At 36.4% G+C, this 144,179-nt stretch overlaps 5 protein-coding genes across 5 annotated transcripts in view; 4 read left to right on the top strand and 1 right to left on the bottom strand.

Annotated features, from left to right (window-relative positions):
- Positions 1-7,871: 7,871 nt before the first annotated feature.
- On the top strand, positions 7,872-29,919 carry zfhx3a (zinc finger homeobox 3a). The gene is made up of 8 exons (XM_073850833.1): positions 7,872-10,517; positions 11,185-11,410; positions 17,661-17,750; positions 18,334-18,455; positions 19,174-19,374; positions 20,871-20,967; positions 21,092-26,380; positions 26,467-29,919. The coding sequence occupies exons 1-8, from the start codon at positions 7,872-7,874 to the stop codon at positions 27,750-27,752; spliced, it is 9,957 nt and encodes a 3,318-aa protein (XP_073706934.1). The 3' UTR covers positions 27,753-29,919.
- A 26,209-nt stretch (positions 29,920-56,128) lies between these two features.
- Positions 56,129-71,269, top strand: LOC141345522 (deoxyribodipyrimidine photo-lyase). The gene is made up of 8 exons (XM_073850384.1): positions 56,129-56,665; positions 57,798-58,587; positions 60,122-60,294; positions 61,450-61,534; positions 61,624-61,856; positions 67,554-67,748; positions 68,567-68,792; positions 69,369-71,269. Exons 1-8 carry the CDS (start codon positions 56,441-56,443, stop codon positions 69,899-69,901), a joined length of 2,460 nt encoding a protein of 819 aa, XP_073706485.1. The 5' UTR covers positions 56,129-56,440; the 3' UTR covers positions 69,902-71,269.
- Positions 71,270-71,602: 333 nt separating this feature from the next.
- Positions 71,603-74,336, bottom strand: gcsha (glycine cleavage system protein H (aminomethyl carrier), a). Its single transcript, XM_073850383.1, has 5 exons — positions 74,175-74,336; positions 73,903-73,982; positions 73,754-73,817; positions 73,475-73,606; positions 71,603-72,153 (listed from the first exon to the last, which is right to left on the bottom strand). Exons 1-5 carry the CDS (start codon positions 74,323-74,325, stop codon positions 72,056-72,058), a joined length of 525 nt encoding a protein of 174 aa, XP_073706484.1. The 5' UTR covers positions 74,326-74,336; the 3' UTR covers positions 71,603-72,055.
- A 2,601-nt stretch (positions 74,337-76,937) lies between these two features.
- otogl (otogelin-like) lies at positions 76,938-135,696 on the top strand. The gene is made up of 57 exons (XM_073850382.1): positions 76,938-77,010; positions 77,625-77,667; positions 78,062-78,107; positions 78,401-78,479; positions 80,609-80,701; positions 81,413-81,567; positions 81,656-81,777; positions 83,735-83,940; positions 84,153-84,277; positions 84,457-84,563; positions 86,574-86,680; positions 86,766-86,891; positions 87,044-87,152; positions 87,332-87,378; positions 88,434-88,579; positions 88,661-88,793; positions 89,162-89,339; positions 90,061-90,185; positions 91,341-91,550; positions 91,651-91,816; positions 91,917-91,991; positions 93,440-93,483; positions 94,158-94,332; positions 94,437-94,544; positions 96,418-96,556; positions 98,873-99,007; positions 99,438-99,584; positions 99,674-99,793; positions 101,826-101,942; positions 102,273-102,429; positions 104,323-104,349; positions 104,443-104,616; positions 104,847-105,125; positions 105,390-105,507; positions 106,432-106,511; positions 107,471-108,159; positions 110,201-110,378; positions 111,899-112,041; positions 112,142-112,165; positions 112,262-112,354; positions 113,815-113,998; positions 114,395-114,612; positions 116,108-116,249; positions 116,380-116,565; positions 116,650-116,862; positions 118,122-118,226; positions 118,311-118,418; positions 119,568-119,669; positions 119,782-119,886; positions 121,301-121,341; positions 121,456-121,519; positions 121,680-121,858; positions 122,114-122,218; positions 125,248-125,367; positions 125,455-125,500; positions 133,353-133,432; positions 134,556-135,696. The coding sequence occupies exons 1-57, from the start codon at positions 76,938-76,940 to the stop codon at positions 134,754-134,756; spliced, it is 7,617 nt and encodes a 2,538-aa protein (XP_073706483.1). The 3' UTR covers positions 134,757-135,696.
- Positions 135,697-139,922: 4,226 nt separating this feature from the next.
- The window catches only part of ptprq (protein tyrosine phosphatase receptor type Q), a 74,984-nt gene continuing 70,727 nt past the window's right edge, over positions 139,923-144,179 (top strand). The window contains exons 1-5 of the mRNA XM_073850216.1: positions 139,923-139,970; positions 140,216-140,357; positions 140,488-140,745; positions 141,617-141,834; positions 141,906-142,086. Of these exons, the coding sequence (XP_073706317.1) occupies positions 139,923-139,970; positions 140,216-140,357; positions 140,488-140,745; positions 141,617-141,834; positions 141,906-142,086 (847 nt within the window). The remainder of the gene's footprint in view (positions 139,971-140,215; positions 140,358-140,487; positions 140,746-141,616; positions 141,835-141,905; positions 142,087-144,179) is intronic.

Raw genomic sequence — 144,179 nt, 5'->3', positions numbered from 1 at the left:
AACTCATTTTAAATGTGTTTTGCACAATTGCAACGCTGGATGTCTTAGCCTATTTCCTTTTTAATATTGTAGTTGTCGTTAATAACAACAACAACAACAACAATAATTAATAATATTATAACAACAACAACAACAACAACAACACTTATTATTTATAACGCATGCATTTTTGTTTATAACATCCGTTTTTTATTTTACGCAACGCTTTGAATGAACAGTATACGCTAATAAAAAAAAAACATTTATGTAGGACTAATTTAAACATTAATATGAAATTGTGTAAATGAAGGCCTGTTTATATTTATGTGTTAATCTCACAGCGACAACTGCTAGAATAAACCGCAATGATTTTATGCTCACGTTTAGCCCATAATTTTTTACCTTCGCCTTTATTGTATTGAACATCGTATCCAGTTGCATTTCTATACAATATTCAACTAATAAATCAATATTATGTTTTAAACATAAATGCACATCTTATTGTATCGCTTTAAACTGCACAAGCCCTATTTATTGACACGAACTGATTTTGTTTATTTATAATAAATATATAATATGGTTATTGGAGCATGCATAATTATATGATTATAACACAATATTGCGGTCCCATCATGTGAGTCTTAAATATTTCTCTGGCAATTAGAATTTTTTCCCCCCATCATCTGGCTTTTCATTTCACGGCAACTTTGTTGTTTCATCCTCGTCTTTGTTGTTTGTTGTTTATGTGCAAATGTAAAATTGTCCTATAGTGTAATTCCATCACTTCCCCCCTCTCTCCTCCTCCCTACATCTCCCTCCTCTCTCTCTCTCTCTCTCCCATCCTGGAATCTTATTGATCCAGGAGGAGCTAATTATCTCTTCCCCTCGTGACTGTGTAATCAGCACATGCGCAGTGTGTTAATTCCAGCCATTTTTTGCACGAAAGTAATTAGCAGGAATAAAGACCGGACTGATTTTTTTTTCACTCTCTCCTCCTTCCTCGAACCGAAGCCAGGGCGCGTCTGTCGTCTGCAGTACAACCAAAAACAAACCCTTTTAAATGCTTTAAGAAACAGTCAAATACCTCGTTTAACTTCAGCGGCATGATGTGTGAACGCATGCATCTGCGCGAATGGGATCTATAAACGTGTTTACTGGAATACAAAGCGACGCGTCCAAATGTAAGTTTCTATCCGATGACTGTTTGTCTCCGTTACGGATGATTCTGTGCTCGTTTGGTAACGCAGCGAATATAAACAATAGCACTAATGAACTACATAATGCATGATTACATTATACCACTGCTTGTTTTTGCTCTTATTCTGTAGTTATTCCTGTCATGACATGTTTATGACATTTACGCGAACGTAATTCACTTTCTTTCACATCGCTGACTGTCTTTCGCGAGTTCAGTTTGAAGTTAGAAAAGCTCTTCTCCCGTTCTCCTACCTGTTTTCTCCAAGAGTTGTTGCCTTCTTGTTAGTTGTATAAGAAAAAGACCGAAACGCGTAAAGTAGCGTCCTTTGTGTGTGTGTTCTTTAGCTGCTTTTGCTTTGACGAGCGCTGTTGTGTATGTCAACACTCATGCATCAGGCTCATTTTCAGCAAATGCATCAGTATTGACTCAAGCTTCGCGTCTAGATCTTCTTTGCAATGATACCATACGAAGTATCCGAAGCGTTAAGCCTCTGTGCGTCCTTCGCGTCGCGACGCAATTGCGCGGATGCGGTAGCGTATATTATTTATAAAGATACGCGGATTCAAAGGTGTAGCTAACTTTTTGTTTTTGCGTCTGAGATGAAACGTAGATTGTGTTGGAAGAAAAATAAGGTGGCCTTGATGCCCTGGGCATGTTTGGTCAAGCCTGCTTGCACTTATTCCTTCAACTGTGTGTGTGTGTGTGTGTGTGTGTGTGTGTGTGTGTGTGTGTGTGTGTGTGTGTGTGTGTGTGTGTGTGTTTGGGTGTGTTGTCCCCAGAAGTTAGGTAACGTTAAATATAATAAAAGCTAAAAGTGATTTACAAAGAAAGAGTGTATTTAATTGCATTCTAAAATGCAAAATAAATTAAAATTTTATTTGAATTAAAAAAATAAAATAAAACTTTATGGTGTGTCTCTCTCAGTGTGTGTGTGTGTGTGTGTGTGTGTGTTTACAAACCTATACTTTGGAGGAAAAATGTGTCTACAAAATATTAATAATAAACTGATTAATAAATAAAGTTAACATTTAATGAGTTGGTATGTACGGTAGTCATTTCATATTAATTATTAAATCAATACAAATTTGAATAAACATGTTGTTTTAGTGTGTGTGTGTGTGTGTGTGTGTGTGTGTGTGTGTGTGTGTGGATGCGCTTGTGTGTAACCGACTGACCGTGTGTTGGGTATTGTTTTTCACTCCTTTTGTGAATCTGTCACACCGTGACAAATAGTTTCTTTTTTTTATTCATTATACAATAGTTTCGGCCTTAATAGTTGAATAGTTTGTTTTTGAGCAGCTGGGCTCATAAAAGCAAGCACTGATTTCAGGCTTGATTTAAAAACAAAAACATTTTTAGAGTACCCTAATTAGTCATTTAGCTCCCTAAGTGTCAGAATATTCACTTTTAGAAATAAAATAAATGCAATTTATGTTTCTAGGCATAAAATCAGTACTTGGCCTGAAATAGTGCTTACACTGAAATAAGAGAAAATAAACACGCAGATACAAATGAAGCGAGCACAGAATCTTTCTTTTGGGAACGCACAAACACAAGGGCCGAAAGAGGATTGGCTCGCGGGTCAGAGTTCACAGAGTTAGGGAACAGGGTGAAAGGAAGAAGATGGGATGAAAGGGCACAGCGAGAGAAGAGAAGAGTGGACTCTGCAGGGTAGCGGTGTCAAACAGATAGTGCAGAGCCAATGAGAGTGTTTAAAGGAAAGCTGCGTTAAGCAAATTTAGTGGTGTAAAATATCTGAATGTTTATCATTCGTATACAATGAGGAAAAAAATATAAGAGTCAGATTTTATGCTTTGTACACTCTTAAAAATAAAAGGTGTTTTTGCAGTGAGAGCCATTTTTGGTTCTCCAAAGAACCTTTTAGTGAACAGTTACTAAAAGAACCATTTTGAAGAACTTTTCTGCATTTAAGTGCAGAAAAGAGTGTATATAGTCGTTACCCATCAGGACAGTGTTGAGATTGTTTTGTCTTTGTAAATAAGGTGTTGCAACATCTGAATAATGAATTGTGTGCGTTCGTTTGTGAGTCTGTGTGTGCACTGCCTTCGGGGTTTGACTTTTTCTGTTTATCATAATAATAGCTGGGGTTGTGGAGAAGTGAGGCACATCGGCAGATCAGTCACTAAGGCCTCTCAAACACACACACACACACACACACACACACTCTTACTTGCACACATGGACACACACACACACACACACACACACACACATAGCCAGAGAACAATGCAAGGGGGCCCAGCCTGTCAGTTCAAATTCTGCTCTCCATCCACGCCTTAAACAGACTGTGTGTGTGTGTGTGTGTGTGTGTGTGTGTGTGTGTGTGTGTGTGTGTGTGTGTGTGTGTGTGTGTGTGTGTGTGTGTGTGTGTGTGTGTGTGTGTGTGTGTGTGTGTGTGTGTGTGTGGGGACGGGAGAAATGAGGGTGATCAGTGATTCTGCCTCACCTCCGTGTTACTGTCAACTCTCACCAGAATTCACTGCAAATATTGAACTATATTACACTGTCTGCTTTAGTCCAGGCGGAAAGAGGTGGGAGCTGTTTGCCGTGGCTGTTGAATATATAGATTGAAGGGATAGTTTATAAAAGGTGCATAAACCACAGTCACGCAAAGGTCAATGGGAATGTTGAACACCTTTTCTCGGAAATGGACTGGAAATGGAGACGACAGCGCCTGTAGTGAGCGACAGAGATTTTGCACAGTGTTTTCAAATGTGTTTCTGTAGGGGTTCTGTGTGTGATTAGCATTTTTCTTACATTCATGGAAAAATAAGGTTGGGTTTGTTGAAGGAGAGAGGGAAATGTCTCTGCATGACTGTTTGGTGTCTTTATAAATGCCCTAATGTGACGTCATGCTTTTACAGTTTGTGTTTTGAATAGTATTCAAATATTAGTATTTGGGTTGTTGACATGTTAGGCCAAAAAATAATTTATGACCCTAAACCAAAGTCTTAAGTAGCACAGGTATGTTTGTAGCAATAGCTAACAATACATTGCATTGTTCAAATTATAATTTTTTCTTTTATGCCAAAAATCATTAGGATATTAAGATCATGTTCCATGAAGATATTTAGTAAATTTCCTACCATAAATATATTGAAAATTAATTTTTGATTATTAATATGCATTGCTAAGAACTTCATTTGGACAACTTTAAAGACGATTTTCTCAGTATTTAGACTTTTTGCATCCTTAGATTTTTAAAAAAAAATAGTTGCATAAATCTCAATTTAAAAAAAAAATACCCTTATGAATGGTTTTGTGGTCCAGGGTCACATTTGTATATAATATATATATAAAATAAAAAATATATATTTTTAAACTATGTATATATAGTATAATTTTTTTTATGCTTAAAATCTACTTAATGCTTGAGCATGGACTGTGAACCAGTGGTCACATGGTTATGTAGATGTTGTTTTAGCAAAAAAAAAAAAAAATTTGGTCCAGTTCCTGCAATCCAATTAATTTTCAGATGGATAAAATCATGTTATTTGTCCACTACCCATTTGCAAGTCAGTAATTATCCTCCAACACAATGTAATCTCTTGTCAGTTTGTGAGGTTGCATAAATAATTTGTTAATGCCACTGATTAAAAATGCATTTTTTTTATTTCCTAGCTCTTTTATTTTTGTTTTGCATGTCATTCAGCTCTACAGGATTATGGATTATGATCTAGCTGCTAAAAGGAGTTAATCTTGGACAAATGTTTTCTTTTTCTTTTCCTTTCTCATTTCGCTCACGTAATTTACATGAATAATCCCTACAGATAAAAGCTTCACTTTCCAGGTAACAAGTGCTGCATTTTGACTGTGGAAGAGCATCGTACACAAGCGTTTCCCATGCGTCGTCAGAGGCATAAGATCAAGTCAAATGAATAAGAACTCTTTCAGTGTAGCATTGATTTCATAATCCCGCCGGATCTTGCTGCAGTTTAGATCAATACGTTTACATCACGCTCAGACTTTCACACTACAAACTCAAGCGTGTGTGACTTACTGTAAGCATGCTGACAGAGTGCATGTGCGCCTGTTGGAAACTGATATGCGCAAATGCAACTATGTCTAATTTTTTAAGGAGACAGCTGTCACAACACCATCACGGCCTTGCTGTAGCATCAGCATTGTCACGGCCTTTTGACCTTTGACCTTGCATTTTCGTCTGTCGCTTCCTTTTTGCATGTCATACAGGAAGAGCATCAGCATTTTACTTCCTGCTAGCTAGTCTAATCTTGAAATATTTTAAGGCCTCGCTTTTCTAAATTATATAAGTAATACATTTCCCCCACCACTCTCCATGCACTCGTCCACTCTTTAGTTTTTTTCTTCTCTATCTTTCTTTCTCTTTCTTTTGAAGTTTAGCTCCTGAATGGGCTAGTGTCTCTAATGGAAATGGGGCATTAAATCAAAGATCAAAGACAAGCACACAGCAGAGAGGACAGCTGTCTAAATACAGTGGGAGAAAATGTGTATGTGTTTGCGTGACTGCGCGAGAGAAGGGGAGAGAGGGTGTGGGGTTAGCAGGTTCAAGTTTGGTTTGATTTGATACTGTCATTTTAAAGTGCAACCCTTGTTCAACAGTTTTCATGCATGAGCTTAACGGGATTAAAATAAAGCAAACGTTTCAAAGGCTGGCATGAAGACTGAGCACACTTGAGTGCTTCAAGTGTTTTTTTTTTATGATGTCTCAGGTACTCTGTAGTTTAAACATGTGTCATGTTGTAGGCATGTAAGGCATGTTTCATAATTGTTAGTTGTGTTGTATGGTCGTATCTGTGCGATTGTATGTTTGCTGTGATACTGAGGGAACATTAGATTAGCATTAAAACAGGAAGCCGAGTTCCTGAATCAGCAAACTGTGCTGTGAATGTGAAATAACTCTTTCCAACATAACAGCAGGGCTTCCCACACAATATCTTGTTTTTTTCTTTTTATTTTTTTTTGGTCAGGTTAAGCACTTCCTTTCAGTGGTCAAATATGTTCAGTATCAAGAGGTCAAACTAAATATTAAATGAGCTATAATTTATTTGAAGTTTGCAACCTTTCTTTAATTTTTTTATAAATCAGTAAACACAAAATAAACATCAAATTTAAACAAACATAAGAATAAAACACTAAAATGAGTAACAGGGTTGTTATAGCTCTCATTAGGGGCCGGTAAGTTTAATAAGTTTGGCTGTTGATTAACTTATTTCTCAAAAAAAAAAAAAAAAACTGGTCTTAGTTCAGTGCTAAGAATTTCCCTGTATATTTTGTGTGTGTGTGTGTGTGTGTGTGTGTGTGTGTGTGTTAGGGTTAGTGCTGTTACTGTTAGTGTCAGAGTTCATTTTAGGGTTAGTGCTGTTTTGTGTAATTCTCAGCCAACATCTTGGTCTTAATCTACACACACGCTTCTAGAGAGTAATTAGTTTAAGATGTGTCTTGATTCCAGCTGTGTGCCCCCTATCAGGTATCCCAGAGAGATGGGTAATTAACCTAGCAGCTAATGAGATACATCACTAATTACACCACACACACATACGGAGCAAATAAGACTGGATATTCATCGATCTGTACAGGAAGTCTAGTTTGTGTCAGCATGGCAGTATCTGTGTTCGCTTAAATGAGTGGACTTCCGTGTTCATTTTTGAAACATTGCTTTGGGCCTTTAAGCCTGTTGTTTTAGGTCCTGTTTGAGTGTAAATCAGTGAACACATCCTTTAGCCTGGTGTGCTAGCATCCTGCTCTTGCTTCCAGTAAGATGCTTAGCATTCACGCTATTGATTTTCCCATTAGCACTTTAGCCCCCTCCAGTAGAGAGGATCAGAGAGAGCTCAATATAACAGCTTGAATCTGAGTTCAAGAATCTGCGCTGTTCAACCTAGAAACCGAGCAATTAGCCCCCCAACTGCAATTCACAAACCCTGTATTCTCCTCAGACACCGTCTGTGCACATGCTTGTTGTTTAGGTGACTTAACTGTAGATAAATCCAGTAATAACTATAAGCATGTTTTAATTATTTAGCTATAGCCCTCGGTGTAACCACAAGGCAGGCTTAAGTAGCAACATCATATGTTTGCATTTGTAAAATGTACCGGCAGCAGCACAAACTTGCACAATTAAAATGCCTATCCAAATGTGAACCTGTTTCTACTTAGCATTAATGCAAATTGCAATTATTTTAGACGCCTTATAAGTTGAACCCTGTTGTGAAAGGCTGCATTAATATAATTCAATTTAATTCAGCTGCTTTACTGATCAAGGCCTGTGGGGGCCGTGTCTCTGGAGAAACCTGGAAGTAGAGTCAATAGGGAACTTATTCCGGAGGCGCTGTCACGGGGCAATCCCCCGTAGACACGGCCCTATGTTCTGCTCAGTTGCCTAAAGGGAAATATAATGCAGATGGAGGGGGATGGGGGGAGCCGAGACAGACAGAGACATTTAATTGAGCAGATCTTGGTGATTCCAGGAATTGTCTCTCATGTAATATTCAGCTCTCGGTAATACAGCTTGGCAAAGAGCTATTGATCACAGTCTAGACCTCTCTCTGCTTTCCTTCACTGTTCCTGGGTTGCTTCTCTCTGAATAGTGACAGTAAAGTTTGTTATGCTGCTCAAATTTAACATACTTCGGATTCTAAATGTTACCCCTTTTTTCTCTCCTTCCTTCTCTTTCTAGGCCAGGGTGGGATGAATGTGCTCAGTAGCTCAGAGGATGGAGTGTTGTGACTCTGTCTCCAACAATGGAGCCTCTGGCCCCCACACACAACAGCCTCCTGGGCTCTGCAGACCACTGGCCCCCAGTCCACTTCTACTGGCCAGAGATCAAGCCATTCACCGGAGCACAGCAGCTCTGTCCAAGCAGGGGCGGGCTGAGGAGGAGAGACTTGCAGGGAGGTATAAAGAAAGAGTTAATGAATGTTCAACCAGAGAGATGTTAAAAGATGCAGCGGAGAGGGAGAGGGCAGATGAAGAGGAAGAATGTGATGTGGAGAAGCCTATTGGAGAGATCCTGTACCAGCCTGATGGGTCTGCCTACGTGACGGAGAGTAAACTTACAAGCGGTGTACCCTCCTCCTCGTTAGGTGCCCCTTCCTCCATTGTTAAAACCTGTTACGTTTCCTTGTCTCAAAGCCCCACTCCACAGATCTTTTGTGTCTTCCAATTGCATAACCTTGACGACAGTGATAGTCTAGCTCTGATGACCCGCCAATCCAAAGATAGTGCACCTGACATGGCGGGATCACCAGAGACAGGAGCGACATGGTCCGGTCTAACCAAACCCATCCTGATGTGCTTTTTGTGTCGGCTGTCCTTTGGCCGTACACACTCGTTTAGGGCTCACGCTTCTCAGCAACACAACATCACCTTCAGCGATGAAGAACAACATCTGCTCTCGTTTAAACACACCTCTGCCATTTTACAGCCTTCTGGCTCAGGCGACCGGCCGCTCCTCTGTTTCCTAGAACCAAAAAGGAATTGTGAGTCTGTGGTACCGTTAAACCTGGCATCTGGGAAAAGCGCAGAGGACACGGCAAGAAGGAAAGAGAATGAAGAGCCTCTGACCTCTAAGCCAGGACTCCCTCTCCTGCCCTCTCCACCCAGAACCTCCCCTGCTACCTCAGTACCAAGCCCTGCCAAAGACCCTTCAACCCTGGGAAGAGAGGGCACACAAAGAGGCAAGGAGGACGAGATAAGAAAGACTGGAGAAAGTAGTGAGGGAAGAGAGAGGAGATTGTGTTTAGAGGTAGGCAGCACTGTAGATAACGGTGCTCACAGTATTAGCAGCAGTAGCGGACAAGAGCACATTACTGAAGCTGCTCTGTCAAACCAAAGCATTTCCAAACCTCCAAACTCTGTAACAATAGCAACCAGCTTTATGAACAACACCAAAACCCTTACAGACTCTGAGTCAGAGTGTGGAACAAGCTTTAACTGCCACGACCCTGCACCTGCTTCCCTTGTTGTGGCAAACCCGTCCACTGTCACTACTACAGAACAACTTGCCAACCAAGAGAGTGCCACAGCAACCGAACCAAATGACCAGTTAGAGAATGGTAGCGCCATAGCAATGGAACCAACCGCCAGGTTGTCTGAAGATGACAGACATCTGCCCAATAATCATAGCCATTCCACGTCCCCTACGCTCAGTCCCACCTTAACCCAAACTAGTCAGCCTTTTCTTGAAGAAGGACACTTAGATGTGACCTCTAGAGGAAGGTTGGTGGTGGCCGGTGATGGAGGCTTCGTTGCAGCCGGAGACGATGTCCAAGGATCTTCTTTCACTTTTGGTGTTCAGACCTCTCTGGTGCACACCAGAAACTCCTGCAAGACATTGAAGTGCCCGAAATGCAACTGGCACTACAAGTACCAGCAAACTCTTGAAGCCCACATGAAGGAGAAGCACCCGGAGTCGGACTCTGAACAGTGCCCGTACTGCAGCAGTGGGCAGAGCCACCCACGCCTAGCAAGAGGCGAGACCTATTCTTGCGGGTACAAGCCCTTCCGTTGCCAAGTCTGCCAGTATTCCACCACCACCAAAGGCAACTTGAGCATCCACATGCAATCGGACAAACACCTCAACAACATGCAGAGCCTGCAGACGCAGTCACATGCGCACAGCCCAGCATCCCAACCCAATCCATTAACCCATTCGCATCCTACTCTCACTCACCCCACCCAAGCCAGTTCCCCCTCTCCATCCAAGCTCAGAGGACATGCGTCGTGGCGGTGCGAAGTCTGTGATTATGAAACCAACGTGGCACGCAACCTCCGAATTCACATGACCAGCGAAAAGCACACGCACAATGTGCTTCTCCTGCAGCAGAACCTGGCACACATGCAACGTCAACGTAAGCACAACACCACCGAGCTTTACCGCCACTGCCAACCTCAGAGCAAACTGCCCGATGCCATCACTTCACAGAAACTCTTTGATTGCATTCTATGTGGCTGCTTTTCCTGTGACACTCTTGAGGAGCTAAGTCAACACCTGACCATGCAGCGGTCACTACCCAATTCCTACTGGAGGAGCACAACTGGAGACACCCATCATTGTCGCCTTTGCCATTATGCCACGCCTCTGCGAGCTAACTTCCAACTGCACTGCCAGACAGACAAACACGTACAGCGCTACCAGCTCGCCGCACACCTTCGAGAGGCCAGTAGTCAACATGGAAACAGCGAGGAGGAGGAAGAAGAGTGGCGCCTCAGATGTGTTGCTGCTGGAAGTCAGGTGCAGCTCAGGTGCAATGCTTGCAACTACGAGGCTAGCAGTTTGGAGAAACTGAAGCTACACACCATGAACTCCAGACATGAGACCAGCCTGAGACTATATAAGGTAAATCTTACAATTCAAACCAGAAAGTCTGGGGCAGAGATCCCCAAATCTGGCTTGTGAGATCCAGAGTTTCTTAAGCTCTGAGCCAGATTTGAGGATCCCTGGTCTGGGTCCTGATATTCCTGTCAGTAAAATCCACAAGATGCCCTGACTGACGCCATTCTTCCCAAGGCCTGTAAGGCCTCTTTGGTAATTGAGATAGATTGTATGTTATTTTTTCCCTCCTGCTAATGTGGTCCATTAACTCAGCACATCTCTAATCAGTTTAGAGTTCTGTAAAACAAGTGGACTGGTGTTTCTCACTGTGGTTGTGTGTGCATGTGATGTTTAATTTGCTTTGAATCTGTCTGCTCAGCTTTCACCAGACCTTGGACAGAGAGAGAGATTTAACGTTTATTTGAGCAAAGCATGTTAAGTAACATCTACATAGGTGTTTTTACAGGGTCATATTGATCCTGCATTGATCTATATTGTGCTGTCCGCATTAGAGGAAGCCACATATTGATCATTTATGCCTACATGGTCAATATATGGTTTCCGCTAAAGTACTTGAGTATGTTATTTACTGGTGTTGAAATGTGAGCTGGATGAGTGTTTTATTCATTGATTTAACTTCTTTTCTGATTTTCTTTCTTTCACTCACGTTTAATGTTTAACTTTCTCCCAGTATTTGCAGCAGCTGGATGGAGTGGAGTCGGAAGATGTCTGGCTGCACTGTGCGCTGTGTGATTTCTCCACTCAGAACAGCCTTTCTTTAGTGCAGCACTCGCATTCATTGAGCCACCAGAGAGGGGAGGGGCTGCTCAGACTACAACGAATCCAAAAGGGTCTGCAGGATGAGGAGGAGCTTGGTGCCATCTTTACAATCCGAAAAAGCCCTGCTCAAGAAAATGGTACGAGACACACATGCACAGTCGCTTTGTTAATCATAAATGTGACCCTGGACCACAAAACCAGTCTTAAGTCGCTGGGGTATATTTGTAGCAATAGCCAAAAATACATGGTATGGGTCAAAATTATTGATTTTTCTTTTATGCCAAAAATCATTAGGAAATTAAGTAAAGATCATGTTCCATGAAGATTTTTTGTAAAATTCCTACTATAAATATATCAAAATGTAATTTTTGATTAGTAATATGCATTGTTAAGAACTTAATTTGGAGAACTTTAAAGGTGATTTTCTCAGTATTTTGATTTTTTTGCACCCTCAGATTCCAGATTTTCAAATAGATGTATCTCGGCCAAATATTGTCCTAGATGTATACATCTCAGTTTTGTAAAATTTAACCTTATGACTGGTTTTGTGGTCCAGGGTCACAAATAAGTTTGGATATGGAAAACCGAGTTAAGTTCATAGGTTTTGCAAGGCAACAAAGAATGTTTTTTTAAACCAGTTTAAAGTCACATTTCAAGGGTGGAAAATAAGCAGATTTAACCACAAGCAGAAAACCAGCTTTTGATGCTACATTAGTGAGAATTCCTTAAACCCCAAATCAAAAGACTAACTGTCCCTTGTGTGTTGTGCTCATGACGCTCAAGGCTCTAAACACACACAACAGAACAACAGAGGGGGAGGGGCTGACAGACATGCCGAAAACCAGAAAGAATAGAAGAAGAGAAGAGGGCAGATATTTACACTGGGGTAATTGAGAAAACCGGGTGGTGGAGGCAATTAGCATTTAGTTCTAAGTAGGGGTGGGCGGTACACCGGTGTCATAGTCAGCACCGGTGTGACATTGCGCTACGACATGGATTTTCTAATACCGTCAATGCCATAATAAATCAATTATGTGCCTCGAACGGCTGCATTTACATCAATAATAGCTAATTCTAAATAATAAGGCATTACATTTTCTTCAAACGTTCAGTTGTGGTCTGAATACCTGTCCTTATACTATATATCTTGTTGTAAATATAAAAGTAAAACATATTCGTATCAGCTTTGCAGGTGGAAGGTAAAAGGGGAGTGGCCATTAAACGACTGGTGAAACATCGTGAAGAAAGGTCGGGCCTGTAGCCTATACCAGGGGCAGACTTTTCCCGTTCGGCCGGCCGAAGGATTTACACAGCGGATCACAAATTGAGCGGGCGCGAGGCGAACTAATATTATATATAACTTGCTCGTGCTGTTTACTTTTACTTTTGATTTTTTGCGATAACGCACACTCTGTGTAAAGGGAGCAGCACATCTTATAACAGATATTTGTCAGTGAGTACAAGATTGCAGCAAATCCTCCAGTCTATTTTTGTCATCTCGCTTTACTTTCGACCCGTGATCATTCAAATCTAAAGGTCATTGTACACTGAGTCTGATTTTCGTATGCGTTTTTTTTTTTAGTTTTCTCATATTCGCCATCCTTATCAAAATGCTTATTATGGATGCGAAAATGCAGAAAATCAAACACGATCTGAATTTTTTTTTATGACGGACGAAAGTTTCAGAGGCAGTGTGTAAACTCGATTAACATAACCTGTATTTTTTTTTTTTTTTAATGTGCAAAAATCTCGGACAAAAATTTCGTACTCATGTGTGCAATGACATTAAATCCAGCAGCTCGTGTTGGATGCAGGGTTGCCAAGTCCGTGTTTTCCCCACAGAATTGGTCTACTTTTAAACTGTTGCTATGGGTTGATTTCCCGTCAGTTATTTAAAGGTTTTAAATGTTGCAGAAATTAAATTTAAATAAAAAATAATTTTTGTTTTGTTGTACACTGTTAAGTAAGATCTTTAGGTTTTTTGCAAAATAAATAAGTTGAGAATGCATACTCTCCCATGTCTCTTTTTGATAAGGATACCTACCATTTACTTATTATATTATAAAAATATTAACTTTATTCACATACTAAAGGGACAGGACAGGCTACTCCTCCCAAAATGTACCAAAAAAAGTAATACTGTGATACTATACCGTCACCGTTCAAAAGATGAAAAGTACCGTGATATTAATTTTAGATCATATCGCCCACCCCTAGCTCTAAGACAGAATAAGCTCAGCTAATGATTTGAACAATAGCCTGACCTTGGCACCCAGCCTGTTTGTATATGTACATATGCATTTGTGTGCGAGAGAGAGAGAGAAAGAAGAGCGTGAGTGGTGTGCTTTTTGTTCAGAATGGTAGGAATTGATTTTGTTAATTGACTTGCCAATAATCACATTTGTAACATCTTCACTGGCAAGAAAGAGGCTAAACTAGAGGGTTAGCCAGTCAATGCAGCCAATAAAGGCGCAACCCACTAACAAGGCATGAGTTAATTAACATTCGCCAATTAACATTTTAAAGGAAAGGCAGGGAGAAAGGCCAATATAGATTCCTAAAGACTGACAGGTGTTTTGTTCCCCTTTTTTCAATTCTAACATTCAGTATATTTGTTTAGTAATTGTTAAAAAGCAGGTTATATGGTATTTTAAAGTGTCCCAATATGTGACCCTGGACCAAAAACATCTTAAGTAGCATGGGTTTATTTGTAGCAATAGCCAAAAATCATTATATGGGTCAAAATTATCGATTTTTCTTTTATGCCAAAAATCAGTAGGATATTATGTAAAGATCATGTTCCATGAAGATATTTTGTAAATTTCCTACTGTAAATATATCAAAACCTAATTTCAAAATAACAACAAAAAAACTTGATATTTTGAGCACTTAATTGAAAGTGTACACATAACATATTGTACTTCGTAGATGCTTGTTGGTCCAAATACACTCTTAAAAATAAAGGTTCTAAAGGGTTTTTGCAGTGATGCCAGAAGAACCATTTTTGGTTCCCCAAAGGACCTGCTAGGAAATGGTTTCTAAAACCACCAATTTGAAGAACATTTTAAAAACCTTTTTCGGCTATAAAGAATCAAACGGTTCCATAGACATTCAAGGTTCTTAATGGAACCATTGATGCCAATAAAGAACCTTTATTTTTAGAAGTTAAAAGAAAGCACAGACTTCTATTTCATGGACAAGCATTTAGCGAATCCTGTGTTGAACTTGCCAAGATTACAGAAGCAGTCCTCTATAAAATCACAAGCACACAACTAAAGGTTTGAATTGTGTTGCTGTGATAATATGAAAAAAAAAAAAAAACTTTCACAGTGCAGAACACAGCAAAATTTAGAAAATATGATGACCTGTTAAGACGGCTTAAAGTGGACTCTATGTTTTGAGGGGCAATATGTGACCCTGGACCAAAAAAACACTTAAAACCTTATGGGTTTTAAATTTTTTATATATATATATATAATCTGAAAGCTAAATAAATAAGCTTTCCATTTATGTATGAATTTTAGGATAGGACAATATTTGCCTGAGATACAACTATGAAAATCTGAATTCTGAGGGTGCAAAAAATCTAAACATTGAGGAAATCGCCTTTAAAGTTGTCCAAATGATGTATTTGGTAATGCATATTACTAATCAAAAATTACGTTTTGATATATTTACAATAGGAAATGTATAAAATATCTTTACTTAATATCCTAATGATTTTTGGCATAATAGAAAATCTAATTTTGACCTACACAGTGTATTTTTGGCTATAGCTACAAATATACCTGTGCTACTAAGACACATATTAGGGTCACGTATCTTTATTTATCACACACTCAGATATTTTTACTTACTTAAAAAAAATATTTTTCAAAAAACCATATGACCTGCTCTTTAAAATCCTTAATTCTGCAAAAAAAAATGAAATCATAAACATGGAAAACTAAAAAGAAATACGGTATACTAGTGTTACATCACGATGAACAGAAATGGTGACGCTCAGGGTACAAGAAAAGGTTAGCAGCAGTGTGTCGTGCACAATCAATGCTAAAGTTGGAGAGTGAGACTTGAGTAGCTGTTTCAGTGTGAATTTGAACCTGTAGGAACATCGGATCAGCGCTGCTTCCGACCTGCTGGAGCGCCGCAGTTGAATGGCTGGTTATTGATCTCTTTAGGAACACCAGGGCATTGCCTAATTTATAATCAATACTGGATCAATGCTGCTGAGCATTTGTATATTGATCCCCGGGACGAGTAGGAAGTGCTGATGAAGTGTGTGTTGAGTGTGCGCCTGGAGTGTGTTAGCATGTGTGGGTGCATCTGATCACTTCATTACAGGCTGAAATGACCTCACCACGCTGAGCCACGGCCATCTGTTTTGTCCAAGACGTACATGCAGAAAGAAGCATACACAGATGCGTCGTGGCCATTCAGAGTGAATGAATGCCCCCCCTTTGGGTTTTGAAGTGGATTTTGAATGCAGATTTGAAATTAAAATATTTGTGCCTTTGTTGTATGATTTAGCTGCATCCTTGTCTAAAACCTACTTTAAAATTCGTGACCCTGGACCACAAAACCAGTCATAAGGGTCAATTTTTTAAAATTGAGATTTATGCATCATCTGAAAGTTGAATAAATAAGCTTTCTTTTGATGTATGGACAGTATTTGGCCGAAATACAGCTATTTGAAAATCTGCAATCTGAGGGTGCAAAAAAATCTAAATATTGAGAAAATCCCCTGAAAATCTTTCCAAATGAAGTTCTTAGCAATGCATAATACTAATCAAAAATTACGTTTTGATATATTTACAGTAAGAAATGTACAAAATATCTTCATGGAAAAGATTTTTGGCATAAAAGAAAAATGGATAATTTTCGCTACAAATATGCCAGTGCTACTTAAGACTGGTTTTGTGTTCCATGGTCACATTAGTTAAATTTGGATTCTTTTTGCATTTCAAATTGACCAAATTTACTTACATTTGCCATTTTGTCACAATTTAATGATTCAAAATATTATGAATTTTCACTATTTAATGATTTCCTTCAGGGCTATGCATATTTATTTACTGTTGCTAATTTATGCATTTTTTAAATTTCCATTCCTAAGCTTTCTCGTTGAGATTTTCCCTGTGAAGGATGCTCAACAATAGACTAATATTTTTGGCCAGGTTCAGTGCGGTGTGTGTGACTTTGAGAGAATGACTGAGCGAGAGGGCTCAATGGGGCGGTCGTAACTAGAGCGGATTTGACAGTTTCAGGTTATGTGTTCTGTGTTTATGGGTGTGTTGGTTTGATAGGAAATCAATAGCGTGTCTGTCAGGATAATTGGTGTTCAGATGGCCTTTCTCGCTCTCTCTCTCACCCTCTGTCATAATCACCTTCTCAAAGAACCACCAGAAGATACCTCGGCCTGTCTTTGATTGGTCTGTTATGACAACCCTCGTGCATTTTTTGTTTCCACTTGCCCCCCTTCCCCTAATACCACAACCACACCCCCCTTTCCCAAAACCCACCCAAATCAACTCTGTTCTTCTTTTCCCTTCCCCCACGTAGCAGAACAATTACTCTGCTAAGAAAGCAGAAAGGCAGAAAGCAAGAGAGAAGAGGATGAGGAGAGGGAGGGAGGGAGGACGTTGAATGGGGTATCTGGTTTAGTGTGTCCCGAGGCTGTGTGTTTTGTACCTACGGAGCTCAGCTGAAGCTTTTAGACGCTGCAAAAGAACAACACGGCATCGTTGCGCTTTTTTGAATTTCCAACTCTCTGCATTCTTTTTGATTTTTAGAGTCGGGGTGAGATTAAAAAATAACAAGCCAAAACTGAAGGCTGTTGTCAAAATATTGCCAGTGAATGTCATCCCATATGTTTTGGAAATGCCTGATTTAGTAAGAAAGCTACAACTAAGTATCAAACTGAGCACAGTGCAAAGACCTATTGTATAAAGATAATTTTTAAAGCCTGTCATGGCTGCATTGTTCGCCAATTTGTGCTTTGAAATGGACTCTTTGTGTGTGACCCCCCTGACCTCTGCTGCATTATCTTCCTCCTGTGACTTTTCAAATCCCCACAGGTCAAATCAAGCTCTGCTGACGCCACTGACTTTACCTCTTCCATTCGTTGTATGTTTTACTGTAGAGGATCAATATTTTTAACTTTTGTGTGAATCTAAAAGAGATATTGTACATTATTACTGTATTGTGTCGGTCCGTCTTTGTGTTAATATGTTTGAGGATGAGCACTGAGGTTGGCTGGGTCTCTCCGAGCTAGTGGAGACTGACCCCTATAGGTTTGAATGTGATTCTGCAGTCAACCTGGCTTTGCAATTCTATTTGTCAAATTTGAGGCACTTTCTGAATTTGCTTTTCTCTTTTTTGTCTTTTAAGGAGATCAGAATGGAATAGATTCTCCCACTGAGGTTACAGCCAACCAAGAAGACAGAAATAATCACGGAGACCGAATGGAGAAGAAAACAGGTCCTTAATAAAATTTCCCTTGCAAAGAAAACAGTGTTTGTTTTTTTTCAGTTGCTATTTCTTCAATGCCCAGATTTTGCATTAAATGTATTGTTTTTCTTGTTAAAATCCAACACAATTTAATAATATTATCATGCATGCATTTAAACCAAAATTTATTCAGACACCTTCAAAATTTCTCACATTATCACAGTTTATTTGCTGTAGTTTAGAAAATGGTAATAAAATTTGACAAGAGCACAAAAGTTAAACTGTCAGAACAAATTCATCTTGATAATGTCAGATTTCTCAAATTTTTATCAATTTTTCTGGTAGTCCACTGGAGGAGTTTTTGGGTGTAATATATCACAGTTTACTTTATTTTGCTCACTTACATAAATGAACCATAGTGTCCTGCACCCACTAGTATATCTGGTGTCTGAATAATTTTTGGTTTAACTGTATATTATTAATATTTGCATTGTTGTTTTCCTTGCTGTCTATGATACCAACTGGGAACTGTTTTACAATGAGCTTACTGTTGTAAATAATGTGCAAAAATGTGCGCACTTATAAATGATCTATTTGCATCTTCTACTCATAGATGGATTTATTCAAACGGAAACGGAACAAAATGAGTCGTCTTCCAGTCCGAAGCGTCCCTCATCTGGATCTGACGAGTCAGTTGAGCCCTCTCCCTGCAAACGGCCACGAATACAGGAAGAGGTCTGCTGCAACATATTCCTCACTCATTTTCTTTACCAAAATGCACCATTTTATAGTCAATATAATGTTAATATATGTTAATCAAGTTCTTTAAAACTACTAATGCGACATACAATATTGTTTCTATAAAGAGAAACGACATTGACCCATCATTGCTTTTTCTGTATAGCTTGCAGAATAGTAAAAATGAGTAGTTGTGCAAGCCCTAGAAAATAATATGCAACATTAAATGCCATTTGTGACCCTGGAGCACAAAACTAGATATAATGGTACATTTTTTGAATTGAGATTTATACATCTGAAAGCTGAATAAATAAGCATTCCTTTGATTTATTGTTTGTGAATCTGAGGGTGTGAAAAATATTTGTTTTAGATAAAATCCCCTTTAAAGTTGTCCAAATGAAGTTCTTAGCAATGAATATTACTAATCAAATTTTTAAAAATCTTTACTTAATATCCTAATGATTTTTGGCATAAAAAAAATATATAATTTTGACCCATACAATGTATTGTTGTCTATTGCTTCAAATATACCCGTGCTACTTACGACTGGTTGTGTGGTCTAGGTTCACATTTAATACTACTGTATATCTGATACCATCACTATACCAAAAAAAACAAAAACAAAGCCTATAGTTATTTAAAGAAATTGAATGCTGCAAAGACGGTATGTAGTTATTGTACCTCTAAGTATTTCTGTTTGTTGTCTCTCATTCAGATGCGGCAGTGTCCATTCTGTCGGTTCCGTCATAGTGATATTGAGCGTCTGAGGAGTCATGTGATGAACCAGCATGCAGTTCAGCCTGCTGTCCGCTGCCCACTGTGCCAAGACACGCTGCACAGTATTGCCCTCTTGCGTACCCACCTCACACATCTGCACAGTGTCACTGCAGACTGCACTCAGAAGCTCATCAACACGGTGAGGGGAAAAAAAGACACACAGTATGAATGCATGATATAGATTTAGAATTTTTGCTCATATGTATAGTTTGCAATTTTGTAAAGCATTAAAGCAATCCACAATCTCTAGTAAAAAACTCTGAACAAAATACAACAAAATTACGTGTTTAAGATATTAAGAATTCGTTTTTCAAAACATTATCTTTTGAATGAAATTTTGACAAAAATTTACAAATATATAAAAAAATGTTTACAAGCAGCTAAACAATCACCTGATATTTACTGAGAATTTTATATTACATATTGCATAGTGCTTGTTAAATTGTTAAATTCTACAATGTCGTGTAGGCCACCATATTTGCTGTAATTATACATGTTATTTTGGCCGTCAGCCATGCTGCTTTCAAGATATTAAAAAACATAATTCGAAAGCTATTCCTATATATGGTGCAAAAATTGTGTTTATGCAAGAAAATGTTCGGCGCGGTGTGTATGTGCGTGTGCGGAGGGGTGTTTAGACCCTCTGTGACTCCAGCACGAGCGAGCGGAGACAAGTAACGACATTGAGTGGGGGGAAGGGAGAGGTAGCTGCCTCAGATCCAATGAATATTAAAATTAGCTTTTTTATCTGCAGAATATAAATTGATACTAATGCACCAGAGCTTGTTTGAAGCCCAAGCAGACATGCCTCACTGTTTCTGAAAGGTTGGACATTTTTTGCCAATTCAGTCAGCTTGCGCTGAGTGCTTTTTCTTGCGTAAAAGGCTTTTCTGTCTTTCTTTCCATTCATGTGTTCTCCCCTCTCATATCTTTCTTGGTCTTCCTTGCCCTCTGTTCTGCCATCTCTCTTGATTTCTCTCCTCGGCACTTTGCGTTCCTCTCCCCCCTTCCCCAGCTGAACTGAAATACAGTAATGAAAATAATTGTGCTTCATTAGTTCTGAGCCAGTGCTAGGTGATTTTCGTTATGAACCGTGCCTGGTAATTATGTTCTAAATTAAATGTGACCTTGAAGAGGACTTGTGTGCCTTCCTCGTGTCCCTTTAATACAGCACTTTCCTGAAATGGTGTGCTTTGTGATGGAAATAGCAGCCATTTTGTTTGGTTGCTCTCCCTCCCTCTCCCCCCTTAAAGTTGCATTGATTTACACATTTTAAACTTGAGTGGGTACAGAAGGAGAGAAGGAGAGGGAGATAAATAAAGTGGCTTTTTTACATCCAAAGTTAGCTAATTGTGTTGTCACAGACCAAAGAGGGCTTCCATTCATACTTAACCTTTGAACTGCTTTAAGTGTTGGTTCATGACTGCGATTCCATTTTGCCATCTGAAGTTAAGGGTCTATTCTCTCACACCATGCATCGTTAATGCACACATGTAGCAGGAGCACAGCATAATGACCAATCATTTTCAGAGATAACAATGAAATGACTTAATAATGAGATTTTGTGGATTAATTAATCCACAAAATGGATTTATCAAACCTATTATGATTTCTTTTTTTCCCCCTTGTGATCAGGTAATTGCTTCAGACGTGCTACCAGAAAAGATGTTTTTGCCAGTGCACAACTCGGATACACAGCTGATAAATGCAAATGAAACAAAGAGACTGGATGGTTAGTAAAAATCTCACTATTTTGCTTTACCAAATTAAATGAAAGATTTAAAAAAAAAATGCATTTCATTGCATCACAATGAATTCACAACTATCCTTTTTCTCGTTTTTTTTTTTTTAATTAGAAATTTCAACCGATGCTGAACCCGAGAGAGGTACAACACCTCACTTGGAGGCAGCAAAAATCTATAAGCAACCGTCAGATGATGCAGAATCTACAAAGGAGAACAATGCTGCTTTTCCTTGTTGGCAGAAAGGCTGTAACAAAGTCTTTACATCCTCAAGTGAACTTCAGACACACTTTAACCAGCTCCATAGCCAGAAATCTCAAACAGCAATATCTGATCGCCACATTTACAAGTACCGGTGCAATCAATGCAGCCTAGCATTCAAAACCCCTGAAAAGCTGCAGCTGCATTCTCAGTACCATGCTATCAGAGCTGCGACCATGTGCTGCCTCTGTCAACGTAGTTTCCGTACAGTGCAGGCCCTTCGGAAGCATCTTGAGACAAGCCACCTGGAGCTGAGTGAAACCCAGATACAGCAGCTTTACGGTGGTTTGATGATGAATGGTGAGACCCTAATCTCCGGGGATCAGAGTTTTGGCGAAGAGGAGGGATCGCCAGAAGAAGCTGGGATGAAAGATGATGAAGAATGTGATTTGGAGGAAAAACTACAGTTAAGTCCTACAGAGAATGACTCAAGTTTGGTTAAAGATAATGTTGAATGTGACCCCAAGCAGCCTGTTTTTTCTCTCAGAAAAGGTCCGAATATCACAATGGAGAAATTTCTGGATCCATCAAGGCCTTTCAAATGTACAGTTTGCAAGGAATCCTTCACCCAGAAGAATATTCTCTTGGTGCACTACAACTCAGTGTCACACTTACATAAACTTAAACGCTCTCTGCAGGACACATCAACTGGCTTGCAGGAGCCTGTCAACAATGCAGACCACAAACCATTTAAATGTAGTATTTGCAATGTAGCATACAGTCAGAGTTCAACCTTAGAGATTCATATGCGCTCTGTCTTGCACCAGACCAAAGCTCGTGCATCCAAGCTTGATTCATCCACTTCTAGTTCTGAATCTGTTGCCCCTCCCCCAGGCAAGGCATTGTCCAACACTCCTGCAACTATGAAGCCTGCCACTTCCTTGAACAATGCTGGTCTAAGCCTCCAACAAAACAATGAAATCAATGGCACACCTGCAAACCCAGACACTCATCCTTCGACATCTGACATGAGGAATAAGTTGGTAAACATGATTGATTCAGCTACCAAGCAGCAACAGATGGCATTACAACAACCACCATTACAACACCAACAGCAGCAGTTAGCCCAGGCTCAAGCCCATCTCCAGCAAGAGCTCCAAAAGAAGGCTGCTCTTCTTCAGTCCCATTTATTCAATCCTGCACTTTTACATCCTTTTCCTATGGCAACAGAGGCTCTTCTTCCAGTGCAGCAGCAACAGCAATTGCTTCTTCCTTTTCTTATTCCAGGAGGAGAGTTCCGCATGAATCCAGAAGTAAACCTTAAAGGCTCTGGACTAAACATAAGCACATTAAAACCTACTGTAAATGAGGATACTGCTGAGTCTTCCAAAAAAGATGTCCCAAAAAATTATTCCAAACAGAAACAAAATGAAGATCTTGCATGTCCTGAAATGGATGAACAGAAACTGACCAATGGTCCACCAAGTGAGAAGGACACAGATGGACAGAACTGTAATGAAGAATCAAATGAAATTGATAATGTAGGCACCAGAGAAAATCCTAAATCTCAAGAAAATGAAGGCGTAAACAAACAGATGTCAACCAATGGAGAGAGTTTTAATAAGTTTCTTCCACCCAGAATAGCCCATGATGCGCCCGGGAATGCTTCAAAGGTTTTGCTTGAAAACATTGGTTTTGAATTAGTCATGCAATACAATGAAAATAAGCAAAGATATCAGAAAAACCTTACTGAACCAATACCAAATGGTGGGGATGTGTCTGACACTAAAGAGGTGGATCATTCAGAAGATATGGAGAAGCTAGAGTGTGGGTCTTGTGGGAAGCTTTTTTCAAATGCACTGATACTAAAGAGCCATAAAGAGCAGATTCATCATTCCATATTCCCTATTAAGTCATTGGAGAAATTTGCCAAAGACTACAGGGAGCAATATGACAAACTCTTCCCATTGAGACCTGCAACTCCAGAAGCTTCTCCTGTCTCATCCCCTTCTCCTTCCCCTCCTGTGATTCCTAATTCTTCAGTTCAGCAGCCGCAACTGCAACAACCAGTGCAACCAATTATTCCTGCTTCTACACTTAGTGCTTCTCCTGCTACTGTCTCCATTTCTCAAGTTAAGGCTCCATTAGCCCAAATTCCCTTACCCATGGAACTGCCACTCTTCCCCCCACTCCTAATGCCTCCCATATCCTTGCAAGCTTTAACTCCTCAGGTCCCTGTCCATCTGCCCCCAGTGGAGGGTGGACTGACTCCTGATTTGTCGCAGCTTTATCAACAGCAGTTAACTCCAGCCATGTTACAGCAACAAAGTAAAAGACCTCGAACCAGAATCACAGATGACCAGCTTATAATCCTGCGTCAGTATTTTGATATCAACAATTCTCCAAATGAGGACCAAATCCATGAGATGGCCACCAAATCTGGTTTGCCACATAAGGTCATAAAGCACTGGTTTCGGAACACTCTATTCAAAGAACGCCAACGCAACAAGGACTCTCCATATAACTTTAGTAACCCTCCCATCACAACACTGGAAGATGTAAAGGTTGATTCTAGACCACCCTCTCCTGAACCATCCAGACAAGAGTTTTATGGGAGTAAGAGGTCCTCAAGAACCAGGTTTACTGACTACCAGCTAAGAGCACTGCAGGACTTTTTTGATGCCAATGCATACCCCAAAGATGATGAGTTTGAGCAACTGTCCAACCTCCTTAATCTTTCTACCCGTGTGATTGTGGTATGGTTTCAAAATGCCAGACAAAAAGCTCGGAAAAATTATGAGAACCAAGGAGAGGGAGGGAGAGAGAGTGAACGTCGAGACCTATCCAATGACCGCTACTTTCGTACGTCCAACAACAGTTTCCAGTGTAAGAAATGCAACATAGTCTTACAACGCATTTTTGATCTTATTAATCACCAGAAACAGCAGTGTTACAAAGATGAGGATGAGGAAATGCAGAATGACCTGAATGAAACTGCATTGGATTTTAAGACTGAGTGTCATAGTCCAATATCTGGACCCTCTTACTTTACACAAGCAGCTTCTTGCTCAAGCCCCTCCAGTTCATCTGTGTCTAGTACTAATGTGAAGTCCTCTGATTCTGAGCATATGCACACAGCAAGTCTCACTGGGGAGCTTAAACAAACAAATGAAGCATCTTCTGACCCTAAACAGGCTGTTAGTATCAACTCTGAGGTTGAGGAAGCAGAGAAAAGAATGCAGCAGCCAAAGCCTCTATGCGAGGAGAACCAAAATGTAAGCACAGAGATTTCCTCTCACCCACCTTCTAAACAACAACAGATTTCCAGCACATCTGAAACAAAACCAGCTCCATCACAGAGCTCCCAAACAATTTTTAGTCCTTTAGAGATTCCTTCAACTGAGCAGCAACAGAAACCACCCCAAGATATGAGCCCTTACCACTGCATCCAGTGTAAACTGAGCTTCCCCTCATTTGAACATTGGCAAGAGCACCAGCAAATGCACTTCCTTACCCAAAGTTACTTTCCCACCCCACCGTTCCTAGACCGTCCTGTAGACATGTCTCTTATGCTGTTCGATCCTGCTAATCCTCTACTTGCAAGGCATCTGCTTTCAGGAACACTTTCCCAGATAGTGGCAAATCCACCTGCAGTGACCACCATTCCCGATTCAACCATAAACTCTCTGAAGAGGAAACTTGAAGAGAAAGCAGGATCCAGTTCTATGGAAAATGATTGGGAAAATAATGGGGAGGAACCCCAGCGAGACAAACGTATGAGGACTACTATAACACCAGAGCAGCTGGAGGTATTATATCAGAAATATCTTTTGGACTCCAATCCAACACGCAAGATGCTTGATCATATCTCCAATGAGGTCGGTCTTAAGAAAAGAGTGGTTCAGGTCTGGTTCCAGAACACCCGAGCTCGTGAGAGGAAAGGCCAGTTTCGGGCACTGAGCCCATCTCAAATCCATCGTCGCTGCCCATTCTGTCGAGCTCTCTTTAAAGCACAGACTGCTCTTGCTGCCCACATACGATCACGTCACTGGCATGAAGCAAAGAATGCAGGCTACAGTGTGGCAATACCTAATATAACCCAAGACCGGGAAGGTTCTCAGATCAAATCTGATCTCTTTGATTTTGCCAACTATTCTCAATTTTTTAACTCCACTGATGATGTAGACTCTCCAGCATACAAAGGCATGGACCTGTCTTCACATCAGCAGCGTCTGAGTCCAAAACCTATTAAAGGTGATGGTATGGAAGACTTTGAAATGCCTTCCATGTCAGTTTATCAGAATTTTGAACAAAGCAAGCTGAATAACTGCGACCCTAACACAAACACGGCTAATGACCGTACAACCGATGAAGGAAATGACTCTCTAGAGGCTAAACATGGCAGTACTGACCACATGTCTCCCAGCACTGAAAGAGAGGCTTCTTCTGAAAATGATGAAAAGATGTCTTCTGGATTGGTTAGCCCTGCAATGAGCTTTAATGCAAAAGATTTTGATAATGATTTAGTCTTGGATTACAGTGAAAATTCCAGCCTGGCTGATCCAGCTTCACCATGCCCTGGTAGCTCCAACAGTCAGAGCTTTGATAATGACAGATACGGTAATAAACGCTACCGCACTCAAATGACCAACCTGCAGGTAAAAGTGCTCAAAGCCTGCTTTAGTGACTATAAAACCCCAACAATGCTTGAATGTGAAGCCTTGGGCAATGACATTGGCCTTGCCAAGAGGGTTGTTCAGGTGTGGTTTCAGAATGCTCGTGCCAAGGAGAAAAAGGCCAAGCTTAGCCTTGCGAAGCAATTTGGCACAGAGCGTACCTCTATAGATAGACCCAAGAAAGAGTGCACTCTTTGCTCTGTTAAATACAGTGGCTGCTTGTCTATTCGTGACCATGTCTTCTCCCAGCAACATCTTGCTAAAGTTAAGGAGGCCCTGGGTGGCCAGATGGAGAGGGACAAGGAATATTTGGGCTCAGTATCTACTCGTCAGCTGATGGTGCAGCAGGAGGTAGATCATCTGAAAAAGACAAGTGATGTTCTGGGAATTGTGCAACCACAGGCTATACTGAGCGCAGTGGGGCTTAACCAAACTGCCCTCCACTGTCTGAGCCAGTCTTCAATGTACTCAAGCATACCAGGTGGTAGCAGCACAATGACTGAGGATATTTCTTCTGTAAAAACAGGTATGTGGCTAACCTACACTTTGTTTTAAAATTAATTTTCTTAACAAAATTCTTAACAAAATTCTTTTATGCATTCATTATTATAGGTGGTGCCAGTGACACCCCCATAAATGAGCTGACCTGCAAGCCAACCATGACGCCCTCTTCTGCCATATCAGCTATGGATGACAAAGATGTAGTTAGCACAACCAACTCTGTCTTGACCCCAAAGACCACGGAACAAGAACTCCAGATTCCCAAAGAAAAAGACACTGAAAGTAACAGAATTCCCACTAACAAGCTTGACAATACTCCACTGGGAAATGCTACTTGTGCAAATTCTTCTAGCAAAAGTAAAGAGAAGTCAGACTCTTCCAGACCATCAGTATCTACTCCAAATAATGGAAGAGAATATGCTATTGACCCAGCTCAGCTACAAGCTCTTCACGCAGCAATGAAAAATGACCAAGCTGCTCTGCTCCCTAGCCCCCTTTTTCCCTGTCTGATGCCCGGCTTCCCTTCACTTTTTTCTCCCCATATTCCCACACCTATGCCTGGAGGCCTCCTACAGCCCATGTTTGGCATGGATAGCATGTTCCCCTACGGTCCAGTCTTGCCACAGGCTCTGATGGGGCTGTCCCCGGGCTCTATTCTCCAGCAATATCAACAAAATCTGCAGGGTGCACTGATGCAACAAAGACTGCAGCTGCAACAGAAACCGTTAGTGCAGCTACCAGAGAAACCAAAACCTAGCCCAATCTCTGCTCGCCTCAATGCAGAGAACGCCGTTTCATCCAAACATGACAAGAAGCAAGGCACACCCAATGGCACAGATTCCCCGTTCATTAACTCTGTCAACACTAAGCAGCCAGAAGTGGACAATAACTTTCTTCTAAGCCACTGTATTGTCTCCAAAACCGAGTGTAGAAAAGAAGGCAAGGATGGTCAACTTTACGATTGTCTCGCCTGTGAGGTGTCTCTTACTGGGAATGCAGCGCTCATCAAACATCTGGAGCACCCTCAGCATAGACAAAGAGCGGCAGAGAGACTGAATGCCAAAGAGCATGCTTCTCCTCGATTACCTCACATCAGTCCCTCATCTACCTCTCAGTCAAACCCATCCAGTGAACAGAGATCTTCTACAACTGCCCAGTATTCTTCTGAAACCTCCATCCCTAACCCGACCAAAAGTCTCCAAAGCTCGCCCCTGACTTCAGTTTTACCTGAGGCTTCCCAAAGCTCACCGGCTTCTCCCTCACATCATGTTCTTTCGCCTTCAAATGTTACCTCAAGCCTGACAAGCCCTGCAAAGACTTGTCACATAAAACCAATAGACTCTGTGGATGGGCGTTGCGAGAGCAACGAGTCAGAGGAGGGACAAGACTCAACATAATGTACTGGAGCAAGAGGTTTGATGCTTTCCATAACCATTGTTTTTATGGCTTGGAGAACCTCAGAAAAGACTCCATGAAAAAAAAAAAAAACAGGAGGAAAGTTGAACAAAATGTCTCCACTGTAGATTACACTTGGGGAAAGCTATGACCCAGAGCTAGTTTGGCAGACTGTTTTCAAAGGACTGAATCCTGTAGGATCCAACTTGCATTAACAGTGCTTGTAACCAAAAACAAGTGTCAGTAGAATGTTTTTTCCATTTCAATATGTTGGTTTTTAACTAAAACTTGAGTATATGTAAACTGTTTGGAAACTAAAGGGTGCACAGCTAAAGACTGGTGAAGAACCTAAGATGGTTTCACGATTACCTAACTAACCAAAAGTCTGTTTCGAACGCATGCGTTTGAACAGACCCTCATAAAACACCTACACTATTTTTTGCCCTGTCAAGTGTTAAGATATTATATTATTGGCTTAATGAAGTGATGTAATGTATTTTGATGTTGTCTTCTCTCAGGTCAACAGCTCTCAATTTTGTTCTGTTACAAGACATACCAATAGAAAATATATGAAGCCCAAAAGAAATGTGTAATGAATGAAAACGTCCAATTCTGATTTGTTTTCAAACTAAGCTAGTAGATGTTCTTTTTTTTTTTTGTGGACAAGTACTTGTCCAGACACAAACGTATTGCAGACCGTTGTAAATTGTGGAAAAATATGATTTAGCTTTTTTTTTCATTTCGAAAAATGACAAAAAAAACATTCTGTGTTAATGATAGATACATGTATGAACATTTTGGTGTTGCGTAGATTGTTGAATTCAAATGACTTAATTGTATGGTAGGTTTAAAACAAATTACTTGTATATTTAACTTTTGTATCGTCCCAGTCAAAGACACTTGAGGCTGTTTAGCCATGCTCATGTTAAAACATAGCATTTACCCTCTAATGCTGTTGAAAATTGTCACTGTACAACCAACTTCCTCTCCTGCACTGAGCCAAGTTGAAAGACCCTATCTGTGTATGAATTAGATCGATGCACATCTATAAGATATTTTCTATTTTTGTTGTCTTCTAAACAGAACATTTCGATTGTGCACTTATTATGTTTTCTTCTTTTGCCTTTAATACTGTAATTTCACTTTTAAGGCAGTAGTTTTTCATTTCTCTTTTACTACGTGGTTGATTTTATTTCTTAACATTTCTGCACTTGCCATGACTAACAATAATAACAGTGATGATATTATGAAACAATAATAACTTACAGTATTGCTTTAATGGAAAATCCAAAGATAAAGTAGTCTTACCATTGGTGCATACAAAGGATGGGAAAAAAAAAACTTTATACTTTAGAAAATATTACTGTTTTTAAGGAATGGAAATCTTTTTAGATGATGGAGCCAGCTACGAGAAAACTGTTTTAGCTAACTTATTAGAACATTTCTGACCTCATATATGAAACAACCAGAGAACCAAAAATAAAAACAAACAAAACAGAAAGCTTACTCTGAAAATATGGGACAGCACTGTCGTGCAGCCATTGTAGTTTGTATTATAGAGGTGGAGATCACACAGTTTGCTTCTCTGTGTCTGGCCTTTCTTTTTTGTCTGGTTATCTTGTTTGATTTTGTTTCTTATTGTTTGTTCTACTAAATGTACTGGGTCTAATTGTTGAGGAAATAGAGTGTGCTGCTAATGTAGGTTTGTACTAAGATGCATGCTTGATTTTGCTTTTCGCTGAAGCTTTAATGACGACCGTCAGTAGCCACAAACCCCGTCCCCGTTCCACTGCAGTTGTGTCCACACATGACTGCGAAGACTGTGACTCTCCATGAACTACATTATGTTCTCCTCTTAGCCAACCAATGTTGAAAACCAATGATGTTATATTTATACAAAGTTTGCATTCCAAATATCACATTTGTCATTTGTTTTTTTTGTTTTTCTCTCCATTGTATTCTACTTCTAAGGGGACTGTAACGTATGCTCTCACTCCTGAGTCTGGACCTGCTGTGAGAGACTGTTTACTCTGCGTGTTCCTGGAAATGTTATTACTGTAGCGATCGCCAAATAATGTATGTTCATGATGCACTTGTGTTTATTCATGTGACTCACTGGGCTAATGTCTCCTGTCCTCTTATATACAAGCATTCAAAGTGAATAAAATCTGTTTCCTTTTAATACTTTGACATGTCTTTATGCTCCTCGGGAATCTCTGTCTTTTTAAAAGACTTTTTGACTGCCCCGTCTAACAGATTGAAGGTTGCAAGTAACACATTTTCACCGAAAATGCACACCAAATTTGTAGTGATCGAAGTTCTGTGATTTGATCATGTGCGTTTCTGCTATGTCCTTAATCTGATTGCATGCACCCTACTCTGCTGAGGCAGTGTAAAGGAGACGGGCAATCAGCCAAAGCACTAGAAATCAATGGAGGTTAAACGAGACAAAATCAATGCAGCTAAAGTTCAAACTGAGATTCAAGTTCATGTGTATTAGCAAGAGACAGCGTTGATAACAGTGTTGACTTGTGCTCAATATATGTAATGCACGGCGTTATTCAGAAGAGAAAAAAATATGTTGTACTTTTATTTTGTGTATGTAGGCTGTGTATATGAGAGAGCTATGCCTTATGTGGGAGAGTATCTACTCTGATCTCAGATCTTCCTAAAAGGGAAGTTAATGTAAATTTTAGCATCTAATGTAATCAGCATTTTTGAACAATGTTTCAAAGTCAATATTTTAGTTTTCAAAAACTTAAGGTATATTTGTGACCCTGGACCACAAAACCAGTCATAAGTAGCATGGGTATATTTGTAATACATTGTAGGGGGCAAAATGATCAATTTTTCTTTTATAAGTAAAGATCATGTTCCATGAAAATATTCTGTACATTTCTTACCATAAATATATCAAAACTTAATTTTTTATTAGTAATATGCATTGCTAAGAACTTCATTTGGACAACTTTAAAGGCGATTTTCTCAATATTTCGATTTTTTTTTTTTTTTGCAGATTTTCAAATAGTTGTATCTTGGTCAAATATTGTCCTATCCTAACAAACTTTATTTGAATAAATAAGCACATTAAGTCAGTTTTCAGATTATGTATAAATCAATTTTAAAAAGTTGACCCTTATGACTGGTTTTGTGGTCCAGGGTCACATTTAAGAGAGAGTCAGCTGGTCATTATTACAATAAACACTGACAGCATGATAAAGACAGTGTTCTATCACCAAGAATTGGTTTGTTTTGCCATAATGACCGGATGCCTATTATCCCACTACTTACCAAATACATGCATAAATTGACATACAATGTTGATTTGAATTAAATTGTTCTATTAGCTCGCTTACAGAGATTATTAAACAGAAGCCCTGACTTAATTGTCAATTACAATGTTTCTATCCAGTCTTTATTTAGTAACGCCACTGACTAATCAGGATTAAGTAGCCGATTCCAGTCAGGATGGGTAAGTAAAAAAAACAAATCTACCTTTTCTTATAGTAATGTGTTTTATATTGTAGAACTTCATGTTAATACTCAACTAGCTTTACTAACGTCAAATGTTAAATGCGTTAGATGGAAACCAAGCGACGGTGCTTTACAGTCAACGAACGTTTCTAACAGCGTATGCGACTATTCGTTGATTATAACTAGTTCTAGTTTGTCGCATTATGTCGTTCACTCAGGAGCCGATCGCTTGTGTGATTGCGTGTCGTGCTGGGAGATGAGGACTAAATTACATCACGTCTCTGAGTGATTTCAGCACATCTCATTAAGAGAGATACAGGAGGGTGATGGGCAGGACTAAACCGTCATCTAAAGAACCGCCAGAGATTTTGATTGCATTTGGAGGGTTCATTTTAGACAGTTATGGCCACTATTTCAGGGCTTTTCGACATATATTTTTTCTAATTAGGCTTAACTCGGGAACGTTTTTTTCCTGAGGTGTTCCAAAACTCCCGCCCAAAGAGCTTCACAGCGGTGTTCATATAGCACTTACCCGTAGTGCGCATCATAATCCTGTCTGAGTTGAGGTAAATCACGGCGTAAACGAATCAATACGCCCTAATTGTTTTTTATTGTACAATTAGTCCGCGGCTTTGCGGAAAACAGAAACCATTTCCCACTAATGACTCATGCATCTGCGTATCCCTTCATCAGGGTGGCGCGCTGCAGATGATTCTATAGAATGACGGCGGTTCGAGTGGGGGCGGCACGTCATTGGCTGCCGAGGAAGGTTAATTGACTTTGCGTTTAACATGCTAAATTATTCCAGTTTGCCTGCATGGCATTAGGGGCTGCAAGACTCCCTCCTCCTCAGCCGAGGTCAGCCCGGACCAGTCATTAATTAAACTTGTGACATTTAGCCAGATGAGTTTCCTCTGAGTGAGGATGATATTATTAATATTAACGGCCCTGTGTGAATAGAAGCTGTAACCGACCGTGTTTTTTATGGCATCAGAGAGATTGAATCTTTCTCCAGCAGCAGATTTTAAAATGAAAAAGCAGGATGGGATATGGAGATCCTGCCTCCTGCATAGTTGGTGTCAAAGCTAAATGTGATGCGTCAGGCGTTTTGTGCATGCAAGCTTGTTCTTTGCTCTTTTTCTCTGTTCTTTAAGGCACTTGGAGAGTTTTTTAAACAGCATAATGCAGCAGAAGGCGTGTTTGCGTGGTTAATGGAGAATCATTTCTGTAATTGCCTAGACCTAATAGATTGAAGACGCAATAGCGTCGTTGCTTTTGCATGTCGACATTTTAACGTGGAGATCATTTGTAAAAATTGCATTAAATGCCAAGCCCACCCGTGTTACGAAACAAAGTGGATTGTGGTACCTTCAGGGAGCCCCTTCCCCCATCATCTCATTGGTTTTAATACTGGGCAGCGCAGGGCTGTTATGAGCATTTCAGCTCCTCTTGTGTTCTGATAGATGGGCTCTGCTGATACATGATCTATGATGTATGCGGAGAAAGGCCAGCTCATCTTTATTCATGAGCTCAGAGCTGTGATTTCCTCTTAAAGAGGCAGAGCCTCACATTCGCCGCTGCACCTTTCCCTGGTCGCTGCTAACATGTTACTGATGTTGTTGTGATGTTAAAAGATCACCCAGGCTCTTTAAAAGCGAAGATGATAATGAATTTTCATCTAAATGATTCTTGTTAAATAGATATTGTTTGCTTCAGATTTCATGAATGTTTTTCACAGAAGATTAGCCTGTAGCGGCATTATCATTATTTTTCAGTTGAGTCATTAAGAGATTCACGGACTGTGTGTCATGTTGTCCCTCTCCAGTGAAGCAGGTCGAGGCAGCTATAATGATCTCCCGGAATCGTAGAAAGTACCGGCTAGTGCTCGCTTCCAACTCATTAAAACCACTACGGTTTTCCTTAAGACAATTTGCTTTCTTAGCACGGGAGCATTGAGAGATTCTGCTGTGGATATACATGCCATCTTCTATCTGTTTTTCATTTAAGAACCCCATTAGATGCAAAACCGCAGGACGTCACCTGTTATCTTTCTATTTCTGGAAATAGGCTATATTGTTTCTGTTTTCTCTCGCGCGCCATTAAAGTATGCTTCCCGCAGTAGACATTTAGAGGGGAACCTGCTAGCTATCTGTCTCTGAAATGACTTTTTAATGGCCGACTAGATTTGCTCATCTATCACAGGTCTGCGGCGCTCTTGATTCTCCGATAAACTCAAATAGATTCGGTTACTAATGTTCACACAGCCGCCATCGCACTGTTCCATATGCAGTTCTTTACTCGGCGTGGCAGAGAAATTCATCTGAGTGGGTTTTTCTCTTACTGAATCGTTCGCTCACAAAGTCAGGTTGCAAAGGAACAATAAATAGCTGTGGAATCAGGGCAAGCTCATAAAGGAGATGTTGCTCTAGCAGCTTTTATCCAAAAAAGTGCTTTGGTGACATTCTGTCAAAGCCTCAGCAATATCTGAATAGTGACAAATCTGTGAATGACTTAAAACACAAAAACACAGCCATTTTTTTTATTTTTATTGTGGGTGTATTAGTTGTTTTTTTATTGTAGAAATATTTTGTAACCCCTTTATTGTAAAAATATGGAAAATAGTGCATGTCTGTCATTTTTCAGGCTGGTGCTGAGAATCACTATCCACTGTCATTGTGTAGAAAGGAAGACAGAAGACAGAAATTCATATGGGTTTCGTATGACATAAGGGTGAGTGAATTATGACAGAATGACTTTAACCCCATACATTTAACCTTGGACATGTCATATAGGTGATGAATGATACAAATCACTATTATTATATTATTTTTTGTGATTATATAAAGTAAGGCTTGTTTTGAAAGAAATTTAAAAGAAAAAAAGTGTTTAGAAAGGGGATTAATTAAATGTATTAAAAAAATTGAGTGACAGTAAAGACATACATTTTAAAGTTTACATACACCTTGCGGAATCGGCAAAATGTTAATTATTTTACCAAAATAAGAGGGATCACACAAAATGCATGTTATTGTTTATTTACACTGACCTGAATAAGATATTTCACACATAAAAGATGTTGACATATAGTCCACAAGAGAAAATAATAGTTGAATTTATAAACAGGACCCTGTTCAAAAGTTTACATGCACTTGATTCTCAATGCTGTGTTGTTACTTGAATGATCCACAGCTGTGTTTTTGTTGTTGTTTTTTAGAAGGAAAAACAATGCATTAAGAGCCAGGGGGTGAAAACTTTTGAACACATGTGTACAGTTTTCTTATTTTGTCTAAATATCATATTTTTTCATTTATTTTTTTTTTCATTTAGTGCTGCCCCTCAGAAGCTACAGAAAATACTTGCATGTTTCCCAGAAGAAAAAATAAGTAAAATTTACCCTGATCTTCAAATTCAAAAAGTTTTCACCCTGCTGGCTCGTTTGTGTATCGTTTGTTCTGAAGCATCAGTGAGCATTTGAACCTTCTGTAATAGTTGAATATAAGTCCCTCAGTTGTGGTTAGTGTGAAAAGATGAATCTCAAAACCATACAGTCATTGTTGAAAAGGGTTCAAATACACAAAAATGCAGAAAAAACAAAGAATTTGTGGGACCTGAAGGATTTTTCTGAAGAACAGCAGGCAGTTTAACTGTTCAGGGCAAAAAAAGGACTCATGAACAAACAAACAAACAAACAAACAAAAATGTGTATCATTCAGGTAACAACACAGTTTTAAGAATCAAGCGTATGTAAACTTTTGATTACATTTTTATAAATTCAATTATTTTCTCTTGTGGACTATATGTAAATGTCTTTGATGTGAAATATCCTATTCAAGTCAGTACTACATAAAAATAACATGTATTTTGTATGATGTCTCTTTTGGTAAAATAACTAACATTTTGCAGACTCTGCAAGGTGTATGTAAACTTTTGACCTCAACTGTACATTATTTCTGTTCATGAAAGAATCCTGTTTTTAACACTGATAATAAGAAAAGCACCAAAAACAAACAAACAATTATTTTAAATTATAATAATATTTTACAATATTACAGTTTTAGGTTATTTTTGATCAAATAAATGGTAGGCATAATTTTTTAAAATTTAAAAATCTTTTCAACCGCAAATTTTTTGATCAGTCGTATAGGTTAACTTGTTTAGATAATTACTGCTTATTTCACATATAGTGTCTATAACATTCTACTGCAGCATAACCTAACTGCAATCAAAGCCCATCATGTAAAATGTTGTAAACTGTTTTATACATGCTGAAATGTTACATGAGCATGTCTACAATGTTTGCAATATCGTGAAACAAAATGCCACATCCAAACATTTGCTGACTAAGACACCTTTCCCTCCCATTGTGGTTGCGCTGTCAGTTTGACACGGTCGCTGTATGATATTTTGGGTGAGCATCTGTTTCTACAGGGCAGGAACTGAGCCATCATGTTACTGAAAAGGGGGCATGGGGGGGCTTTTTAAGAATCAAGCCTGTGAAATGAGATGCTAATCAGAGGCAGCAGGAGCATGAACGGGCTACGCGTGGCTGCCGTGAATATCTCGCACTGATATGATAAATTATGCTAAATCTTTGACCCTTTGACCTTGGGGAGTCTGGCTTATGAAGGTTGGTTATATGGTTTTGAGACCCTACACCCTGCGTAGAGTGAATGGTTCATGACTGGTAGTGTTGTTTAGGGTTCAGAAAGTGGCACAGGTGGGCATGCTACAGGAAAAGGTAGGCAAGATATATGGCAACAGTGAGGAGGGGTCTATCCAAGTCATTAGCATAAGAAAAGTATGCAGCGTAGTGGTTGCGCTGAGCTGTCCGCACTTGATAACGGCATGAAGCGTGCCAGACAAACACACACTTAATCGTACATGACATCTCACCAGGTGGTGGCCAACACCACATGTCTTTGCCTCTTTCTATTTTTACCCCCTTTCTTTTGCTTTCTTAAAAGAGAATAAATCCTTGAAGCACCGTTTGTCCCTGACTGAAAGCCTCGGATTAGGGCTTATGCTGGCTTCTGGCTTCTCTCTCATTGTTTACCACAACACTGTGCCATTCACCACAGCAGAGCTAAAATGAGAATATTTTAAAACAATTTTATATTAGAACCCCCTGCATACACACTCTGTCACTTCTTCATTATATATGATGGATAGCCCAATTTAAAAAGCTGCTGAGGGAGCCTAATTTAGGCATGAGATTTTTAACGAGATTAAACATTTCACATTCATAGCGGGTAATCGATGCAGACATTTCTATCATACGTAGACCTTGCTGCTCCAGTGTTTACATACAGACTTAAATATATCCGTCACAGAGTAATTACATTAAAGTCACATCGGAGAATGGCCGTTGTTGGGTCTGGAGGTCGGACGCGGTATGTTTTGCGCAAAATATTAAAGGAAAATGCATTGTGATGAACATAGGAGGTGAGTGGAAGTAATATTTAAAGTGCAGTTATTCATTTCCTTTCACTTTCCCTTTCCCCCTTTGCCTTTTCCATCCAGTCTTGCTCTTCTTCTCTCCTTCCCGTCTCTCTCCTCCAGCTGTGTTTGTCATTATATTTCTGTAATGGAAAATTTCTAATTTTCCTAATCTCTCCCCAACGCCGCGTGCAGTCTTCTCTTTTCTTTTATGGAAAATGTTGCAGTGGTCCTCTGGTGGCCTGTTGGCTGGGGCATGATTTATTTGAGTTATGTGTGGATGTCCAGTGTAGAATAGCCCATTGTGCGAAACACAAAGAGGAAGGCCAGTCTCTGCAGCCGGGCAGATGGCACATCCTGGAATCAGAGACAATAGTCTTCACCCCGAGTTCTATTAAAGAACGCAAAGAGCTGCATACTAATCATGCATACATTAAACTGGTGGCCGGTGCTGGACTTTACATCCTCTCAAACGTATGCATTGTTTTATGTCTAAATTTTATAATGAAAACCTCAATTTTATTCTCCCAGAGAGTGTTTTTACGAATGTAGGGTCACAGAGCATTGGCATTGAATACCTAAGTACATTAAGTGCGTCTATATATAGATCATTCACTTTTTATGAAAGAAAATAAATGCAAAATAAATAAAAATAAATGTTTTTAATATTCATGAAAAAAATGGAATGGATCATCAAAACAAAACCAAAAAACTGCGTTTTAATGTGCACAGCGTATGATAATTAAAAAAGAAATTCTTATAACTGTTTAAGAAACAGTCTGCACATTAAAGCTACACCCTCATTTCTCGTTGAGCCGTCCTCTGCCCCTCTCCCCTCTCTCTGCAGGTGCATGAGCAATTTAATGAGATGCAAATGAGATATGCATACAGCCAATCTCATGTGCCATGATTAAGCGCAGGATATTAACCATTCCCTCTCTCTCTCCCTCTCTCTCGCTCACTCGTTCTCTCTCTCTTTTCATCTAGTAAATCCCATCTTCGTCTCTGTCACTCCAATCCAGGACTGCTGCAGCAGAAAAATCAACAAGAAACGTTGAAAATATAATGCATCTTGGTACGTGCTGCATTGAGAAGATTTTAGATTTCCTTTTAGATTTCTGTGCAATTTCTTGCATTTTGTTGCTGCTGCTGAGGGAGCGTGTATCCTCCATTATCAATCCACCCCCCTTCCACCCCTCCACTGTTGCCTTATTCCCTCTTCCTTTGACGCGCCCCTTTTGTGTTAGTGTATGTGTGTGCGTGCACAGCTTTTTTTTTTTTTTTGGCATAATCCATTTACATAATAAAGATGAGGTAAAATTAAGATCCCCACAGGAGTAAAAAAGAGAATCCCAGTGATACAAACCTCATTAATACAGCCCGATTAGCATATCCGTACATAATTGTCCGCTACAATCGCTTTAAAGAAAGACGTAAAGGCGAAAAACAACAGGAGCCGCAAATTAACCGGCCCATTTCGCGAGGCTGTTAATGTCTAATTTGAACTTGTTTACCGAAGGTTACGCCGAAAACAATGCCCGCTTCAGAAACAATCCTGCGTCGCTTAACGAGAACGATGCCAACGAAAGATTCAAAGCAGAAAAAGGTGTGTAAATCCCGTCCTTCGGAAGGCACGAGAAGGAAGAGGAGGAGAGAAAATCTGCATTATTTATACTCCTCTACAATGTCAAACGCATCCAGTGAGGGACTGAATTCTCTCACTCACTCTCTGAGCAGCATCCTTGTCTCTCTGACTCAACAGGAAGTTTCGAGGATTCTCAGAGCAGGTATTCAAACCCAAAGTCAACCATTTCTATGCACAGTATATGATGGTTTAAGGTCCTCTCTTTGCATTTGGACTCTAGAAAGTCCATAAAATAGAAAGCTGCCAACATGTATCCTTTTGGTGGTTTATCTCTGCAAACCATTCTGTTTTTGCAGTGCATAAAAGCCATATTCCATAATGACTTCAGCGTTTGGATTGATCTGTTGAGTCACTGTATGATAAGTCAAGGCCTGTGGTTTCTTTAGCTCCTCCCTGTTTGCTTGTATCCTCAGTTGTTTCCTCAATGCTTCTCGACCAACTTGTTTTTGAACGTCAGACTGTTTCTTGATTCTTCCTTTTCGTTCCTTTTATCCTTTTCCAAACCCTGTTGAACGTAAAGCGACGTCGCACAGAGTTGGCGAAGAGACCGCTGGCACGCAGATCGCTGGCATCCGTCGACATTCCTTCAGTCTGGGTTGCCCATCACTTTTGTTCTCACAAGTGTTCCTGCCACATTCCTCCTCACCAAATCTGTCACACTAATTAACCCAACAAACTCTGCGAGTGTTAATTAAGCTGTCGGATCACTGTGTTTTTCAATCTTGTTTTGTATTTCGTCCCTAGGGCTCTTTGTCTTTGCCAAGTGGCACGCGTCGGGGGCTGGTTACCGCAGGAACATGCTGGCACTCTGCCATTCCCGAGCCACCGCCAACTTCCCAGCGGCATACGGCGGCGCGGAGATCCTGGCACGCTGCCGAAGGTTGGTGCGTGCCAACGCGAATAACAAGACAAGTCGCATATCTCCATTATGACAAAGCAGATGCCGATGTACCCGCGTCAAGTGGCATCGACATCGGGGCACGTGCCGCTTACTCTCTAGGGGGATGTGCCTACTTAGAGCCTGGCACGGACGCAGGATGGCGAAGCCTGCGGGAACCGAAATTCCGAGGTTGTGCGCTTTTCTGAAATAATAAAAGGATAAAAGGTTCGTTAAGAGTCACCGCATGTTTATCGCAATGTACGCTCTGTTTTGCATACTCACACAGTTGCCGCGCTGACGCGCCAGCAGATGGGTCTTCAAAGAGCTCCAACTTTTTGATGCTCGGGAACATTTCATTTTGAGGATTGGCAGCAGGATGATGCCTCTCTTTTCTCTTGTTATCTGTCTCTCCTCCTCTCTCCTCTGAAATGCCACCCTGCCTACACTCCCTCTTTGGCACCGGCGCTGAGTGGATGGCACTGTGCCAACCTCGCAAAACCATGGTGTTCATTCGCCACTCTGCGCCTTGCCCTTCCCCCCACGCACCCTCCCTCTCTAACTCTTCAACCTTTTTCTCTTTCCATTCCTTGGATCCATGTGCTCTCTTTGATGGCTGAGTGGTAGAAATGATTTCTGATATGTGGAGCGCCGTGTTTACTTCGGCATTCATGTCCGTACAGCGTGCCACAGTAACTTTCTATAGCGCTTTCTTGTCGCTGCTCTTCAGCTCTGATGTGCCTTTTATTTCTTGCCATTCAAAGATCACAAGTGTGCTTTTATGTCCCTTATGATACTCCACTTCCAGAGACACCCGAGCCTGTTCGCTGGGCCCCAACAAGTTGTTCTCCCTTCTGTTCTGTTTTCTATTCTTTCATTCGGCGAATCTAAGCATGAAGCGTTTCGCAACAGGAGGTCACTGCGATGCAAATCAAGCGGATTAGCATATCATTTAGCGGAATGCATATGCAAATTTGTGAGTTTTCAGCTTTGAACAATTCAAAAGTCTCTTATGTGTGTCTTGATACCTCTTTCTTTTTACAATCTCTAATCTCTTCTCTCTCGCTCCCTTTTTCTCGTTTACTCTTCACCTTTTGTCTCTAAGGGTTTGTATAGGGGAAATGCCATGCCGTTAAGATTACCAAGGGGTATTGAGAGTATTTCAGGGTAAAATAGTCCGCCTTGTGGGCATGTCTGCCCAGCTGGGCATCAACTCCCAGTACAAAGAAGAGAACTAATGAATGTGTGGCACACATATATTAATATTGGCTATAGAATGTCTATATATTAACAAGCTTTGAATTACCCCGGAAATTATGATTTTCAGAGCAAGGGGCCTGAAATTGCAAACAGTCCAGACCCTGGACCACAAAACCAGTCTTTGTAACAATAGTCAAAAAATACATTGTATGGGTCAAATTGATAGATTTTTCTTTTATGCCAAAAATCATTAGGATATTAAGTAAAGGTCATGTTCCATGAAGATATTTAGTAAATTTCCTACCGTAAATATATCAAAATTTAATTTTTGATTAGTATTATACATTGCTAAGAGCTTCATTTGGACAACTTTAAAGGTGATTTTCTCAATATTTAGATTTTTTTGCACCCTCAGATTCCAGATTTTCAAATAGTTGTATCTTAATTTTATTTAAAAAATGACCCTTATGACTGGTTTTGTGATCCGGGGTCACATATGTGCTTAGAGGTACATATTTTTTTTTATGTCATGTTTTTATTGTAAATACTGTTTCTAATTATCCATTTTATTATATTATTATTTGTATTTTTGTGGGGGTACAGTATCATGTATCCTAATGTTTTATTTTCTGAGATATGTAAGATAAATAACTGTAGAACAGGGTTATTTATCACTTTGATGTAAATTGGTTTGTCTTAAACATTGCTTTTACTATCATAATAGACCCTCAAATGAAAAAAATATATTTTGACACGTTTAGAAAAATGAGGGCCATCCAAAATCTTGAATATGAATGAATAGATGAGAATATTAAGCACAATTTAAAATTCCAGGCATGATTTATTATGCCAGTTTAATTGCATCAAATTGATGATTTATACCCAGTGATTCAAGACACAGTGTCTTTTAAAATGGCTAATGAGGTCATTATATTGCACGTTCATTTCTGAAATATTTTGGCTGATCTGATAATGCCCAGTGTAGCATTCTCAGTCCTGTTTAACACATTTGACCATACTTGACAATCTTCCTCCTTTAGAAAATGCTGAAAGTACACAAAATCTGTTATGTGATACTCACAATCACTTAGTTTACTGCAAATACATTATTAAAAAGTGCATTTATATAACTGACAGTTGATATAACATGTATGCATTTGTGTGTGTGTGTGTGTGTGTGTGTGTGTGTGTGTGTGTGTGTGTGTGTGTGTGTGTGTGTACCTGGTATTCATCACGTTATGGGGACCAAATGTCCCCACAAGGATAGGAATACCAGTAGATTTTGACCTTGTGGGGACATTTCTCAAGTCCCCATGAGGAAACAGGCTTATAAATCATGCACAATGAGTTTTTTTGAGGAAGTAAAAGTGTGCCCAATCTCCTGTGAGGGCTAGGTTTAGGTGTAGGGTAGGTGTAGGGCGATAGAAAGTACGGTTTGTACAGTATGAAAACCATTACGTCTATGGAATGTCCCCATAAAACATGTAAACCCAACGTGTGTGTGTGTGTGTGTGTGTGTGTGTGTGTGTGTGTGTATGTGACCCTGGACCACAAAACCAGTCATAAGTGTAATTTTTTTTTAAATTGAGATTTATACATAGTCTGAAAGCTGAATAAATAAGCTTTCCATTGATGTATTGGACAATATTTGACCAAGATACAACTATTTGAATATCTGGAATCTGAGGGTGCAAAAAAACTGAGAAAATCGCCTTTAAAGTTGTTCAAATGAAGTTTTTAGCAATGCATATCACTAATAAAAAATTTAATTTTGATATATTTAGGGTAGGAATTTTACAAAATAACTGGTTTTGTGGTCCAGGGTCACTTATGTATTTGTGTCTGATTTTAATATAAAAACAAATGTACTTTGGTTCATTATATTAAAAAAGCTCCTTTGTGTTTATTTTAGCAACTTCCTGTCAGTGTACACTTGTCCCCTATGCCATTTGCAGTGCCCTTCAGACTGAGCGGATGCACTTCCTGCGATTTAAAAAGATGACCGGATACGAGATGTTTGCTTTGGAAGGATGCTGTTGGCGGAACAGAATATGTCAAATCTATGTAAGTTTACCTATAATGCCATATTTTAGTTGCATATACATACTACGTGGCATTTAAAAATGTGTGAGGTGCCTGCTTTAAATATGGCTACCAAACAAATGCAAATTGCATTGCAGTCATATCATCCACACACACACACACACACACACACACTCGCTGTATGCACACACATTTAAGTGAGTAACAGTAATGGGAGGCCGCATGGCCGCCTCGGAATATAAATCACATTTCCCATCAGCCTCTGCTCTGACCTCTGACCTCCGCTCTGATATGGTGTTCAAGAAAATGTATATGTGTGAGTGCGTGAGTGCGAGTATCTCTTGGTCGATAGCTACAGGATCTCTGCTCTTCTACACTACATTATTCTCACATCTGTCCATTAGCAGGGCCGCAGAGAGTAAATCTCCTCACCTACACACACACACACACACACACACACACACACAGGGGTGTGATATTACTGTAAGATCACCGTGGAATAAAACTTACCATGCATGTCACGGGGCTGTCAGGTAGCGTTGCCATGGAGATCACCAGCGGGTGTCTTTATTATGTGCCGGTATCATGTTTGGCTCTTGCGTGCTTGTGTGTTGGCATGTTCGCTCACTCATGCACAAACAGACATGTGAGCTCGCAGTGCTTTCTATTTTGAGACACAAGCTCAGACTGGTTTCCACACAGGACAAGCAAACCACTCGCTTTTATTTATTACTTCATATTCCTACAGAACAAATGTATAATTTCGGATCCGTCTCGCATTTTATTTCATTCTCTTTCCATTTGCGGTGGGAATACTTCAGGGCAGTTTTGTTTATTGGAGCTAATGGCTGAATATTAGGAGCTTCCCTCTTTCGAAATGTATTCCGCTCTGAGCTATGGAGTGTGTGAAGTCGACCTAAACTCAAATGAATATCATTAAATCGGTCTTAGCTCTGTGAAACAACAACAACAAAAATATTCTCAGAGAAAAATGGAATAGCATTGCTTATTCATCAGCCATTATTTAGATCATGCTGATGTTTACTGGTGGAACCGAGAGGAAACGAGCAATATTAACAGATAATCTAAAGCACCAGAATATCATAAACCAGGCCTGGTCCTGATTACACAGAATAATAGAATAGAACAGAATTGAATACAAAAATAAATATTAAGAAAATGTATGCAATTGTATGCAAATAAATACTAAGTGCAGAATTTCATCAGCCATTATCTATATTCTACTGGTTTTTGCTGGTATAACTGAGAAGAAACATGCAATATGAACATAATCTAAACCATCAAAATGCCACGAATCCACCTGGACTTAGAATAGAATAGAACAAGAAGAACCAAAAGAAACATGCAATATTAACATAAACTAAATCATCAAAATATCAAATGCACCTGGTCCTGAGAATAGAACAAAATAGAATAGAATAGATTTAAATATAAAGATCCGAGAAGAAACATGCAATATTAACACAATCTAAATCATCAAAATGTCATAAAACCAGCTGGTCCTGTGAATACAACAAAACAGAATAGAACTGAGTATAATAGAATAGATTAGAATAGAATATAATAGAAAGAACAGAGTAAGAATACAATAAGAAGAACCAAGAAGAAAGTGATATTAATATAATGTATGTAAACCATCAAAATATCAAATCCATCTGGTCCTGAGAACAGAATAGAATAGAATAGAATAGAATAGAATAGAATAGAATAGAATAGAATAGAACAGAATAGAATAAGGAGAAGAATAAAATAAGAAGAATGCAATATTAACATAATCTAAACCATCAAAATATAAAATAGAATAGAATAGAATAGAATAGAACAATAAGAATAGGAATTAGGAGAAGAAGAAAAAAACTTAATAAGAAGAACCAAGAAGAAACATGCAATATTATAATCTGCAATATTCTAAATCATCAAAATATCATAAATCCACCTTGTCCAAAGAATAGAGTAGAATAGAATAGAATTATAAAATGTATGCAATTGTAAGAAAATAACTAATAAATGCAAAACATGTTATAAAACCAAGAAGAAACATCCAATATTAATGATCAAAACCATTAAATATCAAATCCACCTGTTCCATAGAATAGAATAGAATAGAATAGAATAGAATAGAATACAACAGAATATAATAGAAAGAACTGGGAAGAAACATGCAATATTAATATTAACTAAATCATCAAAATATCATAAATCCACCTGGTCCTGACAATAGAATAGAATAGAATAGAATAGAATAGAATAGAATAGAATAGAATAGAATAGAATAGAATAAGAAGAACTAAGAAGAAACATGCAATCATGCATAACAATCGAAACCTTCCAAATATCAAATCTACCTGGTCTTGAGAATAGCATAGAATAGAATAGAATAGAATAGAATAGAATAGAATAAAAAGAACTGGGAAGAAGCATGCAACATTAACATAATCTAAGTCATCAAAATATCATAAATCCACCTGTTCCTGAGAATAGAATAGAATAGAATAAGAAGAACTAAGAAGAAACATGCAATCATGCATAACAATCGAAACCTTCCAAATATCAAATCTACCTGGTCCTGAGAAAAGCATAGAATAGAATAGAATAGAATAGAATAGAATAGAATAGAATAGAATAGAATAGAATAGAATAGAATAAAAAGAACTGGGAAGAAGCATGCAACATTAACACAATCTAAGTCATCAAAATATCATAAATCCACCTGTTCCTGAGAATAGAATAGAATAGAATAGAACAGAATAGAATAGAATATAATAGAATAAGAAGAACTAAGAAGAAATATGCAATATTTACAATCTAAATCATAAAAATATAAGCCTCTCTGGTCCCAAAAATAGAATACAATAGACAAGGATAAGAACCGAAAGGAAACATGCAATATTAACAATCTAAATCATCAAAATATCAAGTCCATCTGGTCCTGAAAATAGAATCGAATTAAATAGAATGAAACAGAATAAGGACCAAGAAAAAAAATGCAAATTAACATAATCTAAATTATCAAAATATCAAATCCTCCTGCTCCTCAGAATGAAAAATAATATAAATAGAACAGATGAATAGAATAAGAAGAACTGAGAAGAAACATGCAATATTAATATAATCTAAATCATTGAAATATCAAATCCACCTGGTCCATAGAATATAATAGAATAGAATAGAATAGAATAAGAAGCATAGAAGAAGAAGAACTGAGAAGAAACATGCAATATTAAATATCTAAATTATCAAAATATCATAACTCCACCTGGTCCTAAGAACAGAATAGAATAGAATAGAATAGAATAGAATAGAATAGAATAGAATAGAATAGAATAGAATAATAAAATGTATGCAATTGTAAGCAAATAATTAGTGCAAAATTTCATCAACCATTATCTGTTTTACTGATTTTTGTTGGTGGAACTAAGAAGAAACATGCAATATTAACAGAGAATCTAAAGCACCAAAAAAATCATATACCTGCCTGGTCCTTAGAATAGAATAGAATAGAATAGAATAGAATAGAATAGAATAGAATAGAATAGAATAAGGAAATATAATGTATTCAGTTGTATGCAAATGAATAAGTGCAGAATCTCATCATCTATATTCTACTGATTTTTTGCTGGTGGAACCGAGTGGAAACATGCAATATTAATATAATCGAAACCATAAAAATATAATAAATGCACCTGGTCCACAGAATGGAATAGAATAGAATAGAATAGAATAGAATAGAATAGAATAGAATAGAATAGAATAGAATAGAATAGAATAGGAAACAGAATGTATGCAATTGTATGCAAATGTCTAATAAGTGCAGAATTTCATCAGCCATGATTGTATCTAGATTGTACTGGTTTTTGGTGGAACCAAGAGGAAACATGCCATATTAACAGATCATCCAAAACAGTATAGAATACACAAAAGAAATATAATGTATGCAAATGTCTAATAAGTGCATAATTTACATATTAAAAGAGGAATGCACATATACGGAAAGTTGTCCTGCAGTGTGACATGATCCGTTTTAAACAATTTTAAACAGTGTTTTTCTAATTCATTTTTAATTATGCATGCAGTGTTTATGTCCTTATGTTAATTGAGAACCTACATGAAATATTTGTACTTTTAAAAATTAATTTGTCACACCGCAGGATTATTTAAATTGAGCTAGTGAAGGCAGAGAGGCAATTAAAATGGTGGGGAAAAAAAGAAAAAATGAGCAGTTGCAGCACCTACGATAGGGCTGGGCGATTAATCGAAAAGTAATCGAAATCGACATTCAGAACCTATAATCGATCAAATTTTTCCAGGTCAATTATTTCAATTACTTTCCCTTTAAAAACATTACTGCGTGTGGAGTCACGTGACCCCGCTCCGTTACGTTACGTTATTCCTCCGACATGTCGATGGAGAGCTTAAGCAGTATTTATACAGTAAAAAGTATTTACAGGATATACAAGAGTAATTTTATTTAGAAGAGATACTGCTTATTTTCTACTTTTAATATTTATTATTATTTTATAAATAATTTATTTTGTTTCCAAAAGTGCAAGTTATTTATTTTCACTAATTTAAGAAAAATGTGACTTTTCGTTTTAAGCAATGTGTGCTTTAATTTCAGTTGTTCAACACTGATGTTCAATAAATAATCATAGATAGTAGATAGTGTGTGCGCCCTTCATTCAAAAATCTCTCACTTGTAATATGTGAGCATATTTACTGTACAAAACTTGTCAGTGAACTATGAGGGCAAAAAAAAAAAAAAATTATTTAAATATAATTTTATTAATGAATAAAATAATCGTTCATTAATCGTAATCGGGTTAAAATGTTCAATTAATTGAGATTTTGATTTTAGGCCAAATTGCCCAGCCCTAACCTACGATATACACTTTGTCTAATAGCTCCTTGTATTTTAAATCTATTTTAATTATTTTAAAATCATTTTGCTTTTTCTGACTCTGAGCACAAGCCACACGAAACACAAGAACAAGAAAATAATTTAATAATTTTTTTTCTTTTAATTTCATTTATGCATTTGGCGAATAACTTTAACCAAAGCGACTTACAGTGTGTTCAGTCTTTGCATTTTGTACTTCCCTAAGATTAAAACTAATTGTTTTGGTTTTCTTTCTATACATCAAGGTATACAGAACCATTCTTAAATTATATGCTTTTGCATTTTACTTTATAATAGAGATCTTAAACATAAAACAGGACTCTGGACATGCAAATTACTATCATACAGTACATGTTTATGATTCCAAATCCCTGTATCCCTTAATATTTATTTTTTGGTTTATGACTAGCTCTCTTTGTCCTGTGTTGAAGCAGAAGCTTTGATCTTCTAGTCTGTCTGTGTGTCTGTGAGAGCACTGCAGATTTACACTGGCCTGAGGTTAGGACTAAGGATATAGCTGAGGATATAGCTACTTAAATACATGCAGCACTGTAATTCATGTTTAATCCTGATCTTTTCGTGACCTTCTCAAAAACTTCTAATCAAGATTCTTACATCAATTATTTGTGTCACGCATTATTATTATTCACGCAGGCGTTAGAAAAGGAAAGAAGGAATGAAAATAATACTTGTATCACAAGCAAATCCAAAATAAACTTAAAGAGGGTCTGCGCTTGCACACTTCAACTGAAAAACACAGGCAGGAATACAAAAATGATAGTGTCCCTGGAGGGCAAATTACATGGTGTTTGAGTGTGTGTGTCTGTGAGATGCTGCAAAATGAAATTCCGCCTATAGGGAGTCAGACACGCGCTCCAAGTGAATAGAGGAGAACAAAGGATTACGCTCTCCCCTGATTCCTCTTGTTCTGCCTACTGTTGTTACTCTGTTCGTTTTATTTTTGCTGTTTTTTCCTTTGTCCATTTGTCCTTTTCCTGCGTCTCTAACAGCGCCTCTCGAAAAACACTGAGAAATGAGCACATAAACACAAACACATATTGCCATAACAGAAAGTCACAAATAATGTCTGACATTTTCTGTCCTCTCTCTCTGTCTCTGCAGGCTGTGATTCAGCTGCTGTCCTGCGGATGCTGCACTCACTGTCAAACAGTGACCTCCAGAGGACAGTTAGAAAAGTGCAGCCTGTGCCGTTTGGGAGTCAACACCGCTGCTGCAAACTGATTATTTGAGGCATAAGCATTAAACTAATGCCCTGTGACTGAGGATAAGTATGCAGATTTTTTTTTATGTCCTAGAACACAAACTCTAGATGTTTTCTCCATCCCTGCTGTAGAGATGCTATACAAGGCCACATCATCAGCTGCACTGAAAGCCAAAAAATGAATAAAAATTTTTTAAGGAAATGTTTACAATTATCTAATAAGAATAAACTTTTACATTATGTGAGAAAAAGTCTTATCGAATTTATAATTAATGTAGATTAAATTAACCTTATCTTTAAATTAGGATAAATTATAAGAAATATAAAACCTAGTCTACAAAAGTCTATTTGAGTATAATAACAAGATACCTAATACAATTAATTCAGCATTTGATTAAACTAAATACAATATTAATAATGAAAAAAAGCAAAAATAATTACTATTATTAGTATTATTTTTGCAGCCTATTTAAGCAATTATATGTGACCCTGGACCACAAAACCAGTCATAAGGTTAAATTTGACAAAACTGAGTTGTATACAAGCTCAATAAATAAGCTTTCTATTGATATATGGTTTGTTGGGATAGGACAATTTTTGGCCAAGATACATCTATTTGAAAATCTGGAATCTGAGGGTGCAAAAAAATCAAAATACTGAGAAAATCACCTTTAAACTTCTCCAAATTAAATTCTTAACAATGCATATTACTAATCAAAAATTACATTTTGATATATTTACAGTAGGAATTTTACAAAAAATCTTCATGGAACATGATCTTTACTTAATTTCCTAATAATTTTTGGCATAAAAGAAAAATCAATCATTTTGACCCATACCATGTATTTTTGGCTATTGCTACAAATATACCCCAGCGACTTAAGACTGGTTTTGTGGTCCAGGGTCACATATTATCTTTATTATATTATAAAATAAAGCTTGTGTAGAGTGCTAAATAATACTAATAATAATAATAGCAAGAAAAAGAAGCTTATAAGAAACATACAAAGACATACTGCACATGAAAACATGTAATAATACTAATTATTAATAATTAATAATAGTTATTATTTTGCAGTCTATTTAAGCAGTTTTATTATTATTATTAATATTATGAATAATTATACTGTCTGTTTCAGCAGTTATATATTATCATTATTATATGTAATTTGTATTAAAGCGTGTGTAAACTGCAAACAATGTTAATAATAATAATAATAGTTATTATTATTATATTATTATTATTTTGCAGTCTATGTAAAGCTTGAGTATACTCCAAACAACAAGAACAACAACAATAATAATATAAAATCACAATAATAATAATTATTGTTATTATTATTTTGCAGTCTATTTAAACAGTTCTTTATCATTATGTATGTAGCTTGTGTAAGCTGCAAACAATAATAGTAATTATTATTATTAATATTATTATGCAGTCTGTTTAAGCAGTTCTATTATTATCATTATTATTATTATTAAGCAGTCCGTTCCATCAGTTATATTATTCTCATTGTTATTATATAATATGTATTAAAGCTTGAGTAAACTCCAAACGACAATAATAGTAATAATAATAGTTGTTATTTTTTATTTTGCAGTCGATGTAAGCAGTTCCATTATTGTTATTATTATTATATGTATTAAAGCTTGGGTAACACAACAATTGTAATAATAGTAACTCTTATTATTGTCATTATTATTACACAGTCTATTCAAGCAATTCTATTATTATTATTATTATTATTAAAATTTTGCAGTCTACACATGCATTTAGATACAAAATCCGCTGTTTTACTCTTTTCCAGATTTGTCACTTTAAAGCCTCATCTACTATGACTCTCTCTCTCTCTGTCACCTTCTCTCTCTTTTCCCCTTCGTGCGTCCTTCCTGAAAGGCAGCAGTAATGTGATTTCAGTAATGTAATTTGTCTGCGTGTGTGCGTGTGTGTCAGTGTGCGGACAGTGAGGAGGAACCTGATCCCGGCTGGATGATTTATGATGTTCGTTCCACCGTTTTTCTAAAACACGTTTCTCTTCATTTATTTTTAATCTTCAGAGCGATTAGTTCTCCCTGTCACCTGCTATACAGCGTCTGAGCGGAGCGTTAATGAGAAAGCCAGAAGAAGAGGCTTAAGAGAGACAGATGCGCAGACATACACTTACTGCACATGAAAACATGCAGAATGGAACGAATAGAATATATAAAGAGCAAACAGTACAGTACATTCGTTCTTGTCCAAGATTTTGGGTTGAGGCCATCAGCACTGGAGGAAGATGTCACCTCATATGACTCTGAATGAGCATTCACTCAAATCAGAGGTCAGACTCAAAGCAGCCAATTGAAATCACTCTCTGGATTTCCATGGCAACACGCTCCTTATATGACTCCACTTACACGCCTTGATAGCTTTATTTCCTTTACCCATCTTTTTATTTCCTTTGATTTCTTCCACTCAGTCTGTTTTTCCCGTTGTTTGACAACCAAGAATTTTCATATGAATAAATTAAACTGAGATGTGATGTTTATGTCAAGTCATATAAAATATGCTTAATAAAATACAAACTGTGTCAAAGTAGCTTTACAGTAATAAATAGAAAGAAATAATGTTCATGTTGTAAAATTGGTAAGTTATAAATCAAATTCAGTTTTTTATAAAGCAGCTCTGCATAAAACAGCATAGTGTCATCAGTATGCCATATTACCAGCACTGAACGTAAACAATCCTACTGAACCAAACAAAACTTACATGTTTTGCTTATCATTGCTGCTGAAAATGGTCAGTTATTGCCATGTTTTTGGGCTTTACTAATTGGGAAAAACATTTGGAGTAGGCCTACTATAGACTGCCAAAAGCTATAACAAATCAAGGAGAAGAGTGCAAAAAACTGCCTGAGGAAAAAAAAGGCGTTTGTGGTTGGCCAAACTGAACCGCATGTCCAGGGCAAGAATCTTGACAACATTTGTGTTTGTTCTTATCATTTCCGGTCAGGTAGGTGAAATATTAGGCTAGTATCTTAATTAATACTGCTCGTATGTATCTTTACTACCTATTATCTTAAAATAAAAATAAATAAAAATAGTGTACCCTTTTCTTCTGTATATGAGCAGCTTCCACACGCTTTTTCCATGGTTTAGCCAGCATAAATGAGCAGAACAACATTCAGTAGTAAAAACCTTCATCTGAGCTAACTTTGCGATCGTTAGATTTAACGTAATCACCATCGGTAGCGATTTATTGTAAAACTTTTTTTTTCAGTTGGTGAAAACAAAACTGGCAGACATGTAACCTACTTTTTCAGATGACATTTTCCAGTGAAACTTCTTGTTTTGGACATACTTCAAGAGGTAGTATCTGTAATTCTGAAGTACGGTGAATATCCACATCGGTGAGTTGACAACTGACATTCGGCTCAAAACATTGTTAGATTCATCCGCGCTGAGGAGCCGCGCCGAAGCACAACCCATGTAAACAATATAATTCCGCGAATAACCACAATTGCAGGTTTCAAACAGAGACGGTGACAAAAAGGCTGAGTTTACACAATGCAGTTTTAAACTAATTGAAAATAGCATATTTTCTTAAGAATAGATGCTATTTACACTAATTGCAAATAACAATGGGTTCTATTTACACTAAGTGCACTAAGTTACACTTAGCAGGATTTTCTGATATTTATAATACCTATTGCAAATAGACGCAATTATCTGCACCTCAGTATTGTAGTTAATTAAAACAGTATGCAGTAATTACGTACTGAGTGTAAATTATAGTTTTAATTCAATTTATTAAATGGTACTGCTTCCTTAATGGGACAATAAGCCCTCCCTACACCTACCCTAACCCTAACCAATACTTTATTTCTAACTTTTCAATTGTGTCCTTAATTTTTATTGAAAATAATTGCCTTTCTGATTTGATTTGTGAAAAGGCCGAAAAAAAGTTTGTCAGAAAGGGGATTCGAACCCACGTTGTATCAAAAAGAGTGAAACATGCAATTTATTCTCTGCACCACTGAAGCTGACATTGAGCAGCCATCTTTTGTATTTTTGACTATTCCAGTCACACATTGGTTGGTAGAGTTAATGTCAATAGCCTCTGCCAACAAGATAGGCTATTTGCACTTTTACTTCCGAAAAAGATTCCTGATAAATTACTCTCCTCCATGTCACACAAGATATTCATGTCTTCCTTTCTTCAGTTGGAAAGAAATTAAGGTTTTTTTAAGGAAAACATTCCAGGATTTTTTTTCCTATATAGTGGACTTAAATGGTGCTCAATGGATTGAAGGTTAAAAATGCAGTTTCAATGCAGCTTTAAATGGCTTTAAATGATCCCAGCTGAGGAATAAGGGTCTGATATAGTGAAACAATCAAAAAAAAAATTAATTTATACACTTTTTTAACACAAATGCTCATCTTGTCTAGCTTTGTGATGCGCATGCATACTCTGTACACTCCTGTTCAAGACAGTTAGGGTATAACGAAAAACTTAAAATCGCCCTACATTGCTGTTTTACCTTTGTTGTAATTGGTGATTGACCCTACCTTCACAATGTAGCAGAAGTATGAAATGGGAGTTTTTCGACATGCCCTAGAAAAAAACAACTAGAATTATTATATCTATAATCATGTAGAGCCATTTAAAGCAGCACTGAAACTGCATTTTTAACCTTCGATCCATTGAGCACCATTGAAGTCCACTATATGGAGAAAAATCCTGAAATGTTTTCCTCAAAAAACTTAATTTCTTTGCAACTGAAGAAAGAAAGACATGAGCATCTTGGATGACATGAGGCTGAGTAAAATATCAGGAAATTTTTATTTTGGAAGTGGAGTAATCCTTTAAGTGCCAGGTTTTTAAATGTTTAATTCAGTGTTTGAGTAGTTAAAATATCCATAAAATTATGATTTAAACAGCTTTATATTTCATACAATATGAATAATGTGCTTTTCACCTTTTTAAAGAGCAGTGACCACTCACATTTTCTTTAGAAGACATACAAATCTAGTTTATTTGTGTTTTTGTATGACATGCAGAGTTTTTTTCCCCACCTGATGAAGTGGTTAACTGCTTTCTGGCCACTCTCAGTCTCTTTCTCTCTAATCGGCCCTTCACTCAGCAGCCGCTGAGCTTTAAATAAAGAGCTGATCAGATCATACGATGAGGTCAGTGGGACAGAGCGGAGGGAGGCGGGGGCTCGTCTGTATTGATCTGCTGTCTGTTAGACTTGTTCTACCGTCTAAACATTATTGATTACACTGTCCTCAAACACAAGCTCCCTGTTCAATTTTCATTTTAAAGCTATTTGTTCCTCTTTAGAAAGGCTTTAGTCCACTTGTAAGTCAATACACATGAAAGAAAAAGATAGTAACACATTGTTTTACATCATGTGCTTTCGATGTGTGTCTCTGTGTGTGAGTATATCTGTCTGAGCTTCAAAGAGAGTCAATGGATACGTTTTAAAAGAAACCACTAAGCCGTTTAATTTTAATTACTTAATTATTGAACCAGTAAAATACCTATATTTGTACAATGTTGAAGGGCTACCGTCTATTTAACTACCATATGTTTTCTATTTGAGTATTTGAAAATGTAATTTATTCCTGAACTTTTAAAGCTAAATTTAAGCATCATTACTCCAGTCACACAATCCTTCAGAAATCATTCTAATATTCCAATTTAATAATAATAATTACAGTAATAATAAATGTTTCTTGAACAGCAAATCAGCATATTAGAATGATTTCTGAAGGATCATGTGACTGGAGTAATGATGCTGAAAATGTAGTTTTGATCACAGAAATAAATTACATTTTAAAATATATTCAAATAGAAAGCAGTTATTTTACATAGTAAAAATATTTGACAATATTTCTGCTTTTGCTGTATTTTGGATCAAATAAATGCATGCTTGCTGAGCAGAAAATTATTCTATAGAAACATAAAAAATCTTACTGTTTAAAAACGTTTAACTGGTATACATAAATACATATATGTGACCCTGGACCACAAAACCAGTCATAAGGTTAAATTTGACAAAACTGAGATTTATACATCATAGGAAAGCTCAATAAATAAGCTTTCTATTGATGTATGGTTTGTTAGGATCGGACAATATTTGACTGAGATACATCTATTTGAAATCAGAAATCTGAGGATGCAAAAAAATCAAAAAGACTGAGAAAATCACCTTTAAAGTTGTCCAAATTAGGCTCTTAACAATGCATATTACAAATCAAAAATTACATTTTGATATGTTTACAGTAGGAATTTTACAAAAAATCTTCATGGAATGTGATCTTTCTTAATTTCTCAATGATTTTTGGCATAAAAGAAAAATAAAAAATTTTGACCCATGCAATGTATTTTTGGCTATTGCTACAAACAAACCCCAGCGACTTAAGACTGGTTTTGTGGTCCAGGGTCACATATATGAAATAATTCTTATTGCCACTGTCTATTGGTATTGTTACAGTAGGTCACATTAGACTGTCACCCTCTGCTGGTACAATCACTAAACTGCACTTTGCTGTCTGCAAAAACACTTGAAATATCAACCTTCACAAATTAAAAACATAAAAAATCTCTGAAATTTAAATAAATAAATTAAAAGGGATAAATCGTTCATTTTCAACTAGTAATATCCTTAATCATATATATGTGTGTATGCATGTATGTATATATGTATATATAAATGTTAGCATAATTGTGTATATTAATTCAATATATAAATAAATAAATACATTTTTTAGTAAATTAAAAATAATAAAATAAAATGGAGCATTGTGAATAATTCGCACCTTTTCGTAAGGGTCAGAGTCATAGTTTAGACCTATGCCACAATCACACAATTCCATTGCATTAAATAAAAAAATAAAAAAAGGATGGATTGTGAATGGTTCATACCTTTTTGTTAGGAGTCATAATTGAGGCCTATGTCACAATCACATAATTGCATTGAATAAAATAAAATAAAATAATGTATAATTATAAATTATACATTAAAGTATTAAAAATATGACGTTTTATTAAGGATAGACTGTCATTTCTTTCCTTATAGCTATTGATTATTGACAAATAAATGGATAAATAATATTTTTAAAATATAAGTCAAAATCTATCGTGTGTATGTACTTTCTAGCATAACTACTAGTATAATTACAGAAAATGTTTTTTAAGTGTCTGTTCAATGTTTCTCTCCCGAAATGCTCCTGGGCGGTGTTCCATAAAACAAATTTACCAAATAAGCCAGGCTTATTTGAATTAGTCTGACTTATTGTCACTTGATTTGTCTTAAAATAAGTCAGACTAACTGAAATAAGCCTGACTTGTTTGGTAAACTTGTTTTATGGAACACCCCCCTGATTGATCGGCTCTCATATGTTTAGATTAACACGTGCCCAGAGTTTCTCTATGGCTCTGCACGTGCCTCAGTGAGGGGGAGGAGCATCTGCAAGATGCTCGATCAGGATTGGTCAGACGGCTCATTTAGCACCGCCCATCTAAAGTCACTGGAGACGCTGTTACGTACTGATCATCTGCTTCTACTAAAGTTTTTTTTGTAGTTAATGCAAACAAATAATTTATAATTAAATCAGTTTTCGCTAATGAAACAAATGGATGTGATAGAAATAGAAATAAAGCGGAATTCCTAAAGTTACAGTCGTTTGTTATGAAACCCCGCAGCAGCGGCTTGTGTAACCTGTCAACTCATTCATTCATTCGTTTTGTACCGCGGCTCGTGAAACATCGTGTCTGTCAGTTTATCTACGACGCAAACTGTTAGAAATTGTTTTTATATATCGTATATGATTATTATATGCAATTTGTATATTTACTGCGTTGAAAAGTGACAGGTTTGGTCGAGGAGAATGTCTGTAAACAGAGATATGAAGTCAGTGTCTCAGGTCCGTGAACTGCTGAGAGAGCTGATGTTGGGTCGTGAGGATCCGGACGGGTTTTTCTGTCTGTGTTTGTCTCTTTTGGGAGAGACAGACACCCGAACACACTTTCTGGACCTTATCGAACCCCTTTTATCCGGACACGAACATCTACACAATCAGCTGACTACAATCTTTCTGGAGTACTTCTCTAAGGTAGTGTGGATTTCATACTATACCAGTAACAAGTTTGGATTTTCAATGTGTTCTGCTCACCAAGCCTGCATTTATTTGATTCAAAATACAGCAAAATGAGTAAAAAATTAAAATATTTTTACTATTTAAAATAACTGCTTTCTATTTGAATATATTTTAAAATGTAATTTATTCCTTTGTTCAAAGCAAAATTTTCAGCATCATTACTTTAGTCTTCAGTGTCACATGATTCTTCAGAAATCATTCTAATTTGCTGATTTGCTGTTCATAAAAAAAAACATTTGTTATTATTATTATGAATATTTAAAACAGTTGAGTAATTTGTTTTCCAGGATTCTTTGATGAATAGAAAGATCCAAAGATCAGCAGTTACCTGAAATACAAAACTTTTGTAGCATTCATTATACCTTTCAAAAGTTCTGAGTCAGTATAATTTATTAATACTTTTATAAAGCAAGGATGCTTTAAATTGATCAAAAGTGGTGATAAAGATATTTATAATGTTACAAAAGATCTTTATTTTAGATAAATGCTGTTCTTCTAAACATTCTATTCATCAAAAAAAACCTGAAACATTCTACTCGGCTGTTTTCAGCATAATAATATATCTTTTTTTTTTTTTTTTTTTTTTTTTTTTTGAGCAGCAAATCAGAATATTAGAATGATTTCTGAAGAATCATGTGACTGGAGTAATGATGCTAACAATTCAGCTTTGAACACAGGAATAAATTACATTTTTAAATATATTCAAATAGAAAACAGATATTTAAAATAGCAAAAATATTTTGGCTGTACTTGGAATCAAATAAATGCATTCTTGGTGAGCAGAAGAGAGACTTCTTTAAAAAAAAAACATGAAAAATCTTCAGAAACTTTTGACTGGTAGTTTATATTCAAACAGAATACAGTTATTTTCAATTGTTATAATATTTCACAATATTACAGTTGTTTTTTACAGATTTTTGATTGAATAAATGTTAAAAACTTTCAAAAACAAACAAATATTTTACTGATCCCAAACTTTTAAACAGTTTGTGTGTGTGTGTGTGTGTGTGTGTGTGTGTGTATAAGAAGTATTCAGATGCTTGTTGTACAGTATATTAAAAACATATTTTGTATGATACTTTTTCAGGACGAAGCAGATGAACTAGAGTTGGCCTTGACACTTTCTGTTTATGAAACCAAACAAACCAAACCAGATCATCAGCCTCATCTGCCTCCCTGTTACAAAAGCTATGCCGACATGACTATAGTAACTTCAGGTGTTGATCAGCCAAACCTCAAAGATGGTGCTGTACCAGAGAACCAGGCTGTTACAAAATGGACACTTGATACTGAAGTACATAAATCCACAAGTGTCATTAAAAACACAAATAAAGACAGTAACGATCTTAAGGTCACAAAATCAACGAGGTCACAAAGGCGTCGTCAGCGTAAGCAGCAGCATTTGTTGAAAAACCCATCGGGACCACGTCCAATTCTCCTCTGGTTCAGAAGGGACCTACGTATATGGGATAACCCTGCCCTTATTGGCTGCCTAGAGCTTGGTGCACCTGTAATTCCTGTCTTCCTGTGGAATTCAGTGGAGGAGGAGGGTCCAGGCGTTACTGTGGCAGCAGGTGGGGCGTCTAAATACTGGCTGCATCAGGCACTAGTGAGTTTGAACCGCTCTCTGGAGCATCGTGGAAGCCACTTAGTGACCCTAAAGGCAGAGGCTTCATCTTTGACAGCGCTGCAAGGGTTGATTGCTGAGACGGGGGCAGCGTCGGTTGTGGCAACGGCCCTGTATGAGCCGTGGCTGAAGGAAAGAGATGAGAGTGTGTGGGAGACACTGGAGAAAGAAGGTGTTAAGTGCCATATCTACCACTCATACTGCGTTAGAGACCCCTACACAGTCAGCACACGGGGCGTTGGATTACGAGGTGGGTAATGCAGTGCAGGCCAGGACTGATGAGGTGAAAATTATGGGGAATTAAAGGGATAGTTCACCCAAAAATTCCTTCCCTCATGTCGTTCTAAAGACCTTTGTTCATCTTTGGAACACTAAGATATTTTTGATGAAATTCGAGAGCTTTCTGACCCCTAAGGACATCAATAAAAAATCCATGTGGCATCACTGGTTCAACCATAATTTTATGCAGCTACAAGAATAGTTTTGTGCGCTAAAAATAAGCAAACATAACTTTTTTTTAACTATTTCTTCTATTCCATATCAGTCTGTATTGTGTGTCAAAACTGACACGGAAGAGAAAAAATTGTTGAATAAATTTGCTTTCTTTGCACACAAAAAGTATTGTCGTAGCTTTATAAAATTAAGGTTGAACCACTGATGTCATATGGTCTATTTTATCAATGTCCTTACTACCTTTCTAGGCCTTGAAAGTGTTAGTTGTGTTGCTGTCTGTGCAGAGTCAGAATGTTCTCTGATTTCATCAAAAATATGTGACTCTGGACCACAAAACCAGTAATAAGGGTCAATTTTTTTTTTTTTTTTTTTTTTTAGATTTATACATCATTCATACATCAAAGCTGAATAAGTAAACTGTTGGGACATGACAATACTTGGCTAAGATGCAACTATTTGAAAATCTGGAATAAAAAAAAAAATCAAAATATTGAGAACATCGCCTTTAAAGTTGTCCAAATGAATGCATATTACAATGCATATTACTACTCAAAAATTAAGTTTTGATACATTTACGGTAGGAAATTCACAAAATGTCTTCACTGAACATGATCTTTACTTAATATCCAAATGATTTTTGGCATAAAGGAAAACATCTATCATTTTGACCCATACAATGTATTGTTGGCTATTGCTACAAATATACCTGTGCTACTTACGACTGGTTTTATGGTCTAGGGTCAGATATCTTAATTTGTGTTCAGAAGATGAATAAAGGTCTTACAGGTTTGGGATGAGAAAAGGTAATTAATGACAATTTACCTAATTTAATTCTTCTTTAAAAAGTAAAAAAAAAAAATTGTATGCAACTTGTGCATTAAATATGTCTTAACTATACAAATTGTTAAATTGTTAGGTATTGCCATAAATCCCAAGTTCAATCCTTGACAGTAAGTTAGGATAATTGCATCTGAAATGTTATGTTTAATTATGCAAATGATGCATTTCTGAAATGTTATGTTTAAATATGCAAATGAGGCATTGTCTAATTAAATTTGCACCAATTTGCATACATTTCCTGAGCAGAAACCTGAATATTGAATAAAGCAGTGAGCGTTTTAAATATCTTTTTTATCAGTCCACAAATCAGAAAATAATGTCTAGGGCAATTAATGTCCACCGTATACACCAAAGAATACCTTAGCAATCAAATAGCCATGCCCTGACAAACACTTAATACACCTTAGCATGACAGCAGCAACTGCTGCATGGGCAAACACCACCGAAATCTTCTAAAGTGCTAGTTTTTAAAGGTTTCTGTTTATTTGCAGGTATCGGCTCTGTCTCTCACTTCATGAGCTGCTGCCAGCAGAATCCTGGGAGTGAACTGACCGCTCCGCTGGACGCCCCCGCTGCCCTGCCTGCTCCCTCAACATGGCCGCAGGGATGCCCGCTTGTTGATCTGGGACTGGCACGCATGCCATGCAGGAAAGATGGCACAGAGGTGAAATATTCAAACCAACACTAATGCATACTGGTTATGTTTATCTTACCTCTGTCATACAAGTCAGTGTTATTTTAGTATCACTGAACAACTATATGATTATAGTTTTCTATTTATATTTTGAATCGGTTCATATTTTCTGTTTTTATTTTTTTACTTTTTCTCATATACAGTTGAGGTCAAAAGTTTACACCCCCCTTTCAGAATCTGCAAAATGTTAATTATTTTACCAAAATAAGAGGGATCATGCATAATGCATGTTATTGTTTATTTAGTACTGACCTGAATAAGATATTTCACATAAAAGATGTTTACATATAGTCCACAAGAGAAAATAATAGTTGAATTTATAAAAAAGACCCCGATCAAAAGTTTACATCTCCTGAATTCTTAATACTGTGTTCTTACCTAAATGATCCACAACGTTTTTTTTTTTTTTTTTTTGTTTAGTTTGTTTAGTGATAGTGGTTCATGAGTCCCTTGTTTGTCCTGAACAGTTAGACTGCCTGCTGTTCTGCATAAAAAATCAGGTCCCACATATTCTTTGGTTTTCCAGCATTTTTGTGTATTTGATCCCTTTGCAACAATGACTTTATGATTTTGAGATCCAACTTTTCACACTGAGGACAACTGAGGGACTCATATGCAACTATTACAGAAGGTTCAAACGCTCACTGATGCTCCAGAAGGAAACACTGTGCATTAGGATCCAGGGGGTGAAAACTTTTGAATTTGAAGATCAGGGTAAATTTACCTTATTTTGTCTTCTGGGAAACATGTAAGTATCTTCTGTAGCCTCTGAAGGGCAGTACTAAATGAAAAATAAGATATTCAGGCAAAATAAGAAAAATGTACACATCTCCATTCTGTTTAAAAGTTTTCACCCCCTGGCTCTTAATGCATGATTTTTCCTTCTGGAGCATCTGTGAGCATTTGAAAAAATGAAAGACCTCTCTTTATGTTATGGCATTTACACAGAGTGCATTTTTCAGACTCAAGCAATGGAATGGTAGAAGATGCAAGGTGTAATCAAGTTGTAAGCGGATTTACGTACTGTAGAAAAGCAATGAAAAAGTAGTGCAGAGTGAAAAGCTCCTAAGTCTGTATGTTGTCATTTTACATAATCAAAGTGCTGTTGTACTGTGGTATTCACAGATTGATTGGGCCGTGAACATTCGGAAATCATGGGACTTCAGTGAGGAAGGAGCTCAGGCTCATCTTGAGGCCTTCCTGCGAGATGGTAAGACATATTTCCAGGGTGCCTGTTGTAATATAGCAGCATTACAAGCCCATCCATCATTTGGCACTCATCAATTAACTTCACTGTAGGTGTGTACCGTTATGAGAAGGAGTCAAGTCGTGCAGATGCCCCCAACACGAGCTGTCTATCTCCATATCTGCGCTTTGGGCAGCTGAGTGTACGCAGCCTATTATGGGACGCCCGCGGAGCTCGCTGCAGACCTCCTAAATTCCAGCGCAAACTGGCCTGGAGGGACCTGGCGTACTGGCAGCTGTGCCTTTTCCCAGACCTGCCCTGGGAGTCCCTCAGACCACCGTACAAGGCAAGATTCATAATTATAACACTGCCCTGCATCATATTTGCTGATTGGAATCAAATGACCAGTTTCCTAGTAATTTTGGGGTGCTAATATCAAAAATTCTGCCTGTTTCACACGTGCCAAATTCCTTAATCAGCAGAAAAACTGCCACAAAAACATGATTCGTCCTCTGAGCCAGATTAAAACTATTTGTTCAATTCAAAGCCCATTTTCACATGTATGAACGATTCTGTAAACATTATTTTATGCCTAATACTGATTTCCACTTTTCCCACTTCTTTGCAGACTGTAAATCAAAACTTTTGACATTTGCTTTTGTTATTTTATAAGTGCATTAGGCAAGGCAAGGCAAGTTTATTTATATAGCACATTTCATACACAATGGCAATTCAAAGTGCTGTACATAAAAGGAATTAAAATCATAATAGCATAAAAATCATAAAAATTTAAAATAATAATCACAACAATAAAAACAGAGAATTTAAGAACATTTAAGATGATTTAAAAAATTGATTTAAAATTAATTAGCACAGTAAAATGATTATACATAAAATAATGCAATCTGTTCGGACGTAGCACAGTGCTCATTCAATAAATGCACAACTGAACAGATGAGTTTTGAGTCTGCATTTAAATGTGGCTAATGTACTAGCACATCTGATCTCTTCTGGAAGCTGATTCCAACTGTGGGCGGCATAATGGCTAAAAGCGGATTCCCCTTGTTTTGTGTGAACCCTTGATATTACTAACTGACTCGATCCTAGTGATCTGAGTTGTCTGTTAGGTTTATATTCAGTGAGCATATCTGCAATGTATGTAGGTCCTAGGCCATTGAGTGCTTTATAAACAAGTAAAAGTACTTTAAAATCTATCCTAAACATAACTGGAAGCCAGTGTAAGGACCTGAGGACTGGTGTGATATGCTCTGATTTTCTGGTTCTAGTCAGAATCCTGGCAGCAGCGTTCTGTATGAGCTGCAGCTGTCTAATGGTCTTCTTGGGAAGGCCAGTGAGGGGACCATTGCAATAGTCCACCCTGCTGGTGATAAAGGCATGAACAAGTTTCTCCAAATCTTGACAGGAAACAAAACATCTAACTCTTGCAATGTTTTTGAGATGATAGTATGCTGATTTAGTTACTGCTTTGACATGGCTACTGAAACTGAGGTCTGACTCCAGAATCACACCAAGATTCTTGACTTGATTTTTTGTTTTTTGACCCCTAGCATCAAGGTACGCATTTACCTTATGAACTTCATCTTTGTTTCCAAATGCAATGACTTCTGTTTTCTCCTTGTTTAACTGAAGAAAGTTTTGGCACATCCAACTGTTAATTTCATCAATGCATTGGCAGAGGGAGTCAATGGGGCTGTAGTCTAGGCGATAAGGCTAGGTAAATCTGGGTATCATCTGCATAGCTGTGATATGCAATTTGGTTCTTTCTCATTATTTGACTTAGTGGGAGCATATACAGGCTGAACAACAGCGGCGCCAGAATTGAGCCTTGTGGGACTCCGCATTTCATGGACGTCCACTTAGACTTATGTTCTCCTATACTCACATAATAGCCTCTCCCTTCTAAGTATGACCTGAACCATTTGAGAACCATCCCAGAAAGCCCGACCCAGTTTTCTAGTCTATCTAGAAGAATGTTGTGATCAACTGTGTCGAACGCAGCACTGAGATCTAGTAATACCAGCACTGATATTTTGCCAGAATCAGAATTTAGGCAAATATCATTTATTATCTTTATGAACGCTGTCTCTGTGCTGTGATGTGGTCTGAAACCAGATTGGAAGTGGTCCAGGTATCCATTTGAGTTTATGTAGTGGTTCAGCTGATTAAAAGCAACCTTTTCAATAATCTTGCCTATGAAAGGAAGATTTGATATTGGTCTATAGTTGCTCAATATGGTGTTATCAAGATTTCTCTTTTTCAGAAGGGGCTTAACAGCTGCAGTTTTCAGGGAGTTCGGAAAAGTCCCAGAAAAAAGTGAGGTGTTCACCACTTCAAAGAGATCTGCTTCTAAACAGCTAAGCACACTTTTGAAAAAAGATGTGGGAAGTGTGTCAAGGTAGCAGGTTGACGATTTGAGGTGCTGTACTGTTTCTTCCAAAATGTTGCTATCGATTGCTTCAAAAGTAGACATAGTGATTTCTTTTTGAAATTGCGGTTGAATCTGTCTGACCTCTGCATAACTTGAGGGTGTGCTAATTGTCTTTCTGATATTATTGATCTTCTCAGAAACAAAGGAAGCAAACTCATCGCACTTGCTATCGGAGAGCATTTCACTAGGGATCTGACAAGGGGGGTTTGTTAGTCTGTCAACGGTAGCAAAAAGAGTGCAAGTGTTGTTTAAGTTGCTGTTTACAAGGTTTGAGAAGAACATTTGTCTAGCTTTACCTAGTTCAGCATTGAAAGCATGAAGGCTGTCTTTATAGATGCTATAGTGAATTTCAAGTTTCGTCTTCCGCCACATCCGCTCAGCTTTCCTGCATTGTCTTTTCATACTCTGTACTGCTGTTGATTTTCTCCACGGCGATTTCTGTCTGCCTGACGTCTTTCTGATTTTCACAGGTGCGATGTCATCAATGACATTCTTAACTTTTGAGTCGAAGGACTCCAGGAGAAGACCAACAGAGTCTGTAGAAATGCTTGACATTGAAGACATAGCCTTCATAAATAGCACACTAGTGTTATCGTTAATGCATCTCTTTCTGACAGAGACAGATCTACATTCATTAGGAGCAGAGATCAATATATCAAAGAAAATACAGAAGTGATCAGATAGTGCTACATCCTTGATAACAGTGGATGAAATCTTTAGACCCTTATTGATGAGTAAATCAAGAGTGTGTCCACGATTGTGTGTAGGCCCATGCACATGCTGAATCAATTCAAAAGTGTTCAAAACCGTTATCATTTCTTTCGTGGTTTTGATTTCTGCATTTTCTATGTGAACATTAAAATCCCCTGCAATAGCAAAACAGTCAAACTCTGAACAAATCATTGATAGCAGTTCTGTGAACTCCTCAACAAAGGCTGGAGAGTATTTTGGGGGCCTGTAAATAATGATAAATAGAATGCGTGGAGCACCTTTCAGCACAATCCCTAGATATTCAAAAGACATGTACTGACCAAATGACACTTGCTTGCATTGATAGACATCTTTAAAAAGAGCAGCTACACCTCCACCTCTCCTAACAGCTCTGCAGACACTCATGAAAGTAAAGTTAGGAGGGGCTGTTTCATTGAGGACTGTTGCGCTGCAGCTGTCTTCTAGCCATGTTTCATTTAGAAACATAAAATCCAGGTTGTTTGTGGTTATAAAATCATTGATCAGAAGTGATTTATTTTTTAGTGAGCGAATGTTTAAAAACGCTAGCTTGATGGCATTACTTTTTGTCTCTAGAGCAATTTTAGTTTGATGCCTAATAGGCCTCAGATTAGATGGGTCAACTGTACGGCTTAAGACGGCCTTAGACTTTCTATCACAAATTAATACAGAAATAGGGAAAACTACAGGCACACTGGGTTCCCGCTTGTTATGTAAACATTCCTGAGTGTTGCTGCTATCGTAGCGGGGACCCGACACATATCACTGAGGGCTGTTATCAGTTGTTTTTGGTTCACTCACAGCAGACACAGGAGGGTTTGGGCCCTGACATTGTGGCAGTGGCTGGAGAGCTCTCACAGGAGGAGGAGGGCGAGCTTGACCCACAGGCTTTGGTGGTTGTGGTGCCCGCCGTTTTTTAGTTGATAACTGGGGGCTTGCAGCAAAAGAGTGGGAGAGTCTGGTTCCAGCATATACTGTACTAGTTCCTCCATTTTCTGTGAGAAGCTTAGAAGTGGAGATGCTGGAGAGAGGGATAATGTGTCTGGTGAATGGAGCTCTGGCTCTGGTGTTTCTGGTGGCTGAAATATGTTGTCCTGGCTTCCCTGGCTGTTTACCAGAAAGTCGTCCTTCGGTGCTGAGTCTTGGAGCTGTTGCAGTACGTCACAGTCTGTCTGTGATGAGCTCTGAGGGCAGGGCTCAGCCAGGAAAGTGTCCATAAGCAGTGCTTGTTGTGGCTGCGTGGCGCTGTCAGTGTCCTTGTGGGTTGTGTTGACCACATGATGACTCTGAAGCTGATAAGATGTCCTGTCGTCACGCATACAATGTCCAAGTGTGTGTGTGCCATTCATGTTGGGTGGACTGGCACATTCTACTGATGGATGCCGGAGTGAAAAATAGATATTGTCCTTTAGCACTCTCGCACCAAGTTTGTTTAGGTGGAGGCCGTCCAGTTTGAACAGTTGTCTATGGCCCCAGAAAAGGTTGAAGTTGTCAATGAAGTTGACTCCTTTTAGACTGCAGGTTCTTTGTAGCCAGGTATTCAGTCCGAGCAACCGTGAAAACATGTTAGTTCCCCTTGCTGGGAGTGGTCCACTGATGAACGACTGAACTTCAAGTCTTCGAAGTGTTTCAATGAGTTCACCAAAATCCTTCTTTAGGAGTTCTGACTGCTCTTTTCGAATATCGTTCTTTCCCACATGGATGATGATTCGATTTGCAGTCTTGTGTTTCATTAGAATGTTCCAAGGTCCTTGTTCACATCAGAGACGGTTGCTTGAGGAAAGCAGCATGTAGTTGTAGTTCTGCTACTTATATTTCTAATAATAGAGTCACCCACTATCTAGAGTCCTGGGCTCGGGTGCGCTCTGAGCTGAGTGCCGCTGTCTGCTCAAACTTGCACGCCTGTTTGTAGCAATGTTAGCAACTGGCTGATACGATCCATGTTCAGTCACATTTGGGGATTCCTCACCCACATACATTAATGCTTCAAATCTGTTTTCAAGCAGTATAGGGGGTGGTAAAACACCAGTTTTTGCAAGCCTTGTTATAGCCATATCTGGGGTAGAGGATGCTATCGCAGCAATACGAGATACTCTTGACAGTCTGATGTCTCGAGTGCCTTAGGGTCTCGCTCCCTGTTTGTGCTATCGATTTGTGTGTCGATCAGTTTTGGCTTGTTCCTCTACACTTATAAACTGTCGATATTGACTAGATTCACAGGACTCACCGGCTGTATGCTGAGGGGGTCCGTGATGATGATCTTCTGTGTGTTCTGCCTGGTTTGGAAGTCCAGCAAGTAACTTTGTTTCTAAAACCACAGTCCTTTGTAGAAGTCTGTGGCAGTTTGTGCAGCAAGTAGATTCCAGAAGAGGCATTTTCTTTCTTGTCTGTTGAAAGTAGGCAGCTGTGTTTTCCTGTCTCCGGAATGTAAGCTGCTGGCAGTGGGAGGCAAAAAGTCTCCTTTTTCGTAATGTTTGTATCAAAAATGTGTTGTCTGAGCACTGTGCTGATATGCTGAAGTTAAAATCTTAGAAAAATATGAGAAAAGTTCATAAACAGGGAGCAAAACGCGGAGCAGTAAGCAAGAGCGTCCGAACAGTAGCAAATCCGGAAGCACCTCCATTAAAGCTCTCTCTCTCTCTCTCTCTCTCTCTGTATATAAAGTAAGAAATCATGTCTAGACAGTAATATTTATTGCAGTCAGAATGGTATATTGGCTTCAAACCATGTTATGTGCTGAGGGGAGAAGTGCTATTACTTGATCAGATTTATGATTTTGCCTGTCTGCAAAAATTTAGTTTTGCGATTATTTTTAAGTAACATTTGTAATTACATATGCATGCTCAAATGTTGACCCATGTGCAGGCTCTGCGCTGGAGTTCAGACCGTGTCCATCTGAAGGCATGGCAGCGTGGAAGAACAGGATACCCATTGGTAGATGCGGCAATGAGACAGCTGTGGCAAACTGGCTGGATGAACAACTACATGAGACATGTGGTGGCCTCCTTCCTCATCGCTTATCTCCATATTCCCTGGCAGGAAGGATACCGCTGGTTTCAGGTAAGACATGCAAAAAGATACAAAATCTTTATTCTTCTAATTATTTGCGATTTGCATCTCACAATTCTGACATTTTATGTCTTGCAATTGCATGTATTAATTCTGAGAAAAAGACGCAAATTGCGAGCTGTAAACTCAGAATTCTGAGAAAAAAGTCATAACAGCAAGATGTAAACTTTAGAATTCCAAGAAAAAGTCACAACTGCAAGATGAAAACCAAGAATTCTGAGAAAGAAAATCACAATTGCAAGATGTAAACTCAAAACTCTTAGAAAAAAGTCCTAATTGCAAGATGTAAACTTAGAATTCTGAGAAAAAAAAAATCATAATAGCAAGATGTAAACTCAGAATTCTGAGAAAAAAGTCACCATTGCAAGACATAAATGAGTTGATAACTTGTAGTTGTGCCATATAAACTTCCTATTGCGTAATCTTTTTTAATATCTTTATTTCTTGGCCAAAATAAGCTTTCATAACAATGTGATGCTACAGCTAATACAAACCCCTAGCCATAACTATAAATCTTCTGTGCATAACTCATCCCACACCTCAAATTGTGTTTTATTAAGGAGAGGTGTCATATTTTTCCACATTAAATAATCTAATAGCTCCCACTTGCGAGTGGGCTATTTAGACTATTATCCAGTAAGAAACCACCTGACAAGTCCTAGTAACCAGCCAGAGTTACATAGAAACTAAATAGCAAGACCCTGGCAACCACCGGCAACACTGGGTTTATCATTTGTGGATAGAGAATGTCTCAACTTTGGCAGAAATGACCTGTAATGACCATTCAACACAGCATCTTCATTTTACAGGACACACTTGTAGATGCTGATGTTGCCATAGATGCCATGATGTGGCAGAATGGAGGAATGTGTGGACTGGATCACTGGAACTTCGTCATGCACCCTGTTGATGCAGCGCTGACCTGTGACCCCTATGGCACCTATGTGCGGCAGTGGTGTCCTGAACTGAAGGCACTTCCTGATGACCTCATCCATAAGCCCTGGAAGTGCCCAGCATCAATGCTGCGTAGAGCAGGTCTGTCATACTACGTAACCTGTTTATGGTTGTCTTGGACTGAAACAGATTAATGGTCCATTTTATAATGTTTTGTTTAGAGTTTAATATTTATAGTGGTCAAATAACTAAAAATGCACAAAATTTTACCTATAATGCGGTTAAAAAAAACACAAATGCCTTAATTCTGGTTAATTTCCATTGAAGGTTTGAGTACTAATAAACCAGTAGAAATTGACATTGAAATTGCATTTTATTGCAGGTGTCAAATAGCTTTAAAAAGTCTGTTTGAATGATTTTAAACCATTTAAGCGCAATAAGGGACAAAAGAGAACTCAAATTAGTGTTTCACAGTTTTCATAATGTTGGCACCTTTTTACCAGCAAAAACAACTGCATCATTAAAATTATTCATATTGTGATTTAAGATTTTTGTTTTATCGTCCACCCCATTCCCAATAAAATCAAGCCTGTATTTTTTTTCCTAATAAGACACTCTTTCACTTGGAAAGTCACACATAACGGAGATAAAATAGGCTTGCTTTAACTAAAAACTAAAGTCACATTTATATTATCTATTATCACTTTCTGCTCACAGGTGTGGATTTGGGCAACAACTACCCAGAGCGGATTGTTGTTGACCTTGAGGAGCAACGTGCACAGTCTCTACAGGACGTTGCCTCTGTGAGAAGGCGTTTTAGGCAGTTTGTTGACCAGCGATCAGGCTGTGACCTGGTGCCTGTGCCTGCAAGGCTGGTACAGGAAGCTCTGGGCAGTATGGAGGATGTTGTAAGTCGTGAAGAAACTGGCTTTCTCCTCCCAGTCATCACGCGCATGGAGTTTAAACACCAGTCTGAGGATCCAAACAGGCAAGACAACCCATATAGCGCTGTTCTGAAGGGCTACGTCAGCCGCAAACGAGATGATACCGTTGCCTTTCTAAATGAGCGAGACTTCACAGCCAGCGTGATGTGTGAGAGTGCACAGCGTAGGGAACGATTAGAGAAGGACCAGTGTCTTCTGGAGGGCCTACCTAAGCCCACCCAAGTCTCACGTGGAAGGGGTAGACGTACTCCAGCTAGAGACCCTTACAGCAAAGTGCCTGGAGGTGTCGCTGTTCCCCACAGATAACAGACCGACAAGTTATGGTTGGAATAAACTGCACATTTGCACAGATTTTTAACCAGTCCACCAGTCTGGAAATTTCGTCAGTCTGAGTTTATTTAGCATATATTCATGTAGTGTATTATGGGCACAGACTAAGATTTTTCAGTTTGTTGTGTATCATTGCAGTTGAGGTCAAAAGTTTACATACACCATGCAGAAGCTGCAAAATATTAACTATTTTAGCAAAATAAGAGGGATCATACAAAATGCATGTTGTTTTAATTTAGTTCTGACCTGAATAAGATATTTCACATAAATACATTTACCTATAGTCCACAAAAGAAAACAATAGTTGAATTTATAAAAATGACCCCATTCAAAAGTTTACACACACTTGATTCTTAATAATGTGTTGTTACCTGAATGATCCACAGCTGTGTTTGTTTAGTGATAGCTGTTCATGAGTTCCTTGTTTGTTCTGAACAGTTAAACTGCTGGCTGTTCTTAAGAAAAATCCTTCGGGTCCAACAAATTCTTTGGTTTTTCAGGAATTTTGTGTATTTGAACCCTTTATGACAGTGACTGTATGATTTTGAGATCCATCCTTACACACTGAGGACAGCTAAGGGACTCATTTGAAGCATTTGAAACATTTGAAGATCAGGGTATTTAACTTAATTTGTCTTCTGGGAAACATGTAAGTAGCTTCTGAAGGGCTATACTAAATGAAAACGTGATATTTAGGCAAAGAAAATAAAGAAAAATAAGAAAAATGTACACATTTTCATTCTGTTTCAAAAGTTTACACCCCCGGCTCTTAATGCATTGTTTTTCCTTCTGAAGCATCAGTATGCGTTTGAACCTTCTGTAATAGTTGCATATGAGTCCCTCAGTTGTGCTCAGTGTGAAAAGACAGATCTGAAAATCATGCAGTCATTGTTGGAAAGGGTTCAAATACACATAAATGCTGAAAAACTAAAGAATTTGTGGGACCTGAAAGATTTTTCTGACAAACAGCAGGCAGTTTAACTGTTCAGGACAAACAAGGGACTCATGAACAGCTATCACTATACAAAAAGACATCTGTGGATCATTCAGGTAACAACACAGTATTAAGAATCAAGTGTATGTAAGCTTTTGAACGGGGTCACTTTTTTAAATTCAACTATTATTTTCTCTTGTGGACTATATGTAAATGTTTTTTATGTGAAATAACTTATTCAGGTCAGTACTAAAAAAACATGCATTTTGTATGATCCCTCATATTTTGGTTGAGTAATTAACATTTTGCAGATTCTGCAAGGCGTATGTGAACATTTTACCTCAATCTTAAGTTATCAGACTTAAGGTTTTTACCTGGTAGATATGACAGTAAAAAAAACTATTATTTTATTACATAACACTCTCTACATTATTTTGACTTGTAAGCAACTACATTACAAACCAAGTAGTCGGTTTTGATTTCGTGTTGACTATGAATGCAGCATGAGCAAATTTCATACCATGTACAAACACATCCATTATGGTGTTGGAAACTCTTTGATATTTAACATATTTATGACTTAAACTTTGTTTTCTTCAAAGGTATTTTACAAAACAGTAATACTTAAAATAATTCATTTGCAGATAGGGTTCTATATTTTGTAAATCAGATCTCTGTCAGAGGCACATTTGGCATCAAGAACCAAGATTTCTAATGCAATAAAACCATTTAAAGCAGGTAAGTGTTTTAAACAGATGTTTAATGTTGTTAGTTAATGATGTTAATCACTTTAACTCATTTACGAGTCCTTAAAACTAACACAGAGTTCACCAGGTTTCATAGCTGTCCTCAGATTGGACATTGGCTGCTATTCGTGCTTCCACATTTTATTTGTAGCTTATTCCAAGCATTGACAAGCTTTTACAGAACAGTGTAACATCTGCAAAAGAGATGAAACCGTTACATAGGCTGTGTCTCTGTGGCTACATACAATAACTGGCTGAATCCAACCAAGTTTGCTTGTTGCTTTCCAAGCGAAGTGCATAACGTTGTGTCCATGTGGTCCCCTCCTGTGGGTGTGGGTGGACGGGAAAATGCAATTTAAGAGAACATCTTAACTAAATCAGCTACTATAAACATTCCTAAATTGATTGTTTTTAAATTCTCTCCCATATGCAGCAAGCCAGAAGCATGCTCTAGTCCTCTATAGATTTGATGTATCTCTCATAAGCAGTTTCATCCATCAGTCCATCCAATTCCTCAGGAATAGATACAGTCATCTTCATCAGCCAGCCTGTAAAATAGACACTTATAGATGACAAAATATACATTTTGTGAGAGAGCAATTTCTTAAATCAGTCACAAGACTGAAATTTACTCACCCCCAGGCTTTCCAAGATGTAGATGAGCTTGTTTCTTCATCTAAACAGATTTGGAGAAATTTAGCATCACTTGCTCACCAATGGATCCTCTGCAGTGAATGGGTGCCGTCAGAATGAGTCCAACAGCTGATACAAACATAATAATTCACAAGTAATTCACACTTCAGTCCATCAATTAAAGGAGTAGTTCACTTTCAGAACAAATTTACAGATAATGTACTCACCCCCTTGTCATCCAAGATGTTCATGTCTTTCTTTCTTTAGTTGTAAGGAAATTGTGTTTTTTTGAGGAAAACATTTTAGGATTTCTCTCCATATAATGGACTTCTATGGTGCCCCCGAGTTTGAACTTCCAAAACGCAGCTTCAAATGGCTCAAAACGATCACAGCCGAGGAAAGAAGGGTCTTATCTAGCAAAACGATTACTTATTTTCTAAAAAAAATTACAATTTATATACTTTTTAACCTCAAATGCTCATCTTGTCTAGCTCTGTGTGTACTCTGTGTAGAGATTAAAAAGTATATAAATTGTAAATGTTTTTAGAAAATAATCGATCATTTCGCTAGATAAGACCCTTCTTTCTCGGTTGGGATCATTGAGAGCCCTTTGAAACTGCATTTTGGAAGTTCAAACTCGGGGGCACCATAGAAGTCCATTATATGGAGAGAAATCCTGAAATGTTTTCCTCAAAATAAATAATTTCTTTATGACTGAAGAGAGAAAGACATGAACATCTTGGATGACAAGGGGGTTTGTACATTATCTGTAAATTTTTGTTTTGAAAGTGAACTACTCCTTTAACATCTTTGTTTGTAAGAAACAAATCCATCGAGACAAAAAAAAAGTCATCTCATCTAAATCTGATGAGAAATATATACCGTTGGATTTTGATGTGAGAGTACAACAGGTGATGGACCTGATAATTTTGTTTCTTACAAACACAGCTTTTTGATTCACAAGACTGCGGACTGATGGACTGGAGTGGTGTGGATTACTTGTAGATTATTGTGATGTTTTTAATCCGCTGTTTGGACTCTCATTCTGACGGCACCCATTGACTGCAGAGGATCCATTGGTGAGTGATGGAATGCTAAATTTCTCCAAATCGGTTCCGATGAAGAACCAAAATCTTCTACATCTTGGATGGCTTGAGGGTGAATGCATCTCCACATTTGCGAGAACTATTCCTTTAAGCTAGTTTGAGTCAAAATGAGATTGAAGTAATGTCTCACCATCTTTATAGCAAGACTTGTTGACCAGTCCTGGGGTGTCCGCCAAGGCGTCATTGACATCCGTCACTTCCCCCGTCAGAGGAGAGTACAACTCACTTGCTGCTTTAACACTCTCCAGAGCACCAAATTCATCTACAGTACAGATATAAACACACACAATCAAAAATAATCGATCATAATATATGGTTGATTTACTACTAATAACTGTATTTTGTTAAATTGCTGCGTCCTAATGTGGAGTTTTTCAAAAGCAGTATTCTCCAGAGCAAGAATAGTTACCAGACTGTGATAACTTTGTGCCAATTTCAGGGAGCCCACAGTAGACCACGTCCCCCAGTGCCTCCTGGAAACATTATATTATAAACACATGATAATACACACTATATAGTCCCAAATAAATCACCTCTTTCTATAAAATGAAGTCTAACCTGTGCAAAATTACTGATGCCCACTGTTGCCACACCACTGTCCACGCGAACCCACTCGTGTTTGTCTGTGAACTTCAATGCTGCAGAATGACAGAGAAAGGAACACGAATTATAACTGTGCACACAAAGATGCATTCAAATGTTCATGTAATATAGTTTATGCTGAGTTTGTTACTACCATAGCATTTGAAAATGACTGTAACATTAGTACACAGATAGACACATCTAAACTTTTCCGCGAGCCGCCTGTAGACACTCATAAGTTTTAATACCTGCGCAGAAGCGAGTGGCTGTGCTCAGGGGTCTTTTATAGCATGTCCTCGCCAGCAGTCTAGCTGCAGTCACAGCGTTTCTGTTTGACAGTCGAGGCAGAGAGGAGGTCAAACTAACAGAAGCACTTCGTAATATTGTGCACATCGCCATTATTCCTTGTACGCAAACATTAATGGACGCCGGCGCGCCTCGATGATGTCATTATTCGAATGGCCTTTGCGCGCCAAAGTTGTGCTTTGAGGTGTGTATTTGGTTTTGTGTTGGAGGGAAAATGTATCTATTGAATTACTTGTCTTTATAATGTCTATATCAATATCTTTAACCGTAAAATTTACAAATAACATGGACATTAACTTTTTGGGCAACAACAAGATTTTGCGTTAAATGAATTTTATATTTTGTAACTGGGTACTATTTTGACATTTTGTTTTTGTGAAATTCATATCCCTGCTGAAAAAAACAGCATATGCTGGTTAGGTATGTTTTGGTGCTGGGATGCTGGTTTTAGCTGGTTTATGCTGGTCCTTTGCTGGTTTATGCTGGTGCTTGACCAGCAACATGACCAGCATAAACCAGCAAAGGACCAGCATTAACCAGCTATGGACCAGTATTAACCAGCTAAGGACCAGCATAAACCTGCAAAGGACCAGCATAAACCTGCAAAGGACCAGCATAAACCTGCAAAGGACCAGCATAAACCTGCAAAGGACCAGCATTAACCAGCAAAGGACCAGCATAAACCAGCAAAGGACCAGCATTAACCAGCAAAGGACCAGCATTAACCAGCAAAGGACCATCATAAATCAGCAAAGGATCAGCATTAACCAGCAAAGGACCAGCATTAACCAGCAAAGGACCAGTATTAACCAGCAAAGGACCAGTATTAACCAGCAAAGGACCAGCATTAACCAGCAAAGGACCAGCATTAACCAGCAAAGGACCAGCATTAACCAGCAAATGACCAGCATTAACCAGCAAAGGACCAGCATAAATCAGCTAAGGATCAGCATTAACCAGCAAAGGACCAGCATTAACCAGCGAAGGACCAGCATAAATCAGCTAAGGATCAGCATTAACCAGCAAAGGACCAGTATTAACCAGCAAAGGACCAGCATTAACCAGCTAAGGACCAGCATAAACCAGCTAAGGACCAGTATTAACCAGCAAAGGACCAGTATTAACCAGCGAAGGACCAGCATAAATCAGCTAAGGATCAGCATTAACCAGCAAAGGACCAGCATTAACCAGCTAAGGACCAGCATTAACCAGCAAAGGACCAGCATAAACCAGCATCCCAGCACCAAAACATACCTAACCAGCATATGCTGTTTTTTTCAGCAGGAATAAAAAGTCATTTTGAAGAGATCATAAAACTATAGGCCAACATACCGACAAACATTTATTATTAAATATTACAAATATTTTAAATAGCATTATTTCCTAATTAAGTAAAGCTTACAGCTTAAGTACAAGGAAGAAAATAGATTTTGACCATTTTGTTGCCATAGCTAAAGAAATTGTGATTTTTACTCAAGTTGGCCTACCCATTTTTTTTCAACAGGATTTATAGATAAAATGATAAAACAAATTTTACCTTATGAACAATTTTAATGTTAATAAACTCTTAAATTGTTTAAACTCTTAAATAGGCGCCAAAGACATTTGTTGGCATGATGGATAAAAACCGATTTTTCCCTGATAATTATGACAGAAATTTCCTCAAAATGTCAACCCCTTGAAAATCATACAATTATTCGTAATGTAATTTTATTAACCACAAAACTTGACTTTTAAATATTAAGTAAATGGATGCTTGCCAACAGAAGTCGCGTTTATGTCGGCGCCATTGAGCTTCAGGCGTCCCGAGTTCAAATCCCGGTTCACGGACCTTTTCCGATCCGTCCCCACTCTCTCTCTCTCTCTCTCTCTCTCTCTCTCTCTCTCTCTCTCTCTCTCTCTCACTTTGCTTCCTGTCTCATATCTTATTTGTCCTAACAAAAGGGCAAAAATAAATCTTTTAAAAAAGGAGGTTTTAAAAGAAGAAATAGCAGGCTGATTGTTTTCTGTAAACATCTGTAAGGAGCTAAATGTAAGTACTTAGCATATTTCTATATCGCAAGTAAGTTATATCACAAGAAAGTGTTTGTTTATCAAAAGAGGGGCACTACGGTTGGACAAATCTCGGGATTGAAACCCCCTCCTCTTCCTTAAGTCACTGAATGACTTTGACAGGATGTAACATTAGCGCAGTGGTTTTCATCTTTAGCTATGGGAAAATTCGTAGGTTTAATATGTGCCACAGGGGATTCATTACATTAGGACACTTAGCAAGACAATATCCTCATACTCGATAAAGATTAAAATATGAAATATAGCTAATCATATCCATTGCCTGTGGTGTAAACCATTGTAAAGTTAAATTAAACTCGTGTCCTGTGATTGGAATATCATCTGATCTATATGTCGTTCCGTACATCAAGTCGATGCGTGCTTGTGCGCTCTTACCTGCGCGCAGGTGCGCTCCGTCCTCCTGATGCAGCAGGTGCGCGCAGGTAGCTACATCATCCTCCTCTGACTGTACAGAAGATGGACGTTTATCCTTCACTACTCTGGGACAAATCACTTTAGCTTGTTAAACGTACCTCAGAGATTTTACCTTGATTAATTCTGTAAGAATCTTTTCCTGAAGGAGAATTTCGATCGATCCTCCTAAAATGAAACCCGTCATTTCATGATCGTTGAAGGACGTCCGTCGCTCTGAGATGAACGAACAGCGGGACATTCAACTGTTTTCACTCTGTACACTTTTCATTTTCAAGCTATTTGTTCTGCAAGGTAAGTAGAATTTTAATTTGAACCCATTTTTATAAATTAATAATGTACCCGTTGCAGTTGGTCCTTATAAAAATGTAATATGGCAACCATAGTTTTTCCTGAAATACCGTATTTATTCATATACTGCAGTAAAATTGTTGTTATATTGTTTTAATCATAATACATTCGAGATTCTGAAAGCTCAATATACTTATTGTACATGTTGTACATGGAGGAGATTACAAATAAATTTATAAATAGTATTTTAACAAAAAAAGGTACAAATTTGTATGGGAAGTTTGCTATTTTGGATGCAATTTATGTAGTCTGTGAGTTATGTATTATGTTAATATTTAAAACCTTAAAAAACGTATAAATAAATATTTATAGATCTCTCTCTCTCTCTCTCTCTCTCTCTCTCTCTCTCTCTCTCTATATATATATATATATATATATATATATTGCTTTTTATAGAGCAACCCTCTTATGTGTATATAAAAGAATAAGCAAGATTTGATCTTATTTACAGACTAAATCAAGTTTAGTCTGTAAATGTAAGTTTAAAATTTGTTTATTTAGTTTGATCATTTTAGAAATATGCATGAGTTTTCTTTATATGATTTTGCTTTTGACAGGATTTATTTGCCAGGAATCAAACTCAGAAAATAAACTACCCAGGTATGTTGTTTTATACAAATCCGACTCCGACCTCTTGTTCTGATATTGATGAATTTGATGGTCTAGGTGTATAATCATAATGGTTTAAGATTTTTAAACATGTTGAGCATAGATTGCAGCTTGATTACATCTTTACAAATCGCTGAACCCTGTCAAACATCCGCTATTACAAGGAGGTTTCGAGCAGAGAGACAGTGTCAAGTTCTACATGCAGCCACTGATAAGATGTTAAGTGTTTGGTCTAATGTTTTGGAGTAACCATTAAACCAGTTTCTTGAGAATCATGCGGTCCATCAGCGTGACTGTGTCTGTATGGCATCTTAAGTGTTTCTGAACCTTTAGTCTCACAGTCGCCGCACTTTTAATACTGCTCTCTTTGTGCCACTTTTAAAAGGAGGGTTAATGCACTGCGGCAGAAACGGGATCTCTTCCGTGAAGAGGTGAGTACACCTAAGAGAAAGCGACAAGGGACAGAGTGGAGTAACCACACACACACACACACACACACACACACTCACAAATACTGAGATACACTCTCAGTGCTGACAAAGCTGTCTTTGTGGAGTTTACACAAATGCTACAGCCACTGAAAGCTCCACTCCCAAATGTCTGCAGTGGAAACCATGTGAAGGAGCGCCAAGACAGATTCACCAACATGGCTTAGTGGCTAGATGTGGTACTGTTGAAGAACTTGGCTAATTCGTTTTACTAATATGTTTTTTTTTCTCTGCAGCCCCTTAGCACAGTGCTGTCTGATTCTGCTCTCCCTCGAAGAGTTCTTCATAATTATACAGCGAGAGATGCATCAACAGGTATTGTATACTGTGCACTCATAAACAAATGCATTTTGTAGAGAAATGTACAGTCATACTTGAGCTTGCATGCTAGAAACATCAATTATGAGGTTATACTTTAATAAAACAATGTTTTGTGAAGTTACACAGCTGTAGATGTCAGCTTCATTGTGAATTAAGCTTTGTGTGGTTTGGTCATCTAAAGCCAAATTTTTTAGGTTCATTTTTACCATTAATGAATAAAATTTAAAGGATGCAGTTATATTATAGTTAATTAAAACCAAAGCAACAGTTCAGTTCAGCTTCAGCTAGTTGCCAAAGCAACATTTTTCATTTAGCTTAACTTGATGTTCTAAAAGTTAATTAAAAATTAATAAAAAATACACTAGTCAAAAGATTTGTAACTCTTCTGCTCACCAAGCCTGCAATTATTTGATCCAAAGAACAGCAAAAACAGTCAAAATTAGTGAAAATGAGTAGTGAAATATTTTTACTAATTAGAATGACTGTTTTCTATTTGAACTAAAATTAATTTATTCCTGTCATTTGTTTGCAATATTACTCCAGTCACATCCTTCAGAAATCATTCTAACATTCTAATTTCCTGCTCAAAAACATTTATTATTGTTATTATTATGTTGAAAGCTGAGTAGAATTGTTTCAGGTTTCTTTGATGAATATAAAGTTCAGAAAAACAGCATTATCTGAAATAGACATCTTTTGTAACATTATACATGTCTTTATCATCACTTTTGACAAATTCAAAGCGTTCTTGCTAAATAAAAAAATATTATACTGACTCCAAGAGTTTGAATGGTATATTGTATAATGTTACAAACACGTTTTATTCCAGATAAATGGAAATCAGCGTATTAGAATGATTTCTGAAGAATCATGACTCTGAAAATTAAGTTTTGATCACAGGAATAAATTACGTTTTAAAATATAGTCAAATAGAAAACAATTTTCTAAATTTTAATTATTTTAAATAGTAAAAATGTTTTAAAGTTTTACTGTTTGCTGTACTTTGGACCAAATAAATGCAGACTTGGTAAGCAGAAGAGACTTTTTAAAGTAACATTTAAAATCTTTTAACAACTTTTGACCGGTAGTGTAGATAGACTTTTTTTTTAAATCAATAAATAGAAAAAACACAGCAAAATTGCTAAAACTGAAATAAAATGAAAATGAAAAAACAAAATACAAAAAGAAAAATGAATTTAGAATATAAAATAACTTTTAGTGTCCAAAAACTAGTGGTCTATCTAATGGTTAGACATTTAAATGAGTGATTTTGCATGAGTAAAGAAATCAAAAGGAACAACAACAAAAAAAAGTTTCTATGCCAAAGGGTTGAAAAAAAAAAGTCCAATTCGAGCAGTTGGAGTAGGAGAGTGGAAGATCCCATAATTGGTAAAAACCAACTATATGGTTCTTTAGGTTGGTTTAGATTGCCAGCAAAGGGAAATGAAAAACCTGTCAGAACAAAAACACTAAAGTTGTTTACCTTCAGTGCTTGGCCCATTTACTTTATTATAATGTGTTTTCACGACGCACCATCAATCGGCCATATTGGTGGCACAGTGTAAACAGTGCAACTGAACTGAACGAAACTTGCATATTTTGCTCATTATTGCTGCTGAAAATGGTCAGTTATTGTCATGTTCTGGGCTGTACTAATCGGGAAAAACATTTGGACTACTGTAGACTGCCAAAAGTTATAACAAATCAAAGAGAAGTGTGCAAAAAACTGCGTTTGTGGTTGGCCAAACTAAGCCAGGACAAGAATCCTTTCCAGGGCAAGAATCTTAACAACATTCCTGTTTGTTCTCATCATTTCCAGTCAGATAAGTGAAATATTAGGCTAATATCTTAACTGATACTACACATACATATCTTTACCACCTATTAACTTTGGTTTGTCAAAATATTGTGCCATTTCTGCTTATTAAGTCCTTCTCTATATGATTTAGCAGCTTCCACACATTTTTTACTGTGGTTTAGACAACACAATAAACCCAGTAGTACATTAACTGTGCAATCCATGTTGTTTACATCCATCTATCTGGGTAACTGACCAAATTGTGACGTAAGTCTAAACCCTCTATTAATGTTTTGGTGAAATTTGCCTCTTGTGTTTGTTGTAGAATACTGTGGGTGTCTCAATGGTGGCTGGTGCCAGGAGGAAGGACGCTGTGATTGTGCTCAGTTCCAGGGTCTCGGGGATCGCTGTCAAATTAGTAAGAAGCGCACACACAAGTTATATTAAATCCAAAATGAAACTGGTCTCCATGTAATTATAGTAAGGTATGGTCTGATATTATCATCTGCCACCCAGTGCTGACTTAAATGTGGATGAAGGAACCCTGAATTTAATTACTAGAATTCAAGTGGCATTACTCACTGGTTCCAGTTAATCTACACGACTATGTCTTACTGCATTTGGTAGCATTATATTACAGATGAGCTGGGAATAGATTGCTGGTCACAAAGAGCTCTGTATGTGTGTTTAATTAACCATGCTCTATAAAGCCAGGCAGCTGCTATGACCAACAGAATAACAGGTTACTACATATTCTGTATTGATATAGGCCATACTGATTGCATGACCAACGGGGAGTAGATTACATGGAACACAAATATTGAATTAAATGGTTGAATAGTCACTAACAAAAAATAACAAGAAAAGTACCTTGATACTCCTACCAAGGTAGAGTTATTAGAATGATTTCTGAAAGATCATGTGATGCTGAAGATTGAAGTAATGATGCTGAAAATTCAGCATTATTATCACAGAATAAATGTTTTAAAAATATAGGGAATAGTTATTTTAAATTGTAATAACATTTCCTAGTATTAATGTTTATATACTGCATTTCCAAAGTCTTCTCCAAATGTTTGAATGGTAGTGCACAGGGGATTTTTGTCTTTTTTTTTTTTTTTTTTGTCAGTTCCCAACCATGGTCAGGACAGGGATGGGATTTGTCGTTCATGGGGTCAGCATCATTTTGAGACCTTTGATGGAATGTATTACTACTTCCCTGGAACCTGTTCATATATCCTGGCCAAAGACTGCCATTCTACAGAACCCCAGTATACGGTTTGGGTAAGTTACAACTACACCAAGTCTGTTTGCTATGTATATTGTAGCTTTTGATACCTGTATTGCTAGTTTGTTTTTTTTGGTTTGGCAGGTTCATAACAGTCGTTCTTGTAGAGGTTCAGTGTATTCATGTCCACGTGGTCTGAGTCTGTTCTTCCCAAATGAAGAGGAGATCTATGTTAGTGGTTATCAGGTGCTAAAAGGAGGACATAGGTGAGTTTGAACAATTTATAAGTATACAATTAATGTATTAAATGTATTAAATTACTCAAAAGTGACAGTAAAGATGTATAATGTTATAAAACATTTCTAAAATAAATGCTGTTCTACTGGGTCTATTTTTAAGGGTTTTTTTAATCAGCAAGGATGCATTAAATTGATCAAAAGTGACAGTAAATACATTTATAATCTAATTCTATCTATTTCAAGAAAATAGTGTTCTTTTGAACTTTCTATTATGATAAAATGCATCATTGTTTCCACAAAATTATTAACCAGCACAAATGTTTTGAACTATGATAATAGTAAATGTTTCTTGAGGAGCAAATTGGCATATTAGAATGATTTCTAAAGGATCATGTGACAGTATAGACTGGAGTAATGATGCTACAAAAAATGGCAACATCACCGAAGTAAATTACATTTTCAAAAAAAGAAAAAGAAAAATAGAAAATGCTATTTTGAATTATAATCATATTTCAAGGTATTACTGTTTTTACTGTATTTTAGTAATAAATGCAATCTTGGTAAGTGTAAAAAAATGTTTTATTCGAAACCTTTAACAAGTCTTACAGACCCCAAACTTTTTGAACAGTAGCGAATCATGAAATGATTAAAAAATGTGTAATTAAAGAAAAAATATGCTCATGGACAAATAAATTTGATGTGTATGTTTTGTCGGAGAACATTAGAAACCTTGGCCACTTTTGCTATTACAGTTAAGGTGAAAAGTTTACACCCCATTTCAGAATCTACAAAATGTTAATTATTTTACCAAAACAAGAGGGATGATACTAAATGCATGTTATTGTTTATTTAGTTCTGACCTGAATAAGATATTTCACATAAAAGATGTTTGCATATAGTCAACAAGAGAAATAATGGTTGAATTTATAAAAATGACCACGTTCAAAAGTTTACATAGACTTGATTCTTAATACTGTGTTTTTACCGGAATGATCCACAGCTGTGTTTTTTTTTTTTTTTTTTTTTTTGTTTAGTGATAATTGTTCATGCCTGCTGTTCTTCAGAAAAATCTTTCAGGTCCCACAAAGTCTTTGGTTTTTCAGCATTGTTGTGTATTTGAACTCTTTCCAACAATGACTGCATGATTTTGAGATCCATCTTTTGAACCTAAGGAAAACTGAGGGACGTATATGCAACTATTACAGAAGGTTCAAATGCTCACTGATGCTTCAAAAGGAAAAAACATGCATTAAGAGCTGGGGGTGAAAACTTTTAGAATTTGAAGTTCAGGGTAAATTTAACTTATTTGTCTTCTGGGAAACATGTAGCATCTTCTTTAGCCTCTGAAGGGCAGGACTAAATGAAAGAATATGATATTTAGGCAAAATATGGAAAATGTACATTCTGTTCAAAATTTTTCACCTCCTGGTCTTAATGCATTGTTTTTCTTTCTGGAACATCAGTGAGCATTTGAACCTTCTGTAATAGTTGCATATGAGTCTGTTGTCCGCAGTGTGAAAAGATGGATCTCAAAATCATAGTCATTGTTGGAAAGGATTTAAATACACAAAAATGCTGAAAAACCAAAGAATTGTGGGACCTGAAGGATTTTTCTGAAGAACACCAAGCTGTTTAACTGTTCAGGACAAACAAGGGACTCATGAACAACTATCACTAAAAAAAAAAAACTTTTGAACAGGGTCATTTTTATAAACTCAACTATTATTTTCTCTTGTGGACTATACGTAATCTTTTGTACACCTTTTATGTGAAATATCTTATTCAGGTCAGTCCAAAATAAACAATAATTTGTTGCAAAACAATAATTTAACATTTTACAGATTCTGAAATGGGGATGTAAAAAAGTAGCTTTTAGATCATGAGAGCATGATAATTTACATATTCCAAAAAATTCCCAGACAACAAATTTCAATATTAGACTTGATCAAATTCTTGTTTTTATCTATTTTTTGCACCTATTCAGACTGAGTCTGCCGCAGACAGTGCATAATGTTTTCATCGAGCGCTTGGCTGACTACATCCTGGTGAAGAGCACGTTTGGCTTCTCTCTGGCGTGGGACGGGAGCTCTGGAGTCTACCTCAAAATGACCGAAGCACACAAAGGAAAGCCTTGTGGTCTGTGTGGAAACTATAATGATGACGGATCAGATGATCTCAGCAGCAGCCGCGGTGAGACAAACAAGCCCGGACACACACTCATCATCTCAGTCAGCGGCAAATTCAGGACAATTATATCAAAGCTGAGCAGAGCTGCATACTCACTCTGTCATCCCACTGTTGTCTAGTTGGAGATGAGTTGTAAAAAATATATCAGGAATTTAAAATTTGTATTGCAACAAGTCTGTTATGCTGTCCTTATTCCTTGCATTTTGTTTGGTCAGGTATAGTCTCTGACGACATTGCTGAATTTGGGAACAGCTGGGCAGTAGATTTGCCCCAAGAGAGACCCTGTCCTGAGGTTGATGATGATTTCCCTGGACCTTGCTCATCTGAGTCTGATATGGATGTAGGCTTTGATGCACTTCATACGCGTTTGAACTGAGCTATATGGGTCTTAGTATGCATGATAGTTTAAAACAAGAGTTTTTAAGAGCACTCATGCATGCTTTAGCATTTTAGTTCAAAATTATTATTCAACCTAAAATGTGTTTAGCAACTTTGCCTATTTGTGTGTTATCTGAGCAGGATGCCATTGAGAAGTGCAGCGCATTGCTTTTCTTTCCTTTCATCTCCTGCCATGAGAACATTGACCCAAATCCATTTGTCGCCAGCTGCATTTCGGACATGTGTGTGTAAGTCAAGTGTGGCGCTTTTGTCGAAATGGTGTAACTGAAGTTGAACCCTGCTGAAAAAAACAAGCTAAAGGTGGATTGCTGATCTTAGCTGGATAGAGCAGTTCTAACTGGTCACCCAGCCAGACCAAGATGGTGTTTAGCTGGTCTTAAAACCACTCTAAATCCATCTAAACTGACAGGCCAGTTTTGCCAAACTGAGAGATCAGCTTAGACTGGTTTGGAATTTTTCCATCAGTTTTATCTAAAGTGTTATTTTAGTATTATTTATATATTATAGGATTTATTAATATTTAGAATTTATTTTTCAGTTTTAATTTTAGGATTTAAAAAAAATGTATTATATTTGTTAATGTAAAATCATTTATTTCATTCCTGGCAATTTTACTACTTCAGCTGAAACCTATTTAATTTTAGTTGCCAAAGCAACATTTTCATAATATTTGCATTTTATTTTTATTTTATGTTTATTTTAACTATTTTTAAAGGAGAAGTTCACTTCCAGAATAAAGATTTACAGATAATTTACTCACCCCCTTGTTTCAGGACTCACCCCCTTGATCCAGAACATTTCAGGATTTCTCTCCATATAGTGGACTTCTATGGTGCCCCCGAGTTTGAACTTCCAAAATGCATTTTAAATGCGTCTTCAAAGGGTTTTAAAAGATCCCAGCTGAGGAAAAGGGTCTTATCTAGCGAAACAATTTTTTAAGTTCTAAAAAAAATGACAATTTATATACTTTTTGACATCAAATGCTCCTCTTGTCTAGCTCTGCGTGAACCCAACAAAGTTAGGGTATGTCGAAAAACTAATTTTTCCTCCAACTTCAAAATTGCCCTACATCGCTGCAGAATTTCCGACGCAGTGTTTCCAAAGGGAACATGCAAAAGAAGATTAAACACCCTTTACAAAAAACGATAAAACAGTGATGTAAGATGATTTTGAAGTTTGGAGAAGAAAATGAGATGGGAGTTTTTCGACATACCCTAACTGTCTTGAACCAGAATACACAGAGTTCATGCAGAGCTATAGACAATACAAGCATTTGAGGTTAAAAATATAAATTGTAATTTATTTATTTTTTTTAGAAAATAACAGTTCGTTTCGCTAGATAAGACCCTTCTTCCTCGGATGGGCCTGTTGAAGCTGCATTTAAACTGCATTGGGGAAGTTTAAACTCGGAGGCACCATAAAAGTCCACTATATGGATAGAAATCCTAAAATGTTTTCCTCAAAAACAATTTCTAGTTTATTTTTAGCTAACAATAACAACACTGATAAAAAAAAAATCTAACTTCTTAAACCTTCTTTTTAATGTCTTAGAAATTATGTTGTCTTGGGAATTCTGTAATTTGCATTAAAATGTGAGAACATAGTTATACAAAATAAACCTAGTAAACACAAAGTCAGATGACTAATTGTAGCACACTAAGAGTATTAATAGTAATCTTTGTGCTAATGTTAATATTGACCATTTCTGTTTCTTACATTTAGGATTGTAATTAGATAAGCATTTCTCTTTCTCTTCCTTCCTGCATATTTTTTCTCTCCCTAGCTTATTTTCAGCATTCCACACCTCCCAATTCCAACAGGATTATGTTAATTATAGTAATGAAAATACCTTGCATATGGCAAAAGCCGCACAAAGAGTGTATGTGAATATATGTATCCTATACTATAGGAATGTGTGTGCTGTGCATGTGCGTATTTGTGCTTGCACTAGTATTCGTAAGAGCATGTGTGTGTATGTGTGTGTGCAAGTGTATATTGATTACAGTGATGAAATCGCTGCTAGAGTTTATGAACAGATCCAGACTCAACTGTTGATTGAAGAGGTAGTAAGAGGATCAGATTGCAAGAGCATGTTGAACTTGCAGCTGTACTGCCCTTATGGTCTCATATCACCATACTAAGAGTATTGACTTTTCCTCTATGTTTCCCTTTTTAGTACTATATGTACTTTTGATCTCTTTTGTGTTTATTAACTTTTAAATGTTTTTTGTTTTCAGATCAGATGATCAGGAGACATTTTGCCGGACTCTGGTTGAGTACACCAGGGCCTGTTCTCATGTGGGATACCCCGTCAGAGAATGGAGGGACAGTTTTCCTACATGTGGTCAGTCGGCTTTCATGTCATAAAGGAAATGCATTACATAAAATGACGTAAACACAGCGTGTGATGTGATATGTTTGTGTTTCAGCGGACGGATGTGAGGATAGTTTTGTCCACAGAGACTGTATCAGCTGCTGCCCACCTACATGCACGTTTGAGAAAGAGTGTTTGGGAACCAATCTACACTGTCTGGATGGATGCTACTGCCCAGATGGTAATACCAATAATCAGATGCTTAAATGGGAGTAAGAATCATGATATTTGTGAATGTTTGCTATTATAAGCAATTTAGGGCACTTCAGAATGCATGTTGCAGTTATTTGTTGAATAGCTTAACTTCTTGTCTTTCTCTCTGGCTTTTCTCAGGTCTGATCTTACAGAATGGAACCTGTATAGCAGTGTCTCAGTGCCCCTGTGTGTACCATGGTACAGCATATCCTCTTGGGCATGTTTTGGAGCAAGGCTGCACTCTCTGGTTAGAAACATTGAATTTTTACTCCTTTACACTTAAAACACCAAACAAAACATGTTTCTCTAATTTTCTTAAACCTCTAGTTAACCGTAATAGATAATAATAGAAAACTGTTCCATAGCAAATTAACATATCATATTAAATTCATGGGTAAATCAATCTAATGTGAATTACATTTTCAGTGTCTGTATGGGAGGAGTGTGGAACTGCACCGAAAACAATTGCACTGGTAAATAAGAACCTTTGTATATCCCCGTTTTACAGAATACCTAAGGCATCTTTGTATTTTTTAAGTATAACACAAATGCTAAGTTCTCTTTACCACAATGTTTTGATATTGCTTACTGCTGAGACATTTGTGTGTCCAAGAAATTTTCTTTGCGAGCACATGCCGTATTTTTGTGCAAGTGCAAAAGTTTTACGAGCAAACACAGACTTTCTCAGCTAATGCAAAACTTTTTTTTAGCAAATGGAAAGTTTCTCATGCAAACACAAGTTTTGCAAGCTGATGCAAAGTTTTTTTTTGAGTGAACAAACGTTTTGTGATCAAATACAAAGTTTCTCTGTGAAGTACAAAACGTTTGTGAGCAAATGCAAAGGTTTTGTGGCTAAACGCAAAAGTTTCTTGAGCAAACGCAAAGATTCTTGGGAGAACGCAAAGTTTCTCAAGGGAGTGCAAACTGTTGTTGCAAGTCTTTTTGTGCACCAATGCAAAGCTTGTGTTGGTGAACACAACATTTTCAGGGAAACTCAAAACTTTTGTGTGCGAACTTAAATGATTTTTCATCCCATCTCATATTTTTTTCATCACAGTGTTCCCTTAGGGGCTCCATATCTTATCCTATCTGTGTGTGTTTTCCAAAATTACATTCAAACCATAATGTATTCAGACACCTTCAACATTTCTCACATTATCACAGTTTATTCACTATGGTTTAGAAAATGGTAATAAAATATGACAAGAACTCAAGAGTTAAACTGTGTCAGAACAAGTTCACTTAATAATGTCAGATAGAAAGGTATGTAACAAAACATCAAAAAAAAGTGTCAAATCAAATTTTTGGTCCCAAATTTTTTATCAGTTTCACTGGTAGTTCACTGTATAAAGACTTTTTTGGTATAGTATGTCACAGTTTACTTTATTTTGCTATCCTCACTAACATAAATTGACTATAGTGTCCTGCACCCACTAGTAAAAAAAATTAAAAAAAAATTATATCTGGTGTCTGAATAATTTTTGATTTAAGTGTATTTTAGAATTAAATGATATTTTTTAACCCCCAGCGGAATGCACAGTAATGGGTGACGCACATGTGACCACTTTTGATGGGCGGATCTTCATGCACATGGGCTCTTGCCAGTATGTGTTAGTGAAGAGCCGTGGCAGCACCAAGTTTACTGTCACACTGCAGTACACAGGCTGCGGAGAGGTAAGAAGGGTGTTTCTGGGTGTGTTTTTCATCAAAGATGTTTTGTGTGTGTTTAATAGAGGCTTGTTCGTCTCTTGTCAGTCCCAGGAACACTCTTGCATCCACTCAGTGGCTCTGGTGGTGGATGAAGACGTCAGCAGGCAGGTCACTCTCACCCGAGAGGGGGAAGTTGTTATTGGGGCCAGTATGGCTGTTAATTTGCCTTACTCAGATGGTAAGGTTCTCCGTTTTACATCAGTATTGAGCCACTTTAATTGTGAGGGACAATCCTAAATCACATCTAATTTTCTAATTTTAATAAGGGCCATAAAATCAGTTCTAAACTGAAAAATGCAATAATAAATATTTACGTTTAGTAAAAATGTTACAATGCTAGTAAATAGTAAGATTAGGTCATTTATAATTAAGTGGTAAAAAGAATAATAATATTATTAACTTATTAGCAGAGCAATAAAGAAAATGGACAGCAAAAGAAAATAAATTTAAAAATAACTAAAAATGTTACAATTACACATTTAAATCTTTATGTTACCTGAAAAAATAAATTGTGTTTCCCGTTTCTTTTTTCCGCTTGTTTGTTAGACATGGTGAACGTTCGCCGGCTGACGTCTTTGTTTGTGGGTCTGCGGTCTGTCTTTGGCCTGAGGTTTCAGTATGATTGGCAGGGCGGACGAATCTACCTTCAGCTGGACAGCACTTGGATGGGCTCCACGCTTGGCCTTTGTGGGACCCTCAATGGAAACCTACGGGATGATTTCCTGTGAGAAACAGCTGATCCTCTGAATTTCTTTCAGCAAAGCATTTTAAATTTCTCTCAGTATCTCTCTGGGCTGCATTATGCAGTCTCATATAAAAGGTCACTAAAGTGCTTTAAAACATGCAGCGTTATTCTATGTATTGATGTAATTTTAACTGAAACAGTCCGGCCCCTTTTTTTTAAAATAGCCAATAGCGTTTTGTTTATATCACAGCTTGGGCCAGAGCATTTAAGCTCAGTAAAGCCACATTTGACAGTGTATGACAGCCACAATCTCATCCATATCGCTATAAAATATAGAGCATTCTGTGTAGAATTCAAATTGGTCCGATACGTTTTATGGTCTGCACGTACTTGCGCATATGATCCGCTCCGTGCAATCGTTCCCTATCCCCTAAATAGTGTACTACGTGCCATTCACCATATAGAAAATACTAATTCTGTGATTTCAGCATCAGCGTCTATTTATAGTGTAGGGGCTAACATATTCATTCTAAAAGCCAAAAAAATTCACTTTTGACTTCATGGAGACTTTGACATGAGTGTGTGCTTGACAGTGTGTTTGGCTAGAAACACCAAGGTCATGGGTTAAATTCCCAGGCAATGCATGAACTCATAAAATGTATACCTTAAATGCAATTTTTAAGTCCTTCTTAATAAAGTGTCTGACCACTGCATAAATGCAAATGCTTGGTGTTTAAGTAAATTTGTTATCATCCTCCAGTTCTCCTGCTGGAATGATTGAAGGAACTCCACAGCTGCACGTCAATGCCTGGAAAGTGTCTTCAGCATGCATAAGCCCTGTCAACATACCCATTATCGACCCTTGTGAAATGAACCAACAAAATGGTACATATGTTATCCCTTTGCTTTTCACAGTTACAATATTCATGGTTGTCCCAAAAATCAACTCTGAGGTTAAAAGAGAGCAAAATGTAGGTGCATGTAAACAATGCTTGTTTAGAATTTACTTGAAAAGTTTTTTAAATGTATAATATATTATGTTAACTTTTTAAAAATTCTACATAATTATTTCTCTGTATTTTCTTGTGTAAACAGTGATGTCCAAAGCACTTTTATTTTCACCATCTAAAAAAATGGTTTTAAGTCAGTTAATTCTATCTTTTGCTGTAGTGGGTCGGTAGAAAATATTACTTTACATTTCTAAACATTAATTTTGCCATTAATTGTAATAATCCAGTGAGATTTTTGTTTGCAGCAGGAGTCTGACAACAGCCAGAGATCTGATCTCATCATCATTCAGTCTGTCTGGAATGACATGAAGAAACAGAACAAACTGAGACAGACTATAACCAGAAGAACTGTGGCAACGTCTCCAAGATTCATCAAGAGACCTACCTGCAAAGCTACCTGAAAAACTATCCAAATGCACCTAGGGCAAAAGCTTCTTTAAACGCAAAGAATGGTCACACTGAATGTTGATTTAATTTAGTTAATAAAAGTTAATTGATAAAGAAAATCTATTTATGACATTATTTTTGACAGCATCCTTATTTTACAGCATTTTTTTACACAATGTAGCTTTGCAGGTAGGTTTCTTGAAGCATCTTGGAGACATTGCCACAGATCTTCTGGATTTAGTCTGTCTCAGTTTGTTCTGTTTCTTCATGTCATTCCAGACAGACTGGATGATGATGAGATCAGATCTCTGTGTGGAGCACTGGCTGTTGTCAGGCTCCTTGTGCGAACAAAAATCTCACTGGATTATTACAATTAATAGCAAAATGAATGTTTGGAAATGTAAACTAACACATTACAGCAGAAGATAGTAATAACTGATTAAAACACATTTTAAATGGTGAAAATACTAGTGTTCTAATAATTTTGGCCACCATTGAATATGTATATGTACATGTAAGCTCCTAGCGCACACTCATGGCCTCCAAATCAAGGTCTAATTAATTAATCTATTCTTATGTTAGCATTTAAACTCTTGTTTAATTTCAAGACCCTCAAGTGATGCTGAGAAGTTTTTTGTTTCAGTGTTTTATGCTGCCCGGTGTGATGTGCTTTTGGAGGATGTCTTTGCACCATGCCATGCATATGTGAGTCCCAGCGTGTACCACCAGCAGTGCCGCTACCAGGCCTGTCGCTGTGGGAGCACCTGCCTCTGCACTGCTCTGTCCCACTACGCGTACATCTGCAACAAACATCACATCACCATCAACTTCAGAGGACATGTCTCTGAGTGCGGTTCGTTAGTCATCCCTACATCTGTCTGTTTGTCTATCTAGCTCTCTGTCTATTGCACAAGTATGTTTATAAGGTAATTTGTAAATGCATGTTTGTGTAGGTATGGTGTGTTTAGGAGGGATGATGTATCACCCGTGCACAACTGCATGCGGGAGGACGTGTCAGTCAATCAGCAGTGGTGAAGTGTGTGATGGCGACTGCGCTGAAGGATGCAGCTGCACCGAGGGAACATTCTACGATCATGCTCGACAACGCTGTGTGCAGCTGTATGTCTGAATACACCATCCCCACCATAGTCTTGTAATACCACCAGCATATAAAAGGACATAGTTTCTCCTTTTCTAACCGGGTCTTGTTTCCTTTCAGCTCTCAGTGTCACTGTTATTTCATGGGTTCAGTGTTTCAGCCTGGTGAAGTGTCCTTCAGCTCATCTGGACCATGGTGAGTGTGTGAACCTGGAGAATTTTGTTATCAGATGTAGGTTTGCATGCACTAATGAACTGAGTTTAAAATCTGAACACATAATTTCCCAATATTTCACAATATAACTGTTTTTAATATTTTTGATCATATACTGTACAGTTGAAGTCAATAGTTTACATTCACCTTGCAGAATCTGCAAAATGTTATTTTACCAAAATAAAAGGGATCATGCAAAATGCATGTTATTTTTTTCCCTGAAAAAGATATTTCACATAAAATCGTGAAAATAGTCAAATTTATAAAAAATTACCCTGTTCAAATGTTTACATACACTTGATTCTTAATACTGTGTTGTTATGTGAATGATCCCCAGCTGTGTTTTTTTGTTGTTCTTTAGTGATAGTTGTTCATGAGTCCCTTGTTTGTCCTGAACAGTTAAACTGCCTGCTGCTCTTCAGAAAAATCCTTCAGGTCCCACAAATTCTTTGTTTCATTTTTGTGTGTTTGAACCCTTTCCAATAATGACTGTATGATTCTGAGATCCATCTTTTCACACTGAGGACAACTGAGGGACTCATATGCAACTATTACAGAAGGTTCAAATGCTCACTGATGCTCCAGAAGAAAACGCAATGCATTAAGAGCCGGGGGTGAAAACTTTTTCAACAGAATGAAGATGTGTACATTTTTCTTATTTTGCCTTTTTTTCATTTAGTACTGCCCTTCAGAAGCTACAGAAGATCCCCAGAAGACAAAATAAATTAAATTTGCTCTGAAATTCAAAAAGTTTTCACTCCCCTTAATGCATCATTTTCTCCTCTGAAGCATCAGTGAGCGTTTGAACCTTCTGTAATAGTTACATATTAGCCCCTCAGTTGTCCTCAGTGTGATGGATCTCAAAATCATACAGTCATTGTTGGAAATGCTTCAAATACACAAAAATACTGAAAAATCAAAGAAAGTACAGCGGGCGGTTTAACTGTTCAGGACAAACAAGGGGCTCATGAACAACTATCACTAAACAAAAAAAACAAAAAAACACAGCTGTGGATCATTCAGGTAACAACACAGTATTCAGAATCAAGCAGATGTAAACTTGTGAACAGGTTAATTTTTATAAATTCAACTATTATTTTCTTTTGTGGACTATAAACATCTCTTATGTGAAATATCTTATTCAGGTCAGTAATAAATAAAAAATAACATGCATTTTGTATGATTCCTTTTTTTATTTTGGTAAAATAATTAACATTCTGCAGATTCTGCAAGGTGTATGTAAACTTTTGACTTCAACTGTAAATGCAGTCTTAGTGAGCATAGGAAACTAATTATCAGAACACTATACACTAATATACATAAAACTGTATGTGCCTTATTTATTTATTTTATTTAACATGCATATATTTTTTTTATTTATTTTTGTATATTGCTGTGTTTGTTTAAATGTCAGATTGATTTTTCTTTAGTCTCTGCAGAAATGGTCGTATGGAGTGTGTACCTGAAGAGAGAGGTAAACTTTCAGTTTTTACTTTTTCTTTGCTCCATTTCTCCTATTCACTCTTACCTCCCGAGGAAAAAGTGTTTTTATCTTAGAGGGTCAGCAGTACATTCCTCTGAGGTAACGCATTGAGCGGACTGAATGCAGGACAGATCTGAACCTCAGATACACATGCACAAAGAAAGAGGGAGACTTGAGGGGCTGGAGATAGCAAATTCCACTTTTTGCTTTTTTTCTTGTCTATTTGACTTTTTTCCAGACTTTCTCAAAGGACAAAATAGTAAGACATTGGTCATTTGCAAGATGTGGCTGTGATCTAAAATCTTCAACAGTATGTTTTTCAGTTCACCCAAGTTACTTTCGATAATTATTAGTAGTGCAATTATCACTATTACTCAGACTCAAATTGCAAAACATTAGCATAACTCTTTCCGCATTGTTTAAATGACACCTGAAGTCGTGTGTCTTGTTGAGGAGAGTGGAAAATTTAGTCCGAATAAAGCCAGAAGTCATATCTAGAGACCATAAAATCATGTTTTTTAATTTGGTCCAGCAAGCAGCTGACTAGAAATGTCCCAGAAACTAAATTAAAACTACTTAAAAACTACTTTTGCTTGGACTAGCACCCCTTTAGTTTGCTATTATATTCATTCTTTCAACCATTCTCTCTCCATCCATTTTTTCAGAGCCTGAAAGAGGAGATTGTCCCAATGGAAAAGTCTACTATAGCTGTAGGGGTCAGAGTGGTCGTGGACCTTCAGGTGTGGGCGTGGCCTGTGAACTGACCTGTCGAAACCTGATGCTGAATCTGACCTGCCCTCCCATGACCCCGTGTGTACCAGGATGTGGATGTCCTGCTGGGTAATCACTGTCATCTTTGCATTCGGAACAAATGTTTTGAAATGTGTGCATGTCCATTGACACCACAGCATGTAATGTTACACCATCTTCTTTAATTGGTGCAGGCTAGTGGCTCATAATGGAGAATGCTATTACCCAGAGAACTGCCCCTGTGGATGGCTCGGTCTAGAGTATCTCCCTGGAGAGACAGTGGACACTCCATGCTACCGCTGGTTAGTTTGTTTTTGTGTGCTTAGCTTACATAATTCCTGTTAATGGGTGATTCTTCAATTAATTGAACATTTTTTGTTCCCTGCCTGTGTGTGTGTCTATCTACTATTTCTACTATTACAATAAATTAAGATTGTTGAAAGATTATGACAGAATCCATTTTTATTTTATATACATTAACTTTTAAAATGTGTCTTGAACACCAAATCAGGATATTAGAATGATTTCTGAAGAGGAATAACTGAAGACTTTTTTTCTTAGAATTCAGAGTTCAGTGCTATTTTGCTTTTTCTCAGAATTCTGCAAATTCTAAATTTACATGTTGCAATTGTGACTTTTTTTCTCAGAATTCTGAGTTTACAACTTGATATTATGACTTTTTTTCATAGAATTCTAGTTTACATCTTGCTATTATGGCTTTTTTTCTCAGAATTTTGAGTTTACAACTTGATGATATGACTTTTTTCGTAGAATTCTAGTTTACATGTTGCAATTATGACTTTTCTCCGAATTTTAAGTTTACATCCAGCTGTTATGACTTTTTTCTCAGAATTATGAGTTTACGTCTAGTAAGTGTGACATTATTTGCCAATGGGGTCTTGTTTTAAGAATATTTTACTTAGCCCACTAGCAAATACATTAACATTTAATGTGGATGTTTTTCCCCAGGAAACAAGACTAAATATCTTGCGTCATTTTGCTTATCTACTAAATGCATCTTGATTTAAGAATTTTTAGATATTTTGGCTAAAAACAAGACAAAAATACTAAGTAGGATAAGCCTTTTTTTGCAGTGTAATTGCAGAATCACAGTATGTGTGTATATTTAAACGTGCCATAGAATGGAAAACTGTATTTACCTTGGCATAGTTGAATAATAACAGTTCTGTACATGGAAATGACATACCGTGAGCCTCAAACACCATTGTTTCCTCCTTCTTAAATAAATCTTGTGCATCGTGTGCTTGCAAAAGACCACTGAAAAAGAGCCCAGTCCCAGCATAACACCGACTCGACTGTGATGTTGTAGTCGGGATCATTAATAGTTACGCCCCACAATTTGCATAGCTGGATCATCAGAAGTTCTGCAGGTATTGTGATGAAACAAAGTGAGGACAATAGTGAAAATGGCAGATCATGGAAATAAATGTAATGTTCCAGGTTGTGCAGGGGATGTGATGTGTAGGGATGGGTTGGTATCTGTACTCAGAAAGGCATGGAAAACAAATAGCTCATTCTAATAAAGTAACATGCTCAAATAAAGAGACACGGTTAGCTGTTTGCTAGCGGTAGCCTGTTACATTAAAGTACATAAGATTTTACTTACCACATAAACAGAGTAAGGAGAGATGACTGAGGATGATGGCAAACATTTTACAGATCCTGAGCACTGCTGACAAGCATCTGATCTTGTAAGTTGTAGTATACACAGAGCATGTGCGATTGCAAATCTCGAAAGTGAAAGTAAAACGTAATTGTGCATTCAAAAGCAGTATCAATGCCCCGCATATTAATAGCGGCTCCCTGATGCCTGCAATTTATACACAGTATAATTACCTATATAACTGCGAGAGAAAGTATTGAAATATAAATTTTCCTCCCTGTGTTTCCTTCCTGCTGTGTGAGCTATTGAAATGAGCCACTGTAAAACAGCCAATCAGAACCCTTCCAAATAAGGTAATAACAGACCATTTTATTCTAGGGACAAATCCTAGGGTTGTAAATGGACATGTAAACCCATTTCTGGAGAATTTTTGCCCTTACCTAAGCCACATACATTCTATGTAGATATCAGAGAACAATTTAAAATATTGTATTAATGCATTCTATGGCACCTTTAATAATATTTTATTTGGTTTCTCTGTCTCTTTCCAGTGTGTGTCATCGTGGGTTCTTCAACTGCACATATTCACCGTGTCCAGCAGTTTGCACCATTTACAGCGACCGACATTACCACACATTTGATGGCCTGGAGTATGACTATGTCAGCGACTGCCAGGTCTACCTGGTTAAGGTACTTCCTGAGTGTTCGTGTTTGTGACTTTGGGTACATTAGCAAAAAAAAAAAAGCCAAAATGCACCATGCTGTTTAATGATAGACAGATGTGTTGACCAGACTTATCCACCTTTTTCTTTAGCTGTAAAGTTCAGCAAAGCGAACTTTACAGCTATTTACAAATGGCCGTGCCCACTTTTACAGAAAAAAAGGTGGATAAATCTGATATTTGTCTGTTTTGAAATTAGAGTTTGTTCGAACGTTTGGGGTTGGTAGGGTTTTTTAAATGTTTTACAAGAATCTCTTCTGCTCACAAGCTGGATGTTTTTAATATAAAAAAAACAGTAATATTGCGAGATATTATGAGTCATTACAATTTAAAATAACTATTTTCTATTTAAATATATTTTAAAATGTTATTTATTTCTGTGATTGCAAGGCTGAATTTTCAATGTCACATGATCCTTTATAAATCATTCTAATATGCTGATTTGCTGCTAAAGAAACATTTCTTATTATCAGTGTTGATTTGGTGAATAGAAAGTTCTAAATAACAGCATTTATTTGGGATAGAAGTCTTTTGTAAACATTATAAATGTGTTTATTATTAATGTGTCACTTTTGATCAGTTTAATGCATATAATACTTAAGTATAATGTTTAAAAAAAATAGTAAACCTTACTAGGCACAAACTTTTACCATTTTTAGTTTATAGGCATTACTGTATATTGCCCATCCTCCACTGTAGATATAGCCATCAGTCATTTAAAAAAAACTCAGTTGACAGTTTTACCATTGTTTCTGTACATGTACCATGGTAATAGTGCTTTTTTTTCTGTGGGTAAGCTTAAATGTGAGAGTAAGCATATCTTTGTGTTACAAGTGCTGTAAAACGGTGACGATCGTTTGCCTTGTGCGCTGGTCTTAGGACCAAGTGGAGAGGCGCTTACCAGCTTGCCTTCAACAAAGGGTGTGTTTCACCAGTTGAACGTGTTGCACCTTTAAACCGAAGAATTTTTAACGAAGGGCCAAAGAGTGTGTGCGTGTGTGTGCTCCCACACGTTGCGGACTTCAGTAGGGACGGATAAAGTAGCAGGAAAAGAGATCTGCTTCTACCGCCTCTAATCTTGGGAAAATCAGAGGGGATTTTTAATTAGAACAGGGCTGTGGTAATGGAGCCAGAGTTAATGTCAGTCCCAGCACAGAAACTCAGCAAAGAGCCGCACATAACAAAGAGCAATCTGTTCCCTATCAGCCTACGCAATGCAACCTGCTACTGCCCTTAATGACTGAGAAAGTGCGTATGCATGTGTGCGTCGTCTGTGTGTGTGTGGATGCTTAAGATGCAGGTGAATAGACTTTGGTGTCTCCTAAAGGCCAGTGATTCTCTGAGGAGTCTACTGATCTACCCGGGGGACATTCTTTTCCATCACGACAAAAAGAAATGGCTTTAGACACACACACACACACACACACACACACACACACACACACACACACACACACACACACACACACACACACACACACACATTCACAACAACATTGCATTTATTATGATACTACCTATGAGCTGATGCATGAGCAATGCACTGATTATTTAAATGTGCCACTTTTAAATGTTAAATTATTTTCCTGAAAAGTGTAAACAAAGTGGCTCTGTGGCACTTTCAAAACGTTGTTTGTTTGAGAGGTCCGACATATCAGCTTCTTGCTCAACCAATGGGATGAGACTTGGGCGGGATTACCGTTCAAAAGATTGGGGTCAGTGTGATTTTTTTTTTTTTTGGGTTATTTTTAAAATTTTAAGTCTCTTATACTCACCAAGGCTGCATTTATTTGATAAAAAATACAGTAATACTGTGAAATATTTTTATAATTTAAAATAATTGTATTCTATTTGAATATATTTTAAAATGTAATTTATTTCTGTGATGCAAAGCAGAATTTTTAGCATCACTACTCATGATCCTTCAGAAATCATTCTAATATGCCAAATTGCTCCTCAAAAACATTTATTATTATTATCTATGTTGAAAACATAGTTCAAAGTTCAAAAGTACACTATTTACTTAATAGATATCTTATTATAAATGTCTTTACTGTCACTTTTGATCAATTTAATGCATCCTTGCTCAGTAAAAATATTAATTTATTTAGAAAAAAAATCTTACTGGGCCGCCAAACTTTTCCGGTTCTGTTTGGTTGACGCTAGTGACACAAAAATCACACACCTGCCTATTAGGAAAGGTGTTGTTTTTCAGAGGTAGAGATGATAAAGTGTTGTGTATCGATTGCTCACTACATTTGTGTTAATCTTGTGTCTAAATGTAGAGTATCGGTGATACGGAGGTGTCCATCATGGCTCAAAACAAAGATTGCTACGAAAGCGGAATTGTTTGCATGAAGTACCTGCTCATCTATGTTGGCCTCACTAAAATCTACTTCAGTGACAACTCTGGTAAACCTGTGAGTACAAGATGACAATCTTCAGCTGAATACAAAAGTATTCATACCCATTTTCATGTTTTATGTTGCAGCTTTATGTTAAACTGCTTTAAATTATTTTTTCCACATCAGTCTACACTGCATACATCATAATGACAAAGCACAAGACAGGCTTGTAACAACTTTGCAAATGTATTAGAAATAAAAAAACTGAAATGATTCCATTGCATAAGTATTCTGGACAAGTTAAATTCAGCTCAGGAGGACTCATATCGCTTGTAGATGTTACTACATTTAAATGAGTATGATTTGGAAAGGCATACAGCTGGAAATGCATATCAGAGCATATCTGTAGAGCTCAGAAACAGGCTTGTGTCAAGGCACAGATCTGAAGAAGAGTTCAGAAAAAACACAGAAGCATTGCTAATCTGAGTTTGTGTTTGTCCTCCAGAGCTCATCTACTGTTGTGGGAAGAGGATATGAGTTCCAGCTGTGGGGTGCGGGATACTACACCGTGGTCCACTTTCCTGCTCAAGATCTGACCGTTTTGTGGGACCGCAAGACCACTGTTCATATTCGTGCTGGACCCCAGTGGAAGGTCAGAGGTTGTTCTCGCTAAATGAGCTGTATAATTGTATACTGTATCAAGCCTGTTTTTTACTAGAATGTATTTGGCTGTGTTTTTAGGGTCAGATGAGTGGTTTGTGTGGAAACTTTGACATGGTAACAGTAAATGACATGACCACAGCTGGACATATGGAAGTCAGTAACGCACAGGCTTTTGGAGACAGCTGGGCTGTTGGACAGGTATGACACTTTAGGATACTATGAGACTGGAGTACACTATATGTGCAGTACACTACTGTTCAAAAATTTTAGGGTTAATTTTAGGGTTAAGATTTTTCTTTTAAAGGATAAAAATAACTGTTAAAATGTTTACAGTTGCTTTTTTTTAACCTACTGTTCATCATGTTCATCAAAGAATCCTAAAAAAATGTATCACAGTTTCCACAAAAAATTAAGCCTCATATTAGTAATTAATATTTCCTAAACAGCAAATCGGCATATATATATGGTTTCTGAAGGGTCATGTGACGCTAAAGACTACAGTAATGATGCTGAAAATTCAGCTTTGCATCACAGGAATAAATTACGTTTTTAAATGTATTAAAATTAGGGGTGGGCATAGATTAATTTTTTTAATCTAGATTAATCTAGATTAAATCTTGGAATTAATCTAGATTAATCTAGATTAAAATGGCTACTTTGAATTCTGCTGAAGGCATTCAGAATATGTGTGCTACCCAAATAATGACTAAAAGTAAGTCTTCGAGAACGGGCTAGGTGGCGCAATAGATCAGGCGCTCATCTCCTGTTTCCAAAATGCATCACAAACTCCTTGACAATTGCATTTACAACATAATTAACTATACAAACTTGTGTAACCAAGTACTTCTGCACGACGTGCGCGTTGCCGTTAAATACACAGACGCGCACGGGCATGGATTTCTGCGTGCATAGTCTTCCATTAAACTGCGTTGCTTTTAGAAGCGTCAATTCAGTTGTTGCATATAGTTTAATGTCTTTATTTCGGGATTATCAAAGTAAATTATAACTCACGTGCCCCAGTAAAAAGGGTCAAGCAACGCACCTGCCCTGGAGCGGCTTCATAGCTGCATCCATGTTTGCACGTCTCATTTGATGTGGTAATTTCACAGAAGTTGAAGACTCTTTCTCGCCCCCTACAGTGCAATTCGACTAGGTATACGTCATCCGCGCTAAAATATCAAGGTGAAAGTCATCATATCTTGCGTAGTTTAGACCCAGCTCCCAACCCAACTTTGACAATAGATTAACGGCGATATTTTTTTTATCGCCCGATAAGAGTCTCACGTTAACGCAGCACGTTAACGCCGATAACGGCCCACCATTAATTAAAATATATATTTTTTATTTTAAATTGTAATTTTTTTCACAATATTTGTGTACTTACAGTATTTTCAAACAAATAAATGCAGCCTTGGTGATCATTAAAGCCTTATTTAAAAACATTTAAAAAAATCACTCTGACCCCCAAATTTGTGACCCTGGACCACAAAACCAATCATAAGTAGCACGGGCATATTTGTAGAGATAGCCAAAAATACATTGTATGGGTCAAAATGATCAATATTTCTTTTATGCCAAAAATCATTAGGATATAAAGTAAAGATCATTTCCATGAATGTATTTTGTAAATTTCCTACCGTAGATATATCAAAACTTAATTTTTGACTAGTAATTTGCCATACTAAGAACTTCATTTGGATGACTTTAAAGGTGATTCTCACAATATTTTGATTTTTTTTTTACTACCTCAGGGGCCAGTTGCATAAAAGGTTTAGACAGACTTAAAAGTTAGTCATTCATTTTTTTTCTTTAAGACTGGTCAAATTTTTGAAAATTTGGTTACATAAAAACTTAGATTAGTCTAAGTTGGATCCAAAATATAAGACCGATTACCCCTTAGTTATCCGCTAGCTGGTCAAACGAGTTCTTAAGACATTGTCTTAACATAGAGACTAAGTTTATGCAACTGGCCCCAGATTCCAGATTTTCAAATAGTTGTATCTTGGCCATATTTTTTGGTACAAATCTCAATTTTAGAAAATTGACCCTTATGACTGGTTTTGTGGCCCAGTGTCACATTTTTGAACAGTAATGTATTCTTAAAATTTTTCATGTTAACTATTGTTTCTGCCATAGTTTTATTACTAGCCTAAAATCATATTGAACTGTGGTGAGTTACACTTAAAGATTAGATTGACTAAACAACTTTTATGTGTTTATGTGTTTGCAGTGTGAGAGTGACTTTGTAGTTCGCAGACCATGCGAAGGAGATCTCAGCCGGCAGCCGTATGCTAAGCGGGAGTGCGGTCTCCTCTACAGTGACGTATTTGCTCCATGTCACAATGTGGTGAGCAGCTCTCCTTTGGGGTTTAACAACACTTTTGGCCTACAGATAAAAAGGCCACGTCTTACCCACAGCCACACACAGGCTGGCAGACGGCATCAGATAGACAAACCCACTGTCTGCGATGAACCATCTGAGACGTTTGCTGTTCTAAATGTAGCCACTTGGGGGCTGTATAGGTTTGAAAAGCTAGAGCGTTCCACCATTAACACGTTCAGGTGGAAGTCAATAGTCCTGAGTGTGTGTTGCATAACCAATTGTGTGTTTGTGACAGGCTAATTGGGATTTTAGATAGCCATGTATTGTGTGTAACTAATCCTCGTGGTCCCTCAGGTGGATGTGACCTGGTTTTATAAGAACTGTCTAACGGACACCTGTAACTGCAACCGTGGGGGTGACTGTGAATGTCTGTGCACCAGTATTGCAGCGTATGCACACAAATGCTGTCAAAATGGAGTCACGGTGAACTGGAGATCCCCCACCGTGTGTCGTGAGTACAAGCAAACACATGAGAAAGCCAATGTGTGCAAATGACCTTTTGACCTGTTTTTGCTGTCTGTTATTATAGGTTAAAGGGTCAGATGAAAAGGAGTTTTCAAGCATCAAAAGAATAAAAGTTTAATATAGCTTTCATTTTTTATCCATATATTAGAATGTGCCCTGTTTAAAAAAAAAATTGAGCAAAAAATAATGAAGATAATAATAATGTCATATATTTTTGCCTACTTTACACCTACTAAAATGTCATTCAGTTTAACAATAATTCATATACCACTAAAACTTGTAAGAGATATTTTGAACAAGAATTCTTAGATGAAAACATGATTAAAAAGAAACACAGAGGCATCCCCAAAAACAAATTAATAGAATTTTTAAATCAGCTTCACCACCATCGTTCAAACCACTAGGTTTTACCAACTTGTCAAAAAGTTTTTAATCCTTTAATATATGTGACCCTGGACCATAAAACCAGTCTTAAGTAGCAAGGGAATATTTGTAGCAATAGCCAAAAATACATTGTATGGGTCAAAATGATCGATTTTTCTTTTATGCCAAAAATCATTAGCATATTAAGTAAAGATCATGTTCCATGAAGATATTTTGTAAATTTTCTACCATAAATATATAAAAACTTGATTTTTGATTAGTAATATGTATTGCCAGGAACTTCATGTGGACAACTTTTAAGGCGATTTTCTCAATATTTAGATTTTTTTGCACCCTCAGATTCTAGATTTTCAAATAGTTGTATCTCAGACAAACATTGTCATATTTTAACGAACAATATATCAATGTAAAGCTTATTAACTCAGCTTTCGGATGACATAAGAATCTCAATTTCAACAAATTTACACTTATGACTGGTTTTGTGGTCCAGGGTCACATATAATAAACTTTAGTATGAGTACATTTTCTTTTATATTTTTAAATAAATAAGAGGTCAGAATCCGTATATTGTTTTATTTTTAAATAAATATTTCTGTAACGCTTATTGATGTTGGAGCATTATCTCACCCATATTTTGACATTTTAAATTCACAAAAGTAATTTGAAACATTAAAGTGGACACTTTACTTGCATTTAATATTCTTTATATGTATAAATTTAATTTGATGCCGACACTAAAAGAAGACATTTCATCTTTGACCCTAATGCACAGACTAACTAACATTTCTAATGCAAAACTAACCCAGCATTCATTTTGTACTTTTTCAAAGCGGCTCCTCTTTGCTATCAGGGTCTGTTTTTATAATAAGGCTTTGGTTCTGTATTCTGTTTCAGTTGCATATTTGTAATGTTAAAAAAGATAAATGCGGAGCTAGTGCTGTTTAAAAGTTCACTTTCAGAACAAAAATTTGCAGATAATTTACCCACCCCCTTGTCATCCAAGATGTTCATGTTTTTCTTTCTTCAGTCGAAATTGTTTTTTTGAGGAAAACATTTCAGGATTTCTCTCCATATATTGTACTTCAATGGTGCCCGTGAGTTTGAACTTCCAAAATGCAGTTTAAATGCAGCTTCAAATTGCTCTAAACTTGTGGGAAACTTGTGTCTTATTTAGCTAAACAATCATTCAAAAAAATACAATTTATGTACTTTTTAACCTCAAATGATCCTGTTGTTTAGAGCACTTTGAAGCTGCATTTGAAATACATTTTGGAAGTTCAAACTCACAAGCACCATAGAAGTCCACTATATGGAAAGAAATCCTGAAATGTTTTCCTCAAAAAAAAAAAAAATCTTATCGACCGAAGAAAGAAAGACATGAACCTCTTGGATGACAAAGGGGTAAGTAAATTATCTGTAAAATTATTTCCTTTAATATTATTTTTTAAGCTGGTAATGTTGTAATAACACAGCTTCATTATGTTTTCTTTGACAGCATATGACTGTGAATATTATAATCAAGGTAAGAATGATTTATTCTGTTTATCTGCCTACAAATCTGTCGTAAGTCCAGAAGATCTTGCCTTAAACTTTTTATTTCTGCATGCTTGTTTAGAGTTGGGAGAGGGTCCGTTCACTCTGTCCAGCGCAGAGCAGAATGACTCTGCATGTGTGTTTGGGGCAAACGTAAGCAGTGGTGAAGTGTTTCCCCTCTTGAGGACCAACGCTCAACCAAGCACCATTTTCCACTTCATGATCACAACTGGACTATATAAGGACCGAGCTTCCAGTGAGCACATACTCTTCACTTCAACTTCACAACAGCAAAACAAATAAGTGAAAGAAACTGCAAAAGAAAAAGTCTAAAACTAATATGCAATCAAACATGTTGAAATGCAAAATATAAGCTGATATAAGCTGACCCTGGACTACAAAACCAGTCTTAAGCAGTATGGGTATATTTGGAGCAATAGCCAAAAATACATTGTTTGGGTCAAAATGATTGATTTTTCATTTCAGGACTTCCTGTTGTCTCACTGGAGTCTGCAGAGAGGCCCAACTATTTTCTGTGTGTTACTGGGAACCGTGGGCTAAGATTGGAACACTGGCAGTCTGGGGAAGAGTTCAGACGGAAGGCCACCTTCATCCACCACCAGGGACTGTGGTTCCCTGGACGGTCTTCCTTTGAGTTACAAAGTCAGAAGGGTGTCTTCCTCACTCTATCTCATACACACACACGTGCTCAGAACTACGACAACACGTACGCCTTCAAAATCAGCAGCAGTTTTATTATTGAAGGTAGGATCAGTCTGCCAATACCTATATATCAAATATACTGTGCAATTATAATTAATCTTAATATCAGGCTTGTATTACCTACACTGACTGTGGGATGGATCTAAATATAGTGCAGTGTATTAAAGGGAGCAGACACATTTAGTGTGGAGTTCTGCTGATGCACATCATATAAGCTCACTTAAAAAGTTCCTATAAAACACTAATCTCATTTGCAGTGATTTCTCTAATGTCTCTGTTTATGATAGATGTGTTTCTGCATTTTAGAGAGCAATTTTGTGATCCCTTACCGCTTGATGTGCGAGTGGAAATATCACGCATGTGCCAGTCCATGTGTGAAAACATGCAACGACCCCGATGCCACACGCTGCCAGTTTTTACCTCCGTAAGATCACGTGCATATGCTAATTTAATATCATATGTGACAATTACACTACCAGTCAAAAGTTTTGAACAGTGCGATTTTTAATGCTTTTAAATAAGTCTCTTCTGCTCACCAAGCCTGCATTTATTTGATCCAAAGTACAGCAAATACAGTACAATTACAGTAAAACAACAACTGTTTTCTATTTGAATATTTTTTTTAAATATATACATTTATTTCTGTGATTTTAAAGCTCAATTTTTACCATCATTACTCCAATCTTCAGTGTTACATGATCCTTCAAAAATCATTCTAATTTTCTTATTTGCTGGACAAAAAAAACATTTATTATTATTATTATTATTATTATTATCATCATGTTGAAAACAGCTGAGTATAATTTTTCAGGTTTCTTTGATGAATAAAAAGTTCAGAAAAACAGCATTTCTCTGAAATAGAAACCTTTTGTAACATTCTAAATGTTTTTATCATCAATTTTGATTAATTTAAAGCATCCTTCGTTAAAAAAAAACATTAAAAATCTTACTGTTCAAACGATTTTAACTGGTTGTGTATGCAAAAGATGCTACAAAATCAAATATAATATATCAAAATAATAATAATGCTAAAATCAATTTAAAATGCTAAAAAAATACTTAAAATCTTGATTCAAGCTTAAATGTATTTTTATATAATATAATATGAATAAAATATATTATATTGTATAAAAGTTATATAATTGTATGTGTTTGTCATGATAGTCATGTCACAATGCATAAGAAATTGTTAAACAGGCTTCAAGTTCTTCAAGCAAAATGTAATATTAGAGGACAATATGACTTTGATATATTGTTAAGAGATTCACCCTCACAATTTCCTCAGAAAAAGTAAAAAAAAAAAAAAAAAATCCAAATCTGTTGTCTTTCACCCTTTGATCTGGTTTAGGGCTGAAGGTTGTTTTCCACGTTGTCCCAAGTCTATGCTGTTGGACGAAGTGACCAGGCGGTGTGTTTACAAAGAAGACTGTACGTGTGAAACCATCACATCTTCCTCACTTTTATAAACATTTTTGCACACTGTTAGATTTATCTTAGCACTTACAGTTAACTTCAAAAGTTTACATACACCTGGCAGAATCTGCAAAATATCAATTATTTTACCAAAATTAGAGGGATCTAACAAAATGCATGATTTATTTTATTTAGTACTGATCTGAATAGTCCACAAAAGAAAATAATAACTGAATTTATAAAAATGATGACCCTGTTCAAAAGTTTACATGCACTTGTTTCCTAATACTATGTTGTTACCTGAATGATCCACAGCTGTTTTTTTGTGTTTAGTGATAGTTGTTCATGAGTCCCTTGTTTTTCCTGCTGTTCTATATTAAAATCCTTCAGGTCCATTTTGGGTGTTTGAGCCCTTTCCAACAATGACATGATATTAAGGCAAAATAAGAAAAATGTATGCATCTTCATTCTGTTCAAAAGTTTACACCCCTGGCTCTTAAAGCATTCCTCTGGAGCATCAGTGAGTGTTTGAACATTCTGTAATAGTTGCATATTAGTCCCTCGGAGTGAAAAGATGGATCACAAAATCAGACAGTCATTGTTGGAAAAGGTTCAAATACACAAAAATGATAAAAAACAAAAGATTTGTCAGACTCAGACCTAAAGGATTTTTCTGAGAACAGTAGGCCGTTTAACTGTTAAAGACAAACAAGAGACTCATAAACAACTATCACTGAACAAAAAAGCGCACAGTATTAGGAATCAAGTGTATGTATAAACATTTGAACAGGATCATTTTTATAAATTCATCTGTTATTTTCTCTTGTGGACGATATGTAAAAGTCTACCATGCAAAACTACCATGCATTTTGTGTGATCCCTCTTATTTTGCTAAAATAATTAACATTTAGCAGATTCTGCAAGGTATGTAAATGTATGACTTTAACTGTATATTGTTTCTGATGTGCTTGCAGGTGTGATACTCTCCCCAACTCCGACTCCTTACATGTTCGTGACCCTATCAAACAGAACCACAGCGGCTCCTACTGCTGCTCCTACAACTACAACCACAACAACTCCCTCCACCACAACAGCAACACCAAGCACCTCTCCGAGCACAACTGCCAGTACTACAGTCATTACTACACCGTTGGAAGCAGATGATTTAATTGGCATCCCAACTACACCCACATTGCCACCAACCACACTTTCTTCAACTCTGGCCACCACAACCTCCACAGAAACTCCCACAACTCCCTCTCCACCAACCACAGAACCTACTTTAGTCAGCACTGCCCCGCCCACCACCACAGCCACGCCCACTACAGAGCTCGTAACAACAGTTTTTACCACTTTATCCTCTACCACAGAGGTGCTGACCACACCCGAACCCACCACTGAACCAGAGACGACCCATCCGCCAACCACCATCCCAACTCTTACAACCACCACTGTCATTACAACCGAGACCACAACTCCAGAAACAACTTCAACAATGATCACCACAGAGACAACATCTGTCTCCACGACCACCGAGGAGCCCTCGACTACAGCAGCAGTACCAACAACCTCTGAGATATTGCCGTCACCCTCTCCTTCACCTGAGACAGCAGGAATAACAACAGTTCTTCCTCCGTTTCTTCTACCCACAGGGCCCTGCACGGTAAGAGTTTGTGTGTTAGCGTTGGTAATTTTTTAATGAAATATTTTCAATTTATAGTATACAATAATATTCATGATGAAATGTGACCCTGGACCACAAAACCAGTCTTAAGTAGCACAGGTATATTTGTAACAATAGCCAAAAGTACATTGTATGGGTCAAAATGATCAATTTTTCTTTTATGCCAAAAATCATTGGGATATTAAGTAAAGATCATGTTCCGTAAAGATATTTCGTAAATTTCCTACCATAAATATGTAAAATTTTAGTTTTGATTAGTGATATGAACTTAATTTGGACAAATTTAAAGGCGATTTTCTCAGTATTTTGATTTAATTGCACCCTCTGATTCCAAATGATTAATGGAAAGTTATTGATTATTATTTTTGAATGAATATTAGCTGTAATACAGATACATTTAATGAACAAAACTTGTTTTATGTGTTATTATTCTTAACTAAAACTAAAACAATAATAATTTTCAATATTTAAATTAAAAAACTATTAAAACTAAAACAGAAAAAAAGTAGATTAGAGCTTAAATATTGAAACTAATAAAAATTTACAAAACTAATAACAATTACAAATGCATGTATCAAAATTTGTAAAAATTAAAACAAAAATTAAAATGAAAACTGAGAATATAAATATTAGAGCTGCAAAATGAATAGTCACGATTAATCGATTCAAAAGTTTGTTTGCATACTATATGTGTGTGTATACTCTATATTTATTATGTGTATATAAATACACACATACATGGATATATTAAGGAAAAATATGTTAGTATTATATGTAAAAAAATAAATATATATAATATACATTCTATTCAAGTGTTTACATAAATATACATACAAATATTTATTATTTAAATATATACATGTGTTTATTTATATATATACACAGTACACACACACATATAGAATGCAAACTTGAACTTATATTTTAAATCGATTAATCACGACTAATCGTTTTGCAGCTCTACTAAATATTAATAAATGCTATAATAAGTGTATACATAATACTAAAATCAACAGTAAACAACGTGGCCAGTGTAGTTAAAGGGGTAGTTTACCCAAAAATGAAAATTCTGTCATTAATTACTCACCCTTATGTAGTTCCAAACCCGTAAGACCTTTGTTCATCTTCAAAACACAATTTAAGCTATTTTTGATGAGATCCGAGAGCTTTCTAACCCTGCATAGACAGCAACACAACTACCACGCCGAAGGCCCGGAAAGGTAGTAAGGACATTGTTAAAATAGTCCATGTCACATCAGTGGTAATAGCAGAATTTTCATTTTTGGGTGATCTATCCCTTTAAATTGTTGAATGAATGATTCTGTGAGCCTTTGGATCGGTCAAAAAACCCATCAGTCTTGATCTCAAGGGTTGAATTTGTTTGAATTGGTTCAATAACTCACTAACTGAATCAGAGAATCATTTATTTATTAACTCCTTGAATTTGAATCATTAGAATGAACAAATGAAATAAAAAAAGCTATTACTTTCCTTGCATATCCATCTGAGACTCATGAGACTCAAATTAAGAATAAATTTTTTTTTTTGAAAAATCTCATTCCTAGTATGTCTGAGTTTTCTAAGAAAAGTATGTTTTGCCTCTGATGTTTTGAAAAATATGTTTTGATTCATCTTCCCTGAGATATCAGTGATGGATTCAACTACTACTAAGTGAAAGTTGACGTCTCCAATTTCCCTCCCTGACCTGGATTTACGCACATGCTCATAAATATACACATCTTCAAGATTAGTCATTAATAATCCACATAGGGCGAACACTACTACCAGTCTTAACTCATTGTTTCTGAGTCATTCCTGTCTACCTGCCAGGATGTTGATGCCCTGAGGGAAGAATCATGGGTTAAAATGCGGTTCAGTGAATAATTGATGAATCTGTCACAATATAACTCAAGAACAGGCATCAAAAAAGATAGTTAATCAATACTACTGAAATCATCCCAAGGTGGAAGGGTTTATATGCTTTCTGTCTCATGAACATCTCTGTTTTATTTCTATACAGCCTCCATATTCATTACGTGTGGATGAGTGCAGTGAGTACATCTGCTTTAATGGACAGCTGATGCTGCATAATTCCTCTCAGCACTGCAGATACAACATCAGCCAACCACAGTGCAACCTGCTGGGCACAGCGATCCAGACCAACACAGATCCCTGCTGCCCATTGTGGCAGTGCCCATGTGAGACATACACACACGACCATTCAGATTTGATCTAGATGGGAGGTGTTTGTATCTGTGGTATTGTAGTATTATTAAAATGCTATTATAGTATGTATTAATATTTTAAATAAGCTTTTCATTTTATATTTTTAGTTTTCTTTTTTCTTTTAATTTTTGTTTGACACAGTTCTACAGTATAGTTGAAGGCAAAAGTTTACATATACCTTGCAGAATCTACAAAATGTTAATTATTTTACCAAAATATGAGGGATCATACAAAATGCATGTTATTTTTTATTTAGTACTGACCTGAATAAAATATTTTACATAAAAGATGTTTACATATAGTCCACAAGAGAAAATAATAGTTGAATTTATAAAAACAACCCTGTTCGAAAGTTTGCATACACCTGATTCTTAATACTGTGTTGCTACCTGAATGATCCACAGCTGTTTTTTTTTTTTTTTTTTGTTTACTGATAGTTCATGAGTCCCTTGTTTGTCCTGAACAGTTAAACTGCCTGCTGTTCTTCAGAAAAATCCTTCAGGTCTCACAAATTCTTTGGTTTTTCAGCATTTTCGTGTGTTTGAACCCTTTCCAGCAATTACTGATTTTAAGGTCAATCTGTTTACACTGAGGACAACTGAGGAACTTACATGCAACATTGCAGAAGGTTCAAATGCTCGCTGATGCTTCAGAAGGAAAAACGATGCATTAAGAGCCACTTTTGTAAACTTTTGAACAGAATGAAGATGTGTACATTTTTCTTATTTTGCCTAAATGGCAGTTTTTTTTTCTTCATTTAGTACTGCCCTTTAGAAGCTACAGAAGATACTTGCATGTTTTCCTGAAGAAAAATAAGTTACATTTACCCTGATCTTCAAATTCAAAAAGTTTTCACCCTCTTAATGCATCGTTTTTCCTTCTGTAGCATCAGTGAGTGTTTGAACTTTCTGTAATAGTTGCATATGAGTCCCTCAGTTGTCCTCAGTTTTAAAAGATGAATCTCAAAATCGTACAGTCATTGTTGGAAAGGGTTAAAATGCACAAAAATGATGAAAAAACAAATAATTTGTGGGATCTAAAGGATTTTGGTGAAGAACAGCGGGCAGTTTAACTGTACAGGACAAACAAGGGACTCATGAACAACTATCACTAAACAAAAAAACACAGCTGTGGATCATTCAGGTAACAACACAGTATTAAGAGTATGTAAACTTTTGAACAGGGTCATATTTATAAATTCAACTATTATTTTCTCTTGTAAATGTCTTTTATGTGAAATATCTTATTCAGGTCAGTACTAAATAAAACATAACATGCATTTTGAATGATCCCTCAACATTTTGCAAATTCTGCAAGGTGTATGTATCCTTTTGACTTCATTCTTGGTGTGAACAGGCCTAATATTTGCATTCTATTTCATGTACTGAAAACTATTTTAATAGAGTTAACAGCAACACTGATTAAGTGTTAATCAGAAATGCTGTATCATCTTATTGGCTTTTAATGTTTGACTGTGTTTGTGTACTGTCAGGTCGCTGCTCTATAATCTCTGACCTGCGTGTAATCACGTTTGATGGGAATAATGTGGCTTTGTATGATATCGGCTCTTATATTCTGGTCCACCTGCCCAGAGAGAAAATAGTCGGCCACATTGAGAAATGCCCAACCAGTGAGGTAAACCCATGCTAACATGCTACCATGAAGAAATTTGCTTGTGTGCTTTCTTCTGTTTATGCTTTTTACATTTTATTAAATGCTTGACTTTTGCTTCCAGAGTGTGAACTACATCAGAAGACCTGTAAGTGTGTTATTAGCTCATTTATGTTAAAATGTTATCTATAATAATTATTTTAATGAGGATCACAAGCTCATTTACTTTATCACTTCTTGTTAGACTCCCTCTGGTGGAACCTCTGGTCTGTGTTTTAAGAAGCTGAACATTACAACTCAATCATACAGAATTATGGTCAACCGCTTGGACCGGAAGGTAACACCTGCAAGATTTACCCTAAATATACTACTTATTTTATAAAATGTATTAATCATACTACTGTTCAAAAATGTTGGGGCAAGGCTGCATTTATTTAAACAAAAGGACAGCAAAACCTATGAAAGCCTGTTTTCGGCCACTAAAAAAAAAAAATGTTATAGTGACTTATATCTCACAATTCTATAAACTTGCAATTGTGAGTTATAAAGTCAGTATTGTGAGATAAAAACTCAATTGTGAGTTACGAAGTCAAAATTGCATGATATAAACTCGCAGTTGCGAGTTGTAACGTCATATCTGTGAGATAAAAACTCACAATTCTGACTTTTTTTAAAGTTATAAAGTCCGAATTGCGTGATATAAAGTTGCAAATGTGAGTTATAAAGTTAGAATTGTAAGATAAAAATGTGAAATTCTGACTTTTTTCTCGCAGTTGTGAGTTTATATCCCTCAGTTCTGACTTTTTCTCGCAATTGAGTTTATCTTGCAATTTTGACTTTTTTCCCCCTCCGAATTACGTGATATAAAGTCGCAATTATGAGTTATAAAATTGTGAATTGTCAGATAAAACTTGCATTTTTGACTTATTTCCCAAATTGTGAGTTTATATCTCTCAATTCTGACTTTTTTCTTACAATTGCGGGTTTTTCTCGTAATTTTGACGTTTTTTCTCAGAATTACGTGATATAAAGTCACAATTGCGAGTTATAAAGCAGAATTTTTCTTGCAATTGTGAGTTTATATCTCGCAATTCTGACTTTTTTCTTACAATTGCGGGTTTTTCTCGCAATTTTTACATTTTTTCTCAGAATTATGTGATATAAAGTCACAATTACGAGTTATAAAGCAGAATTTTTCTTGCAATTGTGAGTTTATATCTTGCAATTCTGACTTTTTTCTCAGAATTGTGAGATATAAACTCGCACTTGCGAGTTATAAAGTCCAGTTTTGAGGGAGGAAAAAGATATATTTTCAGAATTGCAAGTTATAAAAAAAAGTCAGAATTAGTACTTTATAACTCGCAGTTGTGAGTTTATATCTCACAATTCTGACTCGCAATTGCGAGAAAAAGTCTGAAGCGTGAGATAAAAAGATGCAATTACCTTTTTACATTTTTTATTCAGTTGCAGAAACCGGCTTCCATAAGAAACAGTAATATTGTGAAATTTATTACAGTTTGAAATATCTGTTTACTATCTGAATGTATTTGAAAATGTCATTTATTCATGTGATGGCAAAACAAAATTTTTACCAGCCATTATTTCAGCAGCCATTAAATAATATAAAAATTGTTTGCTAACTTTTTATTAACCTTACGTTTATTAACCAGGTATTAAAAAAACCTTTCTTTAATTTAAAAGTCAAAAGGGTATCATAATTCATGCATCTTGTATCCCCACTTTTAATTTTAAAAAGTGATTTATGATGTTGTGTATCAATGGTTTGATCTAACACAGGTGTCAGTGAATCAGATTACGGCCCGGCTTCCTCTCACCAGACAGAACCTCCATATTGATGACACCGGGACCATGTACATAATTAATACACCTGGTGGGATCAACATAAAGTGGTACCACAGCACGGGCATCATGGTTCTACAGTACACGGTTCCTGATAACACCTCCACTAGGGGGCTCTGTGGTCAGTGTTTTGTACTTTTGCATTTTGTAAACAACTACAACCAAATATGAAATCAAATACGTTTATATACCCTGTTTACTTTCTTAATCGGTTATCTTATCTGTTAACTAATTATGCACAAATCATCAGTGCATGTTTGTGCTAAAGAAAAAAAAGGCAACTTTTCTGAAAATATTTATAAACAGTAATACAATATCCTACTTTTCACAACATATCCAAATCCATATAAAACACCCCCCCCCCCCCCCCCCGCGTGAATATTTATTTAGTTTCATTCCGAAATATGTCACATTCTGGAAGTTAAATGTGTTTTTTCATGTTGCTTTAATAATTTACCAGCCTTTGGTCATTTGTGGTCATGTAAGTGTGTTTGATGTATTTTGTTTTCTTTCTCAGGATGTTGTGATGGTAATCCAGCTGATGACCTGCGGCTGCCCAACGGTACGGTGGTCCGGGATGTTGAGGACATCCCAGTGTTTCTGCACGGATGGATGGTGGATACGTCAGAGGATACAGATTACTTCCGCAGAGTGGGAGACAACTGCACCACCGGCAACTGCTCCAAATGTTTCACCATGCTCAACCAGAGACCTTTCTCTAAATGTCACCATAAGGTACTAAACACAGAAGCTAGAATACATATCCATGTGTAGATATCCATCCCATTTGCATCCATTGCTTTTAATAAGCTGTTTGTACTGTAAATAATAGTGATAACTGTTAGCTATAAAATCTTATTTAGCTTGTTCACATTTTAAATAATTAAATATATATATATATATATATATATATATATCATATTAACCCTTAAAAAGGGGTGTTTTACCCCTTACCCCCCCCCCCATTTTTACTATTTTGTTATTGTTGACTAAAATTAATTAATTAATTAAATAATTAATTTAAATAATTATTGATTAAAATAAAGCTGAAATAAATCAAATATAAATATACACACTACCAGTCAAAAGTTTTTGAACAGTAAGATGTTTTTTAAAGTAGTCTCTTCTGCTCACCAAGCTTGCATTTTTAAAAAAAGTAAAAACAGTAAAAATTTTAAATATTTGTACTCTTTAAAATAACTTTTTTGTTTGAATATATATTTTAAAATGTAATTTATTCCTGTGATTTGAAAGCTGATTTTTTTAGCATCATTACTCCAGTCACATGATCCATCTGAAATCATTTTAATATTCTGATTCACTGTTTAAAAAACATTTATTATTATATGTTGAAAATAGCTGATTATAATTTTTTTTTCAAATTTCTTTGATGAATAGAAAGTTCAGAAGAACAGCATTTATCTGAAATAGAAATCCTTCGTAACATTATAAATGTCTTTATCATCACTTTTGATCAATTTAAAGCACCCTTGCTGAATAAAAGTATTAATTTCTATTATATCCCCCTCTCAAAAAAATAGCTTTTGAATAGTGTAGTGCATGATGTTGCAAAAGCTTTTTATTTCAGATAAATGCTGATCTTTGGATCATATAATTCATCAAATATAAATATTGATAATAATAATGATAATAAATGTTTCTTGAACAGCAAATCAGTGTATTAGAATGATTTCTGAATTTTCTTCATGTGACACTGAAGACTGGAGTAATGATGCTGAAAAAGTAGCTTTGATCACAGGAATAAATCACATTTTAAAATATTCAAATAGAAAACAGATCAAATAAATGCAGGCTTGGTGTGCAAAAGAGATTTAAAAATATATAAAATTCTTACTGTTCAAAAACGTTTGACTGGTAGTGTAAATTCAAAATTTTTAATGTTGCCTTGGCAACTGAAATAAAAGTTAGTAAAACCTAAATAAAAGCAAAGGGAAAAAAAAGTTAAAAGCAAAAACATCAAATCAAAATAAATAAAGCAAAATTAATAATTAAAAAAATAATTAATAAATTAAAATTACACCTGAAATGTAAAATAAAAACTAATTTTAAATATTAATAAATGCTAATAGTATATAAATAAAAAACAACACTTATTTTTCCTTTAATTTTACATTTTGCTCATTTTTTTCAGAAATTTCATCCCCGCTTACTTGTGAAAGTTCATACCATTTTACATCAGATTATTATTTTTCCAAATGTTGTTTTGAAGGTTTCTCCAGAAAACTTCTGTGATAAGATATGGGCTGGCGACCTACATTATAAAGAGCACGAGTGTGACTTCCTGGCTGCTTATGTGGCCATTTGCTACACGCATCAAATCTGCTTTAGCTGGAGGAAAAGCAACTTCTGCCGTGAGTGTGTCTACAGACACTCTACTAGTCATATGTTTGGAAGCATCTGAAGGTTTTGCGTAAATGCTTAACTTTTGCCTGCCGGCATTTTTATTCACTTCTGTGTATTTGTATGTGTTTGTACATGCAGCACTCAAATGTCCACCTGGTAAAGAATACAAACCCTGTGTGAATACATGTAAGACTCGGACGTGTCAAAACCGAGATTACTACGAGGAAAGCACCTGTTCTTCTATCAGAGAGGAGTGCGTTTGTAAAAGCGGCACCATCCTGCACCGAGCAGACTCTGCCTTTTGTGTCACCGAAGACCAGTGCGGTGAGAATGCTACACTATGCTTTTGCACGCATGCAAAAAAAGAAGTGCTGTTGTGATAATGGCCTGTTATTTCCATGTGATCAGTGTGTACGGATAACGACGGTGCTCCACGTGCCCCGGGTGAGGTGTGGAACGGCTCTCTGCGTGGCTGCTGTCTGTTCAAGTGTCTGGAGAACGGTAGCGTGGTTCCTGTGGAACCTGAGTGCAGTTATGAACCTGCTCCGCTGTGTGAGAGGGAGGGAGAGTATGCAGTCGATGTGCTGGAGGAAGGAGTCTGCTGTCCTAAGAAGATTTGTGGTATAAACACACATGGATGTATATTTCACAAATCCACAAGAAATAGTATACTATTCTGACATTTGATGTTTACTTTGAGCTGGAAAGCTCTAATGTCTAATGCTGATCTCACATACTACATCTAAAAAGTTTTAATTAAATTTAAATTTAAGGGGAGACACTGCAGGCAAAAACACTGTTTTTTCATGCACCTGTCAAATTTTAGATTTTGGGCTTTTTGGTTTTTAATAAAGTGTTTTTTCAGACTAGTGGGAAAAAACATCCAAAAGACACCATTAAGTGTTTCTTTTATAGCACTTTGTGTCAATAGATTTCAATTACAATACAGTTTTTTGTCTTACACTGAGCCATACATCTCCACTTCAGTAGCACTTACACACACACCAAACTTTACATTTTTATTCCTGTCTATATCCTGAAGGATTTTACAGAGAGATTTGTTCATATATAATTTGCATGATTTTATAAATAATTTCCCCCAAAAAAACTGTAAAAATATATATTGTTTTCTGCCTGTTCTTAGTATTTTCTGAATTATCGAGTGATGAAATGAGACAAAATTCCTTCTGTAAAAACATTTTACTCTAATATGTCAAAAAAATTAAGCAATTTTGAAACTGACTTCATCCAGTGTTTAGATTTTTGTACTAGAAATGTGTGCAAATTAGAGCGTATTTCATTAAATAATGCCTTATTTGCATATTAAAACCTAACATTTTAGAAAACTTGTAATACAAAAAATGTTGGCAATTATCGATGTAATCAATCAACTGGGTAAGTAAGGTCATAACTATTACTTAATTTCTTTACCCTATTAACCTGCTGCGTCTCGCCTTAAATTAAATTAATTCTTTTTATTTTGCAGTTGTGCAATAAATTACTCTAAAACTGACAGTGAAGACTGAATGTATCACAGTTTTCACAAACAAATATTTTTCACCACAACTGTTTTCAACATTGATAATTAAAAATGTTTGTTGAGCAAATCAGAATTTACTTTTTAGAATGATTTATGAAGGATCATGTGACACTGAAGACTGAGTAATGATGAAAATTCAGCTTTGCATCACAGAAATAAATTACATTTTAAAATATACTACAATGGGAAACAGTTATTTTAAAGAAAAATTAATTAAAAATCTTCATTAGATACATGCAAAGCCTTTAGACAAGACATGCACATAAAAAATGTACAGTAGTTTTCTTTCAAGTAAATGAACTAAAATATGCATGTCTAATGCTTGTGTCTTTGTGTGTAGAATGTAACCTCACCATCTGTCAGAGTGAAGTGCCCAGCTGTGAGAACGGAGACAAGCTGGTGATTGGCTACAGCGCACTGTCCTGCTGTCCCGAATACAGATGTGGTAAGAGCTCATGTAATCCTCACTCTGATAGGCTGTTTATTTGGTCAGTGGACAAAGGTCACTCTTCTGATTGGTCTCTGTTAGAATGCGATCCGCTGGCATGCCAGAGTGTTCCTGCCCCGATCTGCAGAGAAGATCAATTCCTGGTGGAGGTCAGAGGGGCACATGCTTGCTGCTACAGCTACATGTGTGGTAATAATATGTTTTAATACTTGAATGCTACAGCTGACATTCTCAACTCTATGCTGACAATACCTTCATTACATTATAATTAACAATAAAATAATTATCAGAAGGTTATGTTTTATTATTAAATTATATATACAGTTGAAGTCAAAAGTTTACACACACCTTGCAGAATCTGCAAAATGTAATTTTTTTAACCAAAATAAGAGGATCATACAAAATGCATGTTATTTTTAATTTAGTACTAACCTGAATGAGATATTTCACATAAAAGATGTTTACATATAGTCCACAAGAGAAAATAATAGTTGAATTTGTAAAAAATTACCCTGTTCAAACATTTGCATACACTTGATTCTTAATTCTGTGTTGTTACCTGAATGATCCCCAGCTGGGGTTTTTTTTGTTTAGTGATAGTTGTTCATGAGTCCCTTGTTTGTCCTAAAACTGCCTGCTGTTCTTCAGAAAAATCTTTTAGATCCCACAAATTCTTTGGTTTTTCAGCATTTTTGTGTATTTGTACCCTTTCCAACAATGATTATATTTTGAGATCCATCTTTTGATGTGCAAATGCTCACTGATTCTCCAGAAGGAAACAAAATGCATTATGAGATGGATATATTTTTCTTTTGCCTAAGTATCCTATTTTTTTATTTTTTATTACTGCCTATCAGAAGCTACAGAAAGTTACCTACATGTTTTCCAGAAGACAAAGTAAGTTAAATTTACCATGATATTCAAATTCCAAAAGTTTTCACCCCCAGCTCTTAATTCATTGTGTTTCCTTCTTGAGCATCAGTGAGGTTTTTGAACCTTCTGTAATAGTTGTACATAACAACACAGTATGAAGAATCAAAGTATGTAAACTTTTGAACGGGGCCATTTTTTATAATTTCTACTAATTTCAACTAATCTTTTATGTGAAATAACTCATTCAGATAACATGCATTTTGTATGATCCCTCTTATTTTGATATAAATATTTAAATACATATAAAACATAAGGTTTAAAATAATTATAGTATGTATATAGTATTTAAATCATTGTAAAAATTTAATGTACATAAATACACAAAGATATTAAATTATTTATAATGCTTTAGTTTAAAATATACATTATAATGTTAAACATATTTATGTTGCATATGTTTTCCAGTGTGCGAGTCCTGTATTGAACCTATACCAGTGTGTTTGCCTGGAGAGATTCTGGCTGTGGATGTCAACACCACTAATCACTGCTGTCCACAATATCACTGTGGTAGTTATACCAACACACAAGCAGTCACAGTACTGAAGTGACCCCATCATTTAAAGTTTCATAATGAAAGGAGAAACACGATGTGTTTAAAGGCTGTGTCTTGATCTTTCAGTATGTGATATGAGTCTGTGTCCTGAGCCCAGTGTGAGTTGTGCTCCTGGAGCTGTGCTTGTGAAGAGACCCGTGCCGGACAGTTGCTGCCCAGAGACACACTGCGGTACTTTACACATGCACACCTAGATATCTAAACAGTGACTTCCCTGTGACTGTTTGTTTTTAAGATAATCAAGATAATTATACTTACCCCAGAATAAACCTCACTCAAACTCTCAAATTCACTTTTTGTGACCCTGGACCACAAAACCAGTCATGAGGGTCAATTTCTTGAAATTGAGATTTATACATTATCTGAAAGCTGAATAAATAAGCTTTCCGTTAATGTATGGTTTGTTAGGACAGGACAAGGAAAATCTCCTTTAAAGTTGTCCAGATACAGTTCTTAGCAATGATATATTGATATATTTAAAGTAGAAAAATTTACTAAATGTAATATCCTGATGATTTTTGGCATTTAAAAAAAATAATAATTTTGACCCATACATTGCATTTTTGGCAATTGCTACAAAAATACCTATGCTACTTAAGACTGGTTTTGCAGTTCAGGGTCACATTTTAGAAGGCATTATTTTATCCCTTTATGCACTATTATCCATTTTGTGGTTGTTTATTTATTTTTTTGTAGATTTAGAACATTTCTGTTGACATTTTTTCAACAGTTCTCTCCTAAATAAAGCTAAACTAAAACACAAATACAGAAATATTACACTAAAAAGTACAGTGCTATCGCCATGTGTTTTGGACATGAGTACAGTATAAATTGCATGATAATCAGTACACTATCGTTTAAAATGTTGGAGTCTGTTTTTTTTAAGGAATTAATATTATTATTTAGCAAGGATACATAAATTATTCAAAAGTGACAATAAAGACATTTGTAATGTTACAAAATGAATCAAATTTCTATTCTTTTCATAAACCTTCTGAACATTAAAGTATCCTGAAAGCACAACTGTTTTCAACATTTTAGCAAATCAGCATGTTAGATTTCCTGAAAAGTTCTTCAGAAAAATCTTTCAGGTCTCACAAATTCTTAGATTTGTTTTAGTTATTTTGAAACGCTTTCCAACAATGACTGTATAATTTTGAGATCCACCTTTTTACACTGAGGACAACTGAGGAACTCATATGCAACTATTACAGAAAGTTCAAATGCTCACTGATGCTCCAGAAGGAAACACAATGCATTATGAGTCTGGGGGTGAAAGAATCAATTAAATTTAAATATATTAATAATCAAAAACAGTAACAATATTTCACAATATTACTGTATCTACTACTCTTCCCAGTTGTAAGTCTCTTTGGATAAAAGCAACTGCTAAATGAATAAATGTAAATGTACTTTATTTTTGATCAAATATATGCAGAGCAAAAGAGCTATCAAAAAATTAAAAAATTTTACCCACCCCAAACTTTTGAACGGAAGTTTTTGAATCAAAGTTCCATCTAATGTTATCACATTACCATAGTATTACTGTACACACAGTTACAATTGTAACATTTGTTCTTTTTAGAATGTCAGTGTAACAACATTACACTTCCTGTCTGCACTGCGGTGAGTGTTCTAAAATGCATTTTGTTTAAGTGAATACTGTGTATATAGTGCATTTTGTTGCCCTAGTGAATTCTCTTGTAACCACCGTATTATACCGTGACCTTTGTGTTAAAGGGTGAAGTGAGAGTAGAGGAACCAGACCCCGGTGGCCCGTGTGGATGCCCACTGTATCACTGCAGTAAGACTCAAACAAACACTCACACTCTCAAAATGCCACACTGTTCAATGAAACTGAAACGTGTTTATGTATCTCTCTCTGTGTGTGTGTGTGTGTGTGTGTGTGTGTGTGTGTGTGTGTGTGTGTGTGTGTGTGTGTGTGTGTGTGTGTGTGTGTGTAGAGAAGGCAGAAGTGTGTCTGTTTCAGGGTGTGACTATATTGAACCCGGGCCAGTCTATGGTGCAATACTTTGAGGGGGAACTGTGTTACACCGTTCAGTGCCTCACACATAAAGACCCCAGCACTGGGTTTTACGCTATGGAGGTCACCACTGCCAACTGCTCTGAGAAGTGTGAACCTGTAAGTCATATAAAGAAAAAAAAAATTTTCAATGTAAAAATATAGACTTGAATTAGTCAGTCATAACAGAGGTGATCTACATATAGATGTCATAGAGAGACAGTGGAAGACTATGTCATGTAAAATTTAATTATAGAAGGTTTTGGCTTCAGAAGTGTCGATTATGCCCCATTATAACATAATTTTCCCAATATCATGTGAATTTTTCATTCAGTTTTTAGTTGTATATTTTGTTTTATATTTTTATTCCTGTAGCATCAGGTTTACGTCCCATCGTCTGATCCACATGTGTGCTGTGGCTCCTGCAAAAACAGCTCATGCTCATATCCCAGTGAAAACGGGACTACAGAAATATTTATGGTAATCTGCACTCACTGTCTGGTACTTTTTGTTAACCTTGTAAAGCCTGACATATGAAATAGAAAAATATGTATTTTTGAAATGGAACAGTTTATTGACCCTTTAGGGAAAATGTCAGAATAAATCTGTTTTTGTTGAGTAGCATATTTGATACTTCAGGCTTTTATGGCTCATATAATATGATTTTGGAGATTATTGGGCTCATTCTTGTGGAGGAAACACTTTAATTTTATTCAGGAGCAAAAATTTGCAATTTAGTTGCTGATATTCATATGACCAAAAAATAAGATGACATTTTAATAGCTTGTGAACCAGTGAGATCTTTATATGAGTATATCAGACTAATGTAAAAAATGTCATATACACTACTGTGCAAAAGTTTGCAATCAGTAAGATTTTTAATGTTTTTAATGGAGTCTCATGCTCATTAAGGCTGTATTTATTTGATCACAAATACAGAAAAAACAGCAATATTGTGAAATATAATTGCAATTTATAATGTTGGTTTCCCATTTTAATATACTTTAAAATAATATTTTTTTGTCTTGTTTCCAACCCAAATATCTAAAAATTCTAGACAAGTAAAAATTATTGTCTTGTTTCAGAAAATAAGTCAAAATTAAGTGAGTTTTTGCTTAGAACAACACACTAATCTGCCAAGAGGGGTAAGAAAAAAAATCTTATTTCAAACTTGTTTCAAGCTTGTTTTTCTGAAAAGAAGACAATAATTTTTACTCGTCCAGAAAATCCTTCTTGATTTAAGAATTTTTAAATATTTTGGCTGGAAACAAGACAAAAAAATGCTTTTTTGCAGTGCAGTCTTCAGTGTCACATGATCTTTGAGAAATTAATCTAATATGCTGATTTATTATCATCATTGAAACTGTTGTGCTGCTTAATTTTTTTTAAGTCTTTATTGAATAAAAAGTTAAAAAAGAACAGCATTTATCCAAAATAGAAATCTTTTCTAACAATATAAGTCTATACTGTCACTTTTTACCCATTTAACAGATCCTTGCTTTAAAAAAAGAAACAAAAATTACTGACGGCAAACTTCTGAATAGTAGTGTATATTGTGACACAAAACTTCTGAATTAAATTTTGAATAAAAAAGTATTGTGAAAAAAGTTTCACAGGTCCCAAAAAATACAGCACAACTGTTTCCAACATTAAGCATATTAAAATTATTTCCCAAGGATCTTGTGACACTGAGGACTTGAGTAGTGATGCTGAAAATGTATGGGTAAATGATATTTTAAATAATATTAAAATAGAAAACTTTTTTTTTATTGCAATAATATTTCACTAAATTAGTTTTTTGATGATCATAAGAAAATTCTTCAAAAAACAAATCTTACTCATTCAAAACTTTTGAAAGGCACTGTGAATGATAGTTGTCACTCTATATCTTTCAATATTATAATATAATAGTAAGAGAATAATATTTAAATGCTTAGTTTTATGGCCATATAATACACAATGGTAATTGACAGATGTGCAAATAAACATTCCTCAAAAGCCTTACATGTAATTTGTTTTTTAAACATAATTTATCCGAAAAGTTCATTTGCTTCAGTCCAGTAAGTGTTCATCTGAACATCTGAAGGGAATGTATTAACAATAATACTAAAGCTCCTACTTGCTAATAAAAGTATACAATATACAGATTTTGATTATGTTGATATTTTAGAGTCCATAGAATTTTACGGTAACACTTTATAATAACTATCCGTTATAACTAGTTAATAGATCATTAATAAACTGTTAGTTAATGGGTTATAAATGACTTGTTAAATAACAGTTAATAGTTTGTTAATTATTTATAACTGTGCCTTATAGATAGCCAATAGATAACTTACAAGCTGTTAGTTAACAAGTTATAAATGACTTGTTAACTGTATTTTAATGATTTATAACTATACCTAATAAATTAATAATAGATCATGAACAAGCTGTTAGTAAATTACTTACTAAACTAAAAGTTTGCAATCAGTAAGATTTGTAATGTTTTTAATGGAGTCTCATGCTCATTAAGGCTGTATTTACACGTTATTCTAAAGTTGCAACTATTCCTCATTTACTAACAGTTAATAAATGAAGAATAGTTGCAACTTTAGAATAACGTCCCACTAACATACATAAGCTAATAACTAACACTTAACTAATACATTAACTCACACTTTACAGATCAGTTGTTCATAGTTTGTTAACCATCTACTAATACCAGTGAAACTTTGTAGAATAGCAAATGGATGGAACAAGTTCAAGCTATAGAAATTTGATGGGATATTTAAAATACACAATTTTTGTACCTCAACCTTGTTCCACCCATAGGCTTTTCTGTGTACTGTATTTTACCAAAGAAATTCCACAGATGTAATGTTGAACATTGTGTTTAATGTACAGAAACACACATACTGAGCCATCATATGGCAGAACAGCAGTATACAACAGAATACAAACCCATGACTAACAGTTAAAAAAAAGGATAGTTGCAACTTTAGAATAACGTCTTTAGTAAGTAATTTACTAACAGCTTGTTCATGATCTATTACTAATTTATTAGGTATAGTTATAAATCATTAAAATGCAGTTAACAAGTCATTTATAACTTGTTAACTAACAGCTTGTGAGTATCTATCGGCTATCTATAAGGCACAGTTATAAATAATTAACAAACTATTAACTGTTATTTAACAAGTCATTTATAGTAGGATAGTTATTATAAAGTGTTACCAATTTTACATATTAAATATGATCCAGTAGGCTGTAACAGGTTAATGCAATCCTAAACTTGCCCTTGAAAGAAACTTTCTGCATTATTCATTGAGCATTTTCCCCTTTGAGGATGTGCACAAATGGATGTTTTGTCAGATTTTCTGGAGGCATTTTTCAGCAAATGTATCTACAAAAGTATTGCTACTGTAGGTCAAAAGCACACACAAAACCACACCATTGTTCTCATGAAATACAAAAAGCCTGAGCCTCAAATGCATTAACCTGATAGTGTATTTTGATATGGTTTGCAGGCAGGAAGCTCATGGGTGGCGAACTGCACACGCTTTGACTGTATGGAGACTGCGGTGGGCGCAGTAGTCCTGGCCTCTGGAGTTGTCTGTCCTCCTTTCAATGACACAGAATGTATTCAGGTCTGACTAAAATCAATGCATTCCTTTAGCTTTTCTCTAACAGTTTGTGTTGTTGATCTTCTGACCTCTGTGTTTGCTTTGTTATAGAATGGAGGCGTAGTTCAGACATATGTGGACGGTTGTTGTAAGACATGTAAGTATGTGTGTCTGTTGCTGGCTGTGCTTTCTGGGAATGCTGGGGGCTATTTGGAGAAGGAAAAGCAGTGCTGGGCTTTACTAGCTGCTGGTTGTGTTGTGGTTAGATGCTCCCTGTTGTCCCGGGGAAAAATGAACGCTGCTGTACAGATCTAACGGGCCTCTTTCAATCTTTTCTTTCAGTTTCAATCCAGTTTCATGTGCTTTTCCTTGTTTTCAATTCTCTGTACACACCATGAAAAAGGAAGAAATGTATAGGTTTCAGCACATAACAAAGTGCTTACAGAGTTTTTTTGTGATGAAATACTGATGAAAGCCAGATTGCTTTATGGTTCTCCTCTCTATGCGTTCTTAACCGTTTTTTGGCTTTTGTGTAATCTGTGGCTTAGGCTGGATTTTGTGCTGTGGGATTGGTGTTTGTGGTTATTTTAACTATCTCTTGTCAAAGCTTGGTGCTTTATGTACAGTGTAAACATGTTCAGATTGATAACTTTAGCACAGCTTGAATGAAAACAACATTATAAAAGCAATCAAAATCTGCATGTACAGTAAAGTACAGTGTTTGAGTTACCAATATGTGTTTTTTTAGTGGCCCGTGGTTCAGTTTTTTTATCAGCTCAATTACATTAAATTATATTTATGTAAAATCTGATTCTTACAGTTTTGTAATGTCAAGGAATTTTAAAGTTTTATATCTAGGTCTATTAAAGTCATTGAAATGAATACATTTAATGAACATTATCATAATCAGTATGAAATTCTGCTTGTGTTTAGTTTTAAAATATTGAATAGGTTTGAAATTTATTGAGTGAATTTGTCTTTAGCCAGTTGTCTTTAATAACTCAAAATCATTGAAAAGTCACAGGAATAATTAGGTTAAAAGGTATGGGAACCCTACAGTTGAGAATCTGCAAAATGATAATTATTTTACCAAAATAAGAGGGATCATACAGTCTGCAAGAGAAAATAATAGTTGAATTTATACAAATATCCCAGTTCAAAAGTTTACATACACTTGATTCTTAATACTGTGTTGTTACCTGAATGATCCACAGCTGTTTTTTGTTGTTGTTTGTTTGTTGATAGTTGTTCATAAGTCCCTTGTTTGTCCTGAACAGTTAAACTGTCCGCTGTTCTTCAGAAAAATCCTTCAGGTCCCACAAATTCTTTGGTTTTTCAGCATTTTTGTTTATTTGAACCCTTTCTAGCAATGACTGTGTAATTTTGAGATCCATCTTTTCACACTGAGGGAATCATATGCAACTATTAAAGAAGGTTCAAATGTTCACCGATGCTTCAGAAGGAAACACGATGCATTAAGAGCTGGGGGAGAAACTTTTTGAGTTTGAAGGTCAGGGTAATTTTAACTTATTTTGTCTTCTGGGAAATAGGTTAGTATCTTCTGTAGCTTCTGAAGGGCAGTACTAAATAAAAAATATATATTTAGGCAAAATAAGAAAAATGGGTAACACTTTAGAATACTGTATCTTACTTACTGCAGAACTAATAAGGAATTATTGAAGAACTAACAGCTAACTATTCATTAACACTTGACTCATTACTGTTAACTACTAAGGAAGATGTGTTAACTAATCAGTATGTAATACAATTTTGAGAATGTGTTAAGTAACAGGTAGCTAATCAATAACTAATGTATTCTGTCATACCTCCTGAAGAACTACTATTAATTATCTAGTAGTTAAGGTTCAAGAAAAATAACTATGAAGTAACTACTAATGAACAGTCATACACAACTAAACTGAGTTGTGACCCTTTCATATATAAATGTTATTAGCAGTAGTAGTAGTATGCAAATGCAATATTAATAAATGGAATAAACTTCACAGGTTTTGCCTGTGTATTGAATTGTCTTGTGAATGTTTTGTAAGAAATTCACTTAGCTTCTGATAGGAACCCAACTACCACTCCAGTGCCATGCGATAACTGTAGTTTTTATATTTTGTATAAAGTACTGTGTGTCCTCAGCATATATCATACTAATTCAGTTCCTGTATGTAAGGCCAGGACTGAGCGAAAGTAAAAATACAGGTTACCCATTAGTAAATAGAATTAGAATTGTCAAAAGAATGATCAAATAATTCTGCAGGACGTATTTCAAACCTGAAACAATAGGCCTATTCTAAAAGGAAAATATTGGGAACCCATTAGTAATTAATAAAGGATTATTAGATAATTCTGCAAGAATTATTTAGAACCTGAAACAGTATTCTAAAGTGAAAACAAAGGGAACTCATTAGTAATTAATAAATAATTATCAAATAGTTCTGCAAGACTCATTTCAAACCTGCAACAATAGACCTGTTCTTAAGCGCAAATATAGTCAACCCTTAAGTAATTAATGAAAAATTATCAGATAATTACGCAGGAATTACTTAGAACCTGAAACAGTATTCTAAAGTGAAAACAAAGGGAACTCATTAGTAATTAATGAATAATTATCAAATAGTTCTGCAAGACTCATTTCAAACCTGCAACAGTAGACCTGTTCTTAAGCGCAAATATAGTCAACCCTTAAGTAATTAATGAAAAATTATCAGATAATTACGCAGGAATTACTTAGAACCTGAAACAGTATTCTAAAGTGAAAACAATGGGAACTCATTAGTAATTAATAAATAATTATCAAATAATTCTGCAAGACTTATTTCAAACCTGCAACAATAGGCCTGTTCTAAAGTAAAATTATAGTGAACCCTTTAGTAATTAATAAACAATTATCAGATAATTTCACAAGAGTATATTTCATTTTCATTATAGGCTAATAATAGTAGTAGACCGTAACAAAGTTACTACTGTAGTTGTCCTTTTACTCAAGTAGTTTTGAAAATGAATAGGCCTATTTATAATTGGACTAATATTAATAACTAATAACTGGAGTAATATTTTATTGTGGTATCTGTAATTTTACTCAAGTACTTGATTTGTGGGCCACAGCCCGATTATTATGGTGACTATTTGCATATAACTGTTCTGTAGTAGTTATTACATAGTTATGTTTTTGAACCATAACTACTAGATAATTAATAGTAGTTCTTCAGGAGGTATGACAGAATACATTAGTTATTGATTAGCTACCTGTTACTTAACACATTCTCAAAATTGTATTACATACTGATTAGTTAACACATCTTCCTTAGTAGTTAACAGTAATGAGTCAAGTGTTAATGAATAGTTAGCTGTTAGTTCTTCAATAATTCCTTATTAGTTCTGCAGTAAGTAAGATACAGTATTCTAAAGTGTTACCGAAAAATGTACACCTCTGTTCATTCTGTTCAAAAGTTTACAACCCCATCTCTGAGTCTCTCAGTTGTCCTCAGTATAAAAATATGGATCTCAAAATCACACAGTCATTTTTGGAAAGAGTTCAAATACACAAAAATGCTGAAAAACCAAAGAATCTGTGGGACCTGAGGGATTTTTCTGAAGAACAGCAGGCAGTTTAACTGTTCAGGACAAACATGGGACTCATGAACAACTATCACTAAACAAACAAAACAAAAAGAAAACAGCTGTGGATCATTCAGGTAACAGCACAGTATTAACAATCAAGTGTATGTAAACTTTGATTTGATTTGAAACTCATGATTCCTCTTATTTTGGTAAAATAATTAACATTTTGTAGATTCTGCAAGGCCTATGTAAACGTTTGACCTCAACTGTGAATTTTGCACAATATTTAATTGAAATGCACAAAAACAATTCTCAATCTTATCTAGGTATTTGCTCATTTATTGGCTTGGGTTGCATTTTATTAAAGCATAAGCCTAAGTAGATCAATATATTGGTTTATCACTAATAATAACAAATATTGACAGTTTTTTATATATAGTAATTTACACTTTGCTGTTTAAAATTTGGGGTCAGTAAACATCTCTTATTATGCTGAATTTATTTGATCAAAAAAATGCAGTAAAATAGACTTCAGTGTCACAAGATATTTCAGAAATCATTCTAATATGATGATTTGCTGCTCAAGAAACATTTATTAATATTATCAGTGTTGAAAACTGTTGTGCTTTTAATATATTGAAATTGTGACACATCAGGATGCTTTGAATAATGGAAAGTTGAAAAACAGCATTTATTTTTAATTGAAATTTTTTGTTACAGTATAAATGTCTTTACTATTACTTTTGATAAATGTAATGCATCCTTGGTCAATAAATCTGTGTGTATGTGTGTGTGTATATATATATATATATATATATATCTTACTGATCCCCAAACTTTTGAATGGTAGTGTATGTATTTTTTGCATTACTTATAAACCAAGGAAAGCATATTGGAAAATGCTGCATGAATCTGTTCTTAATACACTTTTGGATAAGAACCAGTGGTCTTGATTATATTGGCATGGCATGCGGGATTCAGAAGGTGATTTTGAGGAAAAACTCATCATGTCTGGCATGTGCTGTATTTGCTTCCAACAAACTGGTATTTTTTGTGTAAGCGGTGGGTCTGTGCATCTTTTTTATGCTTGAGGGCGCAGGTTTGTGTGTGTGTTCGCATTGGTTTGGGGGCTCTTGTGTTTGTGCTGCGTGCTGGAAGCTTTACGAGCGACTTCAACCATCGATTGTTATCGATTTGTGAGTTTGTGAACCTGCCCCTGTGTGTTTCTCAGGTGCTGGACTTGGTTTGTTGCCTTTTTCCGTTAGTCCAGTAACACCCACTGCTAGTACTAACTGTGATACAGGTACTCACTCATCTACTGAATCACCTTTATCTGTGTCTCATAACATTGTGTGTGTTTTGAAGAAAATATTTTACACTTTATCTCTTTCAGTTTTGCCATTATTTTCTTTTAGCTTGAGTGAACCGATTGATTTAGTGTGTGAGACATTTGGCCTGTAATAGAAATTCTGCCATTACTTACTCAGCCTTTTTCATGTGGAAAACTACATTTATAGTTTTGAAAAATGTTCTTACTTTGGCTGCAAATATATATATATATATTTTTCTAAAATATATTTCTTTTTTATTTTATTATATTTTCTTATTAAAAAATATGTTTCCATTTTTCCCCTTAATTTTACTTAGTCTCATTGTGCTAAAATGTGACCCTGGACCACAAAACCAGTCTTAAGTAACACAGGTTTATTTGTAGCAATAGCCAAGAATACATTGTTTGGGTCAAAATTTAAATTTTTTCTTTTATTCCAAAAATCATTAGGATATTAAGTAAAGATCATTTTTCATGAAGATATTTTGTACATATCCTACTGTAAATATGTAAAACTTAATTTTTAAAATAGTAATATGTATTGCTAAGAACTTAATTTGGACAACTTTAAAGGCAATTTTCTGCATATTTTGATTTTTTTTGCACCCTCAGATTCTAGATTTTTAAATAGTTTAATCTCTGCCAAATATTGTCCCTATTAGCTTATTTATTCAGCTTTTATATGTGACCCCGGACCACAAAACCAGTCATAAGGTACATTTTTACAAAACTGAGATGTGTACATCATATGAAAGCTCAATAAATAAGCTTTCTATTGATATATGGTTTGTTAGGATAGGACAATATTTGGTCGAGATACATCTATTTGAATATCTGGAATCTGAGGGTGCAAAAAAATCTAAATATTGAGAAAATCACCTTTAAAGTTGTCCAAATTAAGTTCTTAACAATGCATATTACTAATCAAAAATTACATTTTGATATATTTATAGTAGGAATTTTACAAAAAGTCTTCATGAAACATGATCTTTACTCAATTTCCTAATGATTTTCGGCATAAAAGAAAAATCAATAATTTTGACCCATACAATGTATTTTTGGCTATTGCTACAAATATACCCCAGCGACTTAAGACTGGTTTTGTGGTCCAGGGTCACATATGATGTATAAATCGCAGTTTCAAAAAACTGACTCTCATGACTGGTTTTATGGTCCATGGTCACAAATGTAATCATTTCTTTTATTTCCATTAAAAATATGTATATTATTTTAATAATTAGAAGGAGATAATGAACGTTCATTGTATTGGGAAAAAAAACTTAGGATTGGCTAGGAATGACATGAGGATTAATTAACAGAGTAGAATTGTCATTTTATGAACTGTTCCTTTAATACTCACTCCCTCCATTTCAGACACATAGCTGTAAAGCCTCGATTTATTTTCTCCTGAAACCCCCTGATAAATCTTCAAAACCTGTCCTCGGCTTGAACCTCCAGAATCCCTGTGTCAAAATTAATGAACCTGAAATTTATCACACTCACACGATGCTCTCCAAAGAGTTAAATGCCTTTCATTTTATCATTGTTATACGAACAAAAAATTACATATGGGTGAAAAGTTCAATTCTCAATGGTGCCACTCGATCATTGTCAGACAAATGTCACCATGGTAACTAACATGTCAATCAAAGTGGAGCCCCCAAGGTGCAGCAATAATAGTCACTGAGCCTGCTGTGTTAATGTGTGTGTGTGTGTGTGTGTGTGTGTGTGTGTGTGTGTGTGTGTGTGTGTGTGTGTGTGTGTGTGTGATTGTTATAGCTGCATTTAGAAAGATTAAACTACTTGGTTTAGCTGTAAAAACAGACATCAGCTGACTACATATCATAGATGAATATTCTAAGCTTGTGAAAATGCACTAACATGTTTTTGTTATTAATAATGTTATGACCCAAAATACCACATATATTATAAAGTCCTGTATGAGTATGTTTAAAGTCAACATGAGGTTACTTCCAGAATAAAAATGTCCTGATAATTTACTCACCCCATGTCATCCAAGATGTTCATGTCTTTCTTTCTTCACGTTTTAGAGGAAAACATTCAAGGATTTTTCTCCATATAGTGGGAGCCAATGGATTGAATGTCTAAATTGCAGTTTCAATGCAGCTTCAAATGGCTAAGAAATAAGGGTCTTATCTAGTGAAATGATCTGTCATTTACTTAATTTCTATACTTTTAACCACAAATGCTCATCTTGCACTAGCTCTGCCATGCACATCTGCAGTGCATTTTGTAATCACATTGGAAAAGTCATGCTCGGTTAGTTCTTCATCTGCACTGTAAAAAAAAAAAAAACAATTTGTTGAGTCAACTTAAAATATAATAAATATATGTGTTACCCTGCTGCCTTAGATATTTGAGTTGATTCAACTGAAAATTTTAAGTTGTCACATTGTAAAACTTAACATTTCAAGTTGACTAAACTTTTTTGAGTTGACTAAATTTAAAATTTTAAGGCAGCCAGGTAACAAATAATTTTAAGTTGACTCAACAAATTGTTTTTTTTTTACAGTGTGTGTAATCCGGTTCAAAAATTCCATCTCATTTTTTCCTCCAACTTCAAAATCGTCCAACATTGTTATTTTATCTTTTTTTTTCTAAAGAGGGTAAAGCACATTTGCTTTGTAAATACTGGGTCAGTACTGTCTACATGTCTACTGTCTATGACCTTTTCAACGTAATGCGTGAGGTTTAGCCGTATAACCGTATGTGGTTAAAAAGTTTAAAAATTTTCATTTTTTTGAGAAAATTATCAATCGTTTTGCTAGATAAGACAATTATTCCTCAGCTAGGATCATGTAGAGCCCTTTGAAGCTGCATTGAAACTGCCACTATATGGAGACAAATCCTGGAATGTTTTCCTCAAAAACCTTAATTTCTTTTTGACTAATGAAAGACAGATATGAACATCTTGGATGACATGGGGTCGGTAAATTATTAGGATTTTGTATTCTGGAAGTGAACTCTTTCAGGTCTTAGTGCGCATTCTTCCATATATATTCCAAATATTGTTTCATGTTGACTTTAAACGAAAAATGTCATGTTTGTGTTTATTTGTAAGTCACATAGTTTCTGTGTGTGTGTGTAGGCAAAGAAGATGGTAAAACCTGTAAGAGAGTCGCCATCAGGACCACCATCAGAAAAGATGACTGTAGAAGTAACGCACCTGTAAGTGTGAAAGAACGCTACAGTATGAACACTACGAAAACTATGATTCTTATTGTTACAGTGATACATTATATTATTCTGTTCTTTTCTATTTTATTTTAGTTTTGTTGTATCAGTCAACAATACGATTTTTAATGTTTTTTAAAAAGCCTCTTCAGCTTCATGGGCCTGCGTTTACTTGATCTGAAGTACAGCAAAAACAGTAACATTTTAAAATATTTTTATTATTTAAAATAATTGCTTTCTATTTGAATATACTTTAAAATATAATTTATTTCTGTGATTTCAAATATGAATTATTGGCATCATTACTCCAGCCACATGATCCTTCAGAAATCATTCTGATTTTCTTATTTGCTGCTCAAAAATTTAGAATTTTTTCAGGTTCCTTTGATAAATAGAAAGTTCAGAAGAACATCAGTTATTTGAAATTGAAATCTTTATAACATTATAAATGTCTTTATCATCACTTTTGATCAATTTAAAGCATCCTTGCTAAATAAAAGTAATAATTTCTATAATTTCTTTCCCCAAAAATTATATTGACTCCAAGCTTTTGAATAGTATAGTGTATAATGTTACAAAAGCTTTTTATTTCAGATAAATGATGATCTTTTGGATCTTTCTATTCATCAAAGAATCCTAAAAAAATGTACTCTGTAACTGTTTTAAATACTGATAATAATAATAAAATGTTTCTTGAACAGCAAATCAGCATTATTAGAATTAAGGATCAAGAATTATTAGAATAAAGGATCATGTGACACTGAAGACTGGAGTAATGATGCTAAAAATGTATCTTTGATCACAGGAATAAATTACATTATAAAATATATTCAAATAGTAAACAGTTATTTCAAATAGAAAAAATATTTAAAATATTTACTGTTTTTGCTGTACTTTGGTTTAAATAAATGCAGGCTTGGTGAGCAGAAGAGACTTCTTTAAAAAACATAAAAAATCTTGGAAGTGTATTTTGTGTTCAGTTCTATTCTCTATTCTGTTCTGTTCTATTATGTATGAAATACATATAGAATAGAATAGAATATAAATAGAATCAATTGTAATTCATCTTCTGGAGTGTCTATTGTTAACATCATCTTTCTTGATTTTTTTACCTCAGGTGACTGTGTACTCATGTGACGGCAAATGTCCATCTGCCACTATCTTCAACTTCAACATTAACAGTCATGCACGTTTCTGCAAGTGCTGCCGTGAGAACGGCCTCCAAAACCGCATCATTCAGCTGTACTGCACTCGAAATGCCACAACGGTGGACTATTACTACCAAGAGCCAATGGACTGCTCATGCCAGTGGAACTGATTCCTCGCGGCCTGTGTGCAGTAAAGTTAAGGTCTCTAGCTTGATGCAGACAGGCCCGACTTCGACTGCATGCACAGTACAGTATCTGTTAAACCACAAACTACTAACACCATTGCTGTATCTGCTGTGTCTTTATCTATAATTTATCTGTAAGTACAGTAGGTTAATCAAACATTTATGTGATCTGCTGTTAAATTGGTGTATTGTTTAGATTTTAGTATTAACATTTGTTAAATGATGGAATGACAGGGGGAAGAGTATTATTAGAATCAATATTTTCCATTAACATTTTAAATGCATTTATACAATCTTAACTTTTAACCGAATGCTTATTTAAATGCCAACTTTGTGCTTTTTCTAACAAAAAATGCATTTTTATTACATTTTTTAATTACAGAGAAGATATACAAGCCAGTCTTAAGCCCCGTTCACACCAAGAACGATAATGATAAAGACAACTATATTAGTGTCCACACCAATGCATCATTTCAGCATTATGCTTATTATTAAGCACAAGCTGCAGTTTTGTCATCTGCCACTTTAAATTCTAAGCTCTTCAAAACTAGATTCTAGATTGGCTCCCATTATCATTCATCATTCTGCGAGTGATTCCAATGATGTTGTTTCTCTGCAGTTATTGTTATAGTTCAGGTTTAAATTTGTAACAGTTTTTAGAACTTTATTGTTAAAGTTATCGTCCTTTATGTGAGCAGGCCTTTAAGTAGGCATTTGATATTTAACGAGAAATCCCACACAGTTGCTTCACAGGCGCATCCATCACTCACTATTTGTGTTGACACTTTCAGTGTGCTCTATGTCTCTAAAAAACATAACGTGATGAACTTGAATTACCATACTATAGCCATAATGCCAAAAACATGATTTCTGCTGCAAGTGAACTATAGTGTAATATGTTTAGCATATAGTAAACTACCTATAAACCTGCATGTTATTGTCACAGTTTTTTAAATAAAATAAAAATACAAAAAAACTATATTTTTTCATATGCGCTGTGCAAATCAATCATTGAAGTTATTTTATTAAAAATATTAATATTAGCCACAGATTAGTATACTACAGACCCCCTAAAGAGACATGGTGGTGGAAATAAATCGGGGTGAGTAGACAAAATGTGGGGTGGGGTTTTTTGCGTTCTCTCTTAGAACTTTTGCATTCTCTTGCAAAACCAGTTGAGTTTGGACAAACGCTTCCTGTTTACTTTACAGATTGTAAGTTAGTGGTTCATACAGCTCCGTACGTTCACATCTGAGTGGTTCTTAAAGTTTTATTTTGAACTTGGACTCAAGTATAAAGAAATACAGTTAGTGCTTAGTTCAAGGCACAGTTTTGGGACATTCTAAAATGCCTACTGTGGCTTAATGTACTAAAAAAGTGACATTGGAGGCCCATACTATAGCCAATAATACTAATAACAATTTTAATATTAATAACCTTATTAATAACATTACTATTAAGCAGATAGCCATTAGCTTTTTCTCCCTCATAGAAAACCATTATAGAAATGCTTAAGGTAGGCTAATAGATGAAGACAATAACATAAAAAGACCAAATCTGCTACACAGTTTATTAATAAAATATATTACGCACAGGAAAGCAGACAAACCCATAAACAGAACACACACTTTCACATGTTTTCTCCGCTATAGAAAAACATTATAAACATGGCTTAATGGATTACTGCGTTGCTTGCCTGTACATACACTGTAAAAAGTTTTCACCAGTTTCAACTTAAAAAAATTAAGTTTAGCAGCTGCCTTAAGATTTTAAGTTAAATCAACTTAAGTTATTTAAATTCACAAGTTATTTCAACTCATTTTTATTGTAGTAAGTTAAAATGACTTGTAGTTTTAAGCTGATTTAACTTAATCTTAAAGCAGCTGCTGAACTTAGGTTTTTAAGTTGAATCTGGTGAAAACTTTTTACAGTGTAGTATATGTTTAATAAAATATAAAATTTGGGCTTTTTCTCTGTCTTCTTATATTTAGCCATGTTAAGCGTGGTTTTCTATGGGGAAGAAAATGCTTATGCAATTCAGCTCATATTTTGGGCCCGTCTGCTTGCATGTACAAAGAATATATTTTCAATCATTTCTATAGCATATTTGGTGTTTTTATCACCGTCTTCATTAAGCCGCATTTTCTATATTGGAGGAAAATGTTTAAAAAAACATACAAATTAGGGCTTTCTGTTCATATTCTGGGCTTATCTGATTTCCTCCATGTATAATTTATTAATAAACTGTATACTAAATTTGGCCCTATTATACCACTATCTTAGTCCATTAATTAAGTCTTTTCTTTTTATGGGAGATATGCTTAATGTGCAATTTTAGTGGGTTAAGTTCATATTCTGGGCTATTTTGCTTGTCTATATACTTTACATATATACTTACATTTTTTTTTCCCACCACCATGTCCCTTTAGGGCATCTGTGGTATACAGCAGATACGAATCATTTAGAAAAGCTTCACCTTTGTGTAATTCAAGACCTTTCACTTAAAAAAACAAAACAAAAAAAACAGACCAAAATCAATAAAAAGGCAAAAAACAAAAACAACAATTGGCATCTATTTTGGCATCCATCTCCGGAAGTGTAGAATCTTCACCCTGATCTAATATCAGCAGTGATTTATTAACTCAATCAGCCCACGCATGACATGAGTTATATCCTGCTGAGTTGTGTTTTGCTTTCAAGTCAGGTAATTAAATGTTGGAGAAGTTCATCTCCTCCCTCGCGAACATCTGCTGAATCAGAATGTAAAGGAATGTTGTGAGTTCAATACAGTGAACTCTTCATTTCCACAGAGAATAACATTGACTTATTGTTGCTTTATTTGTAAAAGCAGCAGTGCATTGACAATAAAAGTCTGACACGGTGATATAAACATGGACTCTTCGAAAGCTGCCAGAATAGAAATGTTACAAAGCTCAAATAGCATTAATATAAGTTCTTAAACAAAAAGCTATTACATTTTTTGCTTTTACATTTGCGCCAGTTCAAGAACTGTGTATACAACTTGTATTGACTCTGAAACATTCCAAACATTACATAATGTGTGTTAATGACTTATTCTTGACAGCTAATATAAATTGTTTTGAGTTTTACGCTCAGTGATGTAATGCATGTAGGAGTGTGGTGCTAGTGCGGGATTTTATTTTCTTTATCCACTTATTTTTTAATGCATCTCTACGACTGACCCTACTTGTCTCCCATGTGCTTGACAACCTGCTTACTTCGATTAGGTAAAAAAGAAAGCAATAGAAAAATATGGGGTGGAGAGACTATCTGATCTGAATGAATGAGACGCAGAGCTGCTTTCGGTGGGAGGTGGTTGAATCCTCCATGTCTGGTTTTGTAGTGTTGTAAGATGCTGGCATGGGCATCTGGAGTGGCAGGGGAGGCGTGTCCTTCAAGGAATGTGGGGTATTTTTTTGTGTAAACTGAACGGAGCCAAATTTTTTGCTCTAAGATGCCACGGAGTGCTCTTGTGACCACAAAGACTGTTTTAGGATGCTGCTGAAGTTTGACTGACCGTAATATTGTAGTGTAGGTTGTTATTACAGTGCAAGCTGCAGGGCTGAAGAGCTCAGTGTTTTGCTTTAAGGACATGGTGTCGTCTATGGACACTGGGATTATGGGATGGAGCTCCATGGACAAAGTTCTGGCATTGTTTTGGCAACTTCTGCACTTCTTTCAGGTAATAATTCATTCAAACTGTTAACTAGATTGAACTGCATCATCTTTAAGTTAAGGAAAATGCATTTATCTGCCATGAATTGCTGCAAAGGAAAAAGATATATGGTTTTCTGAGAGTTACAGAGTTATGTAAGAAATGTTGTTATTGTTAGAAACTTTCTAAGCTGGAATAGTTCTTTAGAAAACGTCAAAATTGACAGTTTGCTTTCTCAATAAATGCTCCTGTGCCATTATAAATAATGCATGCTATTCCAAAGAGAAAATATTTATCACTCTCTAGTAACTTAAACATCTGAAACGATTTTCTAGGCCAGGAAATAATGTTAATCATTAGCCAAATACTGCTTTTTGTCATTGTTTTAGGCAATGCAGCCTGCAAAACATAGGCTGAAAAAGTAATTCAGTGGTGACTCACAGTAATGTAATTGGAATACAAGTCTCTTTTTTTAATTGTTTATCATCAAACACATCACTCAGAAATGCAATACATGCAGAGGATGTTTGTGAATGCCATTTCATGTTGATTTAAAAGATAGCAGTCATATTAAGCTTGATAGAAAGTGTTTGATCTGCACTCAACTCTATAGATTCTTCTTCCCTCTTGTTGTTTTGCAGGCTTTTAGTCTTCCATGTTCCAGAAGTCCATCTTCTGTCCATGTGCAGGTGGCGTTTCAGTGTTTTCCAACTCGGACAGATAATTTTTACACACTTTCTTTGGGAAACAAGGTGAGAAGCAAACCGAGTCCCTCTTACATGTGCTCACACACTTTTGTGTGACATTCTTTACTGGCATTGATGGTTCCATAAGGAACCTTTGACGTACATTACACAAAAGGTTCTTTAGATTATCAAAATACACTTTAAGAAAAATTGTTTCTTTTAACAACTGTTCATAATGGTTCTTCTGTGAGATTCCCCTTTTGTAACCTTTGTTTTTAAAGGGGTCATCGGATGCCCATTTTCCACAAGTTGATATGATTCTTTAGGGTCTAAATGAGAAGTCTGCAACATACTTTGGTTTATATTTCTCAATGGTAGTGTAAAAAACACTATTTTTAGAGCGAGCTATTCTGTTGCATGTTCCTTTAAATGCAAATGAGCTCTGCCTTGGGATGACGAGCCGTAATGTTTACTTTAGCCGCTTTTAGCCACGTTTAGCTGTGAATATTGCTAACTAACATATGATTAAGAAAGGCCATTTGCAAAGATGCATAAAAAACCCTTATACTCACTTCTGCTGTGGGTGAAGCTGCATCACGAATGATTCGCACGAACATAGACACATATGTAGATCGGGATCGGTGCTGTCCTTTCAAAAACGAAAGTAACGTTAATCCTCTGCGTCTTCAGCGGCTCAGATGTCGGGAGTAAATGACGACTGCTATGTTCAATATTACATCCAACAACAGAACACCTCAAACGCTCATTCTGAGACATTCTTGTCTCACGATGGCAATCGGAGTCTGCCTGTTTCAGCTCTGTGAGGGCGGTTCTAAGGTAAAGCGCTCATGTCAATCAACTATCGTGGGAGCGGCCTCTGAGAATGACCTGATTTTGAAAAGGGGATATTACTTTTAAAGATTAAATTTTTTTTTATCATTGTAGGGTGGTTGTGTACACAAACTGCCAAAAACACATTAATGTTCAAACAACATGTAAAAGTGAGTTTTGCATCCGATGACTCCTTTAAAAGTGTACATTGATAATATGTTTGATTAATTGAGTTTCTTCCTCTCTGTCAGTTGTTGAGCAGTACTGCAGTTTGTGAAGACATGTGTGAATGTGTGATGGAGTTCAGAGCACCACAAGTGTCTGAGAAGCTGGAATTCAGTCTACAATCATACAATGGCTCAGAACTGCTTGATGCCAAGACTTTCCACTTTGGTAACACTAAAGACAAAAGCTGTCCAATGACACAAATGCACATATTGTTTTATTTTAATGATATAATTATATTCTTTGTTTTGAGATTCTACTATGTTTTGGCTGTGTTTTAATACTCTTTTGTTTTTAGTTCCTCTTCTGAGCTCTTCTATACGCGTGAATGTCTCATCCACGACTGCCATGTTCAGCTGGCCAACGTTAGATGATGGAAATGTCTTGGATATGTGTTTGGATGAGCAGTGTTGGGTTGTTTCCCATTTTCAACCATTCCACCAGGTGAATGGGTTACAGCCTGGACGTCGTTACAATGTCAGTGTGGCAAAGAAAACATTCATCCCTCATCTCCAAATTAATGTTACACAAAGCTTACAGCTCGCCATAAAGACAGGTATGTGCACAGACACATATGTGACCCTGGACCACAAAACCAGTCATAAGGTAAAATTTTACAAAACTGAGATGTATACAACATATGAAAGCTCAATAAATAAGCTTTCTATTGATGTATGGTTTGTTAGGATAGGACCATATTTGGCCGAGATACATCTATTTGAAAATCTGGAATCTGAGGGTGCAAAAAAATCAAAATACTGAGAAAATCACCTTTAAAGTTGTCCAAATTAAGTTCTTAACAATGCATATTACTAATCAAAAATTACATTTTGATATATTTATAGTAGGAATTTTACAAAAAATCTTCATGGAACATGATCTTTACTTAATTTCCTAATGATTTTTGGCATAAAAGAAAAATCAATCATTTTGACCCATATTTTTGGCTATTGCTACAAATATACCCCAGCGACTTAAGACTGGTTTTGTGGTCCAGGGTCACATATGCTGAGTAGTGTTACTCTATTTAAAGTTGCTTTGGATAAAAGCTATTTTAAAGAAAAAAGTTTTAAAACTCTTAGAACCAGCTTTTATTGGGCTTGATACAAATTACCTTTTACTCGTCAGTTATTTAGAAAATTACAACATTTCTGAATGAAACTGTTGTGAGATTTGAGATTTTTAGTGAATCATTTACTCAGACTGTTTCAGATATTAAGTAAAGATCAATGATGTTCTATGAAGATATTTTGTAAATTTCCTTTGGACCCTTTTTTGGCATAAAAGAAAAATCGATAATTTTGACCTATACAATGTATTTTTGGCTATTGCTACAAATATACCTGTGCTACTTAAGACTGGTTTTGTGGTCCAGGGCCACATATAAAGACAGACATTAACACTGATATTGTAACTTCCTCCTCCAGGTCAGTGTCCCATTGGCTGGCTTGCTGTGGGATGGAGCTGTTATAAGGTGAACCCAAGATTCATGTCATGGTCTGGAGCAAAGCAAGCGTGTGAAAGATCAACCCCAGGGTCACATCTGGCCAACATAAAGACAGATGCAGAGTTTTTGTCCATCATATCCTACTTAGAATCCTATAACCATCTTCTTCTGTTGTGGACAGCTTTGAATGACCATGAGGTACATTGCAAACTCACATAGACACTGTTTGAATATTTTTTGTTGCATACTAAAATTTTTAACGTCCAAAGACAGAAGGTGACTTCCGCTGGTCTGATGGCTCCACCTACAACTTAAACATTGAAATGACATCAACGCTTGCACCCAATCAAACGGGCTGTGTTGCAATGCAGAAGAATGCGACAGGAGCGGGATACTTCTTCACTGCTTTCCTGTGCTACCTGCAGCTCCCCTACATATGTCAAGAAGAATGTGAGTGAAGGAGATACAGAGTGTAAGAGATAAGGGGGGTATGATTTACACAAGCAGGACATGTTCCTCGATCAACATCTACTGTTGTTCCTGGAAAAAGAGGTTGGGTTGGAGTCAGGATTGATTGGGTTGATAGGAATGTTGTTCCTGGACCAGCAAAGCATGTTGATCCAGGAATATGTCCTGTTTTGATAAATCAAGCTGTGCCTGGTCAAGACTGAGCATTTTCAGAGAAATTGTCTGAGGAATACTGTATTGCTCAGAAGTTGCTCTTTTATCGCATTGGAGGTTTGGAGTTTTTAAGGTGTGGCGGAATATGATTAAAGATGTGCCAGTTGGAAGTCTCCATTTTCTCTCTGTTTATTTGATTTTTTTAAAGGGGTCATCGGATGCCCATTTTCCACAAGTTGATATGATTCTTTAGGGTCTTAATGAGAAGTCTATAACATACTTTGGTTAAAATTTCTCAATGGTAGTGTAAAAAACGCTCTTTTTACCTTGTCAAAATCATCCCTTTTTTAGAGCAAGCTACTCTGTTGCATTTTCCTTTAAATGCTAATGAGCTCTGCTTACCCCGCCCCTCTCTGCCGTGGGATGACGAGCCGTAATGTTTACTTTAGCTGCATTTAGCAGTGTTTAGCTGCGAATATTGCTAACTGACACATTATTAAGAAAGGCCATTTGCAAAGATGCATAAAAAACCCTTATACCCACTTCTTGTGTGAGTGAACCTGCATCAGGAACGATTTGCACGAAGATAGACACATATGCAGATCGGGATTGGCGCTTTCCATTTAAAAATGAAAGTAACGTTATCCTCTGCCTCCTCAGCGGCTCAGATGTCAGGAGTAAATGACAACTGCTATGTTCATTATTACATCCAACAACACCACCTCAGTCGCTCAATCTGAGACATTCTTGTCTTTCCCTGCACCTGAGTCGGCACAATGGCAATCGGAGTGTGACTATTTCAGCTCGGTGAGGGCGGGTCTAAGGTAAGGCGCTGTCAATCAACTATCGTAGGAGCGGCCTCTGTCGGTCACACCGACAAGAAGCTGAGAATGACCTGATTTTAAAAAGGGGATATTACTTTTAAAGGGGTCATCGGGTGCAAAACTAACTTTTACATGTTGTTTGAACATTAATGTGTGTTGGTAGTTTGTGTACACAACCACCCTACAATGATAAAAATCCACCCAGTGGTATTTTTTTAATCTTTAAAAGTAATATCCCCTTTTTAAAATCAGCTCATTCTTAGCTTCTTGTCCTTGTGCCGAAACACATTTGATTGACATTAGCGTTTTACCTTAGACCCGCCCTCACCGAGCTGAAACAGTCCTAATACAATCGCCATTGTGTGACTCAGAGGAAGACTCTAATTGAGCGATTGAGGTGTTCTGTTGTTGAATGTAATAATGAACATAGCAGTAGTCATTTACTATTGACATCTGAGCCGCTGAAGATGCAGAGGTTTAACGTTACTTTCATTTTTAAATGGAAAGCGCCAATCCCGATCTGCATATGTGTCTATCTTCGTGCAAATCGTTCCTGATGCAGCTTCACCCACAGCAGAAGTGGGTATAAGGGTTTTTTATGCATCTTTGCAAATGGCATTTCTTAATAATGTGCTTGTTGGCAAGTTTCGCCGATAAACGTGGCTAAATGCGGCTAAAGTAAACATAATCCCAGAGAGGGCCGGGGCGAGCAGAGCTCGGTGGCATTTAAAGGGGCCATGTCTTAAAATGAGCTGAAATTTTTTGCAGAGCTGATTTTGACAAGGTAAAAGGGTGTTTTTTTACACTACTATTGAAAATTTTTAACCAAAGTATATTAGAGACTTTTCATTAAGACCCTAAAGAATCATATGAACTTGTGGAAAATGGGCACCCGATGACCCCTTTAAAGATTAAAAAAATACCACTGTGTGGATGTTTATCATTGTAGGTTGGTTGTGTACACAAACTGCCAACACACATTAATGTTCAAACAACATTTAAAAGTGAGTTTTGCATCCGATGACCCCTTTAAATATTTGACATTTCAACAAGATGTTATTTGAGAGTTGCGTTTGCATTAATCGTGTGTCTCTGTTA

Source organism: Garra rufa, chromosome 11 (assembly GCF_049309525.1).
Source record: "Garra rufa chromosome 11, GarRuf1.0, whole genome shotgun sequence".
Taxonomy (NCBI): Eukaryota; Metazoa; Chordata; class Actinopteri; order Cypriniformes; family Cyprinidae; genus Garra; species Garra rufa.
This window is presented reverse-complemented; position numbering and strand designations above follow the sequence as displayed.

Coding starts and splice junctions, on each gene's coding strand:
- LOC141345522 (XM_073850384.1), top strand. CDS start 56,441: ATGTCTGTAAACAGAGATATGAAGTCAGTGTCTCAGGTCCGTGAACTG. Junction 58,588..60,121: donor ACGGGGCGTTGGATTACGAG/GTGGGTAATGCA, acceptor GTTTATTTGCAG/GTATCGGCTCTGTCTCTCAC. Junction 68,793..69,368: donor ATCAATGCTGCGTAGAGCAG/GTCTGTCATACT, acceptor TTCTGCTCACAG/GTGTGGATTTGGGCAACAAC.
- gcsha (XM_073850383.1), bottom strand. CDS start 74,325: ATGGCGATGTGCACAATATTACGAAGTGCTTCTGTTAGTTTGACCTCC. Junction 73,983..74,174: donor AGCCACTCGCTTCTGCGCAG/GTATTAAAACTT, acceptor GTCATTCTGCAG/CATTGAAGTTCACAGACAAA. Junction 73,607..73,753: donor CACAAAGTTATCACAGTCTG/GTAACTATTCTT, acceptor TCTGTACTGTAG/ATGAATTTGGTGCTCTGGAG.
- zfhx3a (XM_073850833.1), top strand. CDS start 7,872: ATGTGCTCAGTAGCTCAGAGGATGGAGTGTTGTGACTCTGTCTCCAAC. Junction 17,751..18,333: donor CCGAATGGAGAAGAAAACAG/GTCCTTAATAAA, acceptor TTCTACTCATAG/ATGGATTTATTCAAACGGAA. Junction 26,381..26,466: donor TATTTCTTCTGTAAAAACAG/GTATGTGGCTAA, acceptor TCATTATTATAG/GTGGTGCCAGTGACACCCCC.
- otogl (XM_073850382.1), top strand. CDS start 76,938: ATGAACGAACAGCGGGACATTCAACTGTTTTCACTCTGTACACTTTTC. Junction 84,278..84,456: donor CATCTGAGTCTGATATGGAT/GTAGGCTTTGAT, acceptor TTATCTGAGCAG/GATGCCATTGAGAAGTGCAG. Junction 99,008..99,437: donor GTGACAACTCTGGTAAACCT/GTGAGTACAAGA, acceptor TTTGTCCTCCAG/AGCTCATCTACTGTTGTGGG.